General features: G+C 37.5%; 10 protein-coding genes across 15 annotated transcripts in view; 4 read left to right on the top strand and 6 right to left on the bottom strand.

Moving 5' to 3' along the window:
- Positions 1–11,135: 11,135 nt before the first annotated feature.
- On the bottom strand, positions 11,136–18,788 carry LOC121961978 (histamine H3 receptor). The gene is made up of 3 exons (XM_042512122.1): positions 18,266–18,788; positions 17,581–17,747; positions 11,136–13,329 (listed from the first exon to the last, which is right to left on the bottom strand). The coding sequence occupies exons 1-3, from the start codon at positions 18,501–18,503 to the stop codon at positions 12,472–12,474; spliced, it is 1,263 nt and encodes a 420-aa protein (XP_042368056.1). The 5' UTR covers positions 18,504–18,788; the 3' UTR covers positions 11,136–12,471.
- Positions 18,789–22,560: 3,772 nt separating this feature from the next.
- impact (impact RWD domain protein) lies at positions 22,561–49,097 on the bottom strand. 2 transcript variants are annotated; one of them, XM_042516816.1, is made up of 11 exons: positions 48,960–49,097; positions 44,582–44,710; positions 44,453–44,505; positions 44,265–44,327; positions 44,025–44,110; positions 38,650–38,778; positions 38,454–38,548; positions 36,607–36,680; positions 36,017–36,107; positions 26,415–26,549; positions 22,562–23,628 (listed from the first exon to the last, which is right to left on the bottom strand). In XM_042516816.1, the coding sequence occupies exons 1-11, from the start codon at positions 49,005–49,007 to the stop codon at positions 23,569–23,571; spliced, it is 963 nt and encodes a 320-aa protein (XP_042372750.1). In that variant the 5' UTR covers positions 49,008–49,097; the 3' UTR covers positions 22,562–23,568. The 2 variants fall into 2 exon arrangements, with proteins under 2 accessions (XP_042372755.1, XP_042372750.1); XM_042516821.1 differs by lacking the exon at positions 44,582–44,710 and having other exon boundaries at positions 22,561–23,628.
- Positions 49,098–49,618: 521 nt separating this feature from the next.
- Positions 49,619–83,892, top strand: osbpl1a (oxysterol binding protein-like 1A). Of its 4 annotated transcripts, XM_042482992.1 has the most exons (29): positions 49,619–49,703; positions 53,671–53,800; positions 53,871–53,956; positions 55,087–55,161; positions 55,312–55,423; positions 55,586–55,671; positions 56,909–57,053; positions 57,692–57,759; positions 57,858–57,902; positions 60,023–60,096; positions 60,331–60,394; positions 60,493–60,594; positions 62,955–63,077; positions 63,202–63,283; positions 63,635–63,741; positions 70,226–70,388; positions 72,645–72,831; positions 73,702–73,777; positions 75,448–75,582; positions 75,711–75,808; positions 75,902–76,084; positions 76,242–76,349; positions 76,598–76,687; positions 78,324–78,450; positions 78,710–78,823; positions 79,391–79,514; positions 80,486–80,576; positions 81,705–81,725; positions 83,147–83,892. In XM_042482992.1, exons 2-29 carry the CDS (start codon positions 53,677–53,679, stop codon positions 83,247–83,249), a joined length of 2,913 nt encoding a protein of 970 aa, XP_042338926.1. In that variant the 5' UTR covers positions 49,619–49,703; positions 53,671–53,676; the 3' UTR covers positions 83,250–83,892. The 4 variants fall into 4 exon arrangements, with proteins under 4 accessions (XP_042338926.1, XP_042338932.1, XP_042338938.1 ...); XM_042482998.1 differs by lacking the exon at positions 81,705–81,725; XM_042483004.1 differs by lacking the exons at positions 49,619–49,703; positions 53,671–53,800; positions 53,871–53,956 and having other exon boundaries at positions 55,085–55,161; positions 55,370–55,423.
- A 4,319-nt stretch (positions 83,893–88,211) lies between these two features.
- Positions 88,212–93,618, bottom strand: LOC121941329 (excitatory amino acid transporter 3-like). Its single transcript, XM_042484105.1, has 13 exons — positions 93,422–93,618; positions 92,112–92,242; positions 91,806–91,899; positions 91,065–91,182; positions 90,944–90,986; positions 90,803–90,865; positions 90,502–90,683; positions 90,161–90,271; positions 89,932–90,054; positions 89,331–89,516; positions 88,708–88,842; positions 88,494–88,610; positions 88,212–88,313 (listed from the first exon to the last, which is right to left on the bottom strand). Exons 1-13 carry the CDS (start codon positions 93,501–93,503, stop codon positions 88,250–88,252), a joined length of 1,449 nt encoding a protein of 482 aa, XP_042340039.1. The 5' UTR covers positions 93,504–93,618; the 3' UTR covers positions 88,212–88,249.
- Positions 93,619–104,856: 11,238 nt separating this feature from the next.
- On the bottom strand, positions 104,857–109,079 carry cts12 (cathepsin 12). The gene is made up of 8 exons (XM_042514336.1): positions 109,049–109,079; positions 107,775–107,920; positions 107,559–107,678; positions 106,399–106,563; positions 106,083–106,304; positions 105,827–105,995; positions 105,138–105,243; positions 104,857–105,009 (listed from the first exon to the last, which is right to left on the bottom strand). Exons 1-8 carry the CDS (start codon positions 109,077–109,079, stop codon positions 104,910–104,912), a joined length of 1,059 nt encoding a protein of 352 aa, XP_042370270.1. The 3' UTR covers positions 104,857–104,909.
- Positions 109,080–110,259: 1,180 nt separating this feature from the next.
- On the top strand, positions 110,260–117,239 carry ankrd29 (ankyrin repeat domain 29). 2 transcript variants are annotated; one of them, XM_042483919.1, is made up of 10 exons: positions 110,260–110,431; positions 111,849–111,959; positions 112,239–112,337; positions 113,450–113,548; positions 113,808–113,906; positions 114,527–114,625; positions 115,592–115,690; positions 115,986–116,081; positions 116,902–117,000; positions 117,086–117,239. In XM_042483919.1, exons 1-10 carry the CDS (start codon positions 110,420–110,422, stop codon positions 117,167–117,169), a joined length of 897 nt encoding a protein of 298 aa, XP_042339853.1. In that variant the 5' UTR covers positions 110,260–110,419; the 3' UTR covers positions 117,170–117,239. The 2 variants fall into 2 exon arrangements, with proteins under 2 accessions (XP_042339853.1, XP_042339854.1); XM_042483920.1 differs by lacking the exon at positions 110,260–110,431 and having other exon boundaries at positions 111,871–112,106.
- A 1,226-nt stretch (positions 117,240–118,465) lies between these two features.
- Positions 118,466–126,568, top strand: LOC121963875 (vacuolar protein sorting-associated protein 4B-like). The gene is made up of 11 exons (XM_042514118.1): positions 118,466–118,652; positions 120,517–120,628; positions 120,737–120,878; positions 121,798–121,856; positions 122,858–122,977; positions 123,053–123,209; positions 123,304–123,452; positions 123,539–123,620; positions 124,384–124,603; positions 125,906–126,046; positions 126,162–126,568. The coding sequence occupies exons 1-11, from the start codon at positions 118,632–118,634 to the stop codon at positions 126,261–126,263; spliced, it is 1,305 nt and encodes a 434-aa protein (XP_042370052.1). The 5' UTR covers positions 118,466–118,631; the 3' UTR covers positions 126,264–126,568.
- Positions 126,569–130,233: 3,665 nt separating this feature from the next.
- Positions 130,234–134,199, bottom strand: LOC121940087 (pleckstrin homology domain-containing family B member 2-like). The gene is given in 10 exon segments (XM_042482954.1): positions 130,234–130,555; positions 130,643–130,750; positions 130,753–130,759; positions 131,536–131,567; positions 131,570–131,621; positions 131,790–131,829; positions 131,993–132,095; positions 132,217–132,369; positions 133,296–133,346; positions 134,099–134,199. Coding segments are annotated over 9 exon segments (669 nt in total). The 5' UTR covers positions 133,333–133,346; positions 134,099–134,199; the 3' UTR covers positions 130,234–130,418.
- A 1,850-nt stretch (positions 134,200–136,049) lies between these two features.
- Positions 136,050–141,153, top strand: ing5a (inhibitor of growth family, member 5a). The gene is made up of 8 exons (XM_042514212.1): positions 136,050–136,346; positions 137,669–137,740; positions 137,876–138,042; positions 138,181–138,292; positions 138,372–138,471; positions 138,646–138,781; positions 139,777–139,838; positions 139,963–141,153. The coding sequence occupies exons 1-8, from the start codon at positions 136,310–136,312 to the stop codon at positions 140,000–140,002; spliced, it is 726 nt and encodes a 241-aa protein (XP_042370146.1). The 5' UTR covers positions 136,050–136,309; the 3' UTR covers positions 140,003–141,153.
- Positions 141,154–141,578: 425 nt separating this feature from the next.
- Positions 141,579–143,078, bottom strand: part of cep19 (centrosomal protein 19) — a 2,072-nt gene continuing 572 nt past the window's right edge. The window contains exon 2 of the mRNA XM_042484139.1: positions 141,579–142,505. Within this exon, the coding sequence (XP_042340073.1) occupies positions 142,159–142,505 (347 nt within the window). The 3' untranslated portion in view covers positions 141,579–142,158. The remainder of the gene's footprint in view (positions 142,506–143,078) is intronic.

The raw sequence follows: 143,078 nt of genomic DNA, 5'->3' as shown, positions 1-143,078 counted from the left end.
GTACGGTAAAGAGAGAGACTGCAGCCTCAGTCTGCTCAAAGTGGTGTCACTGAAAAGGTTTTGTTTATTAGCGGCAGATGCTCACAGCAGTAAATTAGGTCTAGGCCCAGTTCTCAGTAATGAATCAAACAAGCTGTAAAGCAGCACTTCAGACTGAGAGTCTCTCAGTCAGACAACTGAAAGGTGACAAACATGGTGTAGGCGACGTATTTTTTAAAGGCACTGCAAAATGAAAAGTAAACCTTTACCCTCATTAACCCTTTAAACCTGAGCAGAGGCAATGAGCAACTTGGTAAGAGAGAGGCCTCATTTCTTTCAAAAACATGGAAATAAGGCAGTGAGTGAAAAAAGAAGAAATGGCTGTAACATTTGCAAGAAATTAGTAAAAAGTACAAGAAATTACCTTAAAATGGTTTAAAATAAATAAATAAAATAAAAATAATAAATTCTAATAATAATTAAAAACAAAAAGGAAGAGGAGTTTAATGGTCAAGGAAATGACGTGGGGAAAGGGCATAAAAAATATAATAATTCTTTAACCTAATTTCAAATATGTAACTATGATAATTATAATTTCCCCCTAGTTTTTCCTTTTTTTTCCCAGGATATTTTTTATTTTCCAAATCTACTAATTTTCTTGCAGTTTGTGAAACATTTCACAAACTGCAACTCCAAGTTGCTCACTGCCTTTTTTTCCCATATTTTGGAAAGAAATCACACTAATTGGCTCCAAGTTCAAAAGTTTAAATACTTCATAATAGTCCTCTGGAAGCAGCACTAGAAAAGTGGAGTTCTGGTTTTTAAGGGGTTGAGAGAATGGAGAAGGAAGAAAAAGTGGTTTCAGAAAATAGGATGGATGGACAGTCAACCTGTATGGATGTTTTTTGACTTAAGGCATTCTGGTAATAACGTAAAATACAAAACACAAATACACTTTTCTGTGCAAAAAAAAATTCATATTCAGATGAGCGTTAGTTATGAATTTATGAATCCTGACAGTCAGAAGACTGCAATATTCCTGATGAGTGTGATCATATTATGTCCTACAGTTGGAGCATTTTCCACCTCAGTGTTTGACTTCTCGGGACAGATGCCAAGTGGGTTTGAGGGGGGCGGGGGATTCGGTGTGTCATCCCCCTAAATGGCATCTGCGTATTCATGCCAGGCAAATTACTTTCCTGTATACTCATCTGGATGAGCTGTTTGTTTGGGCTGATTTTTTTTTTTCTCACCACTCACCTCTCAGTGTGCTGAATTAACATACAAAACGAGGTCAAAAGTAATCAGCCAACAAATGGAAAATGGTCTCATGACAGCATCAGTGATTGACAAGTGACAGCTGAGCGACGAAAGTGACAAGTTAATGTAGGGCAGAAAAACATCAGGTTGGTTTTTCTTATTTTCTCTTTTTCTGTACAGGAGAAACTGGCAAAGGCAATAAAAACAGGCTTTTAAAACTGTATTGCACTATGACACTTATTTTCATCATCTTACTTATGATTTAACTGGTTCCATAAGTTTGTGATTGATAGTTTAAGTGTGCCCTGTATGATCCTCTTATTATCAGAGAGTAATCAAGTGAAACAGAAGGCCGCCCATTAAAACTTGATCTGTACAATCAGAAAAATAACAGGTTGTCAAATCAAGATGTCAAATCCCTGGGATCTTTCGGTTGAAAAAAAATAATAAAAAATACAGTAAATCAATAGCACAGAAAAGTATAGTCTGTGCTCCCTTTGTACAATGTTAGATTTTTTATCTTTGGTCTTGAATGGGCAAATGTGGCCACAGACATCAGCAACATTACAGTGTCAGGCTTTGTTTGTCAAACCCACTGCCTGGCAACCTGATCATACTCATTATTTTATTATTCATGTATCTGTGGCTCCGGACAGTACACTCTAAATTTGGGAATAGGATCTCTCTGAAACAGAAAACAGACAGCATTAGGAGCATCACATTAAAAGATCAGCTTGCTTGCAAATGAAAATTACCCATTGAACCTTATCCCCTGTAAATTGTCTCCTGACTGAAAAGATGAGTTTCAGTGAAGTGCAAAATCCCAGGTGCTCTAAGTGCCGGTAGAGAGAACAGAGGTGGAAAAACTCATTTTCTAAGCACCAAGTAATGATGTTAGTGGAAATGGTATTGTCTTGAGTTACGGCTTAATGCCATGGCATTTAGTTTTAATGCCCTTTAGCTCTTTAGAAATACTATGATAGGCGATGTAGTACATGAAATAGTTTGAAGCTTTCTGTCCCAGGTAGCTAAAATGACATGGCCCAGCATCAGCCCAAATTTAGTATGCAAGAGAAAATAGTATGGCAGCTTCTGGTTACAAGTCTTGGCTTAGACTCAGAATCAGTGATGCCCCAGAATTTGGTCAAATAAACTCACCTGATTTCGGCTGCTGACACTGCCATCAAGGTACAAGGTAGATTTATTGGTCATTTTTTAAACATGGTTTAAAAAATGAAATTAAAATCTGTCCTTGATCCTGCTACGTCTTTGGAGTTGAAGGATGAATTGATTAAAATCAACAGTAACTATGAAAATCATACAATTCCTGCAGTGCTTTTTTTAAAATTTGCATCAAATTCTTGTGTCCTGTCGGCTCTGAACAAGATCCACCCATCCAGCGCAACAGCTTTATACGGGATGTTAGGGGATAACCATGTCTCTGTGAAGATGTGCGCAGAGCAGTCTCTGATTTCCTGTAGCTGAGGCTGTTATTAAGAAAAAAACCTGACGCAGCATTGGTCCAAAGTTGGCAATATGCCCAACTTGGCAGAGACTTGTGATAAGCGACACGACAGGCCAAATATATTGGCCCAATTTTAGCTGCTGACGCTGGCATCATTGAAAATGACCTGGCTCAGCATCGGCCCAAACTCGGCATGCTGGAAGAAATAAGTGAATAACTGAGATTGGGGATGTATGATGCCCCAAAACTGGGCCATATAAACTGGCCAAATTCAGAATTGACCTGGACCAGCATCAGCCCAAACTCAACAATGCCAGAAGAAATTAGTAAGGCTGTGTCCTGTTGCCCAACTCGGCGAAGACTCAGAATGAAAGACACCCCAAAATCTAGCCAAATAAACTGGCCCAATTCCGGTTGCCATCACTGCTATCACTGAGGTCTGTTGTGTTTCAGCCACTAAACTTCTTCAGATGCGAATGAAACTGGACGAAACACAACTGAGATGCTGCTGAAAGGGAGTAAGACATTTTGAGGACAAATAAAAACATAACTCCTGGTATTTTAGGTTATGTCATCTCTTGCAATTTTTTTTTGTTGAGCATATTTCAGTTCTTTTCATCCTTTATTTGGAACTTAAGTTGGCACAAATAAATAAGTAACAATGATTCAGTTAAAAGATTTTGTGCCAGGAACATTTAGAACTCCTCCATCCTATCCAAAGGTTGTGTGAGAAAGCCCTGCCGGGACATTTAAATGCCAAAATCTGACTTTTCTAGTCTGATCGCTTTTTATTCTGCCACACCAGTACTTCTCCATTGCGAAAAAATTATATTAAAGCACCAGGAAAGGTCATCTTACTGGAAATATTTGAGAACATCTTGAGTAGTTTAAGGGGTAACAATCAATGTGCGTCAATTGTCGTAACTGAAGGTCAGAAAATGCCATATGCTCCGGCTCACAAATATGTTTTTTTTTGTTTTGGTTTTGATCTGTAAAGCTAACATTCCCATAATGCTTCACTTTGTGTTTAGTGCTAATCATGTACGTAACGTAATGAAGTAACAATGCTTCATCACAGTACATTTTTTGGGAGTATCTGTACTTAACTTGAATTTTTATATTTCTGTCAACTTTCACTTTTACTCTACTACATTGCCCCCAAGCATTTTACCTACTCACTACAAAATAGCAAGGAAACGAGAAGACCCTGGCAGCTAGCCCCCCCCCCCCCCCCCCGCCCCTACTGGCGACCCTGACATGAAGCACGCATCCAGCACATAGTCAAGCAACTTCGTCACAACATCATGCCCTGAACTTTGACCCTCCTGCTCATATATATGTCCACAGCAGTACACTTGGCTTCATGCAGCAATAGTATACACATACACATGCATACACAAGTTCCAAAAAAATATGTATTACTTACACTTGAATGCTCTGTCATCTGTCACTGCAGCTTCTGTTGGCTGTCAATGAGCTGCCATCCGTCTGCCAGGAGGAACTGCAGGTTCAGCTGATAATTCTCTGTGGTTTCATAACTACAAATGACTCCTTTCACATTGTCACACTGTCATTTCACTGAATATTATTACAAAAATAATGATTGTAGCTGCCTTAACCCTTTAACACCTGGATCTTCATTTGTTTCCTTTGGAAAAATTGGTTTGATTTATTTGAAAACAAATTCTGGGAAAATGCATTGAGCAACTTGGAAAGAAATGTCCCACAATTTCAACAAAAAAAAAAAAAAGGTACACAATAAGAAAATCATCTGAAAATTAGCTGGCGTCTATTATATGATATGATCAAAATATGGGGGAAAATGTTCAGAAAATGTATATAATATATCTATTCAAGACCATTTATATTTATTTATAGTTATTCTACAAAGTAAAATGTTTTATATATATATATATATATTGTGTGTGTGTTTATTTTTGTTTTTTACTTTTTTTTTGTTTCTTATTTTCAGGTATTTTCTTGTAAGCGTTGTTAACTTTCTTGCTAATTTTTTGGCCATTTTTTGTGAGTTGCTCATTGCCTTTGAAAGAAGTCAAGCCAGTTTGTTCAGGTTCTAATGGGTTAACATCGGCATGTTGGCATTTAGCTATTACAGCTGCTGTGGCTTCTTACAGCCTCGCAGATCTGCCAGCATAGGTTAGACTCATGTTTTTAACATAATGAAAACACAAAAAAGGGCACATGAACTTGTCTGTTGCCAGAAAATGACAACTGAGGTTCATGACCTGAAAACAACGTTTCTAAGAAACTGCCCACCAGTGTCATGGGAAATACAAGTGGAACATTTCCCGTCTGTGTGTTTTCACTGGCTGTCACTCAGCCCAGCACCACTTCACTGATAACAGCAGTAAGCTCATGGTTGGTCAACAGAATCTGCAAGTTTACTCAAAGTCATAAACATAAAGTTGAAAAGTTGAGTTTGAGAAACAGGATTCTACATTTTCCCAAGACCTGAACTACAGTTTTACTTCAGTGGGTTCAAAGGGTTGTTGGCCCAAATCGGAAAAGTGGTTTGCCGCAATTAACAAGACACACAAGAATGCTGAAATTAATGATGGAGAAATCTGTGTTTGATTGACCTCTCAAGGTAAGAGTTTTCTGTGGAGGGGTTTCTCTGCAGGCAATTAGCTTGTTTAGGGCATTGAGGTTAATTAGGAACTCTGGCAGAGAATTTGGATCTTTTTATGCCTCTGTAGCAGTGACAGCTTTAAATTTTCAGGTTAATGATCATCCTACTCTCGCAAATGAGATGTATCAGGAAATCCTTGAGGGAATATCTTCAAATTGTTGCGAACTTTCACTTGGAATCAAGGATGATGTGATTCATTTCAGGTAGTAAAAATATCAAGACCACTGTGATCTAACAAAACACATTTTTGGCCATAACATAAGAACTCATGTTAATTATGACATAAGTTTGCATAAATGTCTCATAGGATAAAATAAAAATGATGCTATAATATGTTATATCCAAAAGATCAACTTCACTGTGAAGTATTTAATTTTAATTCACCAATTCATATAATATGAGACAGGTCGATCAACTTCGCCTTCCCTTTTTTAAAACAAAACATGGCCAATATACCCTCAGATATCGCAGTGTACAGATATGGAACAATACAGTACAAAACTTTTAAAAGAAAACTATCATTACATTCAAATCATGTTTAATTATTTGTAGTGCTGTGGGGATATATATATATATATATATATATATATAATATATATATAAGTCTTTGATATTGAGCTTGTCGTTGCACCATGTGAAGAAGCTCTCTATCAGTCTTCTGTGCTCCCCTCTATAAAATGTCTCTTATATGGAGACTGGGACAACCCAAGGTTTTCCTTGTGTTCCTCTCCCTTTCTCCCTCATGTTTCCACCTCCTCTGTGTGTCGTGTGTTGTGGGCGTGGCTCTCCCTCACCTGGCCCCTGATTCAGCCTCCACTCCTGTCTTCAATCAGCTCATCATCAAGCAGTATAAGAAGCCCGGGGCATCTTTCCCTCACTGCCAGATTGTTTGACCAGCCTCAGTGGTCATGCTTCTCGGCCGCTCATTATCCTGATACTAGAGTTTTTTTTCATTTTGTTTTTTGAACCTGCTTGTTGATCATTTTCTCCTGTGCCTCAGACCACCAGTTGCTGCTTCCACGCAATCTCACCACCTCCATACAACCGCTTCACCCTTTTAAAGGCTTTTCCATTCCTCAGGCAGCTTTTCAAAGCCCCAGCCCGTCCCCAACGCTTCGTCTTCCTCTAAGACCTGCCTGCTCCTACAATCTCCAGTTTCCCACCACATTCCCCCAGCTATCTCTTCCAATAAACCCACCATATCATTCAGCCTCCCTAACAATATATACTGTCAATTTGAGCCAGTTTTAGAAAAGTTTAATTACAACTCCAACTGTACCAGTAAATCATCTGTCATGTAAAGCCAAAGCACATGTGCTCACACTGTACTATCCAATCATCAAGCCATGACCTGAGTGCTAACACTGATATGTAAAATTGAAAATAAACAGTCCGTTGATCCGTTTTGACTTGTCAGAAATGTATCTGAACATCTGATGGCTGGTTGGGAGCAGCTGATCAAATCAAGATCAGCCCTCTTTACTCCTGTACACTGCAGGCCAAAAAACACTCAGCAAGCTGACAGTCTGACTCTATAATGAGTCATGTAGTTAAAAATTAGACCAGAAACAGGCTCAAATTGTAGTATATGCCCTTTTTAAGAAAAAGTTTTTAATAAATTCCTTCAAACTCTTCACTACATATATTATATCAGTCTGGATAGACATGGATGCAAATGGCAACTTGTTCACTTGTTGGCATACAACAACAAGGAAGCAATTCTATTTTTGCATTAATATCAATAGGCAGGTTTCCTTTAGAGATTTGCGTAAAAATTAAGCAATATTTTTGAAATGGCGATGAAACACAATTGCGAGATGAGTGCATTTCCACTGAGTGATGTTATGCGTCTTCTCCTCTCGCAATAATATTCCAAAAATTCCAGAAACTACAACACCATAAAAATCATTATTCCACACTGTGTGAATAGGGGGGTCTCAGGATGTGTCTTTTTTCATCACTCATGTTTGGGTGTGGTAGAGTGTACAGTATGAAATAAGTGCAAAATCAACTCTTTGCATTGTTTATATCCTGACTGAAATGATTTCTTTTTCATTTTCTCTGACAAACCTTTTAGAGTCTCAGCATTCATCTTAGTTTCAGCTGTAATACGCTGCCAGTTTTTCCCAAAACAGCTCATTAATTGTGATAGTATACTGTACCATCATAGAGAACTCAAGCTTTCAAACATATTGTAATACACTCAAGGGATGTATTTCCTTTGTTTTCTCTGAATGACATGTAGCTTATCATCCTGGAAACACATGTTGTCTTGTTGTCCAGTGAGCGGCAGCAACATTTGAGTCTCACATCCGTTCAAAAGCGGAGGTGTGTGTATTCGCTCTCAAGTCCTCGAGGACCTCATCTGTGTTTAGTGCTCACCAGATATTTGCCTCAATAACAATTATATTACTGTCACCATATTTGTATCCCAGAGCAGTTCAAACGCGAACCTGCAGGATGTGAACCGCTTCCAATTTTCTTTTTGAAAGGCTGTGAATATTGGTTCTTAGGTCTCCCGCAGCGCACAGAAACAATGTCAATGCTTGCGCTGAGCAATTTGTTTTCTATTTGCAAGTCCACCTGCGTCTCTGCACAGGTCACCTAAACCACAGTCTATTCATCTCATCCTCCACTGACCTTTGAGAAAATGGCTTCAAATTGACTTTGTCACCATTTTGAGGGGAGTGGCTGAGATTCAGAAGCCTATTTTCATTCCAACAGATGGATTTTTGAGAGGCGCTTATGACAGTTGTGTCTAATGTGTGTCAGATTTTTCACAGGTCTGTTTAGCAAAAGCATTTTCACAGGAACCAAATGTGTGTCCTCACCCACACTGCATTCAGATCACTATTATTAAATAAGGTCAGTGGGAGAACAACACCACCGTATAAGAGCAGAAAATCTTTTTATCCTCAGGAGCCCTCTCAGCAGCAGATGACAAAAAAAGCTTTTTTTTTTTTGAAAGGTCATTTAAGGCAATGAACTTAAACAAAAGTCACTTAATGTGGTGTGTTGTATTGACAGTAATGAGGAAAGATGGAAAATCTGATGATGGGAGCTCCAACGTTTAAGATGTTGATAACTAACATGAAAGAGACGCTTTGAAAGATGTTCTGCATCTGTTGTTAAAAATGACACACTCCTGCAGCCTTCTAAACAATTTACACACACTGCATGATTTACAGTGTTGTTTTTCTCAGAGTATTTATTATCATACTTGACTTTTAAGACACAATGTTGAAGTATGTTGTCAGGAAGGGAAAATACAAACCATCATCATCCAGTTAGTATGAGTTTTTCAGCACCATGACGTTTTCTCTACAGTGTGTGTCTCTAAGGGTTCAACAATCTCCAAGGGTCTGTTTTTCTCTCATGTAAAACATCCCACTTTATTCCCAGAGGGCAGAGCGATGTTGTTGTTTCCGGTGGTTTTAAATCCACGAGGATTAGGATGTATTTAGTTTCTGTTCATCTGTGCAGGAAATATTTAACAAAGGTCAATGCACTGTGCTTGTGTCACGCCTGTCACCTATCTCCTGTTTGTTATCAGATAGTAAAAGCTTGATAGCATTCCTCGAAATGAGAACTCTTTGTTTTTAATGCATTGTCAAAAGCCTTCTAGGGAACTTTTTTTTCACTTTTCCTATATTTTGCTGTGAGTTTATTTTGTGTTTAACAGTAATTTTCCAGATGTGCATCACACCCAAACAATAGCTATCATTCACACACAGCACGTAAAAATTCCTTTCGACGCATTCATTCCTGGACCGGCCCATCGCATTGTTATCTCATCCTGTCTTCTCATCTTATCACAGGAGTCAGAAAGAATTACAATGCTCTCACGAAATCCCTAAAGAAAGTAGTTTCACATTTTGGGAAATTACCCATCAGACTGTTGATGCAGTCTGTGTTTGTTTGGCCCAAACAGTCAATACACCAACTGTATAGATTTAAGCGAGGGTAGCTAGCAATTAACCACTGAACCCATTGGATATTAGTCTGATGTCGATTTAACCTCTGAGGGCAATGGCCAGCACTTCAGTGGCTCCATTGTAACCAATAGATATCTGGGCCAGGGATTCCTCTTCATACAACAGTCACTGTTTACAGCCTAATTAGCAACATGAGATATGAGAGTTAAGAGTTGAGAGACGATAATCTCTATAAACAGATATCTGCCTATAAATGCAGATAAATGGGGAGGGGTAATGCAAAAGTTGTAATCGGTCAATGGCCAATTGGTTCCAAGATTGCATTTCAGCCAATGTGTTTCACATCTGAGTGTTGCTTTTTTCAATGTAAGTAGTTAGCACTGTCCCCAAAAGTTGCAAAAAGTCACTTGATGATGTCAGATGCTTGTTTGCATATTGGTAAAGTAACACATTTGAACTGCATGAGCTATGGTCCTGAAACTTTAGTGCACCGCTTTCTCGGACTTCCAATCCAGAGAGCAAGAGCATCAACCTTTCCAAAGGATCACTACAACTGAACTCCCACTGCAAGTGGCATCTCCTCTCCTCCTATTCCTACTGCACGATGCAAGAGACAGGGGGAGAGGCCCCTTGCTACTGGCAAAAGAGCCGTCGACTGTGATTACTCTGAGCAGCATGCATAGAAATGAATTACAATACACTCCTCTCATTTCCCCTGATGATCTGAATTAGTCACTAAATTTGCTGCTAGTCACGTTTTAGAAATGAAGGTACTCAGAAGGTCTTATAAGTCGCAAAGTTGGCAGAGCCTGGGCATATGCATTCTGCCTCTTTTGTTCTCCACACCGACTGTTTTCCTGCAGGTAAACTAAGCCAAACAAGCATAACTGATCAATACTACCAGGACAACAAACAAAAACCAGAATGCTTCCAATGCCAAGGTCTTGTCCCATTGCCTACAGATGCAGCATTCACATGCACATATCTGCAGGGATTAGCTAGTGTTGGATGTAGATGTTCAGTCTCTAACTGAACTTGGTAAAAACTTCAGTTCTTTCCATGTGAAGCCCATGTGAAATTTCATTTAATCTCCTCTTTCCATTTATTTTCCTTGCCTGTGTGAATATGATGCTGCCCTCTAATGGAACTTGTGAGAGAGAGTCATGTAAACCAGTGGTTCCCAAATGGTGGATCAGTCCTGAATGGACTGCAGTGAACGTGTCAAGTTTGTAAAAAAAAAAAAAAAAAAAAAAAACACTTTATTTTGAGGAACAGTGAATTTCTGGCAAAAACTTTCATTTTAAAGAGCAGTTTCTGTTAAATTTTGCAATATGTTTCATTTTAGTGTTCTAAGCCACGTGTTGTTTACATTTTGTGACATAAAACTGAATACTTGGTAATTTTTCTAATGTGTGAACCTTGAACCAATGATTGAGGAGAAATCTGGACCCTGGGACTGAAACAGCTGTGAACCTCCTCTGTAAACAATATGCTTGGCGTTCAAGTGTTTAAACTGTGAAAACACTTTTAATAGGTAACAGCATCCACATGCCACTGAGGGTTACCAGTAAGCAAGCTAGAGAGCAGGTAACATAATGCAGAAAATATCAAGGCAGTGTCAGAAAAATATGAGGTTTCTAAACATTAAAAATTTTCCTCAGACATATTTTTGAAAAAATTAAAGAGAATTATGACTAAAATTATAATAAATTAACTTATCATCCACCAAAAATCAACTTCCGTGGCCTTCACCATTTCTGAAAATGTCAGCAAATCACAACTCATAAACTCCAAGCTTTCAGAAAATTTACACTTATGAGGTTGTGAATGCCACATAAGGGGGATGTTCATATAGACTTATCGTGAACATGGTAAACATGACCCAAACTGAAGGCAGACTTTGTTACCTTCAGAGAGAGCCAAGCTAGCCCTGTTTCAAACCTTTATTTTAAGCTAACCAGTTGCTGGCGGTAGCTTCATATTCAAGGCACAGACATGACAGCGGTCTGAATCTCCTCATCTAACTCTTGGCAAAAATGTGCACAGATGAATATCCCAAAATGTCAAAGAGTTTCCTTTTAGACTTCCATATTTGACCAATAACATGTACAGCTATGAAGCCTGTAGGTTGTTTTCTTTTTATTCTTTCTTTGGCTACTTACACCAACACACATTCATAGCCAAGATACAAAGTAGTCAAGTAGTTCGGGTGGTATAAACCAGTCAAGTCTTTGAATAAATACTGCACTTTAAAGAACACAACCATCTAGCTTGGCATAGATATTATTGTACAAAAAGTTTAATGCTAATCTCATTTTATAACGCTGTACATTTTTAACATCAACAAGAACACATTTTTTAAAATTAAGTGCAGATTCAGTGTTGGCAGACATCAGCTGATTCCCCTCTGCCCTTAGCCCACTTTTCAGATATAATGAAATAAAACATCAATGTGATAAAAGTTCACACAGTAAACAGATGCAGGATTTTCTCTTCTTTTCAGGTGCTTTGAATTTTGAGGATTCCACATTTGTCATCCTATTGCTGCATGATGAAAAGCTTGAATATGTACCTTTTTGAAAACAAAAGCAAAAGGCCTTCAGTCTCAGTGACGCATTTGAAACTAATGCAAAAGGGTTTTATGTGCAGAGAGATTATGAAACTTTATAAAAACCATTTAATTCTCAATTTGATTTAAATGGGAGTTGAAATGGTTTCTCGTCACAGCAGCCCTGTGAGAAACGGGATGTTGGCGGAAGCTGCCGTCTCCCTCAGCTGTGCTTTCAGGCAGAAACATTGTAATTTAACAGCTTGGTGGTGCTGTAGTTCTCGCATAATATCTTAGGCTAAATTACGGTCATCACCTCCTATCTGGCTGCATAAGCTATCATTTCCCAGCATTGAGCTCACAAAGACGTGAGCGGTAAAATCACCGAAACCACGTCCCTCTTCCTGTTCTACTTACAGAGATTGCCTGTGAATATTTGAACCGCCGTCCTTTTCCTCCCCAAGTTTTTGAATTCTCGTATTGCTTTCAGATATGCTGGGACAATCGATTTTAACGCAAACATTTCTCTTATTTTTTGAAAACTGGATGATGGAAGAACATTATATGGATTTTTTTACAGTGTTTGACCAACAACAGTTACTGCATTCAAAAAGCATGGAAGTGCAATTTTTTTCTAACAGGACTGAGCCTCAATCTGAGGCTGGACTGATTGTCTTTTCGGACACAGAATTTTTGAGAAAGCCCTTCGAAAGCTTCTGTGGCACAGGGGGTAGAGGAACGGGTTGATGGCAGAGTTCAGCCACAGAAGCCAAAATGTAATCTCGTACCAGTAGTTGGCCACACACTCACCGCTACAGGCTGCACGGATGATCATGAGCAGTGTGTAAGGAGCCCAGCAAATCCCAAAGATGCAGACAATGATGGCCAAAGACTTGGCGATCTTTTTGTCTCGCAACAGACGAGATCCCTGCGTCCCACGGCCAGGCGCCATACAGGACGCCGTGTGCTGAAACAACCTGGAGTTTTTTCTGTCAGGAGACAACTTCTCCCTCTGCATGAATATCTGACTGTTACTAGGGTCCCCGCAGGGGGAAGGGGACAGGACATCTTCGTCCTCGATAACCGCAGAGATAGCAGTAGGCTCACTGGACGACACCTTCCGGGTTTTGACAAAAAACACGGACCAGCCTCCTCCGTCTCTGTGCTTCTTACTGATCCTCTGCGTCTTGACGTCGTCCTCGGCGCAGGCGCCTCCGTTCTTTGTCCGCCGATGGATGTTCAAGTAAATGCTGAGGTTGAAGAAAGCCACAGACACAAACGGGGTGAAGAATTCAAAAGTAGAAGCGCTGAGCAAGAAGTACCAGGTGAAATAAAACTCGGCGTAGCACTCGTGAGCCGGTACGACGCTCTGGCCAACGATCGTCTCCCAGAAGATGATGGCGGGGCCGTAAAGGAGGAAGGCCAGCACCCACACTGCCACCATCTTGAACACAGCCTGACGGGTCATGTTCCTCTGTGCTCTGTATTTAACCTGCATCAAAAGAGAGACAAAAGTTTAACTCACAGTCATGAACATGAAAGGCCCAATTTAATTTATTACTTTCAATCCTACCCTTTGTTTCTGAGTGCCACCTTGCGCCATCAGAACAGAGTTAGAAAGGGTAGTGGTTGAAATCTTCCGCTATGAAATGGGTTGTCAGGACGCTCGTGATTTGTTCACAACTTAAAATTCACACCATCAATCCATCAAACAAGTCATCAAATGAATAAAGAGCACTGCTAAAAAAACAGCTTATCCTGGTAGCTGGTTTAAGTTGGTTTTAGCTGGACATAGATGGTGTAGATGGTCCTGACCCACTTCCTGCTGTGATGGTTTAGCTAGGAGGGCCATCAGCAGGACAAGCTTGTGTGACCAGTCTATCAAGCTGTGTATATTTATCTTTATGCATATCCCATGACAGTAGACTTAACTGACTTATGCCCTTTGCTTTTTATACTTCCCCCCTCTTGACACTGTTATTTCTCCAGACTCAAGGATGTTGATTTGGTTTCAATTTTACAGGATCTTCAATGGATAAACCAGCTGAAGTGACCATCACAAGCTGGTGTGACCAGTTAAACTATCAAAAATTAGCTGGTCAAACAAGCTGGTCAACGAGTAAAACCATCTTAAATTGGTCAAGATGGGTTTTTTTTCACCAGGGCTGTCACATTATTTTAGCTACATTGATTAAAAAATGGTGATTCAAAGAAGTCCAGCTTTTGTAACCCACCATCCACAACTCCCTTGGCAAAACTTAAATTAATCACAGATACTTCTCACTGAATCTTTAGATAATATAATAATCAATGCAAATTTTAAATCTTAATTAACAAAGAAAATACATTTTTGTGTTTCTTTTGTTGCTTGTGCAGCTATATTGCCGATGATTTTTCATAACACTCAGTTTGAAGTGTACCTCGGAAAACCCAGATTTTATGCCCTACCGCTCTATCCCAACAAGAATCAGGACACCCTACCCCCAGATATAAACACATGACAAAAGGGTGAGGGTTAAGTGGTAAGGCCACAGTGTGTATTGGATTGGGCCAAACTTTGCTGCAAAATAACACTATTTAGATTACATTAGTTACATTCCACAGCTGTTCACAAAACAAACGCACTCGTGTCTGCATTGTGTGCTTTGCTCAAATGAAGCCCAGTTTGTATTATGAGATACTGTAAATAAAACCCTTTGTGAGGTGCTTATTCCGCGGTGTGCCATTGAAGCCAGAGGGAGAGGAGGAATGTAAGGCTGAGAGCCACATTCACTGATGCAACACAAGAGTGTGAAAGAGACATCTGGTTTCAGCCGATCCCATCCTCCCTCGTCATCACCCGGCGCTCATTCTCTTCACACTTGCTCCATTTTCACTTAGATCTTAACTCTATCATTAAGCAGGGCTCCTCTATTTCCACTCTCTCTGCTTTTATTCTAATGTTTTTTAATCTTTTCTTGGCCTCAAACCATCCAGTATGTGTCTCTGCGGTTGCCACAGCTGGGTATCTCTCAGACAAAGATGCTGCTAATGTGACCTCAGTGAAAGGGCAACTTTAAAAAATCCACTTCTCTGAGGTAACAAATAATGAAACAAAGCCACTTCATGTTGCTAATAATGCATTCTGGCTTCAGTATCGAGTATTCTTTACAAGAGCGCAATACTCCCCATTTCCATTGTAAATTACTAAAATCCTGCTTTCTGAAATGAGAATTAATATATAAATAAATAATATTTCCTACTAAGCAGCTGAGATCAAACCCTTAATCAAAGGGAGATAAAAGCAGCCACAAGCAAAGAGATGTTATTACCATACACTGCTCAGTAAGCAGCTAAATGCTATTCTTTTCTTCTGGGAAAGTCTAGCAAATGTAGTCAATTAAAAATAAAACAGGCAGCACCGTGTAAATTATCCAAATGGAAATATTTCAGTTTTGTGCCAACTGAGTTCAGATAAACATGTTTGGGAGATTTATTCTTGGGAAGTAGTTTTTGTAATTGATGACTAATACTGGCCATATGTGATGCGCTGTGTTACAAAAAAATTAAGTGTCTGCTAATTATATTAGGTTTTACACCGATGTAGCCAATAGGGGCAGTAAATAGTTGGCAGTTTTTATTCTGGAGGAGGTTTTAAAGGTGCACTCCAGCTGTTTAGTATTTCACTTCAACATGGTTGGCAGAAGAAACAGACTATAAAAAAACAAAAAAAAAAGTACATATTTGAAGCAGCAAATAGCGAGATATGCTGAGTCTCACTCTTAAGTATGAGACAAGGTCCAAAGACCCGAAATCCTACATTTCCCATGATGCAACTCAATAACATGCTTCTTTGGACTCCAACTGCCTCCTAACATCCCAGTTGCCAGAAAGAATTGTTGACATTTTACATTTCTGTAAACCATGAATATATAACATTTGTATTAGGTTTGCAAGATAGTATTGGCACGTCATCGTTATCGGCAGGTATTGGCTTTAATAAGATTATTAGAATTGACCAACATGCCTATTTCTGCCAATATAACAGTTTTTTTTTTATTGTTGATTATGTGAACATGTACAAAACATCAACCCTAAGTTGGAGTATTTTTTCTTATTTTGCACAATGAATACAATTTACATAACATGAAAAGCATTGTATTGTATGTCTCCATCTGCTGATGGACCATCACAATAAGAATATGCAAAATATGAAATTAATTCCACTGCAGAAGAGACTTGATGATAATTAAAACTAGTTAGGAAAAATTGGATATATCCATGTGGGTATTGATTATCTGCAAATGAGTTGTTACATATGGGCATATCAGATATTCTGCAAAAAATCCATTATCATACATCACTAATTTGCATGTTTTAAAAAAAATGAGTGTTTGAAAAGTTACATGGTGTATGAGGTGTCTATGTCATCAGGAGGTGGAGGGGATGGTCCATGGTGTGCGGCCTGGTCGAGACACCTGCCAAGCTGCAGACCACTGTTCAAGACCAACAAACAACAAAACCGTTTGGGTTTCAGCGAGTCATCACTGTTCTTCAAGCAGTGTAATAGACACCAAAGGTGTTTTTAGTGACCTGTTGCTGTTTTTCTGTGGGCATAAGCCCCCAGTGAGACATCACTGCATTTCTTGCCAGAATAGTGCCTCAAAAAGTAATTGTTTTCTACCAAGACATTACGGTATTTCCAATGAGAACATCACCACAATAAGAGGTTTTATTTTACAGAGACATTGCTGTGTTTTCTACCAGGATAGTGCCACAAAAAAGTGTTTTTTTCTACCAAGATCTGCTGTATTTACAGCTGTAAAGGTGGCACAAAAAGCAATCGTTTTTTACTGAGTAATTGCTGTGTTTTCTGCCAGGATAGTGTGTTGAGAAGTGGTTGTTTTCTAACAGGACATCACTGCATTTACCAAGACATTGCTACATTTCCAGCAGAAATAGTGCCACAAAAAGTGGTTAATTTTTGCTTAGACTAAAAACATTTTCTACCAGGTTAATGTAAAGAAAAGCAGCATTTGGTTTTGTTTTGTTTTTTTCTTTATTCTTACCAAGACATTGCTGCTTTTCCAGCGGGGATTTTCCCCCCAAAGCCAGGTATTTTAAGCCAAAATGTTGTCTTTCCAAACCATAATTGGTTGTGGTGCCTAAATGTAATTGCATATTAACCACAGTGTTGTTGATATGTTAACTTTTACCATATCTGCTAATAATTTACAAATGTATATATTCTTGGTTTACAGCAATAAACAATGCCAACATTTTTTTCTGGTGATTAAGTTTCTCCTACATGCTCAGTTCTTTCAACCCCAATCATATATTTATTTTAACATTGAAAAGCTCCTCCGCAACAACTGAGAACATCATACAACAGTTTTGATAACAAAGTAGTTGCCCTTAAATAAAATTATAGTGGTCCTTATAGACTGCTGAGTTGACTGCTAATGTCTGCATCCAAAATATTTACTAACCAAATCACCCAGTCAGTTCAAGCTGTGTGTTCAAATTGACCGGACAAAATTATAGATTAAAGCCAGACACCCTTGTAAAGGAATAAAGCAGCGAATGTCAATGACTCCTCACAGCCGAGCAAACTGCCCCGGCGAGTGACACAATTTAGAATTGACTGTGGCTGTATACGTCTATGTAGTGTGTGTGCGTGTGTGTGTGTGTGTGTGTGTGTGTGTGTGTGTGTGTGTGTCTCAGTGTGTATGTGGTAATGAGCGCCTTTGCAGCCTATACTTACTGCTCTTGTGACTGACAGGAAGCGGTCATAACTAATGAGGACAATGTTGAAGACTGAGGCGGTGCAGAGCAGGTAGTCCATAACCAGCCACACCTTGCAGAGCCCCTTACCCAGCATCCACCGGCCTGTCAGGTTGTACGGGATGTACACCGGGATGCAGAAGGCACCTGGAACACACACACACACACACACACACACACACACACACACACACACAATCTGCATGATGATTCAACCCCTCTAATGTTCACACCTATCCAGATCTCCAGACAGCCTGGATGTGATACCCATTACATGTGACAAAAAAATTAGGGGGTGCTGCATGTTACTATGGCAAACCCCTGCAGGGATGAGACATTTTGGAGACAAGAGCAGCCTGGATTGGAGAGAAGGGTCTAATTTATTTAATGCTGCAGATAAGAGCAGCACAACAAGAGGAGTGTGATTGCATTGCTAAAATAAATACAGAGAGATGCTGCAAATGTTCTATGGTGCACATGAATGAAGCCAAAAAAAGGACAAGGTCACCATAAACTCACCAGTGACTCACTGTATTTATATTGTGGGAAAATTACAATGTGTTGTGGTGCGTGTAGAAATAGCTTTTTTTCATACAGGGAGGGCTTTAATGAGCCAAAATCTGAGCGACCTGACAGAGGAGACACAAAGAAAGAGAGGAACTCACCCACAAGAAAATCAGAAATAGCAAGATTCAGAAAGAAGTAGTTGCTTTGGATTCTCAAGGTTTTATCCACAATAAAAGCCATGATGACCAGCGCGTTCCCAGCCACCACAACGACAACCAGAGTCACCATGAGGACCGATAAGATCACCGCCAGGTAGCCCGGGAGGACAGCCCCAGCCTCGGACACAGCAGGAGTCAAGTTGCCGCTGGAGTTGGACTCCAAGATGTGCGCGCCCATAGTTAGAATAAAGCCAAAATCATTGTAGACCTCTTTTCTCGTTTCACGCACAAAGTCCAATTACGCGCCCAAACGTTCCGCTCCACTTTACCCAGCAGTCAAACATGACTGGAGACCTGTGGTTAAATAAAATTACTTTTCCAAAATCTTCCATTTTACCCCGGAGTACTTCTGTGACTAGGTGAGACACAAATTTAAAGTAAAGCTGATTTCTTTTTAATAATAATAACTGCAGATCCTGTGTGTGCGGTTCTCTCTGGTCAGCTGGTTTACTTTAACAGTGCTGCCTGCTGGATGTGCGGATGCCGTGGAGCGCACACTTGCTTTTGTCACCAATGTCAAGACTACTGGAGTAGAAAATCAGCACTGTATCCGCCCAAATTTTCAAAATAAATGTCTTATGGCAATGTTTTTGATAAAAGGAATGGCTTTTAAAGTGTGTTGTGGTGGCAATATTAATTAGAGACTGTTTTTCAACATAGGCATCTATAGGCATAGGCATCTATAATTAAAAAAAGGATTGTTGAAACCTGCAAAAGTCTACCATAAACCCTGATTAACAAGATAAAATCCTTCCAAATGCAGTAAGTCACATAATTTCCCCACATTTGCCTGTTGTCAGCACAAGTGTTGATTTCCTCCACCATTGGAGGAAACAACATACACACACAAAATATTAAACAGTCTGGGGGTTTTCTGCAAGACAAAACCAAACACTCATTTTCTTGCACCCCTCTCTAACATTTATTTTTGTGCCACTTGGTGCATTTCTGTTTCAATGTTATGAGGGAAAAATCAGTTTTGTTCAATTTTATTAAAAAACAAACGAACAAACAAAAGAACCAAATCACAATTTGCCTCAGAGGGATTCACAGCATACGACATCCCCCTATCACTGGACCCTCACAGCAGATAATGAAAAACTCACCCACAAAAAAAAAAAAAAAAAAAAAAAAAACTTTAACAAGGGAAACATGTTGGAAATCTCAGCAAAACCAACTAAGGAGGGATCCCTCCAGACTGCATGTCTCCAATGTCTTGTACAGATTAATAAATTACAGTAATCAACATGACACCATAAGTGCTCGGTTATTTTCAGGTCAAATGCACATGTTCTTAATATCTAAATATTACAGTGAGTGTGTCCCCTGCATCCTCCCTGAAATCGACACTTACTGTTGTCAGTAAGACAAATGGGTGTAATTTCTTGTCGCTTTTATTTTGGAGGGATAAACAATTTCTGGTCCTACTCTGGTGATTTCTGCGCACTTGACGTTTTCCGCCTTTGTCCGCGCCGCAACTGATCAAAGGCAGAAGTCTGCAATCAGAAGCTGAAGTGGTCCAGACGCCTGAAGCAGGCTGAGATGAAATGATCCGAGCCGCTGCCAGCAGGATGTCCGTGAGGAGCCAGTCATCATCGGCTGACAGATATTTACACCGAGCATCAAGTCCAGCCATTCAGTCAAGTGATTCAGAGGTCAATGTCCACTCGACAATACGGGAGACACCAGGAATTACCAACCACCTCCTCCTTTGTTGTTTTCTGTTAACACATACAAATCTAAAAACTATGATCAAGATTTTATGAACCGTGTTTTTATTAAGTATTTTTAATGAGTATTTGCACCTTTTTTTTTTATCAGATTTTTTATAGGTCATAGGTATTTGCACTCTGTAGTTGCACTGCTCCCATTCTGTATTCCAGCTGCTGCCTTGGAGTTAATTAAGTTTTGTCTCATAAGAGAATCATTAGAGCATCAATATGAAGAGTGAGTTTATTTTTTGAGAAAAAAGCATTTAGCCCCGATTCTGCAAATTCTGTTTTCTAAATGTTTAAATTGATTATTTTTATTTTATTTTTTACTAATTTATTAATTATGTTTACCTTTTATATCTTATCCTTTACTCTTTACTGTAAATCTGTATCCTTTTTATGTTTTTAAATTGTATAGCTCTTTAAGCACTTTGAATTGCCCTGTTGTATGAAATGTGCAACACAGATAAAGCTTTTAAAAATTTTAAAAAAAAATTTAAAAAAAAGTGCTTTTGCATGCAGCTCAAGCTTGGACCTCTATGACTTCAATTAATCATGATTTTTCTCCATTTTTGGATTCATCATTTACCTGAAGCATGTGGGGAAAAAAATGGAAAATAGAGGTGATGAATTGGATAGAACTGGTCCTTGAGGATGCTGGCAGATCGGCGCAGGCAATGGGAGATGTGAACGGTGGAGATGTCCAGTAGTGATTTTCCCTGCTGTCTTTATTGTCCTCTGTAGGGCTTGTTGATCAGCCTTTGTGCAGCTGGTGAACCACACTCACACAGAGTGGGTCAGCACACTCTCAGTGGCACAGTGGTAGAAGCTCATGAAGAGTTTTCGTGACAGGCTAGTGTGCTTCAGTTTCCTTAGGTAGTGTAAGCGCTGTTGTGCTTTCCCTGAAACGGTGTTAAACGGTGCTCCACGGCGGTTCCTGAGTCACTAGGCGGGTTTCCAATATAGATTTGCGGAAAACTTAAGCGAAATTTTTCAAAATGTTGATAAAACACTATTGCTTGATGACTGCACTTCCCTTAAGTGATGTTATGGGACTTATCTGGCAATAATATCCCAAGAAGCATGGCACTGGATGTTCAAAACATTAGCAGGTTCATTTCCATTGTAGCTGCCACACCAGCCGTCATTATTTGAAATCAAAGGTGACTAGTTGTGTTTTGTGAGCTGTAAGAGAAAGGCAAGGGCTTTATACATAGATATGAGGGATTTCTTGGAGGTGATAATCCACAATATCAAAGAGGAATTGTGGATTCAAAACTTCTGGATGATAGGCTCATCTTTTGAAGAGTTATGTGATGCAATAACAGCTCTTGCAGCACCTGCTGCATCATGCCTGAGGGAGCCTGTTCCTACTGACAAGCGCATAGCCATAGCATCATGTAACCTATAAAAGTGAAAAAGTGTATCCATTGCAGTTTTGCAAAATATGGCTTTTTATAAATACCTGAAATACCACCACATGCAAGTGTAAAAACTTTTTTTGCAATAAATGGGAGTTTTTTTCAAAATTGATGTGTTTTCATTAGACATGTTTTATATTTGCAATTTCAATTTGTACAATTTGAGGGTGAACGGAAACTTGCCTAGAGTCAGGCCCAGAAATTTGAAGTCGACAAGGACCACTGCCTTGACGTTTATGAGTTTATGTAAAGTGGTGGATGTCGTGATCACCTCTGTGGTCTTCTTGATGTTCACTGCTTGGTTGTGACTGCTACACCAGGCTTTGGGTTCTTGTAGACCCGTCATTGTTTGAAATGAGGCAAAGAACTGTTGTGTCACCTGCTAATTCTGCAAGAGCTCAAACCTGCTAAATCCATGCATGCCACCATCTTGCTATCATAGGTCCTATTTTTTCTTCACAAACTTAGGGTGGGTAATTGATATACAAATTGTCATATGGGTGGGTGAAATACTCCTTTAAATAATGAATAAATACCATATTATGTCATAAATGAGCATTATGAGACTGGCTGTAAGGTGAGAGGGCTTTGACATCATCACTGTCAGGTGAAGTTATAAAGCACAATGTAACATTACAAAACAAGGCAATGACTGTATCAGTGTATTATAATTATTATTATATTCAACACATTCAACATTTACATTTTTAGATTTTGCTGCAACAATAAAAGTCTTCAGCGACACCACAGCTCTCCTGTATTATTTTATAGGGATTAAGGCTCTTCATCCTCAGCCTCGATTATGAATTTAGCTTCATGAGTTCCTCACAGGCCTCTAAAAAATATAATTAAGGGCAGAGATGATGGGTTCCGGGTGATGACAGCTTGTTAGGGAGAAACAGCTCTATTAAGTGAATTAGCTGCAATTATTCTCAATGGCCAAAACGAGCAGGCAGCTTGTACACACAGTACATTTCAAGAATCGGAGCCTGTTGTGACATTTGCGTTCTTATTTAAATAAAATGTCCTCAATCAATCAAGGTATCAGTTTTATCCCTTCAAGATAACTAAACACGGAGATAAAAGGCTTGTTTACATCACAATCCTCAGGTTGTGGTGGTGAAAACCAATCTGCCTTGGATATTTTTAGAAAGCAGCCCTGTGCTGCCAAACCTACCCCTGAAGTGGTTAATATGCAGACCGTGTCTTTCCAGGGATCAAATGACACCAAAACGGTGAGGTGAGGCAAAATCCCACAGGAGCTGATGTGGGGTAAAAGCTTCAGTAGAACACACAAGTGTGAAAAGTTGAATATTTAGCAGGCTTCAAGTGGCTGTCAAATACACTGGGGGAAGCGGACACGAGCGTTGTGAGAGGGAGTGCAAGAGTGTCATTGAAACTCGGTGAACTTCATTTTGTCGAGTCTTGATCATATTTCTTAGAGACGCTGAATTACTTGTGTATGAATTTCATTCACATGTGGATTCGGCGGAAAGCTGAATTAACACGTACAAGGACAAGCATTCACACATTTATATCAGGACAGAATGGAGAATCATCATTTAAAATGAACGTCACGAAAGAGATGTCATGTCCTGAACAAAATCCTTCATTCAAGCGTGTAATGATGTGGTTTTCTAATAAAATGAATCGACGATCCTCATGGAGGACTGATGAATATAAAGATGTCAAAGTCATATTTTCAGTACAAACCTAATGGTTTGTTTTAATGAAAACGTACTGTAAACATTTAATTTCAAGGCTTTTCATTTAAAATGGTTTAATATAAATTCTGTCATGATTTTAATAAATTATTTCTAATTGTAAGAAATCCCTACTTGTCTCTATTAAAGGAGCAGTGTGTAAGATTTAGGGGGATTTAGTGGCAGCTAGCGGTGAGGATTAGAACGAGATGAGAACGTGTTGGGCTTGAGGACTCGCTCCCTATATAAATGTAAATAACTCATTCTAATATAATGAAAACATGATTATTACTTCCATTTTCTGTCAACATATCCCCCAAATCCTGCACACTGAACCTTTAAGATCCATCTGAATCACAAGACTGTGAACATGTTTGAATAAAAGTCCTTTTTTTTTCTTTTAAATTTCATTTCGTCTTCTTGCTTTTTGTCCTTTTGGCCTTCGCTCCAGTTTTGGTGGCCTCATCCTGAGAAACAAGAAAAAAGGGTTATGAACAGACTAATAATTATCTTACATTAGCACTCCGCTTAATGGTGCCAAAGCCTTTTCCATGTTTAATATTTGAGTGCTGTTTAAAGCTCACGACTGAATTCATGAGAGACATTTTCACCTGACCTCCCGCTGTGCTTCCCTGCCACACTGCAATGTGCACATTACAATGCACTGATTGGCATGCACCCTACTGTTTTAATATATTCAAATAATTGCATAAAACCAAACATTACATTCTTAAGTACTCTTATCAAACATCCTCTTCTAATTATTGCTCTGACAATGCGGGCAGGCCAACTTGTAGACGTCCCAACACTGTAACAGCCTGCTTGGACAAAAAGCAAGCATAAATGATAATTCTGTCTCATACAGCCGAGTGGCAAATGTGGAAAATTTTAATATGCATGCTCCCCAATCATATCTCATATAGTGTTTGCGCCTCATGGCGTTCTGCAATGAGGCTGTAAACCAGTCACTCTCCAACATTCGTCGTCCCAATTACCATTAAAAAATGTTTCTCCCCCCTCTTTAGGGTTGGAGTTTCCTGTCTGTTGTAGCCAGCAGGAAGTGGCCTCATTAATGATTTTTAATAAGCGACTCATGCTGCAAAAGGACAGGCAGCAACTTTTCATCTTGTGAGGTCCTGAGGTGTGAAATTAGTGGTTCAGCTCTTGTTTAAATTTTTTTTGTCTATTTTCCTCCTAAATCCAATCCAGGTATTCACAGTTTCAATCTAATTTTGCATTCAGCCCACATTGTTCTCGCTCTCTCTACCCCAGAATTATTGTCCTGTTTTCAATTTACACTTTAACTCAAAAATACAAATGGCAGGATGAGGCACTGAGATGGAAATTCAGGAACTCACTTGAAGTGTTTTGTCCAGTACTCAAACAACAGAACGTTTCGGTTTTCCATCAACAGCATCTCCTACAGGTTAAATTGGTGTCCCTCAAGGGTCAGTTCTGGGTCCTGTTTTCTTTTTTTCTCTTTATGATTTCTCTTACCAAGAGGGGAGTCCATCTATGAACCCAGGGCCCTATGTTCCCCATCTCAATGACCTTGTAATATGGCACATTAAGGAGACCTTTCAAAGAGTTTTATGTTCTCAGTAATGCTTTTTTTTTTTACCCTAGGTCAACATTCAATACAAATGTCTTGGGTCACTTCTGCTGAAATCACCCAGATTGGTATCGGTATTGCTGTGATTACATGCATACCAATATTCCAGTATTATTAGAAACATGACAATATTCAGAATTTGCAGGGGTTATATAAACAGCATATTGCATTTAAATATTCCGAATAAGGCTGTTTTCCAAATTTATCATTTTCTGACATGCGATATGCTGGTATTCAGATTTTAGGAGCATTATTTGTACATGGATACAGCCAATTCGGAATATTTGTCTCAAATAGTGTTTTCACCGCAGTTTGCAACACACGGTCTGTTTATGGTTGGCTAAGTGCGTTGTCATGTATTTGTTGTACACAAACCAACTCACCAACAGTTTACGAAGCTGTTGGGTAGAAATGCACACAAAAAAAAATTCTACATTTCTGGTTGGAAGGACAAACACCTGATTTTAAACTTTCTGAGAGACTAAGATATCGACAGGTTTTTGGATTTACAGTATCACAACATCGACGGTTCCAAGAAGGTAAAGGAATAAAGGGGATGTCCAACAAGTCCGCCACCGAGGAAACTCAAGAAATCCTACTTTGATGCATAAAAAAAAAAAAACAGTTGGCTCCAGCTGTTGTACTTTTCCATCTAATTACCTGATAAACGACATGTCAGGGCATGTTCATCGCATAGCTGCATGTAAACAGAAGTGTTACTGTAATTTTCCTTTTTGTAAACCATGCAAACGGCTTAGTAAGAATATTTCTATTTTCATAATAAAGGCAAAAAACGGACTATTTTGTGCATGTAAACATAATCAGCGACCGACCACAACTAAGCAATTTGTTCTAACATCAATTTGAACTTGTTTTTGGTTGTTTTTAAAGCACCTCGTGTACTGGAAACAAGCTATTCTGCAGAGGTTTAAAGTCCCTCCACGCACGTGCAGTGGCCTGTAATTAGTTGTCACAAAGTCCAAGCTTGACGTCCACAGGAGGACTGAGCCTTTGCTGTCCGAAGGGAAAAAAATCAGATCGGGATTTCTACAGTGACTTGATGCGGTTTTGAAGTAGGATACTTGTGAGAGTAGGTTTGCAGTACAGTACCTTTAATCTATATGTGGCAGCAGCTCAAAGGTCAATTGTGTTATCAATCGAATAACTTTGCTGAACACAAAGACGACTTCAAAGCCGAAACCTAACTTCAGGCTGGTGAGAGCGAGAAGAGAGTGTTTGATCTCCAGAAACATGTGGCAACCAGACACTTCAAATGAACCAATATCCCTACTGGGACAGTGACTGAGGAGTTACTACGGAAACACAAAGCAAGCCAGACACTCTATATTATTATAATATGCCTCACTACAATCGGTAACTACACACTATCTAACAGTGTTGAAAGAACTCTTTTCATCCGACCTTCAGACTTTGGTTTTAGTTGTCAAAAAGGCCTAAAGAAAAAGGGGTATTTTTTGGTTTTCAAATAGCTGGCTGGAAGCAAAGAGTAAAGGTCAATTAAACTACAAGATGCCAGATGTTTCCCAGCTTCAGAAAACTGACAGCGACATCAAACTTAACCGATGATGTGTCAGTGGAAGATGACAGAGCAATATGTAAGAAACCCAGAGAGTGTCTCACCGTGGAGGCAGTGTATCCTTCCTCCACCAGGATATTTCTAGCACAGTTGTTGATGTGTTTGAAGCGGTCAGGACCCAACAAAATACCTCCATACCACCGAGACACGACCACCATGACGTTACGCACGTCCAGAATCTGTGGTGGGAGACAAACACATGGCAAACGTGAAATGAGTGTGAATTTGAGAAAGCTGGCAATACAAGAAATTGTGACACCACACACCATTCCCCTGGCAACCGTTTTTTACAGCCAGATATTTCACACCAGATGCGACACGGTGGATGAACCTTCATTAAGTGTATCTGGCTCAGGCCATCAGCTGTCAGTTTGAGGCTGTGGGGATATTTCCCTATTTGGCAGGCTTCCACAGAGTTAGATGAGAAAATTAATTTCACTTTTATCTTTGTGTGTCAATATCTCACTCCAGGAAATGTTTGGCTAAGTTTATCACAAACACTGGAAGGTTCAAGGTTCGATTTATCATCCATAAAATTATTGAGGTTACGGCACTCCCATCCTAATTAACAAACGCTGTTTATGAACATGGGCGGATTATGAGAATATGGTCCCATGGGCACAAATATGCAATGGGCCTCAACACCCCTCTTACACAGGAGCCATACACACAGAGTTTGTGGTGGTTTTGCATCTTTTTGTGGAAATGTTGTTTCTCCTTATGGTTGTTATATGTCTTTTTGAGGAAATGTGTCATTTAACCAATTTGGAGTCTTTTTGAGGTCGTTTTGTGTTTTCTTAGGGATGTTTTGTGTCTTTCTTTTAGTCGTTTGAGTTTCTCTGAAGCAATTTTGTGTCTCTTTGAGGTAATTTTGAGTCTCTGGTAATCTCTTGTATTGTCTTGTATTTACAGTGTTTCCTTGTGGTTGTTGTGTTGTCCCTTGTGGCTCTTTGAAGTGACTTTGTGTCTTATTGAGGTGATTTTGATTCTCTTAAAAGTAATTGTATGTCTTTTTTTGGTAGTTTTGTGTCTTCTTGTCATCATTTGGGTCTCTTTGAGGTAATTTTGTGTAATTATGTAGTCATTTTGTATCTCCTTGTGGTGGTTTTCTTGTCTTTTTGTAGACATTTAGGTTTCTTTGAAGGGACATTGTGTCTTCTTGAGGTCATTTTGTGTCTCTTTGGGGTAATTTTGTCTTTTTTGTCTCTGTAATCATAATGTGTGAGTCTATATGTATACATTTAGGTCTTTTTGAGGTAATTTTTTTTTCATTAAATGTATCATTATATGAATGTATTGTAGCCAAAAAAGAAAACCCACCATCACAACAATCCCGTAAAAACCTATAATAAAAGATGGTCTAATTAACGTTTGTAAATTACCAATGGGTCAAATCAGATTTTTAAAATTTATTTTTAAATGTTTTTTTGCTGGTTTGTTTTCCCTAACATTCTTAGCTTATAACATGTCCTGCATCTCTACTGAACACACAGACATTAAATTGACATTAATCTCCATCAAATGGCAAAAAATTAAATCCCCCCAAATGTCAGACTATTCTTTAAACATAAAGAGGAAAATTTGACGCTGAACAGCAACACACACAAAGTGTCATTTGAGGGGACTCATCCACATCTGGCTGCTGACACTATTAATCAGATCCTTTTTTATTTTATTCATCAACTCACGTACTTCCACATTCAGAGGCAGAAAGGCTTGTGGAGTGGAATGAGATTAGAGAAGAATAGATTAAGTTGAAAGCTCTTCATCTAAATTGCTCCGTACGCTGAGAGTGTGACAAGTAGAAGATTAATCAGTGTGTTGCTCAGAGGACGGCGGACCTGATGATATCAGTCCAGTTATAGTAGGTCAGTCGGCTGCAGGAGGTGACCCAATAGTACTTCCTAATATTTTGTTCTTGTACATATGCCCACATGGGTTAATATGAAATGATGTTGCTGCATTTACATTTATCTGTTCTAATAAAATCTCCGTTTTGATCTACAAAAAAATATTATTTTTTTTAGCTGCTTGCTAAAGGTAATATTTGGCTCTTTAGTCACTAAATGTTCCACTATGTTCACCAGCTGAGTGCGTCTATCTGCTGTTTGGACAGGAAGTGTGCAGTGGGTTATTTGAGGTGATGAGAGCAGTGAGACTGAACTGAAACAGTGAAGCTGCGTGTGGTAAAATAGAAAAGACTTAAACTGTAAAAAAAAAAACAAAAAAAAAAACTTGGGTGAGTGTACTGAGATAGAAGGAAATAAATAACATTATAAAATGGTATAGAGTAACAACTTCAAACTCAGAAATCCCAAATATTTAATCAGATTTTACCCCCCTCCACCAGCTCTGTATTTATTTATTTTTATTTTTTTTAACGTATAATGATCCTAATTCACTGACTCTTCTTTTTATATGAATTATTTATTAGAGCAGCTTAATGTGAAGAGTTGTGACACATGCACATAGCTAAAAACATGCGCTGAGGTCTCAGCAGAAAGCATGAAAAACAGATTCAAAAGATGCTGCTTGACAAGCATCCAGATATCTAATCGAGTTTGCGTGCTTCCAAGTTTCAACATGGGTTTGTAGCCTTGTTTTTCATTAGCCCAAAAGGTAATTTAAGCAAATTAGAGCCAAGACCGTCTGTGCAGAGTGATGCGATTTTTAAGTGGCTGACAACACTGTATTAGTCAAAGGCAGCTTGATTCATCTGGATTCTGTGCAGCAGATAACAGTTTCCCCAAGAATCCCATGCACTATTTCACACCGATTTATCTCTCTAACAGGGTCACACTGGCATGGCCGCCTGCCGTCATCTTATAAATGAGTATGAACTTTGACATGAGTCATGGATCTCATCTGGAGAGGCTTTGATGCGACTCAGCACCTCCTGGTAATTAGTGTGACAGAACTACTTCAAGTCACCGCCGAGCTCTGATTACAGGAAACTTTTTTGTTTTGTCACAAACCTTTCACTGGCCTTCATTCAACATTACAGGGAGACAAAAACTGTGTGGACAATGGTACATTTCAGTGTGATGTGGGTGTGTGTGTGTGTGTGTGTGTGTGTGTGTGTGTGTGTGTGTGTGTGTGAATCATAGTGCCATCTGACAGCACAAGCCAGTAACAAATGCCTCTCTGATATGTGAGATGAAAAGATTCATAATTGTGTGAAATTACTATCATGGCATATTTCTCTGGAGAGAGACAGAGTAGAAATTTACACATTATGTAAATACAAGTGGCATGGGTTAGTAGTGAGGTCATGTCCCCATGTAGAAGCGTTAAGAGCCAGTATCTATATGGATACATTTCTGGACACTTACTTAAATTAATGTTTGGCTTTGCCAGAGCGATTTCAGAGTTTTTATATTATAACAAATATTAGATCATGATAGTGAAGTACAACTATGATATCAACCTAAATAATGTACTTGACAAATGATTCAGTCGCACAATTCTTTAGTACACTGCTCTGATCTCTGGTAGCATTTTTGTGATGTAATGTTGAAGGAGATCTCTCTCTCTCTCTCACGGGGGAGGAAAAATGAGTCAGTTAATGACTTTGTCAAGCAGAAAATAACTGGCAATAATTTGTTTGTTTTTTTCAAGTCATTTAAAAAAAATTAATCCAATTTCTCAAGTGTTTACTGATTGTAAATTGAATCTATTTGGGTTTCAGGTCGTTGGTACAGTCAGTAGGTGATTTGTTGAATCAGTGGAAAAAAGCCACAGAGGGCCAACAGTGCAGGACACACCACAGCAACGAGGGCCACATGCTCACCGATGGCCCAACATTACACTGTTAAAAGAAACATATTGTTTTGACTTTAAATTTTAAGGCAGCCTAGACTTTTTTAAGTTGACTGAATTTGACAAATTGAGGCAATTTTGTAATGATTTAACTTGTCTTCTCAAATTCATTCAGCTTAAAAACTTTAGTCAGCCTGGACACTAGCTTTAGGAAGCTGAAACAAATAGTTCCTTTTTACAATGTGACCGATGACCGACTGTCGGCTTGGTGCATCAGGGTCTTTGATTTTAAACAGTGGGGCGGACCCTTTCTAATGTCTAACTTGCTTTCACTTTTTTACGATTTTATGTGAGAAATGCATTGATTGAAATAAAAAATATATATTTTTTTGAATTTATGTTTGCTCAAAAGATGCTCTGTGCTTTTATCAGTAGTGGCGCTTCCCACTGCCGCTCTTAATAAATGCTACAGTCTCTAAACATGTGATGAGACAAACTGGTTTTGAGCTGCCAGTGGGAAGAATGAACACATAAGAGTCTGTCCATTCTTGATTACAAAACATGTTGCTGTTAGTTTGTTTTGTAGTAAAATATTTAAAGTTGGCTTGATACACCTTCCATTTTGTCACAAGTTGAAATAAAAGATATGAGATTTTCTTTCTGCCCACAAAAGACTTCAATTTTGTTCACAAATGTGTGTTAGTGAGGGACTCTACTCTGCCAAGATAATGCAGCCACCTGACAGGTGTGGCACATCATGCTGCTGATTAAACAGCATGATTACCACACAGGTGTGTCTAAGGCTGGTCACAATAAAAGGCCACTCTGAAATGTGTTGTTTGATCACACAGCACAGTGCCACAGATGGAGCGTGTCACTGGCATGCTGACTGCAGGAATGTCTGCCAGAGCTGTTGAATTGTGCAGTGAATGCTCATTTTATTACCATAAGCCAATTTTTCTGAGAATCTGGCAGTGCATTCAACCATCCTCACAACCCCACATCAGCTTGTGACTTTTAAATTAAGCCTCTTCACCTGCAGGATTGTCTGAGACAGGCCACCTGAACAGCTGATGCAATAAAATGGTTTGCACAAACAAAGAAATTCTGCACAAACTGTCTCATCTGCGTGCTGGTTGTGCTCAGCATGATTTTGACCTGACGGCAGTTTGTCGTTATAAAAGACTTGAGTGGGCATTGCAGTGAATCATTTAACAAAAAAGTGCATATCTGGAGTCCAAGTCAAGCGAAATAATCAAATAACAAGTGCTAAACCCTTTGAAACCTGGGCAAACTGAGAAATTAGAAAACTGCCTGAAAATGACGCCCTCTCTCCCCCAAAAAACCTGCACACACAATAAAAGGAAAGTAAAAAAAAGAAAAAGAAAAAATGTAAATGACTGAAAAAAAATAAATATACAATGATTCTGTTTAAATAATTTAAAATATAGTATTATGCTAAATACAAACAAGGTTCTATGACATGTTTCCCAATCTTAAAAAAAATAATCTAAATCTAGTAATTTCTTTCAATTTGCGAAACATTTCTTACAGAGGTGCTTGTTGCTTTTTCCCGCATGCTTTTGAAAGATATCACACCACTTTGTTTGGGTCCAAAGGTGTAAATACTTGTGAAAGGCACTGACCGCAGCACAAAAAAAATGATGCCCATACAGGTGTCAAAGGGTTAATTAATGTCTTTTTTTTTAAATCTCTGGGGGGCCCTTTGCTGTGCACAAAATTGGAAAAAGATAAGCCCTTTTTGTGCATAGAGAAAGTCACAGATCTTTGTTCAGTGTAGGAGGATGCAGCTCTAACTTGTCCTTTTTGAATGACTCACATTTTCTGTCATCTTACAGACTAAACAACATGAAAGCTTGATTATTACAAGGAAATGTTGCTAGTTGCAGCCCTAAACCCAAATGTGATTCAGTGTCCTGAACATCAATGATGTCTGTCACATTTTCTTTCTTGTGTTGCCTGGACCGCATCTTCTTTCACCCTTAATATTTAGGCACAAAAGTTCTCTATGTGATCTGACAATACAGCCTTTTTGGTAGTGTATCAGCAACAGTCAGAGTGAAAATGTAGTAACCTGACATTTTTCACTTCACCTGAACCTTCTTGAGGTTGATGTTTCAAAATATCTGTAAAATTATCTTTTTCATTTTGAAGATTGTACAGTCAGCATGAATATATATTGTCTGTATTTTCCATACATGATTGTGACCACTTTGATCTATTTAATACAAAATATAGTGCAATATCACATAACTTCCCACATGCTTCAAACTACCGATGTGTACCTAAAAAGTCAGTGAAGTGTCTGAACGAATATGCTCCTGCGGCATTCACCCCCATTCTGATGAAGTGTTTTGAGAGACTAGTTCTCCCACACATCAAAAAGACAATATCCCAGCCGGCCTGGACCCTCACCATTTCGCATGAGCAGACCCGGGTAGGATGCCATCTCCACTGCCCTCCACTCAGCCCTCACACATCTTGAAAACAACAACACCTTCATCATGTTGTTTGTTGTTTTCACCTCAGTGTTCACCACAATCACCCCCATGAAACTGATTGGCAAGCTCAGCACTCTGGGCTTGAGTACCACGCTCTGCAACTGGGTACAGGACTCCCTCAGAAACAGCCCCCAGTCAGTTCGGATTGGCGGTCTCACCTCCTTCACTCTAGTGTTGAACATCGGAGCCCCCCAGCTGTGTGCTCAGCCCCCTCCTGTTCACGCTGTACACCCACGACTGCAATCCCCGACATGGTGAGAACTCTGTTGTGAAGTTTGTGGAGACACAGCCCCATCTACATCAGTGAAGCTGAAAAACTGAAAGCCTCATTCCCACTGCACTCCACTAACACCTAGCTAACATCTAGATTTTTAATGCAATGAGAATGCATACAATCAGCATTCATACCACGGTCAAATGACTCTGCTGCAGACATGGGTTTTTATCTCCTCTGGCTCAAATCGGCATTGATGGGAACACAACACCCAGGTGAACGTGGTAATTTCAGTGCCTTAACTGGTGAGATGCAATGACATGCTGTCACTAATTACTGTCCGTCTCCTCCCAAGCTGCACTCAAATATTGTTCCAGGGTAGTCTGCACTGAGTTGGAAAGAGAGACATATATAAAGACAAGAAACCACTGAAAAGTTTTTAAAGACGTTTGTTCCTGCTGCTGTCTACTGTTTACCTGTTCTCCTGCCTGTCCATAACATTGCATGGACACACCAACAAAACAACCAAATCAAAAAGGCATATAAGGTTCCTGGGAATCGGTCATCACACACCTCTGTCAAGCACCAAACTCTAGGGCTAAAAACATGAAGCCAGTGCAGAAGTGCCAATTCATCTAATGGCCAGTTGAGTCTGACTTTAGGTGTTTCTGCTTGCCCTCTCTAAAGTCAAAATCTCTCTCTTGGCCTCCTCCTTTAGCAGACCAAACACAAAGTCTGCCTTTTGAGATACAGTGAGTGCCTTTAAACTCAGCATAGTCTCTACCTGAAGTTTCCATTCTCCCAACTTAGCTTCTGAGCATCCATGGGCCCCCTATAAGAAATGGCATCATCACGACTGACCACCCTGCGGCTTCTGCATTTACCCCCTGCATGCTGAAAGGGCCGGTTAATTAGCCCAGCAGAAATGCTGCTCGACAACACCAACAAGTTGTGACATTTGGCCTCCATATTGCTTTTTATTGTTTACTAGCCCATTTCCCAACTTTTCTGTGACGACCAACGTGACGCGCCACTTAAAATAAAACTGAAAATCAAGTATGCTATATAGTACACAATCCTGGTCTACTGGCAATGGAAAAGGAGTTTATCATTTGTTTTTAGTGGTTGTTCTTACAATTACATTTTGGTGGAAAAGGGGTACGAGTAAAGCCTTAGGTGCCAGTATTTCGATGTGTTTTTCAGTATTTGGTTGTACTAAAAGATTCTTAGGGGGGTAATAAACACTTATATTTCTTGAGGAAAATTAAGAAGGCAAAATTCCTGTACCAAGTTCTTGTCAACTTCTACAGCCGAGCGATACAAATAACCCTGACTGGAAACAATGTCATGGTGTGTGCACGACCAGGACAGAAGGATCCTGCAGCAGGTGATTAAAACTCACTGGCACCCATCTACAGAGCATCAGTGATATTGATGAGGAGTTGCCAGCACAGAGCCCAAAGGAGACTATAAGACAATACCCACCCCAGCAACAGCCTGTTCACCCTGCTGCCGCCTGGCAAGAGACACAGATGTATCCGCTGCTGTACCACCAGACTACAGGACAGCATCTTTCCTCAAGCTGTGACACTCCTCAACTCATACGTACTCAAACATTTAAAAATGTGTACCACAAAGGGACCATAACTTGCATTTGTTATATCACTCTTTGTTGTAGATTGACAGTAAATGAACCTTGATCTATATCGGGCCTCATACAAGAAACAATATCTGAACAATTTTTCTTTTATTTTCTCGTATTTGTGATTTATTATTGTTTTGTTATACCCATTGATTTTTTTTTAATATATTTTTTGCTTTTCTGAGGTGAAATAAATTTTTTATAAGTGGTCTAGAGCATTCTTACCAAGTTAAGAGATAAACAACTCATTTTCACAGGCCACAAATTGCTGCTCAGCACAAGGAAAATAAGTTTTACATTTGAGGAACATTTCTAAAATGCTTGATTATCATTTAATCAAACTAATGTTTTAGAGTAATTATGATATAATGACTGGATTATTACATTTCAGGGCAAAAGAAGTACTAATATTGATCCCAAATACTGTAATTTCAGTTACTTCAGAGGGAAATATTGTCCTTTCTACTCCACTACTATTACTAGATAGCTACTTTACAAACTAAGATTTTTGCATACAAATCATAAAAAAGTATGTAAGTGCAGCAAAAAAATGAGGGTATTAATTAGAAAATTACTTGGCAACTATTTTTTATAATTGTGTAAGTCATCTATCATGCAAAAACATTTAATGGTTCCAACATCTCACATATACTACATATGTGCATGAGAACTTGCTGCTCTCCTTAGAATTATTCTAATTATTTTAATTTATTAAATTAAACCTTTTTGCATGCATACTTTAGCTTTCCAATACATTTCCCTGAAATCACATTTACTTTAAGTTTACAACCTTTTTTTGGCGTCATGTCTCCAGTCTAGGCCATGTGCCAGAGTCTTTGCACACAGCACAACACCTGCCCTCATATAGTATTTATGGGGCATTACCTATGCTAATAGATAACTTATGATCACATGGGATTTAGCATTGAGCACACCTGAAAAAGAGTAAATTTGGATGATTAAGAACATTTGGTGCAACTGGAGTTGGCTTGTCTTATACTTTCTCTTTCCAGAAAATTGAGAGAGAAATTAAGGAAAATGTTTCTGCATGAGGCCCAACATGCGTTTCTGTTTAGTGAGGAACATATCTTGAAGAGCTAACAACAGATGATTTACAAAAACAAGAGATTTAAATATATTTTCAGTGTGTTTGGAGAGCTCCTTAATCATAACAATCTCAGTTTAAAAGTCACAGCAGATGCCAAATTGCGCAGACTGTGAAAACAAAAATGGCAGCTTAGAACAGCCGCCAATTAAGAACTCAGACGCCAAAAGAAATTTGGATCCAGCCAGGAAATTTAACAAAGTGTTTAAAACATTAATTCTGGGCAAAAGCTTTGTGTGTGTGTGTGTGTGTGTGTGTGTGTGTGTGTGTGTGTGTGTGTGTGTGTGTGTATGTGTGTGCTGCACTGACTCATTCATCACTGCTCTTTTGGAATCTATTTTAGTTTGCAGCTGAAAAAGTGATCTGTCAGGTCGAGGTCAGTATTGTCTTAATGACATGATAACCTGAAGTAAATGGAGCAATCTCCCCCCTGCGGCCGTCTCGCCGTCGTCCTCACAGTCCTGCAGGAAGCTGTTCTTGTCCTCGCAGTAAATCCTGAAACAAACAATATCCCAGCAGTTTAGCATCAGATGAGAGAGCATTGAGATATTTCGGTCGGAGAATGCCGCGGCGACACCGGCAGCCTCTTCACTGGCAAAGATTCTTTTTTAAAGTGGTTTAAATGTCAACAGTAATGACCACCTAGGAAGTGCATGAGCAGCTCGACATCGACCTCATTAAACCGTGCTGACAAAAACTTCACATAAAGAAAAAACACAAACACACAGAAAGACAAATACACACACACACACACACACACACATCTATTCACACAATGCTGCCAGCACGCCTATTTTCTGTGGTGCTTTTTTTGACCTTTAATGCAGTGATGTGCCCTTTACAGAAGACAGACAGGCCTCGAATCTTTACATAACTCATGTTCTTCTCCACTAATGAGACACCCTTTAACAGTAACCTGAGAGTGACGGCATGATTTGCATAACGGCGTCATGACAGATGTTAGGTCATACTGTATATGGGTGACATTACTGACCTGTATGCATAAATGTTATGAGTGGCACTCGCAATCTTCTTGTTCTCGTACAGCTTCTCCAGGACCATTTTAACCTGATATGCATGACAGGTGGAGCAAAGGACATCACAACATTATTTCTCACTTCACTTTCACATGCTGCACTGTAAAAGAAAACTGCTGGCGCGAGTATTTTATTCCACACTCTGCTTCAGCATTGTGTTAAATACAAATTGTTTTCTTGCTGAAACACTCTGTGGATATACCTTGAAGGTATACTATGCAAGAAATGTCAGCCAGTGTGCATTTTGCACGTTTGCCTTTTTTCACTGCTGTGTCTGTGATTTTCGTAGCTTTCTCTTGGATGCCTGCTGCATACGGTGTGGCATCTGGTTGCTACCAAGAAACAGCAAAATAAGAAGAAAAAACAGGCAGAAGGCAGATTCACGGCAGATGAATACATCACTAAAAACTTCTAGTGGGTCATGAGTGATGATTCAGAGGTATTTGTTGTTTTAGAAAAATCTTGCATAGTATATCTTTCAGAAAAAGGAGCCCATTTCAAATCCAAGTCAGTTTGAAAGTAATGTCGTATCTGTGCAAATGACAGCATGCTGAGTAAACAAACAAAACAAAATTAATCAACTGTTTATGAAGGAAAATCACATTTTTATGATGAAATGAAACTGGGATTTGAATTGCTAAATATCTTTTAAAGGCACTCTAGTATGGCAGATTTTAGAAAGGCATTCTTATGTAATGACTAGAATAAATTTGAATAATCATATAAATCTATTATTTCACACTGACCCTTTCAAATCTGAACAAATGGAATGATTTCTTCTAAAAATACAGAAGAAGGCGATGAGCAACTTCGCAAGAAATCCCCCCCCCCCAAAAAAAGCAAGAAATTAGTAAAACATTGCAAGAAAATGATCTGAAAATAAGCAAAAACAGCAAAAAGAGACAAGAGAATGACCTTAAGAAAGTGTGAAGAATAAAATACTTTTTTTCTCCTGTAACATAACTTTAAACATTTAATTAGAAGAATTATAAAAATATCACAAATCACATTAAGTTTAGTATAGTTTGTTTTTTTAAGTCTTTTTAAAAAATATTCTAAAATGAATTTTTCTCCACTTACGCTTCTATTCTGTGACAAATTGACCTTATGCGTTTCAACAGCAAGGAAGCACTCCAACTTGGTTATTTGACTTTTCATTTCTGTCCACACTGGTAGTAGAGAGTGTGAGAGAATGTGTCACATTTTGTTAATTAACATCTGTATGCAAATTCATAAAATTTATTCAGAATGTGTTCATTTTTTTAGACAATGTATTATGTAATTATTTGGTATGAGCTCTTTGGGGCTTCATACAGTTTAAGCATTAACAAAGAAATAAAGCCACACCGGATTAAAAGGCTCAAAACGAAGTACATGTCCAATTACCTCTCAGTGAATCAGATCTTTTTTCTTTAATTATATATTTGAACACTTCCACTCTATTACAAGAAAATATGTAAAAGCTGTGCGGGTCACACTCTTCAGTTCACCTGCTCTCTGGAGAGTGGCTGCATCTGTAAATATTTTTGTCTAAATAGCACTTCACAGCAGGTGGAGGCTTTTAAGATGAGTCAGTATGTTACATGAGAGCACCAGAGTGAGAATTGTTTGCAGGAAACAGATGATGCTTGACTTTGTGAAATTTCTGTGTAAATGAGCTCATTTATATCCCACTTGTCTTCAAAGACCCTAATGAAGTTGTTTCTGCTGAAACTCATATGAGCGATTTGACTTCTGCGTCTTTGTCTGCCGTATTGTTTGGTAATGTAAAGAATAATAGCACCATATTCGTGTTTTTCTTTACCTGTCTGGGGGTCACCACAGGTGCTGCATGAGGCTGAAAAGTGCTGCGTCGGTCTGTGATGGTATTTCCGTGTTTTATAGGAGGTAACTCTTCATCTGTGGGACAAAATGTTACACACCAGAAAAACAGTTTTATAATACGCTGTGTTTAATATTGAGCACTGAATTCAAGTTTCTAAAATAGTTGTGAGTGGTACCGTGTGCATGATCCATGAACAGATGAGCATTTTCTGTGTTCAGCTTGAGAGTCCTGAAGTCTGGTATCTCTTCGTCATCATCATCTACGTCCTCCTCAGCAGTCACGTTCACCTTCTCGGGGTGCTCCACTGAAGCAGGTTATGTAAGAAGTGCAAGGGTGTCATTTGGGATTGAAAAGTTGTGGGGACGTAAGGCTGAGAAGATGAAAACATTCTTTAAACAGACTTAAACATATACAATTTTAGCTAATGTAATGGGAGGATCATCATGAGGTCAGAGTGGACATTGCAGAGGGTCAGAAAAAAAATGGTGCATCATCAAAAGGGCGTAGCTGAGGCCAATGGTTCCCACAAGGTCCACATTTCTCCATAGTCACTACTACGAGGTCCACGCAATAGATATATTATCACATATTCAATTTTATTTCACTAAATGTAAACAACATGTTCAATTCATTTTAAATAATTTAAAAACCCTGAACTTGAAAACTTGTCATATTGTCTGAGATGAAATGGAAAAATAGGACAAGGATAAAGAATTTGTTAAAGTTACTGATTAGCACGTGCCAGTTTTGGGATCATTTTAGGATGAGTAGGTAGGCAATGCAGGCAATGTGCTTGCATTGCATTGAAGGATTTCTCTGTTTCTCAGGATCCTTCTCAGGTTTGCTAACATTTCTTGTTGCAAGCCATTTTTCAGAACATTTTTATCAAAGTATGCTTTTAAAAAGTGGTGGGGACATGTCCCAATTGTCCCTATAACTATGACCTACAAAAAAAGTTTCCTTTTTAGTCTTGAGAGATGGGACAGTTCAAATTCATAAATAAAAATGATAAAAAAAAATAATTAAAACATATGCCAGAATTTACTGAGAGGCATTTTTTATCTCTAGTCTCTGGCCAAGGTGTTACAAAATGTTTCCTAAAATGCATTAACAAAAGGCTTCCTAAAATACACCAGCTTTCAAAGAAAAGCTTGTTTTTTAATTCCTAAACCTGGTGCCTGTAAAGGTCCTCACTGTTGTGTCCACACAGGACGCTTGTCATTAAAATGGCACCTACTGAGCAACTTATGACCAAATTACCATTACATGACCTTAACATTGATACTAAAATGGTTTCATGACCTTTTAAACCAAAACAAACACTTCATAATGGATGATAGCAATCACTGGAGCAATGAAGGAGGGACAATAAAGATGCTGATATAATGTTTAGAAAGGATTATGTAATAATGTGACTGATCACGTGTAATTAACATGTGAGAAATGTTTCAGCTGAGTGACTTCAGCTGTTTTTCCCCCTCTGATATTTAATCACGACAGATCTGACACTCAGTTCCACATTTGTTAACACTCAGAAACTCAAAAAGTGGCCGTGTTAACAAGTGGATGCTGCCAATGTCCGGTTTCCAGCGTCAGCTAATGCAGAGGGATCAGACACAAAAGATCAACAGGTGAGCTGGAAGTAGTGCTCTGTTGTTATGGAAACAAAAATGTGCAGTGTGTGAGCACAGCCGACATCAGCTTCACAAATGTGCTAAAACTAAAGCTGACCTCATGCATTGTCCAACTATGTCATGTAATTGGGTTTTTTTGTATATTTGGTCACCCAAAATTAATGTATTGATGGTTATTAAATATCACATCAGTTAATAATATCAGCTCTAAGAAATAACGATCTGGCTGCAACATTTCTGTAGAAATATACAGAAACAACGCTCGAGATGTTAAAGAATAAGGTAATATTTTTGTAATATTCTTTATTTTTGTAAAACACCAAAACAAGCGATGTGATAGTCCATCTCTCAATATCATCCAGCTTTTTTAGTCTTTCTGTGGCTCTTAGCCCCAAGCCCAAAATAATTTTGAGGTCGTTTTGTGTCACTTTGTAGTCATTTTATGTCTCCTTGGGGTTGTTTTCTGTCTTTCTATTGTCATTTGTGTCTATTTCAGGTAATTGTGTGTCTTACTGAGATGATTTTGTGTCTTTTTCTGTTGTTCTGTGTCACTTTACAGTCGTTTTGTGTCTCCATGTGGTTGTTTCAGATCTCTTTGTGTCTCTTTTCTCTCACGTAACTTCTCTCAAGTAACTTCTGCATAAATACACAGATAAATACACAGTAACAACACTCTAGACGTTAAAGAATGAGGCAATATTCTTAATTTTTGCAAAACACCAAAACCAACAATGTGATAGTCTGTCTCTCAACAACATCCAACTGTCACAGCCTTTCCGTGGTACTTAGCTTCAACCCTAAAATATTTCCTACAACAGCTGGAGAATGTAGTTTTCAGCAAACAATACTCAAACAAAGACATTTTGATCAGTGAATTTGTTTGGGACTATTTTCAGCGGTGGATTAAAGCTGTAGTGAGGGGTTTTTACATATAAATGAACATCTGTTACATCAAGCCCCTTGCCAAACAACTTCACACAATGCTGATTAAAGCCTATCACCACAAGGGAAAGCTCTCTGTTTTTCGCAGCTAGCTGGAGTTGTGATGTTTGGGGTCTGTGGCGACTTTGCCACGCAGGTGCACCAGAGGCAATATGTTTTACGCCAATCAGCCAGAGCTAAAGGGCACAGGAAGCAGGGAGAGACCACAGTGACAAAGCAGCAGTGAAGAGTAAGGCGGAAAATCTCATGTAGTATCTAGGAATTTAATTCAAACAGAGCACTCCTCTGGGGGGGTGCTGCAAGCTCACCTGTAGACAACCATCATTAGCACGCACCACCAGTGTTTATGTCATTATTCTCACTGCCAGACGAACTTCTGCACTCCAGCTTTAATACAAATGTGGTGCTCTGGGGAATTGTAGTGATAGTTTGGGATTTTTGAAGTAAGGCTGTATGAGATGCTTATGAAAAGTCAGTGTATTACAGACAGAAGATAGTAGTCGGCGCGCTCCTGATTTGCAGAAACAGACGTGGCGAGTACCTGACAGCTCAGCATGACCATGTTGTATAGAGTGGTTGACATCAAAACGTGTTTTAGCCACTTAAGTCTACCTCAAAAAATACAAGGACTCTGTACTGAGAGTGTATTTTTTAACGTAAAGTCTCGTTTAAGTCAGATCTCGTAACAGCTGCTAACAGAACTTTCTGACCAGCTGATAGTGGCGGCAGATAAGAAATGTAATGCCGAAAGAAATGGCTGTGTGACAGCGAGGTAAAGCTGTGAAAATACTTTAGTGTCAACTTAGACTGACACTGATTTGATTGTAAATTTCTATTTACATTTTACACAGCATCTGTTTTTAGAATTGGGGTCGAATATTCAAACAAGGGCAATTTGACAGCACTAATATAAATATAAGATATAAATATCACCAAATTCTGCTCTTCTTGAAAGTAGGTGCACTTTTCCAAGAAAGAATAAAACAGCTAAATCTTAGCCGACAATAAAAACAGACATGATCAAAGCTGAACTGCTTATGAATCCAATCAGCTTTCTGTGTCAACTTGAAGCCGAGTAAAGCTCACAGTGTTTGTTCTTGCCCATGAATAGAAGGACATTGAGGCACACATGCAGCCAAAATTCATTAAAAGTAAGTGGGAATTCATTTTTCAGTGAACAAACACTTGGTCTCTCTGATGCTTTTCATCCTCTTTTTTTTCCATCTGGTCTCATTGAGCCAAAACTTCATCATGGTCATTATTTCTCTTTCTCATCATGTCCTCTGTATATGTTTACTCCCTTTTCATTTCCTTTTCTATGAAATGTGCGTCTTCAGCCTCATCACTCGCGCCTCTCTTTCTCCCTCTCTCTACCATGTCGCCGTCATTTGAATGGGAATAAGCTGTCAATCCCGCTCCCCTGAGCTTAAGTGCTGTGGCCAGTTATACTTATTACCACATGAATCGCACGGAGAGGACAATTTATCCCGTACAACAATGGGGAGGAGGACAGTTAATATTTTTCAGACTTGTTCTTTGAAAGAGAGCAGGGTCTGCCTCGATAATGGATGCTGCCCAGCTCGGCTGTAGATAACTGAGAGTCCTCCAGAAAACCTGATGCTCACTGACACTTGTAGAAAATCTTTAATTTAGGTATCTTTTACGCTTTTTACACTTCAAAAGACTCTGCCAAGGTAACAGAAGCCATTACGTAGATATTGATCTTCATTCAATGCAGTCACTCAGTGTCAGACACAGAGGGTTTTTTTCCCCCACAGGCCTTTGTGCTCATCTTATCACAGCTTTAGAGCACATCAGATAGATGAAGTACTAATGGAGGAGCATCTTAGCAGAACTTAGATGAGACTTCAATAAGGAAGTAGATTCATTTGGATTTTGATATGACTGTTTGTTCATAAAAAAATGATCGGATAATCAGCCTCTGATAAACTGTGGGCTTTATCAGAGCTGTTAACATGTGTGGGTGTTGTCATGTCCTCCAGAGCCATGTGAAGAGAGAGTGGTGTCAACTTTTCTTTTTTTTTTTGTTACAGCAATGGGGGGTCATGTCTCTCTTTTAAAGGGTTTGATGTTTAAAGAATCAGATCTTTATATCTGAATCAAATTCACATGTGCATTAAAGCACGTTAGTGGATTACACCCCACTAGATTAGTAGATTTAAGGGATGTTAAGAGAGAAAACAGGTTATGGGATACTGGGAAAAGTTTGACAAGACATAATGGTAACCATGACTAGCCTTTTAACCCTTTAAAACCTGTAGCAACAACATTTTTTTAGTGCTGCGTTGAAACGTCTTTCATAAGAATTTAAAGCTTTGAACTTTGAGCAAATTGGTACGATTTCTTTCAAAAACATGGGGACAAAGACAAAGAACAACTTAGAAAGAAGTGTTCCACAAATTGCAATAAATTAGTGGTTTTAGAAAATTATTTTTAAAAAGCTAGGGGAAAATGTCTAAGGAAAAAATAAAAAAGCTAGGGAAAAACTTAATTTCTAATTATCTAAATTACATATTTACAGAATTAGTAAACATTTTAGGCACATTTTTCAGGTCATTTACTTGTTTTTTATTTTATTTTTTTCAATTCTTTTTTTTTTAATTACTAATTTTCAGGTAATTTTCTTGTACATTTTTCAGGGCCATCTTGGCTTTTGTTGCTCATCGCCTTCTTTCCATGTTTTAGAAAGAAATCAAGGCAATTTGTTTGGGGCTCAAAGGTTTAAATACTTGAAAAAGGCGTCTGAATGCAGCACAAGAAAAGTGATGCCGCTTTATTGTGACATCTCTTCAGCTTAGTGCTTGAATGTGTTCAGTAAAGATTCCTGTCGTTGCTGTGTTATAAAGTAAGCTCTACTGGACTGACAAATATTGTCACATGTAGTTTCAAGTCATTACACACTGCCTTGAGTAAGTGCGTCCCTCATGCATGAATTTCATTTATCACACCTCACCTGTGTCTGAGCTCTGGGATTTCTCCACCAGGAATTCTCTAATTTTTTCCACCCACAGGTAGAGGATGCTCTCCCCCACATGCTCCCTGTTCGCAGAAATAAACACATATGAGGGTGGAATTTCGGAGGGGCAGACTACTTATAAATTTCACTTTGGAACCAATCATGAAAGCTTTTGTTGTGGCTAATATCAGCCTGCAGTGTCTCCTCGTGAAGTCAGAAATCATGAGAAGCACTCACACATAGAGGTCTTCCAGGCTGTTTGCCAATTTGGTCCTCTCAGGGCCTCGCAACCATGCTGCACTACAAAAGCCGAGAGCAAACAGAGGGTTATTGAGTATGAGTACAAGTGGGCTGTTGAGTGGGATGTTGTTCTATCAATTCAGCAGATCTCCGCAAGATTACATTTGAAAGGCAAATAGACTCACTTGATCTGGTAGATAGGCGGGGCGGTGCTCGGATAATCAGGTGGGAGAATTATCTGATCAATAAGAAGGAAAAACAAATCATAAACTGGATTACAAACAAGGGAACAAGCGAGATTTATTTGTCTTTACCTGCAAACACGCTGTTAATTTCGGCTCCTCCAAGTCGTCAGATATTTTAATGCAAAATATTCTGGATGCCTCATCTATGACACACCATTCATCCCCATAGATGGCAGACAGAGCCTCGACCTCTTCGATCTAAACATGAGGAAACGATAACAAAGAAAAACATCGATCATATGTGTCTGTCGACATGAAGTATGAATCAGTCCATGAAGTCATTTCAACACTTGGGCCAGTGATGTGCTGAAAGGCTTCAAACACTGATCTAACATTTGTTTTTTAACAGTAAAATTCAACAGTGAAGACACATCGAAATCTCAAACTACACACAGATTAGATTTTCTGAAAAAAAAAATATTTATATGGTGATATGTGAAAAACACAGAGGGTCATTTTAATCAATAGTTCAACATTTTGGAAAACAGCTGGGGTGAACAGATGAGAACAAGGGCGCAGGTTTCGTTTCAACAATGGAGGGGAAAATGGTGGTAGAAATTGAGGTGTAGGGGTCCTCTGCCAGAAAATTTTGAGCATCGAACTCTTAATTTCTTGTAATCTGGTGAATTTTTTTGCACCAATTTGTGCCTTTTCGGCATCCGTTTATGATGTGGGTGTCTTCAGTTTTGTCAAAATAAATGTCCTCTGCTGATTTCATGTTTTTAATCAGAGGAGAAATTTGCACATGTTCTAAATATTAAGAGGGTTTATAATAATATGTCCCAATAAATAGTATGTCAAATGTAGTATTCCAAAAAAAGGGATGTTCTAATATAGCATTTTTGCAGTATGCAAGTCAACATGTTTTTCTGGCTATTCTGACCCACAATCCTCTGCACAGTGGAAGATTCATCACATCGACCGAGCCAAACAGGGTGATTCACAGCTGACTGACAGAGCCGGATATAAAAGCAAGAGGGTAAAAGTTCAGGATGCAATGTTATGAAGAAGTATTATGTCCCGATTGTGTGAATACTGCATGCAACATACTTTGTAAGAGCAGCTGCAGTACCTACTTAAAGTAAAAAGAAAAGTATTCAGAGTGCACCCACAGTCTCCAAGTTTAAAGTCCCCAGAGAGACATCAGCTGACCCCCCTGAGGCAGGGTGGATAAATCAGACACTGCTGCCTGCAGAGAATCCGCCTCCCTCAGGTGCCGTCACTTTAGTTAATTAGAGGTAATAAATATTGCCTTCCTTACTTTGTGCAGCAGCGACCACATGTGTGTGTCATGTAAGTTGATCTCCTTTCATATTTTGCTTTACCATCTTATTGCATGGCTTTGGTTTATTTTTTAATATGTTTGTTTTCTCATGGCAGATTTAAAACAAAACATGGTAAATTACCTGCTTTGAAATAAACTCAGTGTAAAAGGAACCTGCTGCCTGCTTCTCTTTCCTTGCTCATGGTCGACGCCAGAGTTCACAACGCTTAATATCAGCAAAGTTTGTTATTTAACATGTTAAAAGTTATTTGTTTAAAGCCATACAAAAATGCTTTGGGACTAGTTCTTGGTGTGGAGCAGTAACTTCATGGAGTCTCAACTGGTTGTCTGCCACGTTAAAGGTCCAGTGTGTGGGAGAACTACGAAGGTTGAGGTAAACACACAAAAGTGTGAATGGCCCTCTTTAGACCAATTTGATTTGTCCTCTCTGGGCTACTTTTCATTATTTTTTTTTTATTTAACTTTTTAATCCCATTGAGATTCAGGATCTTTTTCAAGGGAATTCTGGCCGAGCAGCAGGATAAATTTCACATCAGAGCAGACTAAAAACACAACAGCAAAAGAAAACTAAAAACAAGAAGTAGAAGATTTTTATAAGCAAAAACTAACAAACAAAAAACTAAAATCCTTTTTTTTTTTTTTTTTAATAGGAGGCTAACTTGGCTCAGGTGAAGAGGACCCGCTACACATGTATATAGGTATAAGTATAGATATAATGTAAGGAAAAAAACGCAATTCTTAATTTTAGGTGATTATAAACTGTAATATAGTTATGAATCTTGTATACTATTTCTGCTAATGCCCCTAAATTGGGGGCCTTTACCACTTTGAAAACTGAGCAAGTTGGTTTGATTCTTTCAAAAATGTGAAGAAAACAAGCAACCTAAAACATGGCTCAAAATGAAAGGACATTGGTAAATATTTACAAGAAAATTACCTGAATATAAGCAAGAAAATAAAACAAAATAATAATAAAAAATAACCAAAAAAATTGCAACAACTATTTAAAGTATTTTTCTGTAACATAACTTTAAATATAATTGTTTTCTAGACATTTTTCTCTATTTTTTGAAGATTTTCTAATTTTCCACATTTTTTAAAAATTTTTAGATAATTTTCTGTATCACCTTTTACTAATTGCTTGCAGTTTGGGACACTTATAGCCACGTTGGTCATTGCCTTTTTTCTCCTTTTTTTGAACATAATCAAATCAGTTAGCTCAAAGGGTTAAATAGCTTGTGAAAGGTATCCGAACGCAGCACAAGAAAACTGTCAACAGATTTTTAAAAAAGCATTAAATGTGCTAGTGAGATTTAGAGGTATTAGTACATGGATTTTGTTATCTTTGGAAGGAGTCAGTGGCTTCATATTTACTGTGAAAATGAGCATTGTCAGTATATCTCAGCAAAAAAAAAAAAAAAATGAAAAAGCCTATTTCCCAAAAAGGTAAACTATTGCTTTCACAGAATAAAGCCCCCTGACCATCTGGATTCAGAAAAATATTTATGCAACGTTTAAAAAAAGATTTTTATCGCATTTCCCAAGCTGCACCATCAAACAGCCTTCTGTGTTTTGTCAAAGAGCACCAAACAGTCTGTTTATTTCTTGGCAAATCGGAGAGCTCGGTGATTTCATGGCAACACATGAGACACTGGAGCCGAACTACAACAAAGACATCTGTTTGAGCAAGCACATTTAATTATGTTTGCTTGTGATGGTGTTAATTTGTGTCCATCTCTTGTCCTTTTTCATGCTGTTTTGGCTGCACTGATGTGTGAACTGGGCACCACCTGCTGAGTATCACATGCATATGTGTTAATGAAGCCAGACACCTTTGGAGCGACCTGCAGTGTGTGTGTCCCTCTCTCCATCATTGTCGGTGTGCCTCGATTTGTTCTCAGGAATTTGAGCTCAACATGAAACCATTTTAAATTGTCTGGCTCACCTGCCTGTCTAATAGACACAGAAAAACTAGCTCATGTATTTATTTTCTGCAAGATAGACTTTTGCAGTGGTGTCTTCACAGGTCTTTGTAAAAAAAAATCAATCAAAAAGCTGCAGGTCGTCCAGAACGCTGCTGCCAGAGTCCTTACTAACAACACGAAAGTCTAGCACATTACACCGGTCCTAAATCACTGGCTTTCTGTGAATCAAAAGGTAGATTTCAAGATCCTTTTACTTGACTATAAAACACTAAATGGTCTTGAGCCTTAATACACCCTGAATAATTTCTGTGCTAATACTGATATGAATTAACCCTTTAAAACCTCATTTCAAATCTAAAATAAGTTAGTTTTTGCTGCATCTGAATGCCTCTTACAAGCTATTTAACCCTCTGAAACCAGAATAAAGTTTGATTTCTTAAAAATAATAAAAATACATGGAGAAAAAAGGCAATGACCAACTTGGTAAGAAGTGTCCCACAGACTGCAAGAAATTAGTAAAAAGTGATAAAGAAAATTACCTGATAATTAGGTTAAAAAAAGGGGGGAGAAATTTATTTTAAAATTAGGGGAAATTGTTCCGAAAACTATATATTATAATTATATTTAAAATTATATTACAGAAAAAATATATATTTTTTTAATTTGCTGTAGTTTTTGGGATCATTGTTTGTTTTTTTGTTTTTTGTTTTTACTTTTTATTTATATTTTGAGTTTTTCAGTTAATTCTCTTGTAAAATTTTTAATTGTTTCTTGCTATTTTTCGGGGTGTGTTAAGTTGCTCATTTTTTTTTTTAAAATAAACCAATTTGATCAGGTTTTGATGATTTAATAAGTAAATATTCTTTACTGTTGTTTCACAATAACATAGCCTTTTCCACTAATCTGCAACCATCTATTTGCTTGCTTGTTTGATTTTCCTTTAATATTTTTTACCCCAATTCATCTATTCATTCAGTCTTTTGAATGCAATTTTAATGTTTTGTTACTGTATTATATTAGTGTATATCTACACCCTGTGAAGCACTATGATTTGCCTTGTGTCTGAATGGTGCTATATAAGCCTAAATAAACTTGCCTTGCTAACAGTTACTATTTGGGTCACACACTCTCTGCAAGTCAAATAAAAAAAACTACAGTAAAAACAGACTTTGAACGCATCCTTCCAAGTTGTCTTAAATTCGTCTGACAGGTTGTAAAAAAAGCAAATAAATCTCACTTGAGCCTGAAGATCTCCTTCATTCCCCTGATTTATGATGTCAGCCATCAGTTCAAGTTCAAGATATCATAAATATGAACATAAGTCGGTCAAAACCAGATTATATTAAATTCAAAGCACATGAACTACATGCTGAGATCCAGCCTGCATGTGAGGAAGTAAACAGCTTCCAGGGCACAGCGGATTGGGTGTTTTTACTTCCGGGTTTTCCCTCAACAAAATACAAAACAATATGAAAAAGACAACACAATGGAAAACCCTGAACCAACAAATGATTTGCTTTTAAGTTCATATTTTAATGACGTATGATGTGTAAAATAACACGTGTCTTATATGTGACTAGAAATGTTATTTTGTGTTTAAAAAAAAAGTTCAGCACTTTTATTTTGAAAGGTGCACACGATGCACCCAGGCGAGTTCCGCCCTCAGAGATCAGCTGATCTCGGTGTAAACAGAAAACAGAGGCGTGTGAGAGCGAGTGTGTGTGACACATACACAGACAGCTATATTTCGCCATCGTGCAGCTCAGCGTCAGTTGGAGACGATAAACTGGGAATGTGTGAGTGACGCAGAGGTGTGCGGGACGATGTGCGGGACGATGTGCGCTGCGCTGTTTGCGCCGCTTTAGGGCCGCAAGAAAACGGCTCAGAGGGGCTTAAAACATCACATGCAGCTGCGACACAGAGGGGCCCTGTGAGAGCAGCTGCCTGGATTTTACCTCCCGGGACCGGAATAGTTGAAGCAGTAAGTGTGTGGCTCAATGTTTGCTGATCTGTTATCATGTCTCCTGTTTTTGGGTTTTTTTTTTTTGGTTTTTTTTTTTTGCAAAACGTGCTTTTTATGTTTTGTTTTTTTTTTTTTTGCTAATATGTATATGCTATGACCAGATCTCCATAGAAAAATCCCCACTGCATACTTAGCAATAAACATTTTTTTATTTTATATGTATTATTAGTATTATTATTATATTAGTAGTAGTAGTAGTAGTAGTGGTAGTAGTAATATATTCAATGAGTACAACACTTTTATGTTCAGTCCTTGTACTCTGACAAAGGAAATGTAAAAGACAGCAGTTTGGAAGAAATTGGCAGATCTTTAACGTAGAAGTGCCAATTCCTTAATGTACAAGTAATAATTGTAATAAAAATAAAATAATAAGAAAATTATTTATAAAACCATTCTAAAATGGATGTTGCAAATAATAATAATAATACAATAAATAATAAAAATGTTTATAAAGCGCATTTTAAAACTGGTGTAACAAAGTGCTTCAACAAGATGATAAAAACAGAGGCTACACTCAGGCTAAATGAAGCAAGAGTGAAAGCAAAAATAAAAAAATATATATTTACATTTACACACATACACACATTCTCTTTACACATGCTTCAGCACACATATGCACGTAAACACTTCTACATGTTTAGACACATAACATAAAGACAATTATTACAAATAATATACTCCTGTATTTAAAATACTACTGAAGTATAATCACATAGGTCGTATCAGAAAAATGTAATCAAGTATAAAATGTTTTTGTTTTTAAATAGTACTAGTGCAAGCAAATGTACCCTGTGACTGATTTATTATTATGCTTGTTGTTTAAATACTAATGCACAGATGCAGGTTAGTCCAGTTGTTCTTAAACTACAGGCCACACCTCTTCTAAAACGTCTCTATATAAATCTGAGGGGTTGTGTGAGGTAATTATCGGAGGAGGAAGAAAAAAGTTCTGCTGCACAAATTTGTATTTGGGGGGATATATTTCTGCACTTTGCTTTTTTGTTAACCATGAATAATTTGACAGCTTTTAGCCTCAGATAATTATTTAAATGAAACCATCTGAGAGGTTTAGAGGGAAAATGTCTCTTTCATTTTTAGCAATATGGGGGGGTATATATGCTGCTTATTATGTCATTTTAATGTTAATTTTTACTCTCAAAAGTGCAGCTCAAAATTTGTACAACTTGCAAATATATCAAGTGGGACTCAGATTATTTTCCCCTATCATGTAGTGGAATAAAGTAGAAAGTGTAGCAGCATGAAATGGAAGAAAGCCCAATGTGATGTGTTTAAATTGCTTATTCAGCAGTCTAAAACCAAATGATATTCAGTTTACAATATCAAAAATGACAAGAAAGAGTCACAAAACCTCTAAAGTTTGAAGACAAAATGAGGCATTATTTGTTACTTTTGCTCTAAAATGCCAAAAATGATTATTGATTTAACAAAAAAAAAATTTGCTCAAATGGTAGTCAAAAAGAGGGAGAGGAGAAGTCAGATTAAACATAATAAACTCATCTCTGCACATATCCAGATCATGTTGTTACAGTATATAGTTCAGAGTTCACAGGTGTATCCCAGTGATTGCAGTTTACGGAAGAAATACAGGCTGAGTTACCGTTAAGTGTCACATGCCTTTAAACTCCAGGTAAACCTGTTTGAGTGCCACTCAGGGCTTTTTCTGCAGACATCTGATTTGTCTTCTTTTGTCGCCGTGGTTCATTGATTCTTGGTCATAGTCACGTGACATTCCATTACATCACATAAAGCAGGCTTTTTTTTCTTTCTTTGCATACCAATGTTTTACTGCAAATAGAGCGTCATGTGGACTAAGAGTGTATAAAGGGGACAGGGAGGACTCGTTTCCTTCCTGTAAAGCGAGTCTGTCTGGTGACTGCCATCTTTCTGTAATCATTCTGACAGTTGCTTTTTCCTCAACGTCTGACAAAACACACTCTTGTGACTTTTCTCCTCACGTGTCCTAAACAATGACAGATGATGACTTGTTATGAAATAAAACCCACGATAACTCCTCCAGGCTGGAGGTCTGAGTCACTTAAAAGGAGAACTCCACTGATTTTGCACATCAATTTCAGTTTAACCAGTACAGAGAGCACCGAAAACTGTGAAAACTGTATTATGTGTCTGAGAAAATAACCCCGATGCTGCAACAGTCATGTCATCTGGGTTGTTTCTTCTTTGGTTTTGAGACTACAATTTTTTAAATAAAAAGTCTGTGATAAAAACCGATGGTGTGGTGCGATGGGAAATATAGGCTCCAGTATTTCTGAAGCTTCACCGTAATAAGGACTATAAATCACGATATCTATCCCTCTGCTGCTTTGATTTTAAATGGTGAATATTATACGTGCTTCACATCAGCATTTTAGCATGCTATATTCAGCATTTCGCTCAGCACAGACTCTTTTGAATCCCTCAACTTTCTGAAAGTGACATACTAAAACAATTAATCAAGGATTTTTCTCTTCTTTTCTACTTCCTATAGCTATAGCTACTATTTTATTTTATATACTATTTTTTTCTATTAAGTTTCCCTCTGAAAGTATCTTTTAAAAAATGTGTATTTTACTTGCAGTTTTTTCTCTTTTTTTCCAGCACATAATACAGAGATCTGGACTCAAGTCACATGACTCCAGTCAGACTCTTGTCAAAAATTTGAAGACGTAGATTTGACTGGCCAGATTAAAAACATTTGCAACTCGACTTGGACTTTCAGTCATGACTTGTAATTTCACATGGACATGAACTCTTTAAATGAAAATACTTGATACCTTAACCTCCACGCCAATTTAGGAAGAAAAAGTTACAATTTTTCAAAATGAGATTAAATGAATACAACATGACAGGACAAAAACATACTGTAGAAATTTTGTTGTATTGGCTGCTGGTTAATTGTGGTAAATGCTATGAAAGTGCAGTGTGCAAGTGCATGTTTTTTTATGATTAAGTTTAGTCACACTTGTTTTAACAAATACATGTAAAAGATTTCATTACTTAAGTGTATAATATTATCCCTCTGTTGTTAAAAGGCATTACGTTTGGAGAAGGGTGTTTTATGACTTGGTTACGACTCAAAACCCAAAGCTTGGTACTTGAGTTCAAAGATTTGAGATTTTCTTTTCTTGACTTGTTCCCATCTCTGACAAAGTACAAAACCGAAACTAAATGACATGACAGAGTAAAATAAAAGCAAATGCATGGCAATCCATATGATCACTGAAATGTCCACAAGTCCAATATGAAGGGTACAGAACTGAAATCCGGGGGGATCAAAACACAAAACAACACAATACACTCTGATACAGTCAGTTCAGGTTGATGCCCGTCCTTTCTAATACGTTCAGTAAAGTGTTCCCAAACCGTAAGAAACTTGGGTTGGGCATTGGAAAGATACCAAATTTCCTCAAGGTACAGACAAGTCCTTTAGTCATTTTTAAGGCAAGTAGGGGCAGCTGATTTTCGGTTTCTCAGGATAACTTTGTGACCTCACCAAGCATGAGTGCTTGTTGTAATGCTGAGCGGAGGAGACAAAGAGTGGTTAGAGAAACACAATATCACAGAGAGACTGCCAGGGATTAGCTGTCTGCTGCACATGCTGCTGTACAAATTAAAAATGTCATCTCAGAAACTCTTGATCTTGGGGTGAGACCAGAACAGATGAGCCGTCACTCAGCTTACACTTATCACAGAGGCAAAGATACTGTTCAGTTTGTTGCTGCTGATAGACGACTATAAACTGAATGAGTTGAAGTATAGCATTGATAGATCATGCTTTGATCATATCCAATCCTTTTGCTCATCACTCAACTGAAATCTCCCCTGAGAGCATCTTTTTAGTTACAGCGGAGCCACAGAAATAAAAAGCATCTTTTCGTGCTGTTTCTCTCCCGTGTTTCCTCTGCAGGGGTCCATGGAGGAGCTGGAGCCAGAGGAGCAGTTCCTGCAATTTGCACGGAACGGCAATCTGCCGGGGATTCAGAGGCTCCTCATGTCCAAAATAAAAGAAGAGACGAAGATTAACATAAATTGCAAAGGTACATGAGTGACACTTTCATATGAACTCAGATCAGTTATGGTGTGTGGTGTAACACTATGTTTTCTCAGGTAAGAGAAAGTCCAACCTGGGATGGACGCCTCTTCACTTGGCCTGTTACTTCGGACACAAAGATGTAGTGGAAGAATTACTAAAGGTAATTTATTTTTCTTTTATTAAGAAAAAAACATCTTAAAGGTCCAGTGTTTAAGATTTCAGGGGATTTAGTGGCATCTAGTGGTGAGGGCTGCAGATTGCAACAAGGTGAAACTTCTCCCAGTTAAATTCCTCCTGTGTTCAGGAGGTTTTGATGGGGAGCTGAATTATCCGCACAGGTCTTATCTTATCTTTACAAAACAAGCGACCAGGTGAATAAAACCTGTAAAAACACTGAATAAAGTAGTTAAACATTCAAATCAATGTTTTCTGTTTTTCAGACACTGTCTGGCACGCCTGCTAACATGAGCTCACCATTTTCCTCTGATAACTTAAGAAGTTTTTATTAGGAACCAAATTGTCCGCAGAGGTCTGCACCTGGTGATTTTAACTAGTAAAAACATGCAGTGAAGCAGTTTCACATTTAAAAAGTATTTTTTCAACATTCATGTCACAGAGAGGCTGCTCACTATGGTGGCAGATGAGAACAAAGCTAATTGCCCTATCTTTTAATGTTTTTTAAAATCCATAATCAAACAGAAACAAGCATCGCATAGCTTAAATCTCTGCAATCACACTCCCAAATGTCCTAGTAGGTACGCAACACACTTCCTCAAGTGACAGATTAGAGAAAGAAGAAAAGAAAGGAAAGAAGAGAGCAAATAAAGAGCGGTTTTGTTCAGATTAAATGTCTATAGGAGAGAAAGGGGTCCCAAGTGTAAAATATTTTTTGATCCTCTGACTGTTAGCTTGATTTTTTACAAGTGAAGAAAAGACAATAAATCCTTTACCACAAAGTTATGCCAGGGGGTTAGGGCTCTTCCACTGTAACAATATTTTCGGGAATGGCCCTATCGAGAACCAGTGTATGGCGATACAATATAGTAATCTTCGTAGACGAGGACCCACTTTGTAAATATGTAAATATAAATGGCTCTTTCAAATGTAACAAAAACACAACAAGTTTTATTTACAGGTGATTATACACCAAAGAAATCATGCTTATTATATTAAATTTCTGCTGATATATCCTCTAAATCCAACACACTGGACCTTTAAGTTTTGCTTTAGATTTTAAATGACTGCATGGCTAATGTGTGTGTGTTGCCTGTGTGTTGTAACCTCGTTCAGGCGGGTGCAGATGTGAATTTGCCCAATAATGTCGGCGATACACCGCTGCACAAAGCTGCCTTCACAGGAAGAAAGGTATCTAAATGCATCTGTGATTTTACATATGGATTTTCTCTCTACTCTTCTCAGCTATTTGTTGATGGTATGGTTTTATGCATGCATTTATTCATCCATTCAGTCAATCAATCAATCAATGAATCAATGAATCAATCACGTATTGATCAGGAGGTTGTCATGCTGCTGCTGCACTATGATGCATGTGCTACTGTCATCAATGGGACAGCACAGATACCCAAAGATGTCACTCAGAATGCAGAGATCAGAAGCATGTTAGAAGGTGAGACAGACACGCCGTCATCTAATTGCACCAAAACATAGATTTATAAATCTCCGCCTTTGATGTTTTGAAATTCATACATACAAGTTGTTTATATAATGTGTACATTATTTAATCATCCTGCATTTTTTCTTGTGAATCCCATCATTTTACTGAATCCAGCGGCTGAGAGAACAGAGGAGAGGAAACTGGAGGAGGAACTTTTGGAAGCTGCCCGAGAAGGAGACCTTTCAACTCTAACTCAGCTGGTAAGTGCCAGATGTAAGGCTGCACAGTTAATCGAAATATTAGCAAAATCACAATATTTTTTCCGAGCTGCAATTTATTGATAAAGGTAAAATGTGTCACAACATACCATTATACGTAAAGTATTGTGTTGCTACAGACCTTCCCTACAAGTCATACTCCAGATTTAAGGAAATATGCTTGTTTGGTAAAGACTTCAGCAAAAAAATCACATCAATGGGATTTGATTTGATTTTTTCAGTGAAACTGAAATGCAAAAATTGCACACACTCAATACTTCCCAGACAGCCCTTTTGGACAAAAACAGTAATATTACCTCGCTGAACACAGGAGTTGCTAGTTTAACGCTGCCTTGATCAGTTAATTTGCTTGTGTTGTTGTGTGACTTTGGTATTTTAAAGGATTAATTCAGATTGAGCAAAGTCACACAGCAACACAAACTAACTAACTGATCGAGGCAGTGTAAGACCAGCAACTCCTGTGTTCAGCAAGGTAAAATTATTGTTTTTGTCCAGTCTGGCCTCAAGGAGAGCATAGATAAGTTATACTTTTTGTTCAGTTCCCCGTCACAAAGGGCTATCTGTTTGGGACGTACTGAACATATGAGTGGACAAATGAGGATTAAATTAGGCTGCTCAAATTATTTGTCTTTTATAAACAAATGTTTTGATCCAGTTTTGCTGTTGAAAATTCTGTCCCCCTTTTACACCTCTTTATCAAGGCTTTTCTCTATTTTTGTCCATTGTGGAAACATGCAAACAAAACAAAGGTTTCCTCACAAATTCTATGTAATGCTGTACGAGTAACTGATATACAAATGGTCATTTGGCTGGTGAAGAATTTCTTTTAATTTAATTATTTTATCCACCATGTTAGCAGCGTGGCCACCCATAGGGATGGAAATGCCAGTCTGTCACTGTGAGCATATTAGCATGCTACACCTATTCACAAGTCCAGGCAAGTATACGGTCGACTACGCCCTTTAAATCTCAGTGACAATAAGACAGTTTTCCATGAAAACCTCAGAAGGAAAATGCTCTGAAAGAAAAAACAAATGTGCCTAAAGAAAGGCACAGAATGGACATTGGAAAAGTTTTCAGCAGCTTTAACTCATCCACCTCTTTGACACAGAGTGAGAAATCAAAGAGTCGTGCTTCAGTTCTTAGCAGAATAATAAAAACCTGCAGGATATTTGACACCAGACAAGCCATCTGTTTTTGTCCTGTGTGTTTGCTGTAGCTCAGCAGGAAGAAGACCCCAGATATCAACTGCACAGATCTGCTGGGAAACACTCCGTTGCACTCGGCAGCCTATCGAGGCCAGAAGCAGTGTGCCCTGAAGCTGCTCAAAAGTGGAGCCAGCCCTAACATCAAGAACAAGAAAGGTAAGAGTCATCAGCCAGAGCCGGCAGTCATGAATGCCTCCTGTCTTTAAAGGATCAGGTTGGAAATATTTTTCCATGACAAGACTTAAACTATGGCTTATTCTTCTGTATCACTGATCCCCAAGACAGTAGTTAACCGACAATAAGCTGAGAGCCATATAGTTGGTTTTATTCTTGTTATGATATTTTTGACAATAAGAACATTGTCAATCAATTATAAAAGTTTCAGTGAGAAAAATATATAATAGCTCAATAGCCTTATCCACCAAGAAACCTTGTTGAGTGCTGCTTTTACCAAAAATAATACCTGTGATATGAAGTAAAACTCACTTCACAAGGGTCCTTCACCCAAACAGTAATAGCAACTGACTGAGTAAGCAGCTATGATTTCTGCAGAAATGTAGTTTGACCTTATTTTTGACACACTGTGGTTATTTCTGTAATTCGAGGAGTCTATCAATGCAAAAAGACTAACAACTATGATTACATGAGAGGCACAAGCTGGTGCACAAGCGGGGTCAATGACTCCTTGACATTTTTGGAATTAACCTTTAAATATCATGAGATCAGTATTTTCTTCCTGCTGTATATGTGTTTTTACTAAAGCCTCACTTGTTTCGTGTTTTCATCACTCACAGGCCAGACAGTGTTTGACTTGGCAAGTGACACAGCAATGAAGCTGCTCCTTGAAGCCAGCGTTCATCGGGTAAGTATTAATGGGCTTCTTAAAGTTACCCTGATTTTTTTTTTTGTGTTTGATTTGTTTCTTACTTTGCTCGTGTTTCTCATTTGTGTCCCTTGCAGGGTGTGACAAGACATGTCAAGAAGTACGAGGGACTTCTCTGGAAGGTAAAGTCTGAATTGTTCCCTGTGGTGGCTGAGAGAACTGTGCATTACAGAAAAAACATAAGTAGAGAAACTAAACTCAAAATAACTACTCATGTTGCATTAGGAGACCATGCTGCAAAACAAAGTTGAATGCACAAACCCTTGAGAGTGAATTTTTATTTAAGGTACATATGCCATATTGCACTAAATAATTGGCTACAGTAAACTGAGCTCTACAAAGTTTATCTGTTACTGCATCTCTATGAGATATATGGATATATTTTCCTGAAATCATGTAATTTTACAACACATGCACACTATATTTGCACCTTTTTGGTAATCAGTTGCAAGACTGAGACACTCACAGGCTCATATAACGTTTTTTTTTGCTGAGTTTTTTTTTTGTTGTTTTTTTTTTTTTTTAGAAAAATGCTTTTATTTCGAAAAAAAAATGGCCTGGTAGTTTTGATTTTGTTTGTCTCCCTGGAAAAAAAGCTCAAATGGATCTCAAACTTAGTTAAGTAGGGAGTGTATCACACATTGATTAGTTTACTGCTTCACTAAAACCTGCAACATGACTCATAGGCGACATGAGGATGTAACATCTACAATAGAAGACACTGCAGGCTTCACTGAGCCACGGCAGGCTTGTCAACATATAGTGATGGAGGACTGTTGTGCAAAAAGTAATTAAAAAAATATAATGTGTAGAAACTGTTAAACAAACTGCATGTAGAGCAATAGTAGAGATTTTCACTGCACACATTTTGAGATGAATGGGAAAAGTGCAGGTGTTACTAATGAGGGCTTAATGAATGCAGCAATCATTGATTATTATGTAATCATTAATCACACCTGTTCTTCCTGCTATGATGTGTCAAAATGGCTACAGTGCATTTGAATGCAGCATTTTGGTCACTGCAAGTTAATGAGCAAAAAATGACAGTAGTTGGTATGGAAGCCAATTTCCGCCATAGAAAAAAAGGACTTTATAAGTTTATGTGAGAACATCTCAAAGTAATGACTAAGTGTCTCAAAATAATGGCATAGCATCTCAAAATAATCACTGGCATCTCAAAATAATGGTGTTGTATCTCAAAACAATGAGTTAGTATCTCAAAATAATGACTAACGTCAAAAATAATGACTTAGTATCTCAATATAATCACCAAGTTTCTCAAAATAATGATTTAATATCTCAGAATTATTACTGACATCTCAAAACAAAGACTTAGTGTCTCAAAATAATTATTAACATCTCAAAATAAAGACTTAGTATCTCAAAATAATAATTAATATCTCAAAATAAAGACTTAGTATCTCAAAACAATCACTAAGTATCTCAAAATAATAACTTAATATCTCAAAATAATTGCAACATCTCAAAGTAATAGCATAATTTTTCATTCAGTTTTTGTAGTTTATTATGGTTTCTTATTGGTTATACCAGCAGAAACTAACTTTTTTGGCCACTTTGGGGGCAGCAAAAAGCGGATTATCAGCTTTTTGTAAAATACGGCTAACATGTTACTAAGCAGTTGCGTTATTACCCGTTCAACAGATGCAGACGGACATAATTATTCATTTGGAGTCATTTTTGTGTCCAGCTTATAAATATAAGTGTAATAATCACTGTCTTGAGCTCTTTATTTGCTCTCCATCAACCTTTAAGAGAATTGTCACACCTTAATGCTCCACTATGTTCACTAGCTAAGGTCGCTAACTGTGCCAGCATAACGTTACATCCAATTTTCAGAGCTTATTATGGCTTCCTGCTGTGAACAAAAACAGCGCTGTTGATATAAAAGCTATTTAAAAGTCAGAAATGTCTGTGTTAAATGACTGCAGCATTGGGAAACCCTGAAATTGACTATATTTGCGCTACCTGCTGAGCTAATCAGTTAGAAAACAAACCCAGACACAGCTCACTCATGTTTGTGTATGCCATCTTTTCTGCTTGTGTTATTAGCATTTAAAATGTGTTTCTAAATGCAGCAGAGGAGTTTTTTAATGTAATATCCTGTATTTTCTCAGGGTGCTGCCCTCTCTCTTAGCCACCAGTAAAATCTGCAGAGACTGCACAATAACAGGAATCACTGAAAATCAGACCTCTGATTTTTCCCTTACGCTTCATCCCGCAGAGCTCCAGATTTTTCGGCTGGCGCTCATACTGGGTCGTCCTTCAGGATGGCGTCGTGTCCTGGTACTCAAAACAGTAGGTGCCATCAATCACCTTAACTCTGCTCCCAGAATCAGATGTGAAAAGATCTCACCACCAGATTAATGGAAGTACCACACACTTTTTAATAGAACGGTGCTGGAAGTTGCAGATAAATGAGCACAAAAATAGAGAGGAGCCTGTTTTCTAACACCTCCATCGAAATGTGTCATCTGTCATAAAAGTTAGTCAGCAAAAGAAAAATACTGACTCGTTCTCTCTCGTATGAAGGTCAGATGCAGCTGCCAATGTCAGGAGGCAAGGCTGTAAGTCGCTCACACATGCTCAGTGTTTGGTAAGCCAATATGTAAGAATAACACTCTGTTTTTTGTCTGCTGTGTTAAATTTGTGACTATTGCACATGGGAATGTTTTTGATGTTTTTCATTTCCAGATCCGAGCCAAAGACAGCTGCTTTTTTACCCTCAAGTGCTTCGATGACAGCGTGCATCACTTCAAAGTATCGACTAATACCGACCCAGAGGGAGCAAGAAAAGTACGTGCGATTTCCCCTCTGACTGTTATTAACATTTTGAGCATTTTTTAATGGTTTAATTGCCTTAAATTTGTAGGAAAAAGTTTTTTTTTTTCTCAAAGTCATTCTCTAACTCAGCTTTAGAGAGGTCTACCTGTGAGGCCTGTGTGTCATTTTTTATTGTTAGTAAAACATTATAATACTATTATCAGCTCAAACCTCCAAATGAAAATCTTTGATCCGACTAAATGTTTCTGTCTAAATTTAAACAAAATATAGCTTCATTGTTGTACGAGCCTGGCATGAAGGCAAAAAATCTTGGACTTGGTAACCCAAAAACATTGAAAAATGCAATACTGAGTGTAGTTTTGTCTGTTGGAGCTCTGCCAAACTGTCATGAATAATTAATAATGACGATGTGTGCAATGTATCTATAACATAATGCACACTTTCAGCTGCAGCTGCTGGCAGCAGAATAACATGTAGAGATCTCCACATTCAGATGAGGGAAACTAGCCTTTCAGTATAAAATTAATTCAGTCTATTCAGGAGGATCTTCACATCCAGCACATAGCCTATTTTTCCTCCTGATTTGCCTTTCAAGGCTTTGAATTTAAAGTCTATTTTTTTCCATCATGACATGAACCTGAGTGCTCCTTCATCTAAACTAATGTTTGTGATTTTAACAGCAAATTACAAAAGTCAGAGTGTGATATAACTTCCTGTTATTTTTATACCTTTAATGCTGTTTCAAGTGTGACCGTCATGCACGGTGCCAGCTATTTAGAGCTCTGGCTGAAAAGCTTAAGTGATCATCATCAGGCAGTGTAGTCACATTAAAATCAACATCAGGACAAAAACATAAAAACTGTAATGTTCCAAACAGACAGAAACTCATTATGAGGCTTTTTGCACACATTGATTCATCACTTGCAGCTTGATATTAAATGCCTTGTTTTATTTAATAAAAAGTATTGAGTTTTGCAATTGTGCTATTATAACTTTCATACTTTGCATTGACAGACCAGAAAAACTTTTTTTTTGACTTGCAAGTCATGTAGCAAGCAATGACATGAGGTGGGAGTTAGACTTGGTCCAAAAGACTCAAAAACTGCTCTGCCTTCTGTTACGTCTCAGCAGATAGAGCCTCATGATTCCAAGCAGATGATGAGTTATTAAAGGATGTCCTCAGAAATGTTCAACCTGGCCTTTACTTTCACATTTTTTGTTTCTAAGTGACTAATGCGGGGGGAAAAAAAATCAATTGCTCCAGTACTGAGTGAGAGTGCTGTAGCAGGCAGCAGCTAAACAGGCTGCAATGTATGCTTATGGGGCAATTGTGCACCATCAGTTTACGTCCACTAAAAGTAATTAACATTGCCAACATAACAAGGCCGTAAAATCATGATTGGCAAGGCTCTGTGACGATGCTCTGTAGTTTTATGTAACTACTTGTAAGCAACCACCTTTTTTAAGATCCCTAAAAGCTTCAAAGTTCACAAGTGGGTCATTTACTGACATATTTTATGTTGTAAAACAAAACATGAAAATCTCTACAGCTTGTGTTAACCACAGACCTTATTTAAGGCTTTTAACCGAAAACCCATCAAGAAAACTGGAGGTGCTGAACTGCTAACTTATTTCTGGGTTTTCAAACTCATAAGGGGCACTCCATACACGCTACAGTGGAGTCTAGTGGGTTTGGGGCTGTTTCTGGTAAAAGAAAAGGGATCTTACTGTTAGGACAAGACTTTCTCCATTGGAATCCTTTTCATAATGTTTTCAGACAAGTAGAATGTAAATCTGAGCCTTTCAGTGGCAAAAACAAGCACTTTTAGTGGGCGTAAATTGATAGTGCGGACATGCCCCAAGTGGTTACAATACAGCCTGATTCACAGACATCCATACTGGAACACTTTAGAAATTTGTCTCCAGTAAACATGGAAAAATTGGACTGAAAATGTTCCTTTTTAATATTCGAAAGTTTTAAAATGCCACTTAAAAATGCTTTTTTATATTATTTATTTAGAATAAAAATCGTAATGAAATAGTTTTAGACAATTGTACATGTTTTTGTATTTAGCTGGTATTTGTGTTTCATTTTGATTGGATGTTATTCTTGCTTATTTGTAATGTGTGACAGTTGTAGTTGTGTACTTGAGGTTATTGACGATGTTTATGCTGCCCCTTTGGCCCGGTCGCTCTTGAAAAAGAGATTTCCATCTGAATGTTGGGTGTGAAAACTTTGAATGTCCATATTTCAAAAACACTCATATAGCAGATAGAAACATATACCTCCAAGGTCATACTTTATAGATAAATCTTTGATGTGTCAAATAGTCAGTGATGACTCAAAGACAAATTTCGCTATTGTCTTCCAGGCTTGGCTGGACGCACTGGAGGAGCACTCGGCTTACAGCACACACTACTGCTCCCAAGATCAGGGCAGCGAGGAGGAAGAGGAGGAAGTGATGTCACTCGGGGAGCTAACAGACTCACTACAGGTGTCTGTAAACAAAAAAAATCTGTAATTAACATGTCAGAGTGATGATCTGTGGTGTTGTTCGGCGCAGGGTCCTCCCAGCTTGCGCTGCTTTTGCTCATCTCCTCTTCTCTCTCTGAAATCAGGCAGCGGAGGCCAGCCAGAAGAAACTGGAGAAGGAGGTGGAAGCTTTTCTCTCCATGCTGAAAAAGGACGGGCTGGCAGAAAGTAAAAGCTGTTATTTCATTGTCTATTAAGTTTTTCTATATACTTTTAAATATATGTAACAGATGAGAAGCATTGCAGAGTGGAAATGAAAACCGTATGATTAAAATTATAGGCAACATCAAGCAGATTTAAATGCATATTGATGGAATAATGTCATAATCCTCATAATTAAGAGTCTGCACCATCTGTGTCTGTCATTAGAGGCTCGCTGTGCTCGTTGTTTGTATTTTTTCTAAAAGCATGAAAAAAAAGAAACTATAAGACTTGAACTGATGCTTCTGCTTATTAAGCAGCTTGTTTGACTTTTTTCTTTTTAGTCATTACCCCTCATAGGTGCATTTGTCCCCACAGGTTTTCCATCTGACATACCGCAGAAATTGCAGGAAATCTGCGAGTTGTCCAGTGACACCAGTTCAAGTCTCAGTGTCTGTCTCAGCCTCCTCTCCAAACAGGAAGGGGTAAGTGTCAGCATCCCAAGACTTATTTATGTCTTTAGTTTTAATGCCAGTTGGCAGCTGTCAGTCATTTTGTCCATTTTTACCATCAATTATCAGTACGGGTTGGCATATATGCTTGCTTAAATCACATAAAAAATATTTTTGGGTAAACTGTTGTAATAAATACAGAAATAAAGAAATTATACACAAATAAAGAAATAAAGGTTAGGACTTCCTACCTTAATAATATACGGACAAAAAATACACAAACAAATCATTGTGGTTGCCTTAAAATGTAGAAACAAATTTATCTATACATTAATTAATAGATTTTTTTCTGTATTTATTTATAAGTCATTTTTAGTCCTCTATAGTAACCAGACATTGTTTATGCAGACACATAAATATCAAGTTTTGCAAGTGTAACTCTGGGCTGAGTAGGAAAATATGTGTATGTATTATGTTCTATGTTTTTTTGAGATAGGAGTGACCTGACCCTTAAAGAGAAGTACAGACTATAAATTCTGTAATCAGCAGGATCGTAACTGTCCATGACCCTTGTATTTCTTTAAGGAATAAGAGGTAAAAACAGAGCATGTTTCATAAGAAAGCAGCACTGTATTTCACACCTCCTTGTGAAAGCAGCTCAGTGGAGTGCAGTGATTATAAGCTGTCAGACGGGGTTTCTTTGTGTGTTATTCAATGGATTTGATTGTAATGGAAGGATTCAGTGGATAGATTACATACATCCCTGCTGAAAGAAACATAGATGGCACTGCTTATAGCTCATAACAAGTGCCAACCCTGTACATTAGTTTCATCCAACAAACCTTCAGAGAGCAGGGGCACAAAATCCCCCAGAAAAAAAATGTCCACAGCTATACATTCGGGGCCAGATACCAGAGAAGAGCTGACCGAGGGCCCTCGGCTGTGGGCACAGACCCCGCAATCTCCCTGCTGGTTCTCTGGCAGAGGAGCAGAGGACGGCCTGGGTCAGTGGGACTTGCTGGAGGCTGTTTTGGGAGTCTGGGATACAACCAGGCAACTAAGAGTCAAGCTAGGACCTGCAGAGCATGCTAAAGGCATTACCGGGGCTGGAGAGCCGTCATACCAGGTGAGAGGAGAACAGGAGCTCGCAGAACATGTTGGAGAACCACAGAGAGGCCAAGGAGTCTGCAGGGCTCACACCACAGCCGAGTGTCAGCTGTCATCTGTCCTCCAGTGTCCACACACTCCTTAATGTGGAGCCTCCAACATGCTTTGTGTGCCCTAACTCTTCTCTTGCCCGCTGTGATTGCCTCTCCAGCCCCAATAAAGCCTCCAGATTGCAAACAAAACCTCTATGAATAGTTTATAAAATGTGATATTTGGGATAAATTAAACTGCATTTACATGGTGATTTGCATAATAAGATCCTGGCTTGTAGCGCAGGAGGCTCTGCCCTCCTTCTGTGTGACTTGTAAACTTAAAGCTCACAGTAATTTAGTTGAATATTGAACTTGGAACTCATGCAGGCATTAAGCAGTGAAATGACATTATGTATACATAAACACAAAAGCAAACAGTGATGAGCGACGTTTGACTTCACTGGCTACATTCCCAGAAGCACTCTGGTTCAAGTGCTGTCAGACAAACAAACAGCACTCAATAAGGGAAAGCCATATGCATAAAATGCCCTATAGCGATATTTTTGTGATGTAAAACATTTTCTAGAAAGTCAAGTGAGAAAGTGTTTATAGAAAAATCAACTAGCTGGGAATGTCTGTTTTTGACTAATACCTGACAAATGAAGACGTCATCACACTGATGCAAACATTATAAAACAAGAATAAAGCTATATTCACACTATGAGCAACAATGCAACAGTATTACCAGCTCAATTATCAGCGAGTCGCACTGGAAGAGTTATTCAAGCACTCGTTACCATAGTTACGTGTTCACGGGCTTTTGTGTGTCTGCTGCTTTTCAGAAAACACCTCGCTTGAGCATCATCTTAACTTTGTATTTAGTCATAAAATGTGTCGATCAATGTCTGAGCCCCATTTTGCAATAACATTTTATAATAATAATAATAACTTTATTTATATATGAACTTTAAAAATAGATTACACAAAGTGATAAAGTGATAAATTGATTTACAAAGTGCTTTAACAGACAACGCAAAGGCCAAACAGAGAAAGGTCTCGAAATGTCAAACACAAAGGCAAGAACAAAATGCGAGCACAAGAGGTCAACAAGAATAAAGTAAATAGAAGGAATAAAAGTGATAAAAACAGGCAAACCTCAAAAGGCATCTAACCCTAACCCTTAATTAATATTTGTTAAAGAAAATATAAGAATAAAAGCATTAAAAGACAATAAAAATAATATTATAAATAAGAAATTTTGCTGCCTCATTGCATACCCGTGTGCATCGCAATGCACATAAAGCTAGTGTCAGCTAACTGAGCCAATATAGAGCTAAAAACAAAAACGGCTGATGCATTGATGCTTCATGACTTGTTGTCACGAAAATTTGAATCGTTTTTCTTGGCTTGAGGAAAGTTTTACAAATTTAAAACTTCCATGGCGGCTGCGGCTCAGAGGTAGAGCGGTTTTTCTACTAATTGTAAGATTGCTGATGCGATTTTATTAAAGCTTAAAGTTCTGTATTATTAAGGACATGGTGTTTTGAGTGACAGGCTTTCTGCAGATAGCAGGTCCTCAGTCAGTTCTACCCCACCCTCGCTGATGGACCGCTCCATCCTCTTGTACAAATGTGGTCATTTTTGGCTCCAAAAATCCAATATGACAATGGCCTAAATACCAGATTTAAGGCTTATAAAAGGAGTCCACAGACAAATGCACGACTACATTCATTATAAAGTCTATGAGTCATCGGCTGTGCATCATGAATGTAAATCCATGCAATAGCTGCTGAAATGTCTCAGTCTGGACCAAAGCGATGAACAGACAGTGTAGAGATATTTGCATCATCTTTTTGTTTATGTCTTGTCACCCACTGAAATGCTCAGTGCTGCTTAAATCCTTTGAAACCTGAGGAAAGTGGCTTGATTTCTGACCAAAAATGGGAAGCAACAAAAGAAAAATTATCCCAAAAAGTAGCAAGAAATTAGTTATAAGTAAAATTTACATGAAAATTTGTAATAAATAAATAAATTAAATGAAATATAAACACAATTTAAAAAGGAAGTAAAATGACAAAACAGAATTAATTTAATTAGAAGTATAGTTTTTCCCAAGCTTTTTTCTTTTCTTTTCCTCCTAACTTTTTAAAAAATAATTTCCTAAATCTACTAATGTTCTGCAATTTGTGAAACATCTATTACCAAGATGGCCCTTTGCCCATGTTTTTTTTTAAAACAAAAAATTACACAAATTGGCTCAGGTTTAAAAGGTTTAGATACTTGTGAAAGGTACCTGAAAGCAGAACAAGAAACATGATGTCACTCCAGGTGTCAAAGGGTTAAACAGTGGAACCGAATGTTATGCATTTGTGTATGCATATGTGTAAGTCATGTAGTGTGTGGAAAGTGCATATATGTTTTTTTTTTTTTTCTTGACTGGATGGGTGGCATATGTAAGAAGAAGATGAGACTGAAGTTAATCTAAAGTAACAAGGAAACAGGAAGTGTGGGAAGATAGTTTGTGTGAGTCACTCTGAGTAAGTCTGTGTGCTGCAGCTAAATATAAAGCAACGTTCACTGATGATGCATACATTTGGGGCGGGGGGGGCATCAAAGCGGGCATATCTGATTTTCATCATAATAATTTCGTAGGATGTAACACAAAACTTAGTTTTCCGGCATTATCAATCTAAGAGTGACAGTGTTTTGTTTTGCATAATGGCCGATTAGAGTTTGTCTTCATTTGCAGCACTTTCTGAACCAGAATTTACTCTGAACGTCACATCAGAATGAGAATTAGTCTCTGTCTACTCCCTGCTGATGGTTTAAACCGATATGGAGTGCCTCTGCTGCTTTTGATGCACACTGCATTTGATGTTTGAATGCACACTTGAGTATCTGAATATGTAAATCAAGGGGCGATCAGCCGCACATGATAATGCACAGATTTCATCCTTTTATACATTCTCCCTTTTCATTTGTGGAAAAACAAAGACATGAATGAAATTGTTAAAAACCAAAGCCTTAATTATTCAAATCTGTAGGAATTGGTGAAAGTCAGTGTCAGTTACAATGTGTTTTTTTTCTTGTCCTCTTTTGTAACAAAACAAGAATTTCTGTGGGATCTTTAGAAGGGACAGCACCACTGGTGTTTCCAAAGGCTGCCAAAAAAAAAACATTTGAATGATCCTAGTTGAACAGCCAGTCCAGTGCTTTCAAGGTTTACACCTGGGCCGGGCCTCGAGCGCTCAGCTGTGCAGCCTTTTGAACTGCGATCTGCGGAGGCAGAGCGCACGATAAAAGGCACACAGGATCTCAGAGCTCTCACCATGAATAAGCCTGGTCTCTATAGGGAAAACTCAAAGACGTACTGTATATCTCGGTTTGCATTTGATGGTATGCAGTATGAATGAAACAGCAGGGTCTGCAGAGGAAAGATACTGAATCATTTCCAGATCCTGCAGTGCTGGTTTGCACTTAAAACCACCTGTGTGGGTGTCAAGCAGCAGGAATTTCCTCTTGAGTTCAGGATGTTGCAATGATGCAGAGCAATGTGTAGTCTGTCATTACACAGCACTTCACCTTGTCTGTTCCAGTACTGGTTACCATCTTGTGGATGGTAATTTTCCCCCAATTTTCTATTTTTATTCCTCGGCGCCGGCGTAAGCTGAGGCCGGAGGCATTATGTTTTCAGGTTGTCAAAATGTACGTATGTCCATCAGGCCAGCCAACTCTTGTGAACGCAACATCTCAAGAACACCTTGAGGGAGTTTTTTTGCTGGTATGTCAGTAGGGAATCAATACTGTGTGCTCAGAGCTGAGCTGTGGCTGATTTAACCTATTCTCACACCCCATTAAGTTTTTCATACATTAGTAAACTAACATGAAACTACAACATGAAGGGATGTGTTGCAGCCTCTTGCAGCAGCTGTAAACTGAAAAAAAACAATAATTTAATTCACAGGGCCAACTGCTGGCAACTTTGAAGGATGAATTAAATCCACACTCGGAGAAAAGAAAATGTGTCTGACTGTCAACAAAAACCCAGCCACATGTAGTTCTGTCTGTGGTGGAAACGCTATGCAGATCTAGCTTATAGTTACCTCTTCGTAATACTTTTGGCTCCAAAGGCACTATACGAAAAGCCCTTGGTGGAAACACAGCTAAACATTCACGTGCTAAACATTAAGCTCAGTAGAGTTTGGTATTCAAAGGTCAAGGTCACTGTGACCTTGCATCCAATTCATTCTCATGAGCGTAACATCTGAAGATGGCCTTGAGGGAATCTCCTCAAATTTGGCACAAATGTCCACATGGACTTAATAATGAAGTAATTAGATTTTGTTGTCAAAGGTCAAGGTCACTGTGACTTTGCACTTGTCTCATTATTGTGATGTCAAGAACACTTTGAGTGAATTTCTTAGTTTTTGGCACAGTCGTTCACTTGGATTCAATATTGAACTGATTAGAATCTGATGGTCAAAGGTCAAGGTCAGGGTGACCTCATGAAGTATGTTTTTGACCATAATTCCAGAGATCATGAGCTCAAATTTCACAGAAATATCTCATAGGATATAATGATAAAGTTCTGACATTTCATATTCAAGAGGTGAAAGTTCAACTGTGACAGAATAATGTTCCACTTTTCTAGCCATTAATCAACATCATAACTCAGGAACAACTGATTGTGTAGATCCTCTGTGCTGCCGGGGGGAAGCTGCGTGTAAAGCTTTCATGCTTTCACAGACGTGGATGTAAACTGTAAGTGCAGCTTGACTGGTGTGTGGAGGCACGCTACTGTGTGGCGGTATTTTGAGTTTGTTTCTTTGACAATCCTCTTTTTTGTCGTTACACTTAATGTTCACACATCTTTTAGACTATCAGTGGAGACAGATTTTCAGCAAGGTGCAGCTGAAAAATGAGCACATCTTCATATTATCAGCACTAATGTCTTGTGTAAAAAGGAGGTTTGGCTAATGGTTTATATCTGAGTCCATTACCCGTCATTTGAGCCTCCCTCCTCCACGGGAGTCATGTTCTCTGGCAGGCCATTTGAGTCGGCGACGTCAAGGCAGCTGTCCTCCATTACAGATAAACACGGCTCGTCCCTCTCAGCTCCATCTCTGTCTCTCAGTGTGGGCCTGATAATGATGGACGGTGCAGGGGGGGAGGATCAGTCAAGCAACATGTTGTTTATTTGCATCACAGCTATAGAGTCAGAATAAAATTTTAGAAGCAAAAAAACACTTTCTCAGATATCAAATGTAATAAATGAAATTGTTGTGTTCATTCATGTGTTTCTATATGTGATTAGTCTCTTTGTGTGTTTGTGTGTGTGTGTGTGTGTGTGTGTGTGTGTGTGTGTGTGGCGAGCTCAGGTGCGCACTCTGAAATTGGAGCAGGAGGTAGAGAAAAATAAGATCCTCTCCGAGGCGCTACAGACTCTCGCCACGGAGCACCACGAACTTGAGCAATCTGTCGTCAAGGGATCTTCACCGCGGAGTGCCCTCAGCGAGGATGAGTTCCACGACGCCGTGTCTGGTGAGTTGACAAGTTATCAAACACGCTCAGGAGATGCAGGAGATTCTGTGACAAGCTCCTGCTCACACTCACTGCTCTGTCATTCACCTTTAGGACACTGGAATACTTTTTCCTGCCTCTTTTCCTGCAGCGTGACGTAAGCGCAAGTGTTGCCTGGTTGTGTTGAAATGACTTGTAGGCTTTTCACATGAATGAGTGTGTTTTGGGTGTGAGAAAACCTGTATGGTGTCATGACATTTAAAACTGACTCATGTTTGAGGATTTTTTATATTCCAAAAATTGCTACAAAACAGAACATTCTTAGTAGTTTTGTTGATTTTATAACTATATATTCAGACTTCATGTGTAATAACAAGTTTTTATCGAAGTTGATGCTTTTGTGTTGATTCCTTAGATAACCAGTTTTATAGATAGAAGGAAGATAACAGATGTATCTAGTCTGACCTGCATAGGAGCTCTCTTTCACTGTTGCAGTGAATGATTATGAATGACTTTTTTGTTAGTATATGAATATTTTATAAGTTTGTGTCTTTTTGTATTTTTTTAGTATTTTTTTTATTTATTTGTGTTAAGTAATTAATTTATTTAATTTAATATATTTTAATTATTTTTCTTTATTTATTTTCAAAGAAATCAATTAAATTATAAAAACATTTTTATTATCATTTAACCATTACTTCAAGAGTACAAGACACGAGTAATCCTCATAAAGCAGAAATGAGAAAAATTTCACTTTATAATGTTTTTTTTATTTTGTTTTTTTTTTTGTTTGGGATTTTTTCTCACTCCTGCTCATTTATGCAGTCTGTTTATTATAGGCTGAATGGTAGTGGATTTTTGAGGCCGGTACCAATGTAGATATTTGGGAGTTTAAAGTCAAGTCAATTATATTGTTATATATTGTACAATATAATCCATTAATATAATCCTTAAATCCATTGTTTTCGATGTAAACATGCAGAAGGAGCACTCAAAAGTAAGAGCGATGCCATCGCAACACGCAATCATTGCCAAGTGCCTGATTTGCAGTTTGTAACACCTGCGTCCTGAGATAAACAAAACAAATTTAGGAATATGCAGCAACGTGCACCTCATCTCATGTGATAAGGAGCAACCAATCACAGCTGGTAGATATCTTCCCTTTCCTCCATAATTATCAATCTATGATGATTATGGAGCAAAAGAGCCAGAGCTTTATAATCTTTTCCATGAACAATATTTTAGGCGGATTACACATTTAAAAAACAACACTTGGAAGAACATCAGCTCCAAACTAGCGATTTCTAATAAGTAGGCTCTGATTCGATGCTGGTTATGGTTGTCGGCAACTTCAGACGCAGCGTGTCTCTGCTCTCTCCAAAGTTGGCACGAAGAAGCCACAGGAGTAGTGTCGTCCAGTAACTCACCTGGCAGAGCAGGTGTCCAGTGTACAAAGGCTTGTGCTTGTTGCAGCAGCCGTGGGTTTGATTCAAGCCATGTCATCCCCTCTCTCTCCCCCTCTCACGTAAAAAAGAAAAGTCCTTCCTAAATTGCTTTTATATTGTGTTATTGTTTGCATATGGCCCTCTGCTACAACACAGTATTGCTGCTGTCTGCTCTATTTGCACTTTCTTCTTAAATTTCATATTGCACTTTACTGCATTAATGTTTTTGTTTTTGACTTGTATTGTTTTTGTTTTTATAATTTTTATGCCTCAGGAAGTGCTCCCTGAATTTTGTTATATTGTTGTCATACCCTCAATATAATGACAGTAAAGCTACTTGGACTCAGATAAAGGCGAAAAGCCAAAAAATAATCTTAAAAAAAAGAAAATAAGCACAAGAGTAGCTTCCGGCACCACATCTCCTGTTCGGTAGACGATTAAAGACACGGCATGTGCTTGTTTGTTGTTGTTTTGTAAAGAAAACTGAGTGAGACATTTGACAGCTGAAAAATAAACTTTTCACTGTTCTTGGTTGACAACTTTTCCAAGATTATCTCAGAAAAATGTTAATTTATGGAATGACATACTGAATACACTGATACTGAAATGTGTGCATGAAGCTAAATTCGGCTGACATGTCAGCTAAGCTGATCTGTCTAATTGCTATCATGCATGTGTGGACACTGACTTTATAATCAGACTATAAAAGATGCAATGTCTCTCTTTTTAGATAAACACAATCTGATTTTAAGTCCATTAACTGTTCTTTTTACCATCCCTTCTTACGACCTTTTTGATCATTGCACGAATTGTCTCCATTTGTCCGTCTCAGATTCGGACTCGGAGATCTCCCTGAGCGGCTTTGAGACGGTGGCCAGCCATTCCTTTGAGGAGGACGAGGAGGAGGACGAAGGCTCTGTCATGTTAAGCAGCCCTTGCAGCAGCCCCACCAGCATGTTGCGGGAGGATCACCATGGCGACAAAGACGAGACTCAACCCAACGGGATCACAAAGCATAGGTCAGCGGAGCTATATGCCCCCACAGTTTCCTAAATGGAGTGCTGACCCATATGCACTTTTATCCACCTTTCGTCAAAAGAAACAAACTCAACAAAGGGCCTGTCTCTTCGTAGCAGACCGTTATTGCTACAATTTATTTTCTGGCTGAAATATATCAGATACCAGTGTGAGCCTGTTATATTTCCAAAACTGCTGTGAGAGCTCTGTTTTCTCAACGGTCTTTGTTTTTCATTTTTACGTCCTCCCTCGGGTCTCTGCACTTCGTAGTGTGAATAATTTAGAGTCAGGGTGAAGGAAACAGAAAGAGTTGTATTGAAAGAACTGAGCTCTGTGTTGGAGCTGTTAATTATTGATAAGGTCACAGTGTAATGCAATAATCAGTCTGCAGTATGATCCCATGTTGGCTAATCCCTCCCGGCAGCTATGGAGTGCAGCTCAGACTATTTGGGTGGATTTCAAATTTCATTATTATATTAAACCCTCTTGGTGTTTTTTTTCACATGGCGTAAATGCCATTTTCCTGTCATTTCAAGTCTATTATCCAAACCTTTAATATAGTTTGGCCCGGCTGTTCTGCTTTATCTGTTAGACTTACAAGATATAAGTGCCGCTGATGGATGATTCCCGGGCTGTTTACCACCATTGACACTGGTGTTGATTGTCTCTCTGGGCTTTGTTCCAGTATGTCACACAATACATTTCAGACCTTTGTTGACTAAATTCACTTAAATAAGATATGACGCCTGCAGCTATTATATGTCTGTTGGGACATTAACTCTAATGAAAAGTGTTTGTTGTTAGAGGTCAGTGCGTCATACAAACTGTATAGTAGTAATACAACAGTGTGTTTTTGTGTGTTTTTATTCTAGGACCAGCTTACCTGCACCGATGTTTTCAAGAAATGACTTCAGTATTTGGAGTATCCTGAGGAACTGCATCGGAATGGTGAGCACGACGTTCATGTATCGTTTTTATTATGTATGTTAGCTGTATTGTTGACAGCTGTTTTCAATGTAAAAGCTGGGGGTACAAAACCTGCTAAGCGTCAAACAGCACAGACAGTGCTGGAGACCAGCTGGTGGTGATCAAAATGAAGCATTAGCTGTTAAAGAGACGGATATTTCCTCAAGCAGCTGGTGGAGACCAAAAGCAGGGCTAAAAGAGACTGAATATTCAACGTAAATGCATCAAGTGGACAAAAATACGACTAAATTAAAGATTATGTTGCACCATAATTACATATGTGATAAATAAGCAGCTGCTTGCAGATTCATTCGTTCATGGCTATGGGTTGCTGTACTGTTAAAACTGCACAACTTGCTGTCTTTCATACTAAAAGTTGTGGTGGTTGTGGTTCTCACACTACATGACACTCACTACAAGATCTTTAACCAGGAGGACACAACAACTTTAGTCCTATCACATATGTAACACAAACAGCAAAGTTCTTATTGTTACAGGCGAGCAGAGGATAAAAGACCTTTACTGCAGCCAGTCACCAAGGGACGACTGAAATGTTTTGACCTCACTTTTGGGGAGTTTTCATGTTGTCCATCTTTATTTTAAAGTGTATGATTTAAATGTTTTGCCAGCTAGATATCTGGGATTTGTCCCCGATCCATCAGGAGTCCATAATTTTGCGTCTTTGAACAATTCACACGAAGCACTCGAGCATGAATGCCAATTTGGCTTTTCTATGGGAGCTCCAAAAACTGTTGGCAAGTGAAAAATCAGAGTTTAAGTCGTTTAGTGTGAACCAGGCATGACAATTTGGCGACATCAACCCTCAGAGGTGATGATATGTCAATGGTGTGTTCAAAGCTTGTTTCTGCTGCCCACCATTGGCCCGAAAAATCAATTTTTGCAAGATTAAAGACACAAAAAAATCAGAGGGATTCTAATCATGATGAAGTCATTTTGGCAGGTAGTTTTTATTAAAGTGTTATGTAGGATTTACAGGATATATCTTCAGATTGAAATAGGGACAAAGTATAGAATACTTTGCTTCATAATAGTATGAAGTAGTATGCATATATATACATGTAATTTCCTGAAGAAAGGCAACAATTGCACAGAATGGCCTTGAACATGTTAAAAGTTATACCTGCTTAACATCAAAATGTAAGCATTATCATTCTTTTAACGCATTAGCATTGCATTAGCTTTCTCATAATGCCTCTGTGCCTAAGTAGAGTCTTACAGAGCCGCTAGCATGGTTGTAAACTCTTAGTCTTTGTGTTCAACAACTTTGTCTCAGAAACATGAAAGCAGTGTGCTGAGCAGCGTGTACAGTGTTACTGTGTATGTTTCTGTACATCCAGATTAGACCATGAAAGAGTTCAAGCACCATAATCCTTCTATGGAATGTCAAAAGCCTGTTTTTCTTATTAATTATTTCTAAAGCTTTGTATCTAACAATAGATTCACACAACATTTACATTTATTCATTCAGTAAAAACCTTTGCCCAACGTGACATGCTCTACAAACGACAAACGAATCATCTCCTTTGGCAACACTCAACATAAATATGACACTTTCAAAGCATTGCTGGGTGGAGGGATTTTCTCTCTTTGATGAAACCTGCTCCTTCGACTCCTCTTCATGTCTATTTTAGGAACTCTCCAAAATTACAATGCCGGTGATTTTCAACGAACCGCTCAGCTTCCTGCAGCGTCTGACAGAGTACATGGAGCACACTTACCTCATCCACCAGGCCAACGCATCCTCCGACTCTATTGAGAGGATGAAGGTAGAACGCTCTGTAACGTCCTGAATGTTTTAGCAAATTACTAAATTGTTTCAAACTCAGCCAAATTTAAACCGGATTATACATTTTGAGTTCAGTGTGTCTGATTTACGTTCATCTGCTGTTGGCAGTGTGTGGCTGCGTTTGCGGTGTCTGCTGTGGCTTCTCAGTGGGAGCGGACAGGTAAACCCTTCAACCCTCTGCTGGGAGAAACTTATGAATTGGTCAGGTGAGTGGGAGCACGCAGCACATCTTTAACACCGTAATAATAAATACTTGTCCAACCTCTAACTTTCCCACTTTGATGCTTGCTGACTCTCAGAGAGGATCTGGGCTTCAGGCTCATATCGGAGCAGGTGAGCCACCATCCTCCAGTCAGCGCCTTCCACGCTGAGGGCCTGAAGCAAGACTTTGTGTTTCATGGATCCATCTATCCTAAACTCAAGTTCTGGGGCAAGAGTGTGGAAGCAGAGCCGAAAGGCGTCATCACGTTGGAGCTGCCCAAGTAAGAACTTCTAGCTGATTATAAAAAGATTTCATCTCTTTTCCTAAAAACCATCAAATACGCACTTGTTACATCACTTAAGGGCATTTATCAGACTTTACTCTTTATACAATTTTTGTCTCATATGCAGACTTTAATTCATTGTTTTATCTTTTAGGTACAATGAAGCCTACACATGGACAAATCCCACATGTTGTGTTCACAACATCATTGTGGGTCAGCTGTGGATTGAGCAGTATGGAAATGTGGAGATCATCAACCACAAGTAAGAGGACAAAAAAATCTACAGTCATTACATTAAGTGTTTGCACATATCTCACATATACTTATGTAAAGATTAAAGAGTTTTTCATATGTATCAAGTTGAACAAGTCTTACGCAGCTGATATAAACATTTTGAGGAAGTTTTTAGGAAGTTTGAGCAACAAGGAGGAAAGCGGAAGTCTTGTATGACTCAGCCAGTAGAGAGTGAGAGGATAAAATGCTGTATTTCTCTTTTTTTTTCTCACTCAGAACTGGTGAAAGGTGCTGCCTGAATTTCAAACCGTGTGGCCTTTTCGGCAAAGAACTGCACAAGGTTGAAGGGTATATTCTGGATAAAAGGTACGGCTCACACTGACACACGATGTTCCGAAAAGTCATTTAGATAATAACAACTCTTTGATGCAAAAGAAATTACTATTCCTGTCTTGTATGCTGTGGGGAATAGTGGACACTCTGAGTTATTCACCTCTGTGAATACTCTTTGCACATTGCAACATGCAGTATCAGTTATCAGTTTATCTGGCCGACGCTCTCAGAAACACATTCCTTCATGCTCCTACTCTGTACAACAAATATGACTCAATGAGCTGTTTAAATATGCTTCATTTGTAAGTCAGTACCAACAAAGTTAAGTAGGTTGCCTGGGATCACTCCCCTGAGCAACTTTCAAAGTTTAAATGTGACATCAAAACTCATTAGAAAATTAAATCATTGTGCAAATCATCTATCAACAATTCGCACGATTAATAATTCATCAGCATCAGAGCCAGCTCTTCAGGGAAATGGGCTTTAGCGCTAAATGAAAGTTAAAGGAGCCGTTCAAAGATTTAGAGCTAGATATGGTAGATAATAATAATACAAGTAATAATAATATAATAGCTACTATTGTAGCCAATGCAAAAACATGAACAAGGGCCTTTTAATAAACGGCTCATTCCAAGGTTACAAAGACACAACAATACTTACTTTCAGGTGATTACACACTAAAGAAAACATACTTTATTTATTATAAATTACATTTTACCGATATATCTCCTAACAACAAAGAGAGAAACTCCCGCACATTTTCTCGCTTACTGCTGACATATTTAGTGAGTGAAAAAAAAACAACATTTCAGTCTACCAGAGCTTCATCAGGTATGATGGCAGTGTCAGAACTTTTTTCATCAACAATTTTTTCATCATCCGATCAAAGGACTTCTGAGACTGATGACCACCTGAAACTGCTTTGCATCATCAGCCAAACATTAGTTATTTTATTTATTTATTTTATTTATTTATTTATTTATTTTACCATAAATCACAACCTCAAATAATCACAAGACACAAGCATGTGAACAAATACAGTAAACATCAAATACCTCATTCAGCATCCATGCAGTCAACAAAAAGATAGTTTACTCCTCCAGGGACAAAACACAATTAAGAGAAAGACATTTGTTAAAAAGCTCTAAAACAATTTTGAAATTTAAAAAAAAAAAAAAACACCTCCTAGAATTTTTTTCCTCAAAATATTTCCCCCTAAATCCTAAACACTGGACATATAATAAAATATGCCTAATTTGTAAATCAGGACCAAATAGATTAATTAGGTTGCCTGGGATCACTCCCTCTGAGCACTTTTTAGACTTTAAGTGAGACATCAGAACCCAAAATCACAATCAACAATTCACACATTTAATAATTCATCACCATCAGAACCAGCTATGTGGGGATGCAGGTTTTAGTGCAAAATAAAAGTAAAAAAATCTGCAGGAGAACACGTCCCTGAAGCAGATCAAAAACAAAAAGAAAGCGCAGATGGTCCATTCAAAAATGAAGACAAGCTGTTTCAAAGCTGATGAGTCAATGTGAAAGCCTGGACGTGTGCATGACCACGACTTATTCAAACACATACACAGACATGCAGACTGACTCAAATCACTATCTATGGTTTTGTGCCTCAGGATATTTTTATGTGTGTTATTCTCCACAGCAAAAAGAAGCTGTGCGCTCTCTATGGGAAGTGGACAGAGTGTCTGTATGTCGTCGACCCCGCTGCCTTTGAAGCGCACAAGAAAAACGACAAGAAAGCGGCAGGAGAGAGAAAAGGCAGCAAAGCGGTATGAGCTGCTTCGCACTGAACAGCAGGGAATCCCATCAGTTTATTATTATGATTCTCCTTGTTAATAATTCAGTTTGATGACTGAGTTGGTGGAAAATATCGGTATTTTTCAAGTCAAATCAGATGATCATGTCATGAGATCTTTGCTCACATCCATAATTGACTTTCCTCAATCAATACACAATGCATCTTTCAGAGAGCATGATTAATATGATTAATATGTTGGCTTTTCAGCTCTGTTTGTCACTTGTGTTCAGGGCTGCAGCGAGGATCAGGAGGAGGTTCCCTCTCCAGCTGCGGACACTGTGGAGATGATTCCTGGCAGCCAGCTGCTGTGGAGAATCGCACCCAGACCAGCCAACTCCGCCGAGGTCTGACTGACACCAATAGCTGTGATCGAGGCGCAGTTTTGTTTTTCTAATGCTCTAACATTCAACATTGGTCTTAAAGTCCGGGTAAAGTGATAATTAAAATGTGTTCTGAGTTTGTCACATCACAGAAAGATGTGTTATTAAACACCTGAACAAATTTGAGTGACTAAAAAAATCGCCAAGTATGTAAAAGAAGGTCTCAAAATCATTAAAAAATGCACAGTATTTTCTGAACTGAAACACTGGGGGCGTGTCCGCTGGAGGAGCAGAGGCCACGCCCAATGGCGGGACTTTGCTAATTATGCTTCTTGTTTTTATGCTGCTACATTGTCAAGGGCAGGGTTATGCTGAGTATAGCTCCATTGCATCTTCAAGCTTTGGTTTAGGCCCGCCCAAAAAATCTTAAAACAGGAAAATGGTGAAAAAACAGTCAACTGTCTAACTCCACAATTAAGTACTATATAGTAAAGGGTCTTTGTAACATGTTTTCAACAATCAGTTTCCAACATTTACAATGTGTTTTGAAACAAATTTCTGAATTCACTTTACACGGACTCTAAATTGCAGATGTACAGCTTCACGTCGTTTGCAATGCAGCTAAACGAGCTGCATAAGGAGATGGAGGGATGCATTCCTCAGACCGACTGCAGGCTGAGGCCAGACATACGAGCCATGGAGAACGGTGACATCGGTAACAATAATGACTCTGAGAATGAAATAATACTAGTTCTAGTTCTCATTGTACGACATTATTATATATCGATTGATTGACTTTTATACTTTGATTTTATACTGTGTTTGTGTATATCTCTATTGTATGTGATGTCTATTGTATGTGGTTTTAAATGGATCCTAATTCTGGAATAAGGGATTAAATTAAATTAAATTAAATTAAATTTGAGTCAGTTGAATTGAATTGGATCGGATTGGATTGGACTGGATTAGATTAGATTAGATTAGATTAGATTGGACTGGATAGGATTAGTTTGGATTGGACTGGACTGGACTGGACGGGACTTGTCTGGATTGGATTGGATTGGACAGGACTGGATTGGATTGGGCTGGACTGGACTGGATGGGATTGGGCTGGATTGAATTGACTTGACTTGGATTGGATTGGATTGGACTGGACTGGATGAGATTGGGCTGGATTGGATTGAATTGGACTAGATTGGATTAGATTGGATTGGACTGGACTGGACTGATATGGATTGGATTGGATGGGACTGGATTGTATTAGATTAGATTAGATTAGATTAGATTGGACTGGACTGGACTGGACTGGCCTGGATTGGATTGGACTGGACTGGATTGGATTGGACTGGACTGGATTGGATTGGGCTGGACTAGACTGGATTGGATTGGATTGGACTAGATTGGATTGGATTGGATCGGACTAGATTGGATTGGATTGGATTGGACTAGATTGGATTGGATTGGATTGGTTTGGATTGGATTGGATTAAACTGAACTAAATTGAATAAAATAAAATAAAAAATGATTGGATTGAATTGAACTGAACTGAACTGAACAGAATTGAACAGAATTGAATTAAACTGAACTGAATTGAGTTGAATTGTTGGAAACATACTGGAACTGAAAATTTGAACAAAGAATATCCCTACCGCAATCTGAAACTCTACGATGCTGTTATTCCAACAGACCTCGCCAGCGAGGAGAAGAAAAGGCTCGAGGAAAAACAGAGAGCTGCTCGCAAAAACCGCTCAAAATCTGATGAAGAGTGGAAGACGAGGTGAGATCATTAGTGTAACTGAACAACTCAAACTGTTCTCTCTTTACTCAACAGTAAGACGATCATGTAATCAGCTAATATGTGCAGAAAGTTTTCATAGTGACAGAAATGTTATTGCAGTCTGTTACTAAAAGGACCTACCGATACCCAACTTTCATCCATTGCATAAATTGTGGCAATAACTGATATAAATTAAGTGTGAATATTAAGTGTTGATTTGTCAAGATTAACTTGCAAAACAAAATGTGCAGGTATCATAAACCTTTGCTTGCAACCCATTTTTTTCTGCAGTAATCCAAAATCCAAAGACAGAAGTCATGTGGCTTTTTGACGAGGGAATCGGGGCAACGCTAACTTTTAGGCTCTATTGTGTTTAAATAGAGATTCTCTCTTTAAAGGAATAGTTTGAAGTTTTGAAATATGCATTTATTCACTTTGTTGCAGAGAGTTAGAGTAGAAGATCAGTATTTTCATGTCAGTATGCTGCCAGCAGCTGAATAATGTTGAAAGGCTTAAAGAGCAGAAACACCCAGCATTGTCATTTTTGTACAGATTTAACAATGAGATATAACAATTATTAATATTAAGTGAGCTTTAGAGGTGCTGATGTTATCTTTAAACTTGGTCAGGCTTGCTGTTTATCTCTGTTTTTCAGCTTCATATTTAGTGAACAGTTATCTATTAATTATACATATATAATTAGAAATACAGTTCTCTGGAAATCTCTCCCTATATCTTTTTTTAGAAATAATTGTCTACTAATTTCTTGAAATTTGTGGAACATTTCTTGCCAAGTTACATATTGCCTTTTCCCTTGTTTTTGACAGAAATCAGACCAATTTTTTTCAGGGTTCACGGGTTTTTTTTAGTGATGTTGAATGATGTTGATTCTGGTTTTAAAGGTTAAATTTGGTGTGGACATTTTCTGCTCTAAACCCATGTAGCATTGTTTACATTTCTATGCAGTTTTTACTGTGGCCAAATACACAGTGTGTGTCTTCAGTGCTGCCGTTTTACCATCTGTTTCTGTGCCGTTTGATACTTTGTTGCTGTGAAGTTCTCGAGCTAAATCTCCATTTTCTCTTCTTGTGACTTGTTTTTCTATTGCATCCTCGCTTTGATGTTAAGGAGTCCTGCCCTGGGCCCAAGGTCAGAGCTGGCAGCTGTTTGCGCCTCAAATGTGTGATGTGATCATGTGACCACGCTTCTTATTCTCCAGATCTTATCTTTAGAGCTGCATCCTGCTTTCTGTGAAGATGTGATAGAGAATCAGCGATGATACAATCACAGTTTAATGACAAGGGGCCTCATGCAGCAATGTACTCTTAAATTTCCTCTTTATTTTCTCTTAATTATCTGTTAAGAGAAAAGATTCACCAAACATTCTTAACCATTCAAAATTTGCTCTCACCCAGGTGTGCTCAAGCCACCTATTAGCAAAAGTAACACCTCCCTAAGCACTATAGAAGTGCAGGTGTTGTGCCATGTGCAAATAGTTTGGCAAATGTCCAAACGCTGAAGAGATGCCACCACACAATTTCTAAAGTAACTAGTAACTTAAGTTAGTAGTACAAAGGAGTACAAAGGAGTTCAAAGTACAATGTTTCCATCTGAAGTGTAGTGGAGTAAGACTAAAAAGTAGCATGAGATTAATATACTCAAGTAAAAGTACCTCAAGATGTGTAAAAATTAAACTAATGTTTCCTCACGTTGGACTAACAATTTGTGGGAAGTGAAAATGAGATGTTATTCTCTGTATATTGGTTAAAATGCTCTCAACCAAATTTTGTCTTGCCTAACCCAACTGGCCACATTGTTAGGTGTTCATTTGGTTAAATTTAGGTTGTTATCAAAAGTCAGTGTCAGGGCAAAGTCTAATTCCAACGTCAGTTTGAAGAAGAATAGTAACGACAGATAACGATAAAATACACTCCTAAGATCAATTTTCGAATTCTGAACATCAGAGTCACATTTCTGTCAAAATTTAACTCATACTTTTGACTTTTAACTCATACTATTTCCCTTAGAGTTTTTTTTCTTTTTTCTAAAAATGGCTCTAATGCTGTGTTCATTTCATATTAGAGTCCCAATGCATGAGGCCCAATGTTAATAATCCTATCTCCCTTGTAGATGGAAACGTGCGTCTTGCCTACTCATTATTTTCCTTCGATTTGTCGTCCTTGTTTCTAGCTTTTATGTGTATTTTTGTGTACAATCCTTAATACAGAGTCAGATTTCTTTTATGTACACACATACAACGAGATTCCACCAGCATGGCAGCTTCATAGCCACGTGATAGAAACACTCAAACACCGCAGCGGTCCTCTCCCCATAATCATGTCCCTCCTTGCTTTTATGCATAATAGATAAAATAATATAATTTTATTTTAAAGCAAACAACCAAAGTGACCAACTCCTCCAAAAAAAATACCCATAACCTTGTGCTTAAAGCATGCCTGACCTTCCTTCCTCGCCCCCCCTGATTTGTGAGTTATGATTTTCTGGCTGGTGCTGTGCCGTTTTGATGGGAACTCAAATTGAATGCTAATGTGTCTCTGCTGTGCTTTCAGATGGTTTCAGCAGGGGCAAAACCCCCACACCAACTCCCAGGACTGGCTCCATTCAGGTGGATACTGGGACAGGAAATACAGCCAGCTGCCAGACATTTACTAATGGACATTTCCTGCAGAGAGAGAAATTAGCACCATACAGTGTCCTTCGTACGAAGCAGCATTAACTATCTTTTTTTTTAATGGAATAGCCACGGTAACTACAAACATTATGCAACTTAAACTGCGTGGCCTTAATCTACTTTATGACAGTGAAACTGTGCATAGTAAATGTCAGTAATCAATATTTTAAAATTATGAAATGTAAAGTTGTTTGCTTTAAAATGTAGCATTTGTATTTACGTTGAGATTGTTTCCATTCTTCTAGCACATTATGCTAAAAAGTTTGTGATTTTAGTGTCCATCTGTCTTCTTTTTAAATGTTCATAGTAGTGTTTTGACTCTAATTGTATATCTGTGTACATACTTTACACAAATCCAACCAAAAGTGACCTCATCATGTCAATCACATTCCCACTGGACTCCCAACTTACAAAACCACGAGCTCTCAGTAAATATGACGTGGATGTCATTTCCATTCATGTACTTTGCCTTGTAGAAAAAAACCCAACATCCTCACAAAAAAAGAACAGTATATTTTCTGTATCAATATTATTCTTGACTGGCACTTGTTTTGTTTTGTCCACTGAATTCTGTGTCTGCTGTGCTCAGAATTTCATAAAGCAAACACAAGATTTAAGCTCTGTGAAGAGGTTTATTAATATTTTTGTGAAAATCTAAAATGTGTGTATTAAAGGTCCACTGTGTTGGATTTATATTGACAGAAATGGAATTTAATATGTATGTTTTCTTTAGTGTAACCTAACCGTTTTTGTTACCTTAGAATGAGCAGTTTAGGGAGTTACCCCCCAACAAAATTAGCAAGAAAGTAGTAAAAGTTACAAGACAATTTTAGGAAAATTAGAAAAAAAAGGAAATTACCTGGAAAGGGTGTTAAAATAACATGTAAATATATTTTTGTAACATAATTTTAATATATAATTATAACAAATATACGTGTAGTTCTGTTTATATATTATTTTTTTGTCAAAATTTTCTAGTAATTTTCTTTCTATGTCTCTTGTTCATTCAGGTCATTTTTCTTGGCATTTCTACGTATTTCTTGTAATTTGCAGGACATGTCTTGCCAATTTGCTCATTGCCCTTTTCCATGTTTTTAAAAAGAAATCATACCAATTTGCTATAGTTGAAAAGGTTTTAAATCAAAGGCATCTGAACGCTGCACAAAAAAATGTCTATTCAGGTTTCAAGGGGTTAACTTATCAGAGAAAAAAGCCAACACTTATTAGCAGGTGCTGGGCTCGCCACCCATCTAAGACAAGCCAAACAGCAGTGGGGAAACATTGATTTGTAAAATGAAACTGCGTAATTCAGTGTTTTTTTCTGGTTTTAAACAGCTGGGCCCATTTTTTCAGAAGTAATTGAATTTTGACTGTCGGATTGGATCAAATATTGAAAATGGGTTGTTCAAAAGAAAAAAGGATTCTGAAAATGTGATTCAATAATGTAATCCAATTTTGGGTTTGACCTGGATCAAACCTTCAGAGTGTGTTCAAAACGTTTCAGTAGGACTGAGATAACTTTGATCCAAAAAAAAAAAAAATCAGGATTAACAAAATGTAAAAAGAAAATAAAAATTAATTGGTAAAATATTTCTTTATTTATATTTTGTAGTTGAATTGATTAAGAGTTGCTTTCACAAAGTAGATAAAGTAGATACCAGATTACCTAATAAGCCTTTCAGAACAGTAAAGGAACATGAAAAGAATGTCTTCATAAAATAACCCCCCAAACAGTTGTTTATAGAAAAAAAAATATTTTAAGTTACAATCTCAAAAATGTCCGTGTCCACCTCTTTGTTGGCAGCCACAGCAGTTAGTGGTATTTGCAGTGTTTGTGGGCAGACAGTCTACATTGTGATATGTAGTCCTTTTTAGAGCATTAGTTACCCAAATTTGGTCATCTTAAAAAGTCTGTATCTGGATCAGGGTGATTCAGTCCAATGCTATGGCAGAAAAGGCAGATGAAAGACAGCAAAACGTGGTATTTTAAAATGTAAATTTTACACACTGGACCTTTTGAACAACCTGTGAGACAGACTAAAATTTGTAATGACCCTGAAGGCCAGGGTCGTCAGAGCAGATGAGGTGCACCTGTGCCGCCTGGCTCACCTGTATTTAAGACGGCTGCAGACTGTGCTCTGGTTCTGCCTTTTGCTCTCACTATGCCACACTGTGTAGACACTCCAGCTCTCCATGTTTGTCTTTTTTTGGCTTGCTTGTTTTATCTTTCCTTTTACACACCCAGTTTGAAAGAGGACTCGGGTTAAACTCTCAGATGAGCCCCCATTTGCTACAAGTCGGCTCCTTCTGGCAACAAAATAAAGCTCACAGAAACATAACCCTACAAGGTTTTATTGCCCAAACCACAGATTCAACATTAACATCTAGAAACTAAAATTCCCACCTTAGGGTTTTTACACCTCTGCAAAACAGTCAAATTGCAGTTTCAGTTCACATCCATGTCTGTCCAGACTGATATGTAGCCATGACAGTTGACAAAGCTTCAAAAAAGCAATGTACGTTCCTGCAAAGTAGCTACATATTACAAAACACGATTACTTCACACACATCTCCAACTCAGCAGCACAGTAGATCCATACAGTCAACACAATTTCAAGGTGGACACCAAAGATCAGTGTCACCAGTTCATCTGACCATGTGTCTCCCCTTCTGTTTGGTTGAGAATAATGGCCAGAAAAGTGTCTTTGCCAAATATTATTGACCTTTTGGATATATAATGCCATTTTATCCTCGTGGACATTTAGGAGAAATTTTCTCAAATGACCTATTAATAATCAAACTGTGTCCACGAGACAAATGCAAGCTGAAAGAGACCTTTGATCACTAAAATCAAGTCACTCTGTCTGTGAGACCAACAGGACATTTGTGCTGACTTTAATTTTTAAAGAAATTCCCTCAAGACATACTTAAGATATCGTGCTCATGAGAATCTGACAGACACACAACTCAAATCATAATCCCCATGATTTGTCCCTGCTGCAGAGGCTTAAAAACATGTGTATCATAAGTGAATGTAAAAAGACGTTTTGGTTTTTTTTTTTTAAATGGGCATGTGGAGTGTTAAGAGTCCACAGGTGTTGCATAATGAGTGAGAGAAACAACCGGAGCATGAGCTGCAGCTGTGAGCCAGGCAGTACAGGTGTGCTACGTCTCCTCTGATGACCCTGGCCTTCAGTGCGCCTACAGGCACCCTGAAACACAAAGGAACACAAACACACACACACACACACACACACACACACACACACACACACACAAACACACACACACACACACAACAAAGGAAAACCTCCAGGGTCGTCGCAAATTTGAATCAGGGTTACATGAAAGGTCACATGTTGCAGAAACTATTGGGTTTTAAGACATTTTGCTTCTGAATAGAGCATTGAAATTATTTTATTGAAAACTGACACAAACATACACGAATATTTCAGTGTGTTCAAGTAAATTTTAACCATTAATGTGCTTAGGATTACAAGAGAAAGGTCTGTGTCCAACTCCCAACCCACAGGGAGACTAAAAAGACAAATTATCCATCTTTTTAAGACATAGGCAGTTGGCAGTGCTCTCATAAGCAATGTATAAAAAGTTCCTGATGCGACTTTATGTGCAAATTGAAGGTTGTTTTCTCAAAGTCCAGCACATAACAGACGACCTTTCATGTGTTGGCATTGTGATAAATTGAATCAAATGTTCAGTTAGAAGCAACATGTGAAGAAGGAGGCTGCTGTCTGATCAGGTGACAGCCAGAGGGAAAGGTGAAGTTATACTAAAATGTTTGTATTTTCAGTGACTGAAAGAGATACTGAGGCCCAGAGGAACTGGAAAGCAGCGTATATGTGTGAGTTGAGGTGTGATTTGCATGTGAATAAGGGGTATTAAAATTCAATTTCTCACAAAGCTATCCATCAGGGGAAAAAACGAGCCAAAGGGCTCGTGCAAAGCGTTGAAAATAGTACAGGACAACCAGGAATAATAAAAATAAACTTGCAGGGATTTGTGGTTAAAAAGGGGGCATATTTTTAATTTTGTTTGTGTGTGGCTTTACAACAAGTAAATGCAGTTTCACTTTGCTCTGCTTGTGCATACATATGCACATATCTGTTTATTATGATAAATATTCCTCCAAATGAGATGCAGATTCCTCAGCAGAAGAATTAAGTGTGCTGACTCACTTGCAAAAACGTAAACATGGACAGATTGCTAATGGAGTTTACCAGGCAATGGCCCATGGGGCCCAAACTTTGAGGGGCCCTCCTGGCCTTCACCTACAAAATGTTACTTAAATGACACAAACCAGGAAGAAACTCAAAATGACAACAAAAAACATAAAAATACAACAATGAGATGCAAACTTGCTGCAAATATGTGACAGCAAGTAAACAAAAAATAAAAGAGATTTTCCTTTCTGGCATTTGAGAATTAATATTCAAAGTCAATCCTCTTCATGCTGCTACTGCACAAACATGAAAAACAAATTTGATCCCAAATAAATCAAAGTAACAAATAATTACTTGTCATTTAATCAACAGAGTCAGATAAAACAAATCCACCAATAATTCCGAGTGGAATTGTTTAAAAGTACATCAACAAAATAAAAATGCAAAATATGCAATAAATGTGACAGACAATAAACAAGTGAACAATCTTTCCAAATTAAAGTCCACTCTGTTGATGTTGCTAATGAACTAAATACACAAATGACACAAAGATTTTTACATTCAGTTAACAAATCACTGCCAACAGGACTGTTACTTTTCTAAAATCCATGTCGAAAATGTAGAGGCAAATAAGAAATATTTACAAAACTAAAGAAAAGCTGTACATTTTTGTCAAAGTGAGCCGCGTTGGTGCTGCTCATGCTCAGAGGCTGTTCGTGAGGAGCCGAGGCTTCACGCTTGGCGCTCGGCCGCTGTCTCGGAGCGGTTGACTTTCTGTTAACTACGAGGTGGAAACAGCCTCAGACTGTGCTGGTGTGAACCTGGATCCCGTCACTCTCAGTGTTAAACTCTTCCGCCTCAGATCTGAATGACATATGAGTATAAATCAAAGTATTCTGTGCGTGGAAACTTCAGCTGCTTAGTTTCACCACAATCTCTGATAACCTGCTAAAACCTGCCTCTCATTTTTTCCATATACTGGGTTAAAATGACCTAATATTTGCTGTTAAAATTTTTAAAAAACTGTGACCAACTAAGTTTCACCTCATCATGCTCTGTCCCTGCACATCCATTTGTGCGAGTTCTCCTCTGGACAAATACTCGACAAGCGCCACGCCGATGCAGTCTCCCAGGACGTTGACAGCAGTGTTGCATCGATCTCTGAAAAACAAACCAGAGCAGGGGATACACGCGCCTTCACACTGTGCTGTTTCATGTCGGGTGTCGTAATCCCTGCCGAAGCAAAGGTGAAACTTACAGCAACAACTCTACAACCAGCAGAAGGGAAGCATCCCTCGCAGGAATCCCAATGACGGTCAAAATGAAGAGCGTGGTGATTGATCCTGTGGCTGGGATCCCTGCTTCTCCAACGCTGGACACTGAGACTGTCACACTGAAGAAGAAAACGCAGTCAGTGATCAGAGATTTAAAAAAAATAAAAATTACCAGCTAAAGATCCCAGATTGTAGGGCTACACAGTAATTTGAATTTTAATTACGGTCACGATTTTTGGGTCCAATGATTAAATAAACATTGAGAACTGAGCGACAATCGAAAAACAAACCCCCTAAAGGCGGGGGCGGACAAATATGAGGGATTTCTGTGAGGTGATAGTCCACGATTTCGCAGAGGAATTGTGGATATAAAACTTCCGAATGATCGGCTGAACTTTTGAAGAGTTAAGCGATGCAGTAACACCTCCTGTAGCGCCTGCTACTTCCTCTATGCTGATGACACAACACTGTACGTGTATGTAACATGTCGTAGGAATTTAATTACAGCGCAAAATAAATACTGAGGGCTACCTGCATAGATTTTAACCCAAGCTTTTGATAACAAGAAATAGAATAGAGCAAGTGAGAATATTTGACTTTGACTTACGCGAGGATAAATAACTGGCTCCAGTTCAGTTTGATGCCGTTGAGCTGGGCGATGAAAACTGCTGCTGCCATCTCATAAAGGGCCGTCCCGTCCATGTTAACGTTGATCCCGATCGGGAGCATGAAGCGAGTGATTCTTCTGTCAAATATTTCCTCACAACACTTGAAAGTTAGCGTGGCTGCAGATCTTGAAGACACAACCCACCCCTTGTTATTTCTTTAATATCTATGCTCTCTATATTTATCTATGTATAGTTTCTATCTAGAAAATTATAACACTGGTTTGGCATAAAAAAGTTATCGCTAAATTATAAATTTATGTTTTTTGGAAATCTCAAGATAGACACACAAGTGCAGATGATGATCGATAATGTTAATGTGGAAAGAGAATATAAAAACAAATTTCTGGGTGTGATTGTAGACCACAAAATCTGCTGGAAACCTCAGATCAGTTTTGTTAGAACAAAGCTGGCAAAGATCATTACCATTTTTGGGAAAACAAGACACATACTGGACCACAGTATGTGTCTGATGTATTATTACATCATGAATTATTACCTTTACAACGGCTGATGTAAAGGTAATAATTTTAACTCTTTTACCTGCGTGAGATGACCATGGCCCGTATTATAGCCGGAGAAACCCTCCAAATGATTGGAAACGGGTTCCGTCTCACACACAGGAGATAAATCAGCGGAAGGACAACCACTCCATGAATGATGAGCCTGAAAAAGTGCCAAAACTACTCTGTTAATGTTTATCAAACCAAACAAAATGACTCTGCATGCACGATGCAATTGCAATAATACTAAATGTGCAAAGAGAACTAACCCACAAACAACAACTCCGACAAAATTCAAAACTTTGTAGACAGTCTCCCAGTTGTCCCCAACCTCAGCAACATAGCTTGCAGTCATGGACAACACTCCGAATGGCATGATGCTGGAAGAGTAACAGCAGGATGAAAAATTACAGACATACTTAAGTAAGTTGATATTCGAAAGAAGAAGTGCTTTATTAATGCCTCATGGTGGAATTGTATTTATATCTATTCATAAAAGATGAAACTTCCATATTCCACATTCAAACAGGGTTCCCAAACATTTTTACAAGTAAATACTCAAAACTTGTCAGTACTTTTTTATCCATAATGTTTCATCGATTCACCTTACCCTATTATCATAGAAACCACACGACTGATGACCTTGTTGAAGGCGATCAGGATGTCCACGAAGAGTTTGGCTTTTTCTCCCATCGACCTGAGAGCCAGTCCAAAAACTCCAAAAAAGACAATAAGGCCCAAAATATTGAGTCCAGAAGTATATTCGCCCACCATTCGAAATTCTGTGCTGTTCTGAAAGAAGATGTTAAACTCAGTGACGACAACGGTCTGATAGAAACTTCATGCAACAACAATTATCACTGTAAACTTCAGAAAAGTCATTTTAAATAAAATAAAGGGAGAGTGTTTACTGTTTGCAGGCCAGAATTTTGATCGGCTTCCTCCATGTCAAAGCCAGACTTGATAGTCTTGTACTGAAATTAAGAAAATAATAACATCTTCAATATTAAATTGTTGTCTAGAAATGCCATGTAAGCCTGAGAAATAAATACCTGTTGGAAGTTAGCCTGAACCAGATTTATTGGCGCCATGTTCCTATAATAAAGAGTAAAAAATCTGTAAATGCTGCCAAATCTTACAACAAATGCAAATAAAAAATCACTTTATTCTCACGTTATTAGATCAAGCAAGGCGTAGAGAGAAGAGACATCTTCGTCGTCGTCATCGTCTGTCAGAACTTTACCAGGAATGTGACCGGCCCCGGGCTCGATCAGCAGAACCAACGTTAATCCTACAACACATAATCCAAGAAGCAAAAACGTATTTACCAATACTTTTCCATATGGACTGAATACCTCACATATCATATTGGTGTAAAATCACCTGAAAATAAGAATTTTTGTGCTTTTGTCACCTTAACTGAGACGTTAATATAACAGCTTATTCCTTTTATTATTATTGTTATTGTTGTTATTATACACTAAAGAAAACAAACTTATTACATTGCATTTCTGCCAATATATCCCCCCAAAATCCTACATACTGGACCTTTAATATAGAACATTTAAATTATATGATTCTGACTGAAAAATAAAAAAAAAAGGTATGTTAACCAATTATGTCTTTATATGAAGAATTGTGCATAAAAATAGAAAAAATAACCCATTTTAGAAGATGGTGCCATTGAATTGTTTTGCCTTATACTGACAGATATTTCTTTTATTTTGTCCAGCAAACTGCGTCATCCAAACATAATCAAAGTTGAATCAGTACCTCAAAAAATTGGTTTTCACAAAAACTGAACACCATGACCTTCGTGAAGGATTTACTGCAGGGCTGTAGAGTGCATTAGTGTAGCTAAATGCACATAAAAACTGGCAGCTGTGTATAATCTGTGTATTGTATTTCTCTTACCGAGAGCAACAGACAGAAGAGTGGTTGAGATAAAGTACGTCATTGCACGCATGTTGATTTTTCTGCTGGTTCCAACACTCAGACTAGAAAACTCCTATTAAAAATAAAAACAAGGAATGAGGTCTTAGGACTGAAGGTTAGAGTATCGGGAAAATCATTTTTCATTTATTATTAAACTTCTGTAAGGATACCTTCTTATATATAATTGTGGGAAATTGGTCTCAGTTATGTGAATTTTTATTATTTATTACTTTTATGCTCTGTGTACATACATAACCTGAAACCTGTTGTTTACCTGTTAAACACATTTGTAACAATAAGAGGAACGGTAACCATCGAAAGCAGCTGCATGAGTATGTCTCCCAGGAAACCGAGGTACTCTTTGTCAAGGTTAGACATAGGGACGTAGGTCTTCAGAGTCATGCCCAAAGCAATGCCTGTGACACAGTATTAATATTTCAATTTTTAACACAAAAAAATGGTTTCAAATTTCTGAAAACAGAAACGTACAGAAAAATACAGCAGTCAAGTTTAATGTCCTTGCATGTGCATAAATAACACATAATGTAACATGACAAAACTAAGCTAAATGGCAAACTAACTACAATATGAAATACAATGCTAAATACTAATTTATATTTGGTTATTTTTGTTGTCCTAACATGCTTACATTACAGTACCATTTACTGTATGTCAAACCACAAGAAAGAAAGATTCATAATGTCACAATACAATAAAACATCACAAAAAAAGAGAGAAAAGCTTGTTTGCAACACCCATTTTTAAATTTCACAAAACAATTGTTCATTATAATGCCTTTCTTTACCATATCTGATATTATTATTATATTATTTATTATCATTATTATTATTATTATTATTATCATTATTATTATCATTATTATTATCGTTTTATTTTCATAAATAATAAATATATCCAAACATTTGTGCCATACTTTACATATTTCCCAAAATTTAACCACTTTGGCAAGAAATTATCATTAGAATTATTTGGACTATTATTTCCTCATATTTTTCTGTCATTTGTCATGTTATATTCTTAGTTTAAAATTATTTGATGTGATCAGCAAGATGATGATGAATAATATGATAATGATAATAATATAATATAATAATAATGATATAATAATAATAATGATGGTAATAATAATAATAATAATAATAATAATAATAATAATAATTTAAGCCAACAAAAAGCAAAAGTTTAACATCATTTGATGTGATTAAAAAGAGCACAATAATAAAAAATTAATACATATACAAATTTGTTATAGTTCTTTTACTGTGGTTCCTGGAGCATATGAGCAATGATTTGAACTATTCTATTTATTATTATTTATTATTATTATAATTTATCATTATTATTATTATTATATTAATCTATAACTATTTAAACTATTGATGATGCTGTTTATCCTTGCCCTAAAACCAAAGTGTTTTGTCTTTTATATATATATATATAATTTTTTTTTTATCTAAGTTTAACTTCTCATGTCAGTCACCAAAACATGTCGAGCCACATCTAGTTAATGAAGATGTCCAGGTAACAAAATAAATGTAGCTAGCTCGCGGTTAGCCTTAATGTTCATAACTCACCCAGAGCGACGGCGATCAGGGTGGAAATTGTGGCGCAGTTCCTCCTGATGAAGCTGCTGCAGGTGTTGGTGCCTTCCTCCATTTTTAGGCAGTTTGACAGAAAACAAAATCAGCCGATTTTACAACAATCATACATCATTTACCAGCTAATGTTAGCTGGCTAACTGGCTAATGTGACAGAAACACGGAAGGCTACAAACTGACAGTCATCAGTCAAACCTGCGTTTCCACAGACGCTTATTTTGAGTCAATACTGTTTTGGTTCAAAGTGACTCACAACTGCTGGTGACGGAACATAATGTACCGTAACTTAACATTATAGATAGGTCATGAGTGGCAATAAAAATTAAAGATTTAAAAATAAATACATGAATAAAAAAAAAAAAAAAAATAGCCCAAAATCAAGATCAAAATTTTAAAAAGGAAAAAAAGAGAGAGAGCACAATAATCAACTTGGAAACATTAAAGAAGATATCTATAAGGGGTTTTTTTTTTGTTTTTTGTTTTTTGTTTTTTTTTTTTTTGCCTTAACTTTTTTTTCATTTTCTGCTTTTTTAGCACTTACATAACACAACCTTCCATTTTTTTATTTTTAACTATTGCATATTCTGGAGGTTTTGTTATTGTTATTTTTTATATTATATTATATTGTATTATATTATTATATTATATAATTAATTTCAGAATTTTTACAACATTTTATTTCAAAAAACATGGTGATTTTATTTACTTGTGTATTTATTTATTTCAATAGTTATTTATTTATTTATTTATTTATTTACTGGCTGTTGAGAGTATTTTTTTTTTTTTTTTTTGATTTATGGAGTAATAAAAGGAGATATCCAAACTCCCTTGACAAGATGAATCAAGAATTTTGAATCTGGCTATATCCGAAACTAATAATAATGTATAAAGAATTGTCTTAATTAAAACAATTAAACTGGAGTTTAATGAGGAAATCTAATTTTTAAATCCGATTCATTCATAGTGGCTAAAGATAACTTTTATAACTTATTTTATATATTTATTTATTTATTTGCTGTTGGTATTCATTGCTATTCAAAAGAGATATTAAAAATTTTCTTCTTAAAAACCTTGACTCTAATATGTCCAGAAATAGTTAAATGTCATGAATTAAATGTCATGACAATTTTCTAGATAACATGTAGTTTATCATTTCTTATTTGTATACCCCAATATCTGAGAGGGTACTGAAATACTAGTGTTTTTTTGTCCTTTTGAAGATAAAATAAAGTGAATGGTTCCCTTGTGAGCACTCAGTGTTCGTTTATTAATTTGTTTTTTCAGGGCCGAGTGCAGGACGGGTTCATTTAACAGAGACTAATGTGAGGGGACCAAGACAGTTTTGTTAGCAATTCTTTAAAAGTAACAACCTTTAGCTGACATTGTTGCTGCTTTAAGTGTTTCATTCATCACCCAGAAGACTGCAGGCTATCCAAGCAAGCATCGAATAAAGGAGGATACATCATGTGAAGGACGTTGGTGCATTTCAGCACAAACATAGATGGACTCACACCATATCTTTGTAAAGGGAATGCAGCATTTACATCCCAATTATTGCATCAAATGCTGTGATATCATAAACCACTATGAGTGTTTTGCATCTGAAAATCCTTCAAACTTGTGGATCTGTAGCTCAAACTCACCTCAAACTCACCTTCCTAGATTGTATTTCACTTAGTAACAGTAGTCAGTAGATGATTGAGAAATGACTGTTTTCATGCCTGAAAACTGACACTTAAAGTCAGCATGACAGCGACATCAGAGATACGATTTACAGGGAGAACTTTTTCCTGAGAGCAGAGTGGGTCCAACTGAGCAATTTATATTGGGGCAAGTACTCCATCTCATGGTCAAAAGTAAAATATCAGATTTCAATTTACGCCAGTTAAAAGAGTTTCAAGCAAGTCACGTTTGTTATGCTGCTCTAAGGCTGACACTGTGAGGTACGTGTGCTGATGTTCTTGTTCTTGTTTTAGCTGTGCAGTGGCTCTGCAGGGGTCAAAGCCATATGAAGTTTAACAAAAATTCTGCAAGATGCAGGAAATTAAGCTTTTGTCATTGAAAACTTTTCAGGAGATGAAACAAAAATGAAGCCAATGTATAGGTATGAAAGATTGCAATACTTCTGATGGCCAACTGAGGCTGGCTCCACAAAAACAATCAATCTGCCTAAACACGTTTGAAGCATGGTACAAAAAATGGTTTTGATCTCTATAGCTAATTTTCCTGTTGATGACATTTTTACAAAGGATGACTTTAAAATTTTATCAAGGCATAAAGTTACACATTTTTAAGGGCGGGCCAGCCATCACCGAAGTCTACAAGAGCTCCATCCTCTCGTCCAAATATAGTCACTTCAGGCTCAAAAAAAACAAACAAATAAAAAGTAGATGCTTCAGAACATGTCAAAGGAGCTACAGCCTGTGGCTTCCTTCCTTCCTTCCTTCCTTAAGTCGTCTGGATCTCAACAAACCTCTTTGCAATATATGACTTTTTAATGGTGTTAAAGGTTCTGAGAGGCTAAAGACGTCTGTGTGTCACCCGATAATTACATGTCCTAGTCTGCAGAACATCTATTGATGCTGACAGGGCCAACCACCCTGGATCTTGTCTCCAGTGCAACAGGTCTTCCATTAAGCTTCACATTTGGTAAGCAGCCCCAAAGGGTGAAGACACGGGGACTGCGTTTGGCTTTGTTGTTCCTGAATGGAGAAGAAGAGAAGCAGAAATAGAAGATTCTCACTCTCATTCTATCTGTTATGAACTCTCTATTAAGACAGACATTTTGTTGACTTTGATTTTCTGTATTTTCTTTCTTTCTTGATCGTGTTTTAGTTTGTTCCACATAGATTCAAAACTGGCAAGTGCTTTTGCAACATGATGTCACAGTGAAGCTGACATTTGACCTTTTGGATATAAAATGTTATAATTTTATCAATATTTGTATACATATGTGGACAGTTTTGTCATAATTAGCAAATGAATTCTTGAATCCTTGTTTTGCAAGGTCACAGCGACCTTTGACCACCAAGAAAATTTTATCAGTATCAATATCAATTTTTGGTGGCATGTCTGGCTGAGAACATCCACTTATCATGACACAATCGCTGCTGAAAATGCCTAAAAAACAACTGTTTTTGCTGTTTCTTGGTCTGCAGTGGTGGTGTCACACCATCCACCCTCCCCTCTAACTTCACCTCCTCACAACAAAGTCAGCTCATATATGTGAAATCAGAGCTGCATCACTTTAGAAATGTTTATATGATACATATGAAACGTACAAATGTAACATGGTTTTCAAGAAGTACAATGCAAACATTTTCTCCCAGTGACGAGGCTGATATTAAAACAAATGTGGCATTAAAAAAAGTCAACAGATGTCCAATGTTTCCAGACCTCCTCGTGTAAAAGTTAACGATGCAGCCCCTAAATTTTCCTCCTTTTACATTTTGATCCTCTGTCCTGATATGAGGTGATCCTTGAATCACATTTACATTATCAATGCTGAGCTCCAACCTGAAAAAAACAAGACAGGTTCGGTAAAGGTTCAAATTAAATTTTAATTGAGATAAAGAAGACAGGACAAATCTCACCCTGTTGACCTCCTCGCTGCAGACAAGTAGTGCCAGCTTCCATCACTGTACCTTTTATCTGACCTCAGGGTATAATTATCACCACTGAACTCTACAAAGCCATCAGCCAAAGACAGCTTAAAGTCAGTCACAGAGGTGGAGCCCTGCAGAAGATTAGAGAAGAAAGTTATCATGATCTTTAGCTTTTTTATTCTCTTTTAAAGCAGGATGTGAGGCGTGCAGGGTTTACCTGAGAGATGCTCCTGAGCAGAGCACCATCTCGGTCTGTGCTCCTGAAGCCCAGAGAGACTGTGCCTGGCTGTTCGCCCGAGAGAGCCAAGGAATCAGCAGACAGAGCTGAATACAACTTAGCTGAATGAACACCCTGCAGGAAGACAGAAACACACAAGAATTATACTCTGCTCTCAGTGTCCAGTCCTTATGGAGTGCTGAATGATAAAAAATTTAGCCACAATTTTCAAGCTGATATATTTGTAATATTTAGCTCATCCTTTTTAAATTTGGGACAGAAATCCATGCAAAACATGTTAGGTGTAATTCTTAACAATATGTTTATGTATGAGTTGTTAATCATTTTTCTAAATTATAAAATTAAAAATTAATATTAAATATTAAATCTCAATCTCTGTGGATTTTTTACATTAGGGGCCTTTGAGCCCCACCAGTGGGCGCTGTTGTGCAGAGGAAGATTATAGGCTTTTCTATGTCAAACACAATAATGTCGTTGAGTTGAGCTTTGTCTACTTTGTGAGATATTTGCAATTTTTCATAGTACACTGAATGCAATATGCCCTCAAGATTTTTTTTGCAGTGTGGTAGTGTGTAAATTTGTCTTTGTGCCTGATGCTGCTCACCTGTTTCCACTTGGTGGGGCACGACAGACCGAATAAACGGCTGTGCACGCATGTGCCTACTCAAGGCCCCAGATGCACTCCCACTGGCCTATTTGACAGGCGAGGGCGGGCGCCATACAGGTATTGTTAGATTACTTTAGCTAAGGAGGGACTGATGTGTAGTACTATTTACTTTATAATGAATCATGTGGACTGTTTAAGTTGATATGGAGAATGTGTTAGCAAACAAATACTTTTTTACAAATTTCAGTCCCAACAGATTTAATATCTTGCCGATGCCATTGACATTTCGTGCCAGATGGGTCCTTTAAGCCTGTTTGTGGCCTGCACCAGCTCCTAATATTTTTCTCTTTAGCAGATAAACGCTGCTACAGTGGGTTTTTAGAGCATTTTGTTGAAACAGTTTCCTGCTGCAATTGAAACGATGCTATGTGGGCAGCAAGTGCAAACCAAACCAGTGAAATTTCAGGTTGGAAAACCAAAACAATTGGCGAAAACACGCTTTAAAGCATTCAGTTGATAATTCTTGAGAGTCAGTCACCACGGGCACCACCTTTCACATTACACATAGTCATTTGATCCATTGTTGATTTATCAGTTGCAGCAGCTCTAAATCAGAGACGGCATACAAGAACCAGCAAGTTAAAAGGAATACTTTACCCTGTTGACAGAGTTTCTTGTCTCCTCGATCACATCTTTGATTCTCCTGATGCCTTCGGTCATGTTGGGAGTGGGAGACGCCTTCATACTGAGACCCTCAACTTGTGTGTCTTTGTCTTTCAACACAGGGAGCGCTGAGCTCAAGTTCTTCACTGAACAGACACAGAAAACAATCAAAAATTATGATTTCTGTCATTAAATACTCACGTGCCTGGTCTGCTTTAACCAATTTAGCGTCTATATTTACACTGAAATTTGTCAAAGATATTCTTTCCACGTCCTGGCTGATATTTCTCAGTCTCTCTGTTATATAATTGACGGTGGAGTTGGTGGCAGAGGCAGCTTTCTTTGCAGACTCTATCAAGATGTCTGTGTCATCTGAAATCAAAAGACATTTATGATGTACTGCGAAGTCGGCAGTATATCATCTTTTATTGTCAAGATGTCAACCAACCTTTTTTGATCTCTTCGAGGTCATCAGAGACGGCTGAGATGCCCGTTCTCACTGATTCTCCTTTTACCTTCTGCTGATCTTTGAGGGTGTTTACTGTATGTGACAGCACTTTTCAAGGAGATTGAAAAGTTTTTTACTTTTCAGATATCAGAAATCAGAAAAACATGACTACAGAGAAGAATGAGAAAGTAGAAATACTGTAAGGTACAAGTACAAAGAACTATTAAAAAAAATGTGCATTCTGCTACAATCTTTTATACTAGTATGTAAAACATTCAAAAATACAAAATATGTTTTTTTGTTAAGTATGTAATGGATATAAAAATGTAATTCATGTAGATGTTCACCAGGCTATGAAAATATTATGCAAAATCTTTATTTTTCTTTATCTTTATTTTATTTAAAAAGAGAAAAATAATAATGAAAAATTCTTAAAATGTGTTTGACTTGTTACCAATGAGGCTGTTCATGCACTTTTAAGTTCCCTCTGAGTCTGGTTGGCTGCTGTTTGTAGAAAGTTATCTTTGAGTCCAGCGGCCCTGCTGATTAGGCCTCCCTCCTTCACATCCTAAATAACAGCAACAGAGTCATATTAATATTTTTGATACCCATAACTTTTACTGAACATTGAGGTTGCATTGCAAAAGCACCTGAGTTACCTTTAAAGTTTGCTCAGCAGCCTCACTGGAATGATTTGCTGCTATTTCTGCCTTCTCTACAGCATTTATCATGCTATTATAAGCTCCAATACCCAGCACGCTGATCGGGTCAGTGCTGTTAGAAACATTATGAAGCACTCTGCAAAAACATATAGCATGGTGGATTAATGTCAACATAAATATTCGGGAAATACACTTGGTACCTGTCATTGTCTGCACTGCTCTCAACGCCCTCGACTAAACTGAGGTTAATTTTCAGGGCTGTAATATCATCATCACTGAATACTGATCAAACAGTGCCTTCAATTTGTTTCTTAGCAACCAGAGCTGCATATCTTTATTAACCTACAATAAGATTTTATCTTTGTTGCCCTGTTATTCATTGATTTAACTTATGTCAAAAGTCAGAGTTTTTCTTGTTAGATTATTGTTATTTTCCTGCATAAATGTGCTGGTGAAGGTTTAAAGTCTTTGCTGTTGTTGTTGTTATTATATAATCAAATCTAGAAGAGAAGTGTTTGTTATGGTGGCTGCAGCTTTTAACCGTTGGAGAGTTATGAATTGTTTAAGTGGCCAGCCCTCTATGAAGTACCCTCTGCTTCATGTGATTGTGAAGTGAATGTGGTTTGTATCAAAGTGAAAAAACAAACACCAGGCGCACTATTTTATCCATAAATGCAACAAAATCTCTGTGCCAGAAAGCAACCAATCAATACTTTTTTAAAAATCTCACACTTGTGTGCGTCCTCCTGCTCTGTGCCAGCTCGGTCTCTCTGAGCAGTGCAGCCTCGCTGAGCCTCCTCCATCATCCTGGCTTTGTCGTTTTCAGACAGAGTGTCTGACTCCACAGGTTTCACCTCTGTTTGCTGCTTTATCAAATCTAACAGATCACAATAACATAGACATTGCTGTTAAGGATACACCGATCATTCAGTTGCCTTTACAAGTCCCACAAAGTCACGGATGAGTCTTGGTATTGATCCAATCTGAAATCTGCCAACCTGCAGAACAGTGATGTAATGTCACAACAATATAAACACATATATTATATCTATAATAACTAATGTATCTTTTACTACTGTGAGGAGAGCTTCAGCTTCAGAGAGAAGATCCTCTGAATTTAACTTTGTTGGATCCACACCCTGCAAGATCTCCTCCAGATCTGATACATTTTTAAGTGTCTGGAAGGCTGGTAATAATGTAAACGTTGTGTCAAAGCTTTTCATGTGCTTTTTTATGTACATTAGTTGTTTATACTCTGCACTAAAAAGAAGAAATAAAGCTGACAATGGTTAAGATGACATTATGAGCTTTGAGTTTTATGGTTCATTGCTCTCTGTCATGTCATCAGTCTTAAAGAAAATACCTCATGCATATTCATTCTTTTTTTCTTTTTTTTTTTACAATTTTATAAATATGCAAACAATTTTTTATGGAGTTTCAGTTTGATTAACTGACAAAAATTCACTGCAGGTACCTTGTCAGTCAGGTGACTCAAGTCATCTCTGATGATAACATCCATATCTGCTTCCAGCTGTTTAACCTCTGGATCCAGGTGTCTCGCAGCAGTGCTGCACCTCCCAACCAGAACCTGCAAACACAGGAGATTAGAAGTACTTTTCATACTGTTACATAAATATAATAGAAGTTTTTCTTCTAGCAAACTCTTTGGCAAGTCCTTTATGGAAAATCTTTAATTGGATAGTTCATTACCACACATGCAAATACCTAAACTTTTACGGACTATACCTCAGTTTCAGAGATGTTCGCCTACAGGTCCTTCAGCCTGGAGAGTGAATTATGGTCATCAGCGATGTTCTGTAGTGGCAGCTTCAGCCGAGCAAGGGCATCATCCATCCTTTCCAGTCAGTCAGTAAAGACCCAGCACAGCTGTCACATTCTGCCAGTAAATAACAGGGGAGGTTGAAACATTGCAGCACAATAACAGTTTTTATGTGACACTTTGTGATTTTACGATAAAGCTTTAACACAAACTCACCATGGCAGCGATCACCACAGCTGCTGTTACCAGATCTGATGCACTCTGTTGAAAGGAAAGCCTGTGAAAACAGTTCAACAAGTCTGAGGGAGCATCAGTCAGGATATGTCAGCCTCCGCAACTTTGATTTTGATCAATCTTTAAAAAATCAATCTTGTGTCAGTGCTCCATCTTTACGGTAGTCCAATGTTAAATCACCTACTCCAACTGTGAAAAAATGTATTAGATGAGCTTTGATTAGGGATAAGCACGCTTATTAGGAAAAGAGATAGTTATGACTCTCTTTCTAACTAAAAGCCATTTTTATCAAACCAATATTTGTCTGTATATGTTTAAAAGTGTTTATTTTTCTTCAGTCAGAGAATCACAAATGTTCATGCCGTCCTTGTAATTGCAGAGCTTACCGCTGCCTCCATGCAGGTTGCCATAATATCCAAATGCACATTTTAAAGAGAAAAAATAAGCTGCTTTTGAACTTTCATATTTTTAGTTTCAGTCCTTCGTGGTACTATTATTCAAGTGCCTTGCACTGAGCAGTGGATAGTAGGGATTAGGATGTAACATTTTGCTGCACTGATTAAAATCTTGAGGTGTAAATGATGCTTGTGTTTAGTTATGTGTCACTTCTTGAGCAACAGGACACACCTCTAACATCGGGCTCCACTGTGACCACATTCAACAAACATTCAACCAATCCTGAGCCAATGTGCAGACAGGTCAGTGCTAAACTGCGGAGAGAAATAATAAAGATAATCATACTGATGCAGAGCAAAAATCAGCTGAGCTTGATTGAGCTAAAAAGAGACTGACTTGTTACATTTAAAAGGGCATGGACAGGCACAGCAGGTCATGTTGGCTGCATTTCCATAGTAACCCTCTTTACACCATTCACAGCGGTCCCCAGTGGAGTTAAATTTACAGTTCTGGAGGTCAGTCAGATCAGAAAAAACATGAGCAACATGTTTTCCATTTGATTTAGCCCACAAATGCTACGACCTTTACAGGAGCAGTGTGTAAGATTTAGGGAGATTTAGAGACATCTAGTGGTGAGGATTGCAGATTGCAACCAACTGAAATGTCTCCTGGTTACAATTCCTTTGCTTTGTTGTTCAGGAGTTTTTTTACCTGGAGCCTAATTTGCCGCAGAGGTCTCCTCCTCTTCCAAAACACATGAAACGGGTGATTTAAAATGCTAAAGCAGTTCCACATTAGAAATCAGTCTCTTTGATGCTGTTTGGCATTTCAGAGGCTGCTACCTGCTGATGTGTTTCCCCATGTCAATAATAGAAATCATATCAATTTGTTTAGTGTTCAAAGGTTTAAATGCTTATAAAAGGCTTCTGAAAGCATCACAAGAAAAATGATGTTCCAGGTTTAAAAGGGTTAATTTTTTTTACAGTGTCAGAAAAGTTTAAGTGGAGAATCAAATAATTGCGTGACATTTTTTTTGCAGACAGGTCTGCAGCATAATCTCCCTGTGAAACTGGTAAACAAAAATATAAAACCCACAAAGTGCTGCCATACCTGAGCGATGGTGTCTGCTGTCTGGTTGCTGAATGAGGGATCACAGAACTTTTCGGTGCTGTGCGTCTTCTCACGGATCTGATTGTGTCACTTTGACAGTTTCTCTGTAAAGTTAGAAACTGGAGCAAAGCCGAGCAAAAACAACTACCAAAAGCTTTTTATGTGAGACACAATGGAAACAATAGAAACAGTAAGTGTGATGAGTGCAGTCCACAGGTGGGCTGAAGGTTCAGTGAGGTGTGGTTGAACTTGCAGACTTTAAGGTCTTTAGGAAGCGGTGGAGCATGTAAGTGTTTGGTTGCAACGTGCAAATCAAGCCACTAATACACATAGAAGAAAGTGGTTATCACTTTATTTTCAGTCAATCCAGAAGTTAAGACATTTCAGTTGTTCCAGTAAGTAACTGATAAAACCAAATGTATATAATGGTAACAAAAATGCAACAGGAAAAAAAAGTATGTATTTGCATTAAATATACAAAGCGCTGCTTTATTTGTTTTGTGTCAAACACATTCGAGTTGAAGCCTGAAACACTGCACACTTTTTAAATGTGTGTCCCCCACCACCACCCCTTTATACACCCCCTTCCCAATGTTTCCTACCAAGTATAAGAGTCACTTAACAAAAATACCAAAGTTTTGCAGTCTGCAGAAAAAGAAATTGTGGCAAACATTACTCACAGAGTCATTCAGTGGGGCTATACACAAGAGTGAGTGATTGTTTAAAATTCTAAACAAATTTGTGACTTTAATTTGGATAGTCTAAATCAATGGGGTTGCTTTAAGTTAATGAATAATTTATTTAATATTAATTTCTTAAAGCACAACTGCACAATTTGTGCAAAAGAGGCTATGCTGTGTCTACCTTCTATGTTCTCTGACATTAATTAAATGCCGAGCTATTGTAACAGTTGCACAAATTTAGAAAGTACATCAGTTATTTGACCCTGTAATGTCTATTATACAGCGTGTTTGCTAACATTTGCCATATTTGCCACACTAGCCATTAGGTTGTAGTAGCAAAATTCTAAGTGTATGTTATTTTTATTACTGAAATATTTACATTTTTATTTGTGAGTTGAAAAAAACATGTTATTAACTCCGTTGTTCTACATAGTCTTGCTTAAATTATTTATATTGCAGTTTTTTTTGGTGAGTTAGATTTATCACTACAATTTTGGCAAGGCTAATCTCTTGCCCCAGAGGCTGGTGTATGTACTATGTCCCTGAGAGAAGCAATATTTTCACTGTAAAAGGTCCATATTAGCACAAAACATTTGTCAGAGAGGCTGTATGGAGGAAAGAACCTGCAAAATAATTCATAAATAGGCTAAAAATAACTTAATAAATAAATTAATATGCAGTTAAAGGTAACAAAATAATATTAAAAGTAAGTGTAGGCATTAATTCATTGATAAAATATGACATAAATTATATTTCTCTTTTAATTAGCTTTTTTATTTATTTGCCTTTGTAATAATCTGTGTTTATTTATTCCCATTTAGTTTTCCTTTTTTATCTGTTTATTTATTAAATTTAGCATTTATTTTTTATTTATTTCAAAGTTACTTTTTACTGATTTTTTAATTTATTTATCTATTTTTATTTTTGCCAGCTTTCATCCTCCATAACATTTAGCAAGCAGAAAATAAGGATAATGTGGGTTGTATCATCAATGACTGCTGTTCAGCATTAACACACGACTGAAGCATCCTATCAGAATCATAGAATCGGGTACAAAGCATAGCTCGCGATGCCACAGGTGTTTCTGCCATCTCGGATCATTCGCATGTAGCCGCCTTCACCCCAACCACTTCCCCAACTAAAAATAAAAAACAGCAATTCAGATTAAAGTAAAATACAAGAAACACTTGTACAATAGGTAATGTAACATGTAACAAAATCAACCTATGTCATATATTTTTATATATATGGAGGTTTTTTTCTGACCTGTTTTTGATGATCCAGTAATCTTGGCCTCCTTCAGAGCCGTAGCCAACCAGCAGCACGGCGTGACTCAGATTGTTTGGGTTACAGTTTGGCTCATCGTATATTCCTGCAAAAGAAATTCCAACCTACATCAGTGTATTGTTTGACCACTAGGGGGCAGCAGAAACAAGTAAAGACAACACTGACATATTATCACCTTTTAAGGTAATATGTCTCGTTTGTTAGCATCATATACGGTCTACAGTTAGCATACAGTTATTTATTTACACCTCTAACAGACACAAAGCAACATTATCTTTCATTTGGAGTGATGCTTGTGTCCACCTGATAAGTGTAGGTCCATTTTTGTGTCGTTTTAGCTTTATTTTGTTCTCCAGCTCCTACAAATTTGTCTTTTTTTCTGCTTAATGCTCAACTGTGTTCATTAGCTGGCTGCTGATGTGGTCCGCTGTGTGGTGCTTTGCAGGCAGTGCACTTTGAATTTATCAGAACCAAAAACAGTAAAGTTGCACGTAAAAACAATGAGCTAAAAGACACTATAGAGTTTGAATTTGTCACTTTAAGTCCCATTTTTACATAGATGTAGCAATTTGATTCTATAATATGAAAAAAACACAGTACAGCAGTTTACAAAATTTATATTTTTTAAAATTTACTTATATACGTGTATAGAGTATTTTAAAAATAACCTGAGCTGTAGAACAGAAAACTTGAATGATCTGCATCAACGGCTACTGTGATTGGACCAATCGTTGCCACGGCATCAGCCAGAGCCTGCTCATCTCCTTTGGGTATGAACCTGTAGTCTTTGATATGAGCAACTGCGAGCCTGCTGTCGTAGTAACAGGGCTGAGTGTCCTGTTGAGAGAAATACAATAAGTTTCCAAACACAAAATAATTAACTGGTTTTAACTGCTCTGATGGAGGCGGAGCCAGCAGCCTCACCACTGAGGTGTATGGGTAGCTGCTGGTCGACTGCAGCCCGTTGTTGACCACGTAGTCGTAGGCATTGGCCATCCAGGCACCATTGCAGCCATAGGTACCGTAAGATTTGGAGCAGTCCACCAGGTTTTGTTCGCTCAAAGATACAAGCTGACCTGTCTTCTTATATATTTGTCCCTCAATGGCTCCAGTCGTGCTGAAGGCCCAACACGACCCACAGTAACCCTGTGAAGAACATTTAAAACATATGGTAGATTTGAAGATTTTCACTAATCAGGCTGGATAAAATGCACTCAAACTGAATTTAATAACCTCTTACCTGGTCTTTGACCTCGGTGACATAACCCATGTTCCTGTAGTCGACAAACCAAGAATCTAAATACTTTGCATTGTTGCGCAGCCTTCGGGCCGAGATGGTCTTCCCTCTCTTCACGAACTGGGAGTTTATCACAGCACCTTGCAAAACCTGGTACTCTTGTCTCGTCTACATATAAAGAACATAAAAAATATTGTTTAAGGAATAGCTTGATATTTGGAGAAATACGCTTATGCTGCATTTCCAATGCATGGTTCAGCATAAGTCTGCACACCTCAACTCTTTTTTTTGGTTTTTCATTGCCAGAAGTTGTAGATAGTGACTGGAACAAGGTACTTTTTGTGACGTTACCACAGTTGAGGTTACAGGCGCGCTGAGCTGATACTAGAGGGTGGAGTCAAAAACTGCAAACCACTGATTGGTCAGAAAGACTCGTCACTCGTGTGACATACGTCATCTTGCACAACTCAAGCAGTTTTAAAAGTGAAATGTTCAGAATGCAGGGGAATTTAGTGGTTTCTAGTGGTGAGGGCACTGAAAAACACAATAAAGCAGTTTCTTATTACAAATCAGTATATCTCCGACACTGCTCATCACGAAAAGGCTTCCAACTTTAGAGGCCGACGTGAAAACACACACCAAAAAAAAGAAAAAATATATTAAAACCCAAAAATGTGAACATGGCAATCTCCATAAACAAGGAGACGCTCCCTAAGTAGATATAATTGTTATTCTATGGTAACCAAAAATCCCAATTCTTATTTCAAGCGATTACACATGAAAGAAAATATATTTATTATATTTTATTCCATTTCTGCTTATATATCTCCCCAAATCCTACACACTTCGCCTTCAAATGAGTAAATAGCGACCATAATCTCTTTATTAATCCCAGATTTTTTTTAAATTACAGGCTTCAACTTTATTTTTGAATAGACAGATGTCATGATGGGATTTTCAAACGTAGTCAATAAACTTAGTTTGTTATTATCATGAAATATTTATATTTACTCTATTTTGGCTGCTTCACCAGAGAGTCGCATAAGAAAAATTAATTGTACTTTTGGGTATAGTGACAGTTAAGATCACTCTATATGTATTCTATACTTTTATTTGAGGTTTTAAGCAGTGGAGCTTTGAGAGAGAAAATCACAACCTCTTACCAAGTCTCCATATTTATTCATGGCCATAGAGAACGGCCTCATCCCCATGAAGAATCCATGATTATTGTTTTCAATTATTTGTTTGTTGTCCTCCCAGATGGCCCTCCTGTGCATGTCGTCCTGCATGTCAACACAAAACACATCACAGAGAAAGTCACATAAATCAGAGCATACATGCATTTGATGCTTGCATTTCGGACATGGAGTCAGTCTCACCATTTCTTCGTAGGCGATGCCATTGCTGCTCTTCCAGATCTCCCACTCAGTCAGGACGGCCTCATCTGAGTCTGAGGACACAAGCTGAGGGACACACAGCAGGACAGAGAGCAGAGCTGCTCGCAGCAGGACGCCGACCTGCTGGACTGCAAGGACAACAACATGACAGTGGAGTCACACCTTTAGTTTGACCATAAGTGAAATTATTATTATTTTATTTATAAATAAAAAATACTCTAATATTTGTGAATTGTTCTACCATTCAAACAGAAGCATCAATAACATGAGCATTTAGACACGTGTTAAAGTTATGTTTTTGTTGCACACTAAAGTTTATAAAAACTATTTTATTTCATTTGAAACATACTTGTCTACAAACTAAAACATCAGAGGATAAACTTTGGAGCTGTTTTTTGTAAACGTTTTTTTTTTCTGAGGATACCATGTTTGATATAAAATTTTTATTGTGTAAATTGTAGAGCTGGTCAAGTTTACTTAAAACGTGTGTACCAGTAAATTAAATGCTAACAGCAGAAATAACTATGATTTAGCAGTGGCTAATGCAGCCTCCTGTAAGTTTTATTAAATAGCCAGAGTTTTAAAATATATAATTTTTCTGCACGGTTTCTTTTTTGTTTGAATTGTTGTGTACTGCTGAGAGGAAAACACCTTTTCCTGCAGGGCGAAGAGGCTGTAAAACAATCTACAAAAAGTGATGTGCTGCTGTGATATTAGCAAAATTAAAAAGAATGACATTACAGGATAAGATACAAGAAAAAAATGCTTTCATCGTGAATAAAATAAATCAGATCTTGCCTCCTCTATGTGGGGTTTTAACAGCTCTACTCATTCATGTTAGGCCTCAGATTTATACATGTGATACTAACTTTCTTACAATACTCTGCAGAAAACCTAATTTGTTAAAGCTACATTGTACGTTCTTTACAAAAAAGCATTTTCATGACTGAACTGCCACTAAAATGCAATTTAATGTAAAAAGTACATTACAATACAACATGTCTGATGTATAAAATACGTGATGTCAGTGGATTGCAACAGAAACTCTGCATGTTGCTGCATGCACAGATAAGCCTGTAAGGTCATATACTTAAATTAATCTCATTTCTCAGAGGGTGTTTTCACTGGCATTTCATGATCAGACAATCAAAACTGTACAAAAGTTATCTTTAAAATAAGAAGTAAACTTTCAGATGTTTTTTTTTTAACACTGTGCTCCATATAAAAGTAAATTATAAAAGCCCTCATCGGCTTACCTGCATAGATGTGCGTCTGTTTTGTTCCCATGTTCTGAGAGGGACTCAGGGCAGCGACAGAGAAACAGACTCACTGTCATCCTTCCTTTTATAGCTTTGCAATAAGTGCCTGTTTCCACTATACTTTAACAGATCCTTTAACCAGCACTCATGGCAGCACCTGAGAGGGACATTAGTCAACAAAAATAAGATGCTTTCGCTGCTCCTCCTCCTCTGTAATACCTCTATTATCATTTAGAGAGAGCTAAAGCTGCAATATTGTAAATCCTTCAATTACCGGTTTATAATTAAGCATAACACCTGACATCTAACTTTACCAAAATAGTGGTGGAGGAAGAATGCCAATCATTGACTCCGGTAAAAGAGCCAGTAATGTAAAAAACCCTTCTTAAGTTAGAGTCCAGAAGTATAATCAGAAAAATGCACTTAAAGTATCAAAAGTAAAAGTACTCATTCTGTATAAAAGTGGCCTCTGTGATGGTTATATTATTATATGTTACATTGTTAGATGGTTATTTCTGATGCATCAGTGTGTCATTTTACTGTTTTGAGGTGGAGCTGGTTTTAACACTTTATATACATACAGGTAGTCCAGTGGTTCTCAGCCTAAAACTTATGAGGGGTCATGAGAAGATTAATGGAGCAAAAGAGAAGGAAAAAAGTCCTATTTCACAAATTAGTATTGTTTTTGTTTGTTGAATCTTTGAATATTTCTGAAAATGATTACTTAAATAATTACTTAAAAGAAAAAAGCATATGATGAATTTCATCAAAATAAATATTAATCTGCCATTTGTCGAGTCATTTACATTTGAAATTAATATTAAGTCATTTCAGTCAGTAAGCAGTGTTGAATGTCTAAAATCAGGGACAAAAAGGGAGTAGCCTGTAGCAAAAAAAACACACATAAAAGGCCACTATAATGAAAAATAATGACTGATCTCTCCTTTAATGTTTTTCATGTTTATAGTAGTGGCAAGTAAATGTGACAAATATTTTTTAAAAAATGAAATAAAATACAATAAAATAGTAAATGTGTATTTCTGTCAAGGAGTAAAACAAATCACAAGTTATTAAATCACTTATATACTTAAGTATAATACATTAAAAATATACACCTCCGTATGGATCCACCTGACCTCCCACTTTAAGGTGACCCTGTGCTCGGCAGCGCCCCCCAGAGGCCTGCTGTGTCCCTCCGTGCAGCTCTGACTGCGGAGGATGAGCTCAGCTGACTGTCTGGCTGTTATTATGTCCGCCAACACCCAAACCCAGTGCGGCAAAACAGGCAAGTGGCGCTCAGCTCTGCATCGTCTCTAATGAGTGAGTGCGCAGGAAGAAACATGAGTCACGAATGAGGTCTGCAGCAGGATGTCTTTTAAGGTAAACCAGCCTTTTTTCCATGCATCATTCTCTCTGCACGCAGCTAACAGGGCCTCAATGAGAAACCAGATCACTTCCTCTGAAAGTGTGCGCTTGATCATTTTCTGGCTTTATTTAACGACGTGGTGTGTTTAACTGTGAGCTGGAATTAAATAGGCTGTTTACAGACTTTCGTGCAATCATACAGTGTAGCTGTGTGCGTGTGTGTGTGTGTGTGTGTGTGTGTGTGTGTGTGTGTGTGTACGTGTGTGTGCATGTGCATAAGGGGTATAATAGGGTATCATATGGCCTGTGTTTCTGCTTACATTTCACACAGTACCCCGTGTAGTGTGCACGCGCAGTTTAATGCAAAACACTTCATCCAAATATGTAAGTTCAGACAGAGCGTATGTTTGTTTTTTTTGACACTTTAACCCTTTGAAATGTGAGAAATCGCTTTGATTTCTTTCAATAACATTGCAGAAAATTAGTAAAAGGTTATAAGAGAAAGACCGAAATGTAGCTAAAAAAAAGAGAGAGAGAATAAGTAGAAAACCATCAGTGAACTACGGATAAATATTTTAAAAAAAAACAATGTTAACAATAATTATTATAATTAGATATTTAAAATTAAGTCACAGAAAAAATATAAGTATTATTATTATTTATAATGTGTTTATTTTTTATTTTATTTTAGCTTTTTAGATCCTTTCCTTTTCCTGTTCTTTTACGCAACTTTTTGGAGGATAATTTCAGGTAAATTTCTTGTAAATTTTTAATAATTTGGGGGTTAGTTACTAAAGTGGCTTGTCGCCCTCTCCATGTTTTTAAAAGAAATCAAGCCAGTCTGTTTAGGTTTCAAAGGGTTAATCCTCAGACACCTTTCACATGCATTTAACCTCTAAAAACTGAGCAAATTGGTTTTGTTATTTTTGAAAAACATGGCCAAAACTTGGTAGGAGATGTCCCACAAATTGTAAGAAAGTAGGAAAAGATGACAAGAAACAAAGTCAGAATTAGTTTTAAAAAAGAAAGAAAAAGTGAGAAATTATTGGAAGAAAATGACATATACAATTGTCAATTTCAATTATTATTATAATTATTATCAACAATTTATTTTTATATATTTTGCTTGTTTCTTTGCTTTTTTGCTTTGTTAACTTTCAGGCTTTTTTACCGTTCTTCTCCTCCTTTTTTGTGCTAAATTTCAGTTAATTTTTGTGCCAATACTTAAGCCAATTTGCTGACATTTCAAAGGTTTAAATGCTTGTGGAAGGCATCTAGATGCAACACAAGAAAACTGATGTTAATCCAGATTTCAAAGGGTTAAACCTCTCCTCCTGCAAGAAGGCCACTGTACTCTTTTTACTGTCAGTGTGTATACAATATCTTAATGGTGGTTTCAGGTCAGTGGTTGTTGTGTGTATTTACCCTGCAGAAGGAAACACCCCTGGCTAATGCTGTGTTTTGGGCAGCGAGGAAGGGAAACTTGGCTCTACTTCAGCTGCTGCTCAACAGCGGGCGCGTGGACGCAGACTGCAGAGACAGTGTACGGACGCTGCATGTCCTGGCTGCTCAGCTGCACGCTTTAACCATAACCCACCTGTGGTAGGGACACAGAGAGCTTCAAGCCTCACCTCTGTGGTTGCATGTGTGAACTGTGTGCAGCCCACTTTGTTTTAAATCGTAATTAAAGGTGAGGGCATTAAGTTGGAAAATCTGCAGACGTTAGCGGTTTCATCACCTCATTGTCAGCAGGTCGTCTGGACGTCTACAATAAAAACACCAACATGGTTTTCTAATTTGTTGTTGCCATGTTTCTTTTCAGTATGGAACGACGGCGCTGATGGTGGCGTCTTACAGCGGCCATTATGACTGCGTCAAAGAACTTATCATGCAAGGAGCTGACATCAACTACCAGAGGGAGGTATGATGGGAAAATTACTGTCCAGCTCATAGAAAACAATATAAGACTTTTCCGGATCACAAATAGCCACAATCTGGAGTGTGTTCGTAGGAGAAGTCCCACAAATTGTAAGAAATTAGAAAAAGGTGGTAAGAAAATGATTGAAATTATTTTGGGGAAAAAAGAGGGAGGGAGAAATTATTAGGAATAAATTTAAAAAATTAGAAATAGAGAAAAATGTCAAAAAAACTATATTTATTTATTATTGTCATTTTAAATTATTATTCTAATAATTACAAGGTATTTTATCTATATATTTATTTTGTTTGCTTAGCAAAGATGGGAAAAACAATCAAATTATTTATTTAACCCTTTGAAACCAAGGCAAATTGTTGTTGTTTTTTCCAAATATGGGAAGAAAGTAATGAGCAACAAAAGAAGAAATGACCTAGAACCTAAATTCTGCGAAAATACAAAAAATTACCTGAAAATTTGCCAAATTACCTAAAAAAAAATTTAAAAAATTGTGAACACAGGCAACAACATCCACATGAAACAACTTTAATAACTACTCTTTAAGATTCCCGAACAAGACTTTTAATCAGATATTTGTGTATTCTATTCTACATATCAAATGCATACAAACATTGAAAGTTTTGTTTTTTTTTAGTTCAAGCTAAATGAAAACAGAAGTGACTTTTTAAAAACTGATTACTTACAACACCCCTGAGAGGCTTCCTTTCAAGTTACTTTTCAGATTTTTTATTGCTTTATGTCCCATCTTGCACCCCAAAATCCTCTGATGAGTCATTTCTCATCATTTGTGCCAAAGATCCTAAACTTCAGCGTGATCTTTGCATGAGGACGTCAGCTGGAAACTCTGAGTTGTCCCTTTAAAAAAAAAAAAACTTATTTTTTCGAGTTGCTTTCCTGCAATTTCACTTATATTTTTTGACATTTTAGGTCATTTTGCTCTGTGTTTTACAATGTGCTTTGTTTTTGGCTCTTAGTTTCATTCTCTGAATCTTCATAAATGTGTTCTGATTTTATTGTAGCTGTAACACACGTTGTAACTGTGTTTTGAAAGCTACCATATCCAAAAAAAGTGTATTATCATTCTTAATTATTTTCAGACAGGATCTACTGCCCTGTTCTTCGCCTCCCAGCAGGGATACAACGACATTGTGAAGCTCCTCTTTGAATTCGGTGCCTCCACTGAGTTCCAGACGAAGGTATGCAGTAGTGACGTGTACAATGACGTGTAATCGTCTGTAGTACAGGGTGTGATGGCTGCAGCATCTCAGCTGTGATTCAGAGCGCTTCCTGTAGCAATGAGAAAAAAAAAAACACAAAATATGCTGCTTGTGCTGCTTTTGTGTGCCTCTGGGGACTGAAGAAATGTTCTCTCTGCAGCATGTAACACACAGTGATGACTATTTACTATAATCCACACCTCTAGCTCGGCACTCTTGTGTGTTTTTATTTTGACAGGACGGTGGCACAGCTCTCACCGTCGCCTCCCAGTACGGTCACTCCAAGGTGGTGGACACTCTGTTGAAGAATGGGGCCAACGTTCACGACCAGCTGAATGTGAGTCACATCTTCAGACCTCTCCGCTCTTTCTGCCAGGGCATCTGTCTGTCAGAAAACACAATGGTTTGTTGCACACATTGTCCCAGCAGCTGGAATCCAGCCTCTCAGGTTTCTGCAGACTGCTGAGTCAGACACGACTGACATTTGGCAGGATTAGAGTCCGCCCTACGGCAGGACAAAACAACCTGCACAGCCATATATCGTTATAAAATAACAGTAATATAGCAATACATTACATTATAGTGTACATTATTATTATATGTTATTATTATTGCTTTTATTTTTACATTTAAAAACTGTATCAATTTAATACTTAAACTGCTTTTTGAGATCTGCCTGTTTTACTACTTTTACTCCTTTTATTTGCTTTTTTCTTGTTGAACATTTGTTTTGTGTTGTTGTTCACCTTTCTCTGTTTGGCGGTTTGTTGATGTTTATTTTATTACTCCCTGAGTTCCTGCCTTCTGTTTTTAAAGGTGCTATATAAATAAAGTTATTATTATGAGTACAGCTTTTGCTCAGTTTAAGGCTTTTTTTTAATTTGATTTATATTTTAGCGATCTAAATGCAGCAGAAAAGCGTTACCCTGTGTCTGAGCTGATTCTTTGATGTTTCAGGATGGTGCCACCTCTTTGTTTCTCGCTGCCCAGGAGGGTCATGTGACTGTAATTCGTCAGCTTTTGTCTTCCGGCGCCAAGGTTAACCAAGCCAGGGAGGTAATGTCCTCGCCTCTTTAGCGTTTTAGAGACATAAAGGACACCTCTTTCGCTCTCAGCTCCTCTCTCATCCCTCCAGGTTATGTCATGCTGCGTTCTGCATATCAGAAATGCAGAACATTTATGAGCCAGCTCGCAGTTTTAGATCCTCAGGTCGGGCCTTTCTGGCTATTCCAAAGTCGAGGCTAAAATCTAAAAGTGACCTTTGCCATCAGGGCCCCTCGGCTTCAGAACGACCTGCCCGAGGAGATGAGGCTCACAGAATCAGTGACTTTTTTAAAAATCACTACTTAAAAACCATTTTTATAGATTTGCTTTTATGTGATGCCGTCAGTATGAGTTCTTATTGTTATTTTTGTTGCAGAATTGTCTCTCTCTTGTGTTATTCTACGTTTAATTTTGTCTGGCCTAAGTTCGGCACTGTTGTTTGGCTCTATGTTGCCTCTGCAAGAAACCCTTCTTGCTTCTTTTTTGCCTTGTTATCAAAACACATTGTAAACTTTCTTTAACCCTTTAAATCCTTGTTCGACATCAGTTTACTTGTGCTGCGTTCAGGCTCTTTTCACAAGTTATTTAACCCTTTGAAACCCTAAAAGATTGGTTTGGTTTTTTAAAAACGGGGAAATGGCAATGACCAACTAGGCAAGAAATGTCTCACATATTGCAAGAAATTAGTAAAAGATGACTTGAAAATTTGTTTTCGAAAGAATTATTAGAAAATTATCAAAAATCAACAGAAAAAAAAATTATAATCATCATCATTATTTGTTAAAAAAATAGGTTACAGAAAAAAATATACATATATATTTTTGATTGTCTGCCCTTTTTTGGGTCATTTTCTCTCTTTTTTGTTCTACTTTTATTTTTTTTTCTTTCTTTTTTGTGCTTATTTTCAGGTAATTTTCTTGTAACTTTTACTAATTTCTTACTATGTTTTTGGCCATGTGTCCCTCTTTTGTCCTCCAGGATGGCACCGCCGCCCTGTGGATGGCAGCTCAGATGGGTCACAGTGAGGTGGTGAGGGTGCTGCTGTTACGTGGTGCAGATCGAGATGCTGACAGACAAGTATGTAGCTTTTTTACTGTTGATAAAATACAAAAAACAGAAACATAAATGTAATTATTTTGTCCCAAACTGGTAAGTGGCCTTGCTATAATATCCAAAGCCTCACATTTGTGGAACCACACACTGCACAGATCCTCTTACACTCACAATATCAGAGTTTTAACACCGACAGAGCAAACTTAATCTGCTGATGAAGACCATGCAATATAGCCAAAAGCATTAAAACATGTAAGAGTCCTATGAGTGGAGAATTTTTTCTCTAAATAATTTTATGCTTTCTTGGTTGTCTGTAAAGGATGGATCAACAGCTTTGTTCAAAGCAGCTTTTAAGGGACACAACAGCGTAATCGAGGAACTTCTCAAGTTTTCTCCTTCAGTTGGACTTCTCAAGGTAGAAGATGCTGCTGTTTACTGTGACATTTTAAAAGTTCGTACTTGTTATCTTGCCCAAAGTTAAATGAGAAGATTGATGCCACTCTTATGTCCCAGAGGGGCAACTGGTTTTGTCGCAGTTGCAATAAAAAACACAAGGGATAGACATGTAAGATAAAAAACAGACACACATGAAAATGCAAAATAAGAAAATGTATTGCTCAATTATACTTCAGTGTGAACAGTCAGCTGGAAATGGCATGCTTAATTTTTTATTTAGTTTGCACTATTTGCAGTATGCAGGACATACTGATGCATTAGTTACGTGCATGCTTTTACACCTCATTTTTTTGTACAGATTAAATAAATTAGACACACAATTTCGATTAGTGAGTTTTATTTATGTAGTTTATTTGACAGGGACAATGCAAATTACCATAGTACTACTTCAGCCTGTTACAAACCAGCTGTAGTAATTTCATTCCCTAGATAAGCTTTTGGGAAAGAAAAAGAAAAACTAAGCAAAGCAAAAACAGAAATTAAAAAATAAAACAATGGTATCAAGGTTACATACAATAATGCAAATACAGGTGCTGATAGGTGAGGTTGTACCTTTAGTTTAGCTATTTCCCCTTGTTTTTAATCTTAATGCTTAGCTAAAATAACAGTGATATTAGTTTTCTCATACAGTTTTTGGCAAAAAGGGGACTTAGCATGTTTCCCAAAATGTCACACTGATCCTTAAAAAAATAACCTTGCAGCACCGTATAAAGAGCAGGTTTAAATTTGGTAAAATACCTTTTCATAAGCATGAAAAAGTGTTTGTTTGTTGTCTCCAGAATGGCTCCACTGCCCTACATGCTGCCGTTATGGGGGGAAATCTTCGAAGTGTTCTGTTGCTGCTTGAGGCCAACGCAGACCCCACACTCCCCAACAAGGTACCACATTCAAATTTGAAAGATGATAAAGAGACAAAAGTCTATAACTTCAGCTTGTAAACTACTTCTGTTGTGTGTTCTGCAGAATAATGAGCTCCCTGCAGATCTTACAAAGAACGATCGCATACTAAAGCTGTTACATCCAAAAATTTTAAATGGACACAGCTGATGACCACCCAGACTCCTGCCTTCACGCCTGCCTGGTGACGTCTGCTGAGGGGAAAATAAAACAAACAATACAGTGTCAAATCCACTCACTCACAACATGTACTGTAAATGGTGCTTGCTTTTGATTGCAACTGAAATGAAGCTGAATAAACCCGGACTAAACCTAGAGCCACACAATGTGCAACCAGAATATATCAGTCTGCCCCGTGCATCATCTCCTTTACTCTGTCGTTCTACAGTATATGCATTTATTTTTGTTTACCCTAGGTGTTGTAAGATTTCTATATATTTTGCACACTTTTTATTTGCCTTTTTAATAGATGTAATAAAGTGTAAATTTGTTATTCAATCCCAAAGTGGCAGTGTGCATGTTTATTAAACGTTTGAGGATCAACTCATATTTTTTTTTGTTTTTTGATAATAGAAAATATATTACATTTTGTAGCAACAATGTGACTAATATTCACTGGAGGGCAGTATTTAAAGACGTACACCTGTCACACACCTGTAAGTCACTGTTATTTTGCTTGATTTTTTTTCAGCAAAGTAAAATAAGTAATTCTAAATATGGACATGTAATAATGCTGAATGATATTACTTCTCTCCAAAAACATCACTGAAATATTTTATTTTTAAATATTGTGATTAAATATTATTATTTATATTCATAGAGGTATATAACATAACACTACACAAAAATATTATAAATTATACAGATATGAAGTGTATTGATGCCTTTTTTTCAGAAAATAGTTTGAAATATTGCTTCTTCGGAAAATAAAAGGTTTTTGTTGCTAATTTACATTTATTTTTTGCAACATAATTTTCAAATGTATTTAAAAGAAATTGTCTTTTTCTTGTTTTTGAAAAAAAAAAACATTTTCTCATAATAATGTAAAGTTTTTAAATATATAATCAGTAACAAATCAAAAAGAGAAAAATATTTTTATTTGATTTAAATAAAAAAGAGAATATTATACAGAGGGGACAGCATACAAAGAGGCAGGGGTATATCGGCCTAGACAAAAATATTATATTATAAATACAAAAATATTATATTATAAAGTGTCTGTGTTGCCTTTCCTGTAGAATTACATAATAAGATTAAAATAATTTGTATTACTTTACACCATTATAAAATTTGTTTAAAAAAAATATCTTATTTTCTTGGTCTGTTGAAGAAACCAAACACAACATTTGTCATAACAATGTGAAGTCTGTATGTTCAGTGAGAAATGAGCCTGGCTGAAATGTGACGTCACAGCTGATGAAAAAACAATAACACTGTCACGTGACCACCGCGGAAGTGACAGTCAACTTCTCATGTTGATGCGGAAGAAAGATTTTTGAGAAAGGAGTTTTTGTAAAATGAAACATAAGTAGGGGATAAAAAGAAAAAAGAAATAGTTTTCGGCTTTATATATTTATCTAAAGCGACAGGAAAAAGTCTGACCGACAAACTAATGGCAGGTGGTAACTTACAGGTGAGTGATCCAGTTTTCGTGAGCTAAAACACCTGGTTACATAAGACTGACATCAGAGGAGACGTCTGTGAATATCTGAAATGGCTAAATCAGCGTGTAAAAGTACGTAAATTTAATCATAACGATGGAAAAACTTGATATCAAGTTTTAGAAGTTATAATTGAAGGCGCGATTGTTTTTAAATCAGTTAGTAAAGCTTTGTGGATTAGCTAACGTTACAAGTTAATCATAGCAACACGATTTGTGAATACATTTGGCAGCTCTTTACCTGTTTATAATGGTGAAAAGTAAGGAAGTATATATACTTAACAACTGTACTTAACCCTTTAAAACCAGAGCAAGTGGTTTTGATCTTTTTTTCATAAATATGGTAAGGAGAAAATATGCAATATAACAAGAAATTGCTCAAAAATGAGAAGGAATGAATAAAAAGTTACAAGAAAATTACCTAGAAATAATAAAAATTTAAAAAAAAAGAAGAAGAAAAGTATAAACCAAAAACAAGCAAGCAAATCACCTGAAAAAAGTGAAAACATACCTTTAAATATATTGTTTTATTTTAATATAAAATACTAGCTGTTATTATTATTGTTATTATTATTATTGTTGTTGTTGTTGTGGAAATTCCCCCCTACTTTATAGATAATAATAGCTTATTTTCAGGTACCTCTCCTGACAATTTGCATGAAGTTGCTCAGTGTTTCTTTCCCATGTTTTTTGAAGAAATTAAACCAATTTGCTGAACTTTCAAAGGTTTTAATTCTTTTCAAAAGGTGTCTGAATGTAGCACAAGAAAACTGATGTTGATCCAGGTTTAAAGTAAAGTAAGAGTTTGATGCCCTCGTGCTTTACTTTTTTCTTTTTTTTTTTTTAAAATCATTTAGTAATTGATTTAACCTTGTATATCTTATCTCTTTTATTGTGAATCTGTATCTTTTATAATGTTTTCATATTTCATTACTCCGTAAAGCGCTTTGAATCGCCCTGTTGTATGAAATGTGCTTCACAAAATAAAGCCGCCTTTAGTATTTGTATTTAGTCTTTAGTATTTTTTAAATACTTTTTCTACATTTATTTGACAGCTCTTAGTCGGCTACTTGTTGCTTTTTAGATTCATAGTTTACATGGAAAACATTTTTATGAGCTTATTAAATACACTTAATTGTTAGATTCAAATCAGTACTTCCCAACCTTTTTAACATGTGACTGCTCACATTTTTTTCTTTGGTGCAATATCACAAAGAAGCCTTAAGGGGTTTTAAACCCTCGATTCTGATAAGGAAAAAACTATGTCGAAATTGTGTTGACGACTCAAAATTGTGTTCCCTCTCTGTGACAGACAGACACATAGGTGTAGATTTTGGAGGGCAGGCAGCAGACGTGTCCCCCTCGATATTTAGAACATGTGCATCTGTCCACCCCAAACTGCAAAAAAAAAAAAAATGCAGCTGACTTTACTTTGACAAAATTAATGACATTTAACCATTAATTGATGCAGTAAAGGCACAAATTGGTGCATCAACAAATCACCAGAATTCAGAGAAATTACGTGTTTATCGCTTAAAAAAAATTCTGCTGGAAGAGCTCTCAACCCCCGTCTTTCATATGTTGATTATGAAAATGTTATCATTGATAAATAAGTTACTAATTAAAGAGTTTCAAAGCATTATTATTAATCAGAAATCACGAATGCCTGCCAAAGGATTTTTTTCCTAAACCCAGCAAAGTTGTTTGTATGTAATGCTCTAACTACAGAGCATGTGCACATAAACACATTAGTAACTACTTAAAAACCTTTTATAGGGTGCCATATAACAACATGGTCTCCTAAATTCTTCTTTTTCATGGTCCCTGTTGTTTTCAGAAAGCCATAGACCTCGCCAGCAAAGCTGCAGTGGAGGACAAAGCCAAAAACTACGAGGTGGCCCTCAAATGTTACGAGAATGCTGTGGAATACTTCCTTCATGTTGTCAAGTGTAAGAAGTCTATTAGTGTTTGATTTTGTTACTTTATTTGTATGTTTTTTTTAAACATCACTTCTGTTTAAGAGAGCACAATGATCTGAGCCGCTTGCTGTGTTGCAGATGAGTGCAAAGGTCAACGAGCGAACCAGAGCATCAGAGAAAAGTGTGTGGAGTACCTGGACAGAGCCGAGCAGCTGAAGACGTATCTGAAGGATAAAGAGCAGCAGAAGGCAAAACCTGTGAAAGAGTCTGACGACAAAGGGTGAGTCGAAATCCCAGTTTTAGTTGCCCTGGTGACTTTCTGCAGCACGTGTTTAAAGTCAGGCTTATGAGGGGCATTCTCTACAGTTTGTCTGTAGTTTTACAGGCAACATAGAGACAAAGTTTTTAGGTTGTCCATCCGTCCGTACCGTTTTTGTGAACACGATATCTCAGAAACCCCCCCTGAGGGAGTTTCTTCAAATTTGGCACAAATGTTCACTTGGATTCTGTGGTGAATTGATTAGAATTACGTAGTCAAAGGTCGTTGTAACCTCATAAAACATATTTTGAGCCTTAATTCAGTAACGTATATGCTGATTATGACGGCACTTCACACAAATATCGAATAGAGTCAGATGATGAATGATTTGAATCTTTCCTGTAGCGTTTTCTAATAAACACACAAAGTTTATGTTTACATTCAGTGTATCTAAACATGACACATTGTGTTTATAATATCTAACATATGTGTTGAATGCATTTTCCTCCTCAGAAATCATTTCCATGGCCAATTTTCTCAACATTTTAAAACATGAATTGTTTACATTCAGGTTTACTTCCTGGTGGTCTTCTTTTCCTCCGTCTTTGTTGACACATGACCCCCATCTGTAGATCAGTGGAATAATGTTAAAGCATTGGCAGGAATGCAGCGACTCGCACATAAGAATATTGCAAATATTAAAAAGGTTTCCAAAAAATTCAAAAAATGGTAATTATTTAATTTTAAAGTGCACCAAAAGAACACCTATAATTAGTACACAACTTAAGAGCCTTTTTCAGAGACCTTCTGAATACTTTGCAGTTTCATGTTAGTTTCTATCCAAGAAATTATTAGAAAACAATAAGATTTGTTAAATAATTTTCACTGCATACGCCTAAAAAATCTTAACCATTGTTTGTGTGTTGTCAATGAATTTCAGGGATGAAAGTGGCGATGGGGAAGACGCAGAGAAAAAGAAGTTCCAAAACCAACTCTCAGGTGAATGACGCGGTCACCGCAGTACACGAACACAGAGGCAGAGGCAGCAGGTGAAGGTTTACAATGCAGGATTCCTGGAAAAAAAACACAAAAAACAACAATAATGAAAAAGAAGACGACAATATTCTTCCCCGGGAGGAAATTCAATTTTTTTTGCTCTGTTGTCATGTCATACACACACATGCAGAGACAGGACTTACACATGCATTAAATGGAGAGAGTGTGGAAGCTGACCATGAACAGGCGCCCTGAGGGGGCTCAGTGCATTGCTCAAGGGCACCTTGGCAGTGTCTAGGAGGCAGACTTGCACCTCTCCAGCTACCAGTCAAGTCCCAAAGGACTGAGCTCCTGCCGCCTCAAGACTACAAAAATAATCCCATCTCAGTCATGATTTATGACTCAGTGAATTGTCTCTGCAGAGGCTCTGCCCTCTGCCTGTATTTTATTCCTATTTCGATGTGTTCGGGGCGTTTCTGGGCTGCAATCTTTGGGCAGTGGCGTGTAGCCGCCAGCCAACGACAGCAGCTGAGGTCAGGACTTAATGAAAAATTGTGACCCGGTTCCAGCAGGTAGCAGCATGCGTGCAAGAGGAAGCAATGAAAAACGCAGACACAGCAATGAAAAAAAATGCAAATGTAGCAAGACGAAACACCAAGCGGACATAGCCTGCTCCAAAACGAGAGTGAATCTGGGGTTGGCTTTCACTTTTGCTGGCGGACACTGAAGGATAGGATAGGGATGAGCAGGGGTGGAGAACCCAATTCTGGGCCCTCTGCATAAGCAGCCTCTGTGGGCCCCTGCCCTTGATCCATGACTCTCTCATACACCTTTTTCTTTTTTTTCTTCCTTCTTTTACAAAGTCAGTATGCTCTCTTATCTTTTCCTTTCTTTTTGTTATCACAGTTAACTTGCAATTTAATATTCGGTATTCAATATTGTCATTGCATGACGTTTCAGAAAATAATTAATGTTTCCAGCTAACAAAGCCAGTTCTCTTACAGGTGCCATCGTCATGGAGAAGCCAAACATAAAGTGGGACGATGTGGCCGGACTCGAAGGAGCCAAAGAAGCCTTAAAAGAAGCCGTGATCCTGCCCATCAAATTCCCTCATTTGTTCCAAGGTACTGAAAACAAGAGTCGACTTTAAACCTCCTGAAAATGAAAAGTATTTAAAAACACATTGCCTGTTTCTGTAGGAAAGAGAAAACCTTGGAGGGGGATCCTTCTGTTCGGACCTCCAGGAACAGGAAAATCCTACCTGGCCAAGGCAGTGGCCACAGAAGCCAACAACTCCACCTTCTTCTCCATCTCCTCCTCTGACCTCGTGTCCAAGTGGTTGGGGGAAAGTGAAAAGTGAGTGCCGGATTCTTTACATGATGATTAAACTGGGAATATGACAAACTGACAGTAAACATCTGTTGTTTCTCCACCCTCTGTCTCTCTTCAGGCTGGTGAAGAATCTCTTCAGTTTAGCCCGCCAACACAAGCCGTCGATCATTTTCATCGATGAGATCGACTCCCTCTGCGGCTCCAGGAGCGAGAACGAGAGCGAAGCAGCACGCAGAATCAAGACAGAGTTCCTGGTCCAGATGCAAGGCGAGAAAGAAGCAGATAACCTGAAAATCTGAGCTGAAACTTGAATATTTGTTCATAAAGTGTAAGATATGTCCTTCTCTCCTCAGGTGTTGGAAATGATAATGAGGGAGTCCTGGTCCTGGGAGCCACAAACATACCGTGGACGCTGGACTCGGCTATCAGGAGACGGTTGGTTTTACCTACTGCTTTAAAAATAACGCCTGCGTCCTCATTGACGACTGCACAGAGAGCATTCTTTTTAATCATAACCACGAATGACAATTCATCAAAAATATTCTTAAAGGAATACTTAACCTCTCAGATGACCGTTTTGTATATCAGTTAATCATCCTTTAAATTTGTGAAGAATCTTTTTTTTCACATGGCTCCATGATGAACAAAAATCCAAAATTGGAGAATACACTATCACTAGTTGCCATTTATTTTCAAGTATTATTTCTTAAACTTTCCCCCCTATTTAAAACAATTCCCAACTCTATTCAGGTCCTCATATAATCTTACTGAGCCACTTTTTTTTTTTTTTGTTCACAAAATCTGTAAAGAAATTGTTAGTTATGCATTTAAATTTGCTTCTTTTCACCTCTTTAAGGCATCTTGACTCAACGATAAAACTTCATTGATAAATAGCCCGACTTCATTGATAAAAACATTCATTTTACCTGGCTGCTGATCTACTGCTACCCCGTTCAGGAGTTTGTGTTATTGTGTGACTTTGGAGAATCCAAACTAACCCTTTAAAACACCAGAGTCAGTGTGCCCAGTGTCTCACCTGGTAGAGCGGGTGTCCCATATACAGAGGCCGTGTCCTCGCTGCAGCTGCAGGTTTAAAAAAATCTTAAAACACCAAAGTCACTCAGTAACACAAACAGGCAGTGATAGATCAGCCGCTCCAGTGTTCGGTATGGATAATTGAATCTTTTGTCTGCCTTAGGTTTGAAAAGCGAATCTACATTCCTCTGCCGGAGGAGCACGCCCGCTCCTTCATGTTCAAACTGCATCTGGGCTCCACTCCCAACGAGCTGACGGAGGCGGACTTCATCACTCTGGGCAAAAAGACAGAGGGCTACTCCGGTGCGGACATCAGTATTGTAGTTCGAGACGCCCTCATGCAGCCCGTCAGGAAGGTTCAGAGTGCCACTCACTTCAAAAAGGTAAAGAAATACCATCAAAGTTTGCCTGTGCTTGTTGTCCTATTTAACTAAACTAAAAAGCTAAACTATAACTAAATTACAAATTACAGATCTTCATTTCAAACATGACATATATGATAAGACAACAGAAATCAGATATAAGCAAAAAAAAAAAAATAGCATTTAGGTCAAAGCACCTGTGCATATTTCAGCCTCACAGAGCTGCTCGTGCAGCTGAAGACTCTCGAGGTCTTTTCAGACCAAATATTAATAACTGTCCGAATAAATAACATGTCAATCTAAAAAAATATCTATTATTATGAACTTCTCCTTTATGCACATAAGTGCAGTAGTTACCACACTGCCTTAAACACTGGGAGATAGTACTTTGGGGAAGCATCTGGCTGCCACACTGGAAAAAAAAAACTGACCAGTAACAGGTAATAATGTCAAAGGTTTCTCATTAAAATGAGATGTTTATTGCATTTCAATAAGATATTTTCATGATATAGCAAGATATATTCATTTTATCACATAACTTATCACGTTATAACAAGAAACTTTTCTTGTCAAGGCGTGATACTATTTATCTAAATTTCATTTTCAAACATGATAATTTCACGTTTTAACATAAAACATTCACTTTATTATGTTATCACTTATAATGTTATCAGGGCGAAAGAGTTTTAAAATGCATTGAATTAATGAATCTAAAAATAAGGCCTTAATTGGTATTAAAATGTCTTAAATCAGTCTTTCAGAAGTCATAAAATGAATGAAATATACAATCTGACACTGCATTGTAAAATCACAAAATAAATGGTAACGTTACATTTTTTAAATAATTTACTAAACTCCTCTTCTTATTGGTGGGAATTAAAGCACTGGAATAATCCCACATACATAGGGAGGCACACAACATCTTTACTAAAAATCACTAATAAATGTATTTCCCAATTTCTGACCAGATCTGACTTTGTCATAAAAAGTATCAAATTCAAATTCATAAAAAGTATCAAATTCAATTTGCCTTGAACTTGTGAACCCTGGTTATCACTTATTGTGTTCAAACTTTATTATTTAACTTACTGTTTTCATGAGAAGCTTGTGTGTAAATGAGGAAACAGTGTGCAGGGAAGGATAAATTGAGGAATACAGAAATAGTTATAATTTTTGGTTATTTATTTTCAGCCTTAACTCGTCCGTACAGCTGCATGAAGGTGTCTAGGACACTACAACAATTTCATAATTAAAAATCAAGTATCTCATGTTTAATCGCTTCCTTGCTTCTGTCCATGTCCACACAATCACACACTAATGAAGGTTCGCGGCTCATTATGGAACAAACCCAGCGATGTGGTGGACGACCTCCTGACCCCGTGTTCGCCAGGTGATCCCAACGCCATAGAGATGACGTGGATGGACGTTCCTGGGGAGAAACTTCTAGAGCCACTCGTGTCCATGGTAAGAAAAGACATCCAGGAAGGAAAATATTTGCTTTGTATGTCCTGTCGATCAGAGGTATTGATACTGTAGTAATTTAGGATTTATAGTGACCTCTGTGATATTCTCCGTGCAGTCTGACATGAGGAGGTCAGTGGAAGGCACCAAGCCGACAGTGAATGAGAACGACTTGGAGAAGCTGAAGAAGTTTACTGAGGATTTTGGTCAAGAAGGCTGATAATACTTGCACTCTACTCATATAATAAGACTGCAACTAACAATTATTTTCACTTTCAATTATGCTTTTGATTATTCCATTAATCTTTTAGTCCTCAAAGTCCATCACAGGTTACTGCAGCCCAAAGTTGTTAAATATATGTAATGTAAATATTTCTGAAAAGAAAATTAATATTAAATAAATGTTTCAGGCCCCAAATGAGCATTTGTGTATCAGTCAGTCACCCCGAGTTATGTTGAATTTGTGAGGAAAACTTAATTTACTTGCATGCAATCCAGAAAGTTTAAAAATGTAAAACTATATCAAATCATCTGTTTACAAACTCTCACACAGCTCCTGAAGCATAATCCAAGTCTCATTTATCCGCTCTTATGCTCAATTCTCAGACAGCCCTTTCTGACAGGGAAACATATCTGAAAGTGAAATTTACCTATGCTCTCTTCAAAGCCAAACTCCACTGACAAAAACAGCAATTTTACCTCCCTGAACACAGGAGCTGCTGGTTAACCGCTGCCTCAATCTATAGTCTGTTTGTGTTATTGAGTCAATTTTAGTATTTTAAGGGTTATTTTGGATTCACCAAAGCCACATAATAAAGACTTTCAACATTAAATACATCAAGTTCCCAGCAACTTTTTTTATAAAGTCAAGTGAAAATTTAAACAAAAAATGAGTAAATAAACTGGATGAATAATTGATTATTGATTGCTTCTTTCGCCAGAAACGTGAGAAAAACGTTTAGCATAACAAGGATGAGTAGCTGATATGTCACTGCTCATTTGGGGCTGGAAGTATTCCTTTAAGGTTTCAGGTTGAGCTGAAGCCACAATTTTTACTTTAGAATCGACTAAAATCATTAATCAATGATCAAAATCTTAATTGATTACTTTCACTGATAAACTAATCAACTCTCTCGGCGCTGTTTATCTCTAATTTGAAACACTGATGCTCATGTTTACTTCTACACATTTTCTAAGTTTCATGTTTATTTTCCGTGGTGGTTCTTTTTTGCACGTCTCAAACCAAAGTAATAATCTTTATTTGTTCTGTAAAAAAAACTTTACCAACATCACTGCTGACTAAAATATGTACAGTAAGAGATTATGCTGCTGTGGGTGAATGCACATTTTCATCACTAACTTCCTAATATAGTCTAAAGGGGATTATATTGCACCTAACAGAATGAATTTCGGGGTTGGATTTTATCAATTTATTTACACAGTAACATTTAGGAATGCAGACTTTTTTTTAACATAAAAATAACCTTTTATTGGTTATTTTATTTATTATTCTTTATAAAGAAATGTCACTGCTGACTTCAAAGGGTCGTTCTGGGTTTCTTAGCAGTTACTGAATAATATAAAGATCATAAAACTATATAATAATGTTTTTGAAGAATTCTCAATTCTGCCTATGCATCTATTTTTTTTATTTTTTATTTTAAATTTGTCTAGTTTTAGACCTTTTAGCTGTTGGTTACGAATTTTCTGAATTACCTATTGATCCATTCAGTATGCTCAGTGGATTTAAAAATTTGTTTTTTTTAGGGGTTTCTTTTGGGATCAAGGTTTTTGGTTTTTTTTTTACTGGTTACACAACTAAAACCTATTAAAGTAGTTCTTTGCACTTTTGTTGTAAGCTACACGACATGTTCAGTGAATGAAAGTCTCAGGGCTAAATAAAGGACACCAAACAAAACAACAGGAGTCCTTATCAACTTTGTGAATATATTTAATTGTTAAAATACATCTCTTAGTTAACTGTCATATATTTGTACTCTAAATGCAGGGTAGGGCATAATTTAATCAGTACATTTGATAGGAGAAATATAACTGGTTAATTTCACATCTTTAAACAATTTAGGCCTGTAGAAAAAGGACATCAATGTTACACCGCTTGCACAAACTAATCTGCTAAAATTTCCTTATTTAGAAATAGAAGTCTTTAACATCTTTTCTGTTAGTGTCATTAATAAAGATATTTGAAGAGCAGTTCAAAAATGTTTACTATCGACCAGAAATTGCTATTTCAAAGAGAATAAATGCAGTCATAATTAACATGTATACTGGAAAAATCTGACAATATTTTAAGCCATTTGGAGTGAAAAACAGAAGTCCAGGCCGATTGAAATGTAACTTAATCTAAAGAGACTGATTGGCCTGATCAATAGTTGCTGCATGGAGCCTACTGAAATGAAAACCGACATATAAACACATATCAAATTGAAAATGAAAAGTATGATACAACAGCTGCCAATGAAAAAAGATTATAAATAATGCATGCAAATACAATATATGTGCGTTCACATGGAATCAGGCAAATATCTTCAAAAATGAAACATGCATGATGATATGTTGCATTCGTGATGCCGTATTGTTTACAAAGAATGGAATGAAATATACATAATAATATATAATGAAATGATTATGTGTTTATTATTTTATATTTTTTTTTCTAGTAATTGTCCAGACCGCCCGTGTTTTCACATCCAGTAAATTCAGTCGTGGAGGACGGCAAAAAGTGAAAATATTCTAACTTTTAACAGCTGTTGTTGTCGGTGTTGAATTGAAATGTGTTCCCCTGTTGAATAGTGTCTCCCACCTGTTCATACCCCTCGGTGGTTAAGGGTTTGGGCAGGGGTAGCCACATGCGGCCCTCAAGCTCTCTGGTGGCTCCCAGTGACTTTACAAAATCACATGAATAATGTTTGTTTTTTTAAACATTTTTATTTTCTTATATCATTATAAGCCTAAAGAAATAATTTAATTCTCCAAATGTAAAATATGTAGCCTATGCATCAAATAAAAAACTAAATAAATAACATTCTGTTTTGCATCCAAATCCACAAATGTTAAGGTATTGGAAGAAAATAGAGAATTTAACAGTCCGGACAGATTTGTTTGCTTTTGCTGTCAGCGCTACAAAGTTTAAGTACCAAATAATCATAAAAAGCCCACTGCAGAGTGACAAGCTTGTCGTAAAAACACATTTATAAATGCTCAGTTGGAGCTATTAGTAATGTTGATCGGGTAATTTAGACGTTATTGCTGTTTTGCAGTAAAGCTCAAAAAATGTTGCCAGATTTTTTTAAATATTATTTTTGGTAAACATGGCTCTATTGATAGTAAAGTTTGCTAAACCTTGGGTTTGAGTAAGGTTTAGGTCTGGGAAACAGCCTTCGACACAACACCATTATTGTCTACAGGCTCCACCTTATTTTACCGTCCTGCGCTTATCCACTATATCCGCTTTGCCATTTCCTGTCTGCCTAATTCCATGTGAACACAGATAATTAGGAGTGACGTCCCTTTTTACTTCAAAGCACACTGTGTAAATGCCAGTGTTTCCTCATACACAGACTTATTTGTGGTGAAGATATCCAGCACAACCAAATTTCATCAAACGGGTACCTCAGAACGCTACAGTGTCAGTTATTATTGCTTTATGTGTCTCATCTCGGGCTGCCTTCACCACACATAACCCAAGGAGCCGAAAAAACACTGCGTATTTGCAACCAAAACAAGTAAAACAAAGTAAAGGTACAGTACATTGAAATAAACTCAAACCCTGTAAAAAAAACAAACAACAATTTATGGCTATTAATATAATTCTGCAAATATTAAGGACAAATGTGCTCCATGAAACAGAAACACACTTGAAAAACAATGAGGACCTGAAATGTACAGTACATATAAGGAGTAGCATATTTCCTGTCATTTAAATAACTCTTAAAAAGTGAGTATTTTTTGGTTAAGAACATTCAGACAACACAAAGAGGGACGGGCAAATGCCACACAGGGCATTTGAGAAAGTGCTAACAGTATTTACTGAGTATATATATAGCTATATATGTATATATAAATATATATAGAGAGAGAGAGAGAGAATATATATATATATATATATATATATATATATATATATATATATATATAGAGAGAGAGAGAGAGAGAGAGAGAGAGAGAGAGAGAGAGAGAGAGAGAGAGAGAGAGAACATGTAGGGAGGAAATCACTGCCCATCACAATCATGCTTCATAGATGAAAGTAGCCCAACAGACACATTTTACTCCGACTCCTGTGACGGCACAGAGAAGAAGCCAAAACGCTGCTAATGTGAGGGGACGCTGTGCTATTAGGAGTATGTTAATGTGGACACTAGAAGACAGAGAAGAGGGAGCCCAGTGCCAAACCAGTTGCTGCTCCAGCGAGCATGCCCAAAGCCACGTCTCCTCCGTCTTCACGCTGGCGTTCCCGAATCACAACGTGGTTCACTCCGGGAGCGGGGTAGCCACCTAGAATGAGCAGCAGCAACATGATGTCTCATTTAAGGTTGCAACGATTGTTTTTCTTCTGCGCGTGAGAAATGAGCAGTTATTTACCTTGGTACTGATAGGGATAAGCTACAGCGTAGGGCTGCCCGTCAGCAGAGTATACAATCTGTGTAGCGTGTGGCGGAGGTGCAACATAGTCTCCATACGGGCCGGGTTATAAACCTGCTGAAAAATGACAAACAAAAACGCCATGAAGTCTCTGTGGATTCTCTTAGGGATGCCAGTTAACCATGACAACGATTTGACAAACGATTTATCGGTTGTTAAGAGTTTATTCCAACATCTGAAATGTAATCAATTAATCAATAGGCTATGCAAAGTTGTCAAAGTATATGCAACATGTTGCTGCAAGCTTTGATTGAGGGGAAAATGCAATTTGGTGTGCTTGAAAAAAGCAGCGTTTTTATGGTTTATTGGTTGTTTTTTATTGTTAATTTTACCAATAATGGATTAAGGAAAGTCCTTGCAGTGCTTACAATATGCAACCCTAATTTGAACACTACCATTACTACACCAGTAGATGGGGGTAGGCTCCAACTTTCTTTGTTTTTTATGCAGCAGTCTCTATGTTGTTGGTGTTAGCTTGGTTTTCCTGAAAGGGCGGGTTCATCTGCGTTCTTTTCCATGATTTTCAAATGGAAACTCCCAGCCGTTAGCAAAACCAGTGATGTAGGACATAGTGGCAATGTCCTCCCCTCCCTAAACCCCGACACACACACACCATTCACTGACAGTGTAAACATGGAGAGTGAGGAAAGAGTCAGCTTGGAAGGTTTGAGCTTTGAGATAGAAGATAGTGCTATTTTATTACTGTTAAACCTTTTATTTAACCAGGTAAAGGCGCACTGAGATTTAATAACATGTAATACCACATTTGCACTGTATAAACACATTAATAGATACACAGTCATACATACATGCATATTGTTAATGGCTTTTACCTGAGGTGGGGTAGCATATTCAGTGTAGGGGGAGGAGCAGATGCCATCACTTCCTGTGCAAAGCCGATTTGAGGTGTAGGGACCACCTAAAACATAAAAAATTAAAACAATAAATGAGGCCACCTCATGCCAACAAAATTGATATTATTATTATATTTAATAACCTTATTTATGTAGCACTTTTTCTGAACAAAGTTACAATGTAATTATTATATTTATATTAAAAAAAAATGTAAGATGTAGCAGAAACTTACTGCATTAACTCTGGCATCCTGGAGTGCCATGGTCCATGCCCTGCAATACAAAGTGGAAACCATCTCATCTCGAATGTTAAATAATCCTAGCATAGAACTTTAAATTTAAACATTTCAGCTCACCAACCGCCCCCAGAAACTAAAGGAGAGAGACTAAAATAATTCATCAGTTTGATACATTGGCTCAGTATATGTCGTCTTACAGAGCATCATCTGCACTGTCCGCACACAGGCTGATGACCCGTCCATCTCTACACACTATCTGGAGCAAGGCATCGCGCGTTTTCCCCTCCGGTGGGTTCAGATCTGAGAAGCAAACCAGTAGGAAAACTAGAGAGGTGGCACATTTGAAAGTATGGACAAAATGTAGTTAATACTCATACTGAGTGAGAGTCAATGACATTCTCATGCAACTGATGACAAGCACCTTGACAAGCAGCAGAGTTGCGGATGTTGATGCAGTCGACCCTCATGTGAATGTCATCCTCCATGTCACGCCGCTGTTGATCATTGTAGAACACGAGTCGTCCGTCAGCCCAAAGGTCAAACCAGTTTCTCTTCCACCGACGCAGTATGGTACCTTTCAAGAAAATACACAGTAAAATTTAGCTGAGTGAGAGCATCTGGAAACAGCATTCAAAAAGCATGGTAGAAAAAAAGTATTTAGATCCTTCACTTGAGTGAAAGTACTAATATCACACTGTGAAAACACTCCACCACAAATAGTCAAAAAGTCCTGCATTCAAAACCTCACTTGAAAAAAAGTATGTAAGTATAATAAGCCAAATGTACTTCAGAGTATGAAAAGTTTAAGTTCTCATTGTGCAAAATATATATCATGTTTTTGGATCAATATTACTGCTACGTTACTGCGTATGCTGCATTTAATTTCTGTAGATGTTTTTATGGCCATACTAATTTTAACTCTTTTATAAACTGTTGGATTAAACTAGTTTAATCTGCAGCAGTGCTCTGTATTCTATAAGATTCTAATGTGTTTGTTTGCCATTGTCTTGTGAAAATCATGTATCTCTAAGAGTCTTGACCTGTATTTGCTTTTCAGGCAGGTAAGGGAGAAAACTCCACTTTCACAAAGATTAAGTTGAAGGCAAAATATGTTGGATCTGTTTTAATTAGCATTTTTTTAACCCAGGTTATATTCATCCCTTCATTCCCTAAATCCTGCACACTAGAGAATTTTTCTAATTTCATAAAGGAACATCATCCTTCAGTTCATCACAAATATTCAAAATCAACACATCTGGGGACACAGGTTTTCTGTGGACAGTTAGGAGATGAAAAAATTGTCATTTGAAAAGTAGCTAAAGCTGTCAAGTCATCTGTAATGGAGTATAAAGTACAATATTCCCCTCTGAGAGGAGTACAAAGTTGCAAGCAATGGAAATACTCAAGTAAAGTACAAGTACTTAATTTTTTTTTTTAATTTTTTCTCGAGATTCTTACATTGTTAAGTATTTCTTAATATCCTTATAGGGCTATACTCACTTTGTCGATGGAGCCAACCACTCTTTACCATTGCCATCTTAGCAACAACACCTGAAAGGATAAAATAAAAATTACAGTCAGTATCTGTAAATAATGACACAAACTGAGGGGTCGAGGCTGGGTGTGGCATAGCCTAAAATAAACCTCGTGACTGTTAGCACTATTAGCATAAGTCCACAATTAGCCCATGTCTTCATAACTACATAGAAAAAACTGTTAATAAGTGAGCACAATGATCTTATATGCAGATGACTCCGTTTATTGATTTACAGTGTCAAATATAAACGTAAATCATGTGTTTTGACATTGCAATGTAATATGAGCTTATGGACAGAAACGTATGTCACCATATGGTTATTAATTACAATATTAGTAGACGTTGACGTTAGATATCGTCATGTTTTATTTCGACAATCAATTATTCATCCAGTTGTTTTGGCAGTCATTTCACCTTAGCTCGCTAGCTAACCTGACATTAACAAATAATGGCCTCAAGTAACAATAGGCCAGCTGTGAATAGTCTCTCATCATTATTTGTTGATATAAGTTACACTGAAGAGAAAATATTTAATATCAATGATGCAACATGAAGAATAATAACAGTAATAATCACTTGTAGCAACTGTTAAGTTTAGCTGTTGTTGCTTCGCTGATATTAAACGCAGTCCAAGTTAGCTAGCGATAACTAATGTGTTATAAACATGTTAGCAGCGTGTTCAGTATTGCTACGTAGCTAAAATACCAACAATGTTTCTGATAACCTACGATAAAACTACACAAAATGGTAAAATGTGGTTACTTACTTGTTTATTTGTATGTTTTATGATAAGATGAAGTCTTTCGTGAGCATACAACAAATACGAAAGTTAGATGTAAAAAAACGAAGATGCTCTCCTCGGAGTCAAAAAGCCAAAACCGAGTGGTCTCAGTCCGCAGTCAGCCGTTATTTGATCTTCGACAGTTGACTTTAGCCCCGCCCGCTGCGGTGCATCTTCGCATACGTTGAGGCTCTTTGGAGAAGGAGGCGTTCATTTCGAGTGACGACACTCGTCAGCTGACAGCCGTTAGAAAGTGCTAGCAAACCAGACAGCGCGAGGCAGGCGCGCTCGTCCCCTTTCCCCTCAGCAGGCTGGATATGTGTAAACACAGGTGTCCAACTTGGTTTATAGAAAATAAAAAAAACAAACAAACAAACAATAATAACACTGTTTGTTTTTTTTTTTTTTATTTTAATAAAAAAAATAATAATAACAACAATAACACTATTATTATTATTGTTATTGTTGTTGTTTTTTTAATATAATTATTTTTTATCTCTTTATTGATCCCCAGCGCATATATTCGGTTACTGTAGCAGTATAAAGAAACAGGTACAAGTATAGAAAGTGACAGAAATAATATAACAAAACGTGCATGAACTACGTTAAGAATAAAAATAAAAGTAGAATCCATACAAAAGCGGAATGACATGGTAAAGTATAATGTAATGTATTGTAATGCACGAGTCAGTGTAACATATCAGCATAATATAGTATAATCTGGTGAAGTATATATATGGGATATGAGATATGGTAAACAGCAGCTGCGGAGGAAGTATTGAGATCCTCTATTTAGTCTAAGTCAAACTGCTATAATAAACTACAATACCGCACTGTTATACTGTGACAAAAGTCCTGCATTGAAAAAAAAATCTTTAAAAACAAACAGTAAACCCCAAAACTAAACAATATTCAAAATAAAATAGAAAACGACTTAAATGTTTCTCAAAATAATTTCCGATTAATTTTATGCCATTTGGCTAACTGATTAATCGACTAGTACTGTACTTGTTGTACAACTGTTGGGTAGTTTACGTATATATTTACTTATATATAACAAAACATCATATTTGATAAACTCTTTTGTTATTAATGTGATTTTTTAAAAAGTAATTAGTAAATAATGCCAATAAGATTACTTTATTAAAAAGTGCAAATAATGTGTCAGCATGTGAGGAGCTTTTACTTTGTAAAACTTCAAGGAGTTATTTTTATTTATTCAGTTTTAATTTAAACTTTCACTTGACTTAAAAAACAAAGTTGCTAGGAACTTGCTGTGTATGATGTTGAAGTTTAAGTTTTGATGAAACATTTACTTAAGGCATTTAAACAAAGTTTTGTGTTGAAGTTTGTCATTTTCCAAATTCTAAATTTTGACAGAAAGATTTGCAATTTTATTGTAAATGCATAACTTTTCTAAATACCAGTTATCGGTCTCTATCGGTTATCGGAGTTAATCTTTATTTCGAACATGTAAATAAATAAAATACAAATAAAAGCAAAGGAGCCTTACAACAAGTGCAATAAACAAAAACAATAAGACCAAAAAAAGGCCTATTCAAAACCTATACATCTATCTCAATTACAAATACTAAAGCCACTTAAACTTAAATATCACATGTTCAAAAATATAATATAATATAAAAATATTATAAAATAAAATAAAAAATAAAATATTAAATATTAATATTAATTATATATTATATTATATTATATTATATATATTATATTATATTATATTATATTATATTATATTATATTATATTATATTATATTATATTATATTATATATTATTATATTATTATCTATTATATTATATTATATTATATTATTATATATTGTATTATATCATATTATATAGACCAGCTTCCACAGGTCAGAGTCAGTGTTGTTTGGATCCCATCCAACACGACACACATGTCTGACAGGAAGGAAACAAAAACACGAGACGCCGTTTTACAAAACCACAACTTCTCCTTCACATGTGCATGTGTCTTGGAGGGAATCTGATCTGCAACTGTGAGTGAGCGCCGTTTCATCACCGCCCAGCGAAGTTACTGCAGGGAGAGTCAAATATCTCAGAGCCACACTGACCGACGGGCGACCCCGCGATATAAAACAAGCACCACAGCTCTCCCCGGACAACAGTTTGAGAGCTAACGAGAATAACGCAGGAGCTAAACCGCTAACCTGAAATGGCGACGGCAATATATCTGGAACATTACCTTGACAGTAAGTATTCGGGGTTATACTGTACTGGTACTAACATTTTGAACATCTTACGTCTGTTTGAGGTTTAGTTTTACCTTATCGAAGACTTTTTTTTTTGCTTGGAGGCTGATAGCAGCGCAGTGCGTTAGCAGCTAGCTCTTAGCTCGCTAGCTAACCCATTAGCATTACGATATAGTCGTCGGTGGTAAAAGTTGGACAAACTCTACATGTATGTTATTAAACTCTCTCAGAGAACAATGTAATTATTATCTGGGCAAATGTGAAATATTCATAAGAGTTTGTAATCAGCGGTCATTGCCAGTTTATGGTTCTGTAACAGCAGCTAACTAGGTGACCTAGAAACTAGCTCTGGTTTTATAAATCTGTTGAAATGTTAGTCTGAATCAATATAATAAAACTTGAAACGTATACTCATTTTTGGCAAAATGCGTGTTTGAGTTAGGATAGCAGACAGCATGTATTTGCAACCTGTTGATAACCGCGTTTCCCGTAAGCAGTTACGCGCCGGGGCGGGGTATTTGAAGTCGCATAACGAGGGTACATGCAAGTATAACATTACGTAGTACACAAGCTGTGACAGACTGAGAGGGCGGACAGTACTTATACTTTTGAACTTAATATAGTTTAATATCATTGTCATCAATGTCAACGTAAGTACCTTGTACATACTTCAATTATTTCATGTATGCTCATGTATGTAAATAAACCTGTTATTTTATGTAAATTCGAGCACCCTTCCCTTTGCAAACATGCGTATGTATTTGTGTGTGTATACAGTGTTTATATATAAATAAATGTGTATATATATATATATATATATATATATATATATAACATGTATTTTATTTAATAGAGAATCCCTTTTTATGTGATATAGAATGGGTTATTTTATTTCAGTGTAAGTGTATTTAATTTCTGTAAAATAATTCTTGTTTATTTCATAGTGTACCATTATTGATGGATACTAATTTTTAGCCTTGTGTTGCCCAAAACTGCATTCAGTGTATTCATTGTTGTACATATTTTTGTATTGAAGCATTCAATTATAATTGAGTTTCTGAGCAGCAAAGATGTAAAAGCTCCATCGAGCTGTGACATTGAATGACTGTAGTACTGTGAGTGACACCTTTTATGTCACAGTCATTAAATTTGATGTTATCACAGAGTAACTATTTTTGCAAGTTTAACATTAGTTTTGAAACCCATGGACATAAGTAAAATTTTACCTGTAGTGACACTAAATTGAAGTGTATAAATGAAGTATAAGTAATCCAATGTCTCTTTATTAATCTCTCTTATCCTTTTGTCAATCTCCTTTCTAGGTATTGAAAACCTACCATGTGAGCTGCAGAGAAACTTCACTTTGATGCGGGACCTGGACAATAGGACTGAAGGTGATGACATAACTTGTAAAGTAATTATCATCTGAATGCTGTGTTATCATTCTTGTGTTGTACATTTAAAAACCAATAGTACATGTTTTAGCCTAAAATAACCAAGCATTGTGCCTGCCAACTGTTGTTTTATAGAAAAGAAAAGTGAGATTGACAAACTGGCTGAAGAATACATTGCGAAGGTGAAGAACCTGGCCTCAGAACAGAGAGTGGAGCACCTGCAGAAGATCCAAAATGCCTACAGCAAGTGCAAAGAGTTCAGTGATGATAAAGTCCAGCTTGCAATGCAGACATATGAAATGGTCAGTCCAAATCAGACCCACCAATATTTTGTCACCTGTTAATTTTGTGTTCCCAATCACTGTTTTATAGTTTTGTTAATGTACATTTTTATATACTTAATATTAAGTTTTAAACGGCATTAAATCCTTCCACTGCAGGTGGACAAACATATCCGCAGACTGGACGCAGATCTGGCGCGGTTTGAGAACGAGCTAAAGGAGAAACTGGAAGTGAGCGGCTATGAAAGCACAGATGGGAGAGGGATGAAAAGTAAGTTTGGTAACTGTATGGCTTTCACTGAAAACAAAACTAATTGTTGCACATTTATAAATGTAATTATTATCCACAGAGAGTGAATCCCGGGGCCTGAAAGAGAAGCGTACATCCAGAGGAAGAGGAAGGAAAGGTTCTGATGAAGATTCTCCCAAGAAGAAAAAGCTCAAAAACAGGTGTGTTTGCGCTGGCAGCTCAAATCAGGCCAAGGGCTAACTAGAATCTGCACTACATGTCTTTATCAGACCCGAAAATCCTACATTATTCATACGTAGTGTTACTTAGCATTCATAGTATTAATTCACGTTAATTTAAATCATGCATCTTTATGCATTTTGTTGGACTTGTAGCCCAGACTTGAGTGACGCTCTCCTGCCCATGCAACCATCAGACGTTTTGGACATGCCAGTCGATCCCAATGAGCCGACATACTGCCTGTGCCATCAGGTGTCATATGGAGAGATGATTGGATGCGATAACCCAGATGTAGGTCTTCACCATGTTTTATGTTGTTGTTTTTTTTATGCTGCTTAACTTAAATTGGACAGATTTCTTTACTGTCCGAACCAGTTTGACTACCTGTTTCAGCCAGATATTGTTGTGATACAGTATACCAATATTGGTGATAACTGACATTTTAAAAATGTCATTATGATATCATATTAATACTGCACGTGTGATAATATCAGATAATATCAACAAGTAATACATTGCCTCTTAAACAATTTATGTTTATTTCCTTTCTTGCGTTGTTCCACACACACCCGATGTGACAGCGTAGAAACTAGCTGGCTACTACCACAGTATTTGACTACTAGGGATGCACCATAATATCGACCTATCATTGCTATTGGTATTGATATATTGATATTGGCTTTAAAATGAAATACCGGAATTGGCCAACATGCTGATTTCTGTTGATATTTTAAACTGATATTTTTTTTTATTGACAAAGTGAACATGGACACAACATCAACCCTAAGATTAAGTATTTTTTTTATTTTGCACAATGACTGAATATTACATACACTGACAGCATATTTTATGTCTAGTAGTAAAATAGCGGTAGTGGGCCATCATGATAATAGTTTGCATAATATGATGATAAGATGAGACTTGAAAATCACTAAATTTACGTGATGGAAAATAATTGCTATACTGAGACTGGGTATCAGCCAAATGAGTTATGTATCGAATACTGACAAAAATAAATATTGTCCTTCCTAGTGGCTACTAATGCCACGCAGAATCATGTCAGAGGAGATGATAGATGAGAGCGAGACATACATTAGCTCGCCAATGTGGGAGTTTGGTGTGTGAGAATGCAAAATTAAAAGAAAGATTAATGTGACTGACAGCATTATTATTTCACATTTTCTTTAGATATCACAATATCTTTAATGTGAATTCTTTTGAACATGACGATCATGTAGTGAAAGTCTGATATCATGCCAACCTTAATACTGCTTTTCATTCCTCAGTGTCCGATTGAGTGGTTTCACTTCGCTTGTGTTGATCTTGCCTCAAAACCCAAAGGAAAATGGTAAGAATGTAGTTGAAAGAATGTTAACTGACAGTTGTTTATCATAAATATTTATATTAATGCAGATGCATGACTTTTGTCCTCCCTGCCTTCACGTTTTTCCTTCTTTTCTCAAAATTTTTAGGTTTTGTCCGAGGTGCACCCAAGACAAGAAGAAGAAATGAGATTCCTTACTTTCAAAACTACTCCACTGATAATGTATGTAGTTTTGGCATAGTTTCTGATGTTATATATATATATATATCAGTTCCTATAACTCTCCATAGAAATGGTGGGTCATACAGCTTTTTTCTTTTTTTTTTCCCAGGCCTAATCCAGATTCCGAGTATAGCTACCCTCATAGCACCGTTATCTCGCTGTATTAGTGTTACTGTCTGTGTCATTGGATTTATAACAGCTGTCCTTGTCCAGTAGCTTTAAAATAATCATTTCACCTGTATATTATCCGTGCACTTGAGGTAAATTAGTCCAGGCAGTGGAGTTGAACGTTGCACAAATTATTACCAATAAGAAAGTCCCTCCTCTTAAGTCATATAATGTATATATTGTCATTACTAACGTACTCAGAAATCCTGGATTGTGGCTTTAGCATACTTGAAATATCGATTTTATAAAGATCTATTTTTAAACAGATTAACAACCTGCTGAGAATTAACCATTTTAAACACCTTTTAATCCTTACCAGATTTTGGTGGTGAAAGGAATTATGTGTCAGATTTTCAGTTACCTACCTCCTGAGGGAAAACATCAGCACTGCATGAACGACTGCAATTAATACCAGTGTAAAAAGTTACGTTTTGATGATCTTAAACCAAACAAGCAAAGCAATGTAAAACCATTCTTTATTGATTTTAAGAAAAAAAATGGCGACAATTTTGAATGTATTGTGGTACTAATGGTCAGTCAGTCAGTGTCTTTTTATCAGCTAAATGAGGTATTTAAGCACTTTGAATGAAATTTTCCCCTGAAGAGGTTTTATCCTGCAGCCTTGGTTTTAAGATATAGTTTATCTCATTTAAACCTTTGCCGTAGTGCATCATGTCAAACCATAATGAAAAAAAAAAATATATATATATATACGTATGTTTTGTATGATATGAAACAATATTTTGTGGACAGTTTTTTTCCAAAGATATATTTGTTGTATTGCCTACTTATTGGTGTAAACTCAAATTTTATTTAATAGGATTTTAAGCGTCTTCTTTCATATTCAACTGTGAATATCACTCTCTTAGGTGTAAGCCACAAATAAAAGAGCCAAAGTCTTGTATTTTGTAAAATTCAGTATTTTATAACAAATAAATATTCACTATTATTCCTGCATTATTTCATTCATTGCCTTTTGAAATGGAACATGTGATGTGTGTTTATAATGACAGAAAGTATCGTCAGGGGTAAAGGGGGTTTCTTATTGCCTATATTACTGATATTGTCTGGGAGAATTTTTTGTTGGCAATACCACTGAAACATAATTTGCCATTTTATTTTAAATAACTAAAAACTAAAAGGTTAGACCTTGACATTATTTTGATAGTCCAAAACCTTTGAGTCCTAAATCATAATGTGCTCTTCACCCAATGTAATGTGATTTTAGCACCAGAGTAATAATACATATAATTTACAAACATCATGAATGCTTTTTAAAAATTGAAGTTTGCAGTAACTTGTTGTGTCTCAGTCTGTTACTTTTGACCTGCATGTTTTGCATACTGCAATTTGTTTTTTTGTTGAACATAGTGTTTTTTGTTTGCTAATGGTTCAAACAAAGTGGATCATCTGGGAAATGAAGCGTCAGCTTGCTAGACATGAATTCTAACAATGTTGGTTGATTGAGGGAAAAAAGGGAAATACATTGATGTGTAGCAAACTTTTTAAATAATATAACTAACTTGTTTTAGTTCAGTTTTATGGACAGCAGTGCAGCTGGATTGTGTTGTGTTTTCTGAGTGGTGTTGCTAATATTTAGTTGATCTTTATTGATGTACGTGGGGCAAATATTAGCATTATAACTGTTGCTGCCAAATAACTGAATCAACACTTTGATAAAAAGTTTAACAAGACATAACTTCCAAATCAAATGAATTGCAGGATTGTTGTTTTTATTTTAAATATTTGTACCTAATAAACTGGCCACAGAGTGTATAAACATATATATTTCCTGAAAAACACTACCAAACATCAGATATTAACCATATGTATTACTTTAATTGGACACTGTTGTAAACTTAAGCTGTGCTAGATTTTCCTCACTCCGTTTCTGACTTGAACACGGATGGTTGAAAATCTGGAACCAGGCAAGGACTGAAAAACAATTTCAGTTTTAAAATCCATCATCAGACTCCTCATCCCAGCTGCACTTCTCCTGGGCTGTCTTACTGAAATCCTTTTCCAGGTCGTAAACAAAGTCAGGATCATCTTTGTGCCTTCGGTTCCTCTCAAACAGTTCGTCCATTTGACCCTTCTTGCGAGCCAGCTCTTCATCGTCCAGTTTGTTCAGGTCTTCTTCAGGGTCCAGGTGGAACGAGGCCAGGCTGTGCTCCAAACTGAAGCCTTGCATGTGATCTCTCAGGATGATGTGAAGCTTCTCCAGCTGGCTCTGGGACACACCCTGCAGATAGTCCCTGTGCCGAGGGTGGTTCTTCAGTCTTTCTGCAGCCATGCTGTAGTCTGGAGGTTGAGGAAAGAGAGCATCAGGGATTCAAACTGCTTTGTACATCTACAGGGTCACATTGACCTGCTCGTTGCACGTTCATTGTTTTCCCCCAGGGCCCCAGAAACTTATGCTGCAAGTCTTCCTGCCTAGTTTGTGGTATTTGATGAACACATTTGTTAAAATATGTTATTAAATAAATAATCAAGTTTTTGATACAAGACTCAAAACAAGTTAAGGACCAAGATAAAAAAAAATGTCCTTAAACCCTCAATCTTTGCAGTTTACACAGTGCCTCCATGACATGTTTCCCACAGAATCAGAGTGTGACTCCCAATCTGTTTATGGCTGATCAGATCAGATAAATGGATGAGATGAGCAGCTGCTGAGTGAATGCAAACTTTCAGCAGCAGAACAAGTGGTTAAGTTTGGTTTTTAACCTGCTTGATGTTCTACTGCTCCATCTGTGCCCAGAGTACACTCTGCACTCCGAGAGTGTGATGCAATGAATGAATGTAAGACATATTTCAACAGGGCTCTTAATGAACAGTTGAGTTTCAAAAATAGAGAATCTATTTGTGCCGGCAGAT

Source organism: Plectropomus leopardus, chromosome 3 (genome assembly GCF_008729295.1).
Source record: "Plectropomus leopardus isolate mb chromosome 3, YSFRI_Pleo_2.0, whole genome shotgun sequence".
Classification (NCBI taxonomy): domain Eukaryota; kingdom Metazoa; phylum Chordata; class Actinopteri; order Perciformes; family Serranidae; genus Plectropomus; species Plectropomus leopardus.
This window is presented reverse-complemented; position numbering and strand designations above follow the sequence as displayed.

Excerpts from the sequence above, each read along its gene's own strand:
- LOC121961978 (XM_042512122.1), bottom strand. The coding sequence starts at position 18,503 with ATGGGCGCGCACATCTTGGAGTCCAACTCCAGCGGCAACTTGACTCCT. Across the intron at positions 17,748-18,265 it reads TATTTCTGATTTTCTTGTGG|GTGCCTTCTGCATCCCGGTG; the intron begins GTGAGTTCCTCT and ends TGTGTGTTCCAG. Across the intron at positions 13,330-17,580 it reads TCCTGTCAGTCACAAGAGCA|GTTAAATACAGAGCACAGAG; the intron begins GTAAGTATAGGC and ends CTTTTGATGCAG.
- impact (XM_042516816.1), bottom strand. The coding sequence starts at position 49,007 with ATGGCTGACATCATAAATCAGGGGAATGAAGGAGATCTTCAGGCTCAA. Across the intron at positions 44,711-48,959 it reads AAGGAGATCTTCAGGCTCAA|ATCGAAGAGGTCGAGGCTCT; the intron begins GTGAGATTTATT and ends CCTCATGTTTAG. Across the intron at positions 36,108-36,606 it reads CATAACATTTATGCATACAG|GATTTACTGCGAGGACAAGA; the intron begins GTCAGTAATGTC and ends TGTTTGTTTCAG.
- osbpl1a (XM_042482992.1), top strand. The coding sequence starts at position 53,677 with ATGGAGGAGCTGGAGCCAGAGGAGCAGTTCCTGCAATTTGCACGGAAC. Across the intron at positions 53,801-53,870 it reads GATTAACATAAATTGCAAAG|GTAAGAGAAAGTCCAACCTG; the intron begins GTACATGAGTGA and ends ATGTTTTCTCAG. Across the intron at positions 53,957-55,086 it reads TAGTGGAAGAATTACTAAAG|GCGGGTGCAGATGTGAATTT; the intron begins GTAATTTATTTT and ends AACCTCGTTCAG.
- LOC121941329 (XM_042484105.1), bottom strand. The coding sequence starts at position 93,503 with ATGGAGGAAGGCACCAACACCTGCAGCAGCTTCATCAGGAGGAACTGC. Across the intron at positions 91,900-92,111 it reads TTCCTCTTATTGTTACAAAT|GAGTTTTCTAGTCTGAGTGT; the intron begins GTGTTTAACAGG and ends TATTTTTAATAG. Across the intron at positions 90,684-90,802 it reads AAAATTCTGGCCTGCAAACA|AACAGCACAGAATTTCGAAT; the intron begins GTAAACACTCTC and ends ATCTTCTTTCAG.
- cts12 (XM_042514336.1), bottom strand. The coding sequence starts at position 109,079 with ATGGGAACAAAACAGACGCACATCTATGCAG. Across the intron at positions 107,921-109,048 it reads ACAGACGCACATCTATGCAG|TCCAGCAGGTCGGCGTCCTG; the intron begins GTAAGCCGATGA and ends TTGTCCTTGCAG. Across the intron at positions 106,564-107,558 it reads TGAATAAATATGGAGACTTG|ACGAGACAAGAGTACCAGGT; the intron begins GTAAGAGGTTGT and ends CTTTATATGTAG.
- ankrd29 (XM_042483919.1), top strand. Across the intron at positions 115,691-115,985 it reads ATCGAGATGCTGACAGACAA|GATGGATCAACAGCTTTGTT; the intron begins GTATGTAGCTTT and ends TTGTCTGTAAAG. Across the intron at positions 117,001-117,085 it reads ACCCCACACTCCCCAACAAG|AATAATGAGCTCCCTGCAGA; the intron begins GTACCACATTCA and ends TGTGTTCTGCAG.
- LOC121963875 (XM_042514118.1), top strand. The coding sequence starts at position 118,632 with ATGGCAGGTGGTAACTTACAG. Across the intron at positions 120,629-120,736 it reads CTTCCTTCATGTTGTCAAGT|ATGAGTGCAAAGGTCAACGA; the intron begins GTAAGAAGTCTA and ends GCTGTGTTGCAG. Across the intron at positions 123,210-123,303 it reads TGGTTGGGGGAAAGTGAAAA|GCTGGTGAAGAATCTCTTCA; the intron begins GTGAGTGCCGGA and ends GTCTCTCTTCAG.
- ing5a (XM_042514212.1), top strand. The coding sequence starts at position 136,310 with ATGGCGACGGCAATATATCTGGAACATTACCTTGACA. Across the intron at positions 138,043-138,180 it reads CAATGCAGACATATGAAATG|GTGGACAAACATATCCGCAG; the intron begins GTCAGTCCAAAT and ends CTTCCACTGCAG. Across the intron at positions 138,782-139,776 it reads TTGGATGCGATAACCCAGAT|TGTCCGATTGAGTGGTTTCA; the intron begins GTAGGTCTTCAC and ends TTCATTCCTCAG.